General features: G+C 42.2%; 1 protein-coding gene across 2 annotated transcripts; it reads left to right on the plus strand.

The window, feature by feature from the left end:
- The first annotated feature begins 9,936 nt into the window (after positions 1-9,936).
- trim33 (tripartite motif containing 33) lies at positions 9,937-100,818 on the plus strand. 2 transcript variants are annotated; one of them, XM_060932366.1, is made up of 20 exons: positions 9,938-10,648; positions 45,230-45,348; positions 45,464-45,611; positions 53,845-53,977; positions 61,119-61,235; positions 63,071-63,185; positions 63,469-63,615; positions 75,442-75,559; positions 75,670-75,956; positions 77,934-78,110; positions 78,210-78,419; positions 78,541-78,679; positions 78,900-78,963; positions 79,268-79,418; positions 82,869-83,281; positions 84,911-85,034; positions 85,219-85,293; positions 88,005-88,157; positions 99,765-99,815; positions 99,982-100,818. In XM_060932366.1, exons 1-20 carry the CDS (start codon positions 9,976-9,978, stop codon positions 100,198-100,200), a joined length of 3,633 nt encoding a protein of 1,210 aa, XP_060788349.1. In that variant the 5' UTR covers positions 9,938-9,975; the 3' UTR covers positions 100,201-100,818. The 2 variants fall into 2 exon arrangements, with proteins under 2 accessions (XP_060788352.1, XP_060788349.1); XM_060932369.1 differs by lacking the exon at positions 99,765-99,815 and having other exon boundaries at positions 9,937-10,648.
- The last annotated feature ends 1,554 nt before the right edge of the window (positions 100,819-102,372 follow it).

The following is a 102,372-nucleotide window of genomic DNA, read 5'->3' on the forward strand; positions in this document are numbered from 1 at the left end:
GGTTGTCTGTGTCTATGTGTCAGCCCTGTGATGACCTGGTGACTTGTCCAGGGTGTACCCCGCCGTTCACCCGTAGTCAGCTGGGATAGGCTCCAGCTTGCCTGCGACCCTGTAGAACAGGATAAAGCGACTAGAGATAATGAGATGAGATGAGATAACATTTTTACCTGTTTCCACACATGCTGTTAAAATTTGAGGTCAACTGAACGAGAATTGGCAAAGTTATTAGATTGTGAAATTATATCTCATCTCATTATCTCTAGCCGCTTTATCCTGTCCTACAGGGTCGCAGGCAAGCTGGAGCCTATCCCAGCTGACTACGGGCGAAAGGCGGGGTACACCCTGGACAAGTCACCAGGTCATCACAGGGCTGACACATAGACACAGACAACCATTCACACTCACATTCACACCTACGGTCAATTTAGAGTCACCAGTTAACCTAACCTGCATGTCTTTGGACTGTGGGGGAAACCGGAGCACCCGGAGGAAACCCACGCGGACACGGGGAGAACATGCAAACTCTGCACAGAAAGGCCCTCGCCGGCCACAGGGCTCGAACCCGGACCTTCTTGCTGTGAGGCGACAGCGCTAACCACTACACCACTGTGCCGCCCTGTGAAATGATATATTTAAAAAAAATTTGAAACACCCTGTATAACAGAGATTATTCTCATTAGTTATATTAGGAAAAGTTGTCATAGGCAATTTAGCGAACCCTTAAAATAGTTCTGATGTAACCATTCACCGTTCACTGTAACTGGTTATTTGGTGTACACCTACTTGACATTTTAGATACATATATGAAGTTCTCTATTCTGATGAAACCAAAGTTGAACTCTTTGGATCAATGACTCTGGATGAATCATTTGTGATACTGAGCGACCATTCTCTTTCCTCCACTCTGTACTGTAAAGATTAAATAAAAATTGACTGCAAGAACAGATTTGTGACTTGTCATATTCATGCAACGTTTCCACCAGGAAATAAATACAATCAAATCTTCCTTTTATAGTTTAGAAAAATTTCGGTTTTCCTCACTTCCCCTAGCCACTTCCACATTTGCAATCTGTTTTATTCTTACTTTAACATGTTCCTTCCAGCTTGTTTGAAGAGGAAGAGTCCCAGCACATATCCGTTATAAAGACTTCCATATTGTGAGGATTTATGTCCTACTGCAGGGAAGAACTTGGAAGAACTATCAGAGTTAAAATCTGTCTAGCTGAGCTTTGGGCACAGATCCACAGGACTGCATCAGATTTATTTCAAACTTTCATGCTAATTTTTTTTTTTAGGAAAATGCTCGCTAGCGAGCTAAATCAAATAAAGCCTTTATTCCCTGCTGTGTTTGCAAAAGTACAATTTGAACAAAGAAGTAAAATGTAAATCATAAGAATAACTGATAAGTGAGCCAATCATCATATTGTAGCTCTGTGAGTTTTGATACTATTTGACTAATATACCAGATGATTGAATATACAGTATACAACAGAAGTGAGTACACCCCTGTGCAATATCACTTAAATGTCAAATGATTCAAAATTGTATCACCTCTCAATAATTGCATTATTTCTAAGTTGAAAAGTAGGGTATTTCCTTATAGGAGCAATCAAAAACAAATAAATTAGAAAGACTATATTGACAATACGGGGGTGTGGCATGGTGGTGCAGTGGTTTGCACTATTGGCTCACAGCAAGAAGGTTCCAGGTTCAAACCTCATGGCCGATAGGGGCCTTTCTGTATGGAGTTTGCATGTTCTCCCTGTGTCTACATGGGTTTCCTCCAAGTGCTCCAGTTTCCCCCACAGTTCAACGACATGCAGATTAGGTAAAATACCCAGCCACTGGGGTTGCACAAGCCAGAGCATAGTTAGTGCTAGTCCCAAGCCTAGATAGATTAAGGAGGGTTGCATCAGGGTAAAACCTATACCAAATTGTGTCGCTGTGGCACTGTGTCGCTCCGAACGGGAGCAGCCGAATGAAGAAGATCCATCAGGGTCACGGAGGAAGTTGGAGCCAATCCCTGCTGACTTTGGATGAGAGGAAGGATATAACCTGGGTAGGTCACCAATCGATCGCAGGGTTAACACAGAGATGACCAACCATTCACACTCACAGTGAGTAGAAGCCATGGCCGAATGGTTTCAGAAACAGCTTTGGGACCAAAAGGTCGCTGGTTCAATTCCCTGAACCAGCAGGACTGGCTCAAGTGCCCTTGAACAAGGCGTCTAACCCCCAACTGCTCTGACAAGAGTGGCGGTATACCTTGTGTCTGGTTAGCTAGAGAAAAACTGATGATGTGATTCCCAGTTTGGGCAAGAACGCAGCCATAACTAACTTGTGATTTTTGGAGCTGATTTCGGAAAGCATTAAGTTTATTTCTCACCCAAATGAGGATGGGTTCCCTTTTGAGTCTGGTTCCTCTTGAGGTTTCTTCCTCATGTCATCTGAGGAAGTTTTTCCTTGTCACTGTCGCCACAGGCTTGCTCATTGGGGATAGATTAGGGATAAAATTAGCTCATGTTTAAAGTCATTAAAATTCTGTAAAGCTGGTTTGCAACAATGTCTATTGTTAAAAGCACTATAAAATAAACTTGATTTGACTCACATTCAGACATATGGGCACTTATCCCATGTCTTTGGACTGTGAGAGGAAACTGGAGCACCTTCTTGCTATGAGGCGACAGTGCAAACCACTGCATCACCCTGCCACCTCCTGAGTACATCTGTGATTTCCAGTTCGGCTAATTGCATGATCATGGTTATAAAATGACCTGTGAACACCAGAACTTTCTCAATTTTGGACCTATGGGGTATGGCTATCTGTATGTCTGCATCATAGGTCCACATGGAAAGGAATTGCGAAAGGACCTGAAAAATCTGATTGTAAGACTTCATAAAGATGGAAAAGGATACAGGAAGATCAACGACTAACTAAAAATCAGCCGAAACACAGTTACAGCAGTAATTAGGACATATAGAACGAGCCATAGTACCATTAATCCAAGCCGCAATGGCCATCCTCCTAAAATGACCTCATGGACAATGCACTAGCTGCACAATCTAGCTCTCAAAAACAGGCAAGAATGTGCTTTGGATGTAGCACAAAGGTTATCGCTGTAAATCTGAATTTCTGTAACAGCTCAAACAGTGCGAAGGACATTGCATAACGCTGACCTCTATGGACAGTGTCCAAGAAAAAAACACTTTGGCACAGAACAATTTGGCACAAAACTGCAAGATTAAACTTAGCTAAAGAACACGAGACAAAATCTGATGAGCACATTCTGTGGTTAGATGAAACCAAGATAAGCTTGTTCAGCTCAGATTGGCTCCAGCGTGTTTGGTGTGAACTTGGTCAGGACTACCACAGTGAATGTATAATCCTGACAGTGAAGCACGGAAGTGGGAGTGTGATGACACAGGGCTGATGAGTGCAAAAGGTGTTGGGGAGATGACATTTATCCATGGCACCATGAACGCCTGTGGATATAACAAAATACTGGCTGACAAGATGTCTCCCAGTCTCCAGAGGCTTGGCAGAAGAGGAATATTCCAGCTTGATAATGATCCAAAGCAAACTGCCAAAATTGCGCAAGAGGTTTTAAAGAAGAAAAAAATGAAAACTATGACCTGACCAAGAATGTCGCCTGACTCAAGTTCAATTGAACACCTTTGGGGTATTTTAAAGAGAAAAGTAGAGCAACATAGCTGCTTTAGCAAAGAGCAGCTGAAAAAATATTATCTCTGAAGAATGACAGAATATCAATCCAGAAATTTGTGCAACACTGGTATTCTCCATGCCAGGGAGGATTGAGTCTGTCATCAAAAATAAAGGTGGACATACAGTACAAAGTATGAGGGCAGCTATGGCCTGAAGGTTTGAGAAGCAGCCTTTGACCCTAAGGGTTGCTGGTTTGATTCCCGGGATTGGTAGGAGTTGAGTAAATGAACAGCACTATCCCCCCTCTCTGTATCATGGTTTAAGAGCCCTTGAGCAAGGCACCTAACCTCCGGGTGCTGTAGCATAGCTGCCCACTGCTCTGGATATGTGTGTACTATGTGTTCACTGCTTCGGTTGGGTTAAATGCAGAGGAGGAATTTTGCTGTGCTTGAATGTACACATGAGAAATCAAGGCTTCTTCTTATTGAAAAAATAAAAGATTTGAATCTCAGTAATGAAAGGTGTACTGACTGTACCTGTATTTTTAATATAGTAAATCTAAACAGTTAGTTTTAAAGTAAATACCCTACTGTTTCACTTAGAAGTACAGTATTACTGTAAGGTGATACAGTTTTGAATCATTCCTTCAAGGCAAATCTACAGGATCTGAGGAGTGTGCGCCAATGGAGTGGTGTCAGTCCTGCGCGCTTTGGTGCGCACACCAGTGGGATTCTCAGGTGCGCTCTGGACTGCGCGCGCCAACAGACTCTCGCACGCGCACTGTTAACTACCGTATGCTCACCTGCACATGATTATGACGCAATCTACGCTCCTATATAAGGACTGTGTCTACACACAACCAGTGCGAAGTATTACGTTACATTAGTATGCATTACTGAGCCTTATATTTTCTGTTCCTTGTTCCTGTTCCTTGTTTCCATTTTTCTCTGTGCCTGTGATATTCTGTTTGTGCCTCGTCCGACCCTTTGCTCGTCTCCAATTTATGATCTTGCCTGTCGATTTGGATCGTTTGCCTGTGTGTTTTCATTATTATTAATAAATATTACTTCTGCGCTTGCATCCATCTACTACCTTTCCCTGACAGAATATCTCACCAAACAATGGATGTAGCAGAAGGGTTCCAGTACGCCATGCCCTGAGCCTTGTTTTTCTGGCAGCATACTGGAGTATACACTCCCACACCCTATGATCACTCTTGTGGATCCAGTGGCGCCTTTTATGTGGACCTTGAAGAACCTGAGTCTCCAGAACCCATCTGGGTAAGATGCATAATTTCCTGGCTGACTGGACGAGCACGCTGATGGGCCGAGTCCCTCATGAGAGTAGAGCACCCGTGCTTTTGGAGCTCACATGATTTTCAGGTCATCCTCTGGTACATTTATGAGTCTTTAGAGAAGGAGGACCCCTATAAAAATTTTTGGGAGGGGGCTATCACTCCAGTGGCTGATGCAGTGGCAGCAGAGGAGGCCATCGTTCCAGGTCCAGTGCCAGCACCAGAGCCTGAGCCAGAGCCAGCGCCTGAACCAGAACTAGAGCCTGAGCTAGTGCAAGAGCCAGAGCCTGAGATAGTGCAAGAGCTGGAGCCTGCTTCAGAGCCAGCACCTAAACCAGAACCAGAGCATGAGCCAGAGTCACTACCAGCACCAGAGCCAGCACCAGAGCCTGAGCAAAGGCCAGCACCTGAACCAGTGCCTGAACTGGAACCAGAGCTAGAACCAGTGCAAGAGCTGGAGCCTGCATCAGAGCCAGCACCTGAACCAGAATCAGAACTAGAACCATCTCCAGTGCAAAAGCCAGTACCAGAACCTGCAATAGAGCCAATACCAGAATCAGAGCCAGTGACAGTTCCAGAACCAGTGCCAGAGGATGACGGGGTGGCCTCTGCCTTGCTCGGCTATGAAGTCGTCTCCCCACCGCCACCCAGCTATGAAAACGTTGTCACCCCGCCACCGCCCGGCTATGAAGACGTCATTGTCCCGCCACCGCCCGGCTATGAAGATGTCATCATCTCATCACTGGGTCCTGACCAGGACCAGAATGATGTACAGATGGAGCTTGAGCCTGTGTGTTTTCACTATTATTAATAAACATTACTTCTGCACTTGCATCCATCGACTACCTTTCCCTGACAAGTGGTAGTTTCAGCAATGAGCCCTAATGTACTTCTCATTAACATTCATCAATGGGTCAAAAAGAGGTGTGAACTCAAACCCTCCGATTTTTTTAACGCGTTTGCTGGATGGCCAACTTTGAATTATTTTACAAGTTTCAACAGCAATTTACCAACATTGTAAAATCGTAGCTACTATGCTAATACAGGGACTAATACTGCATTTGTGAAATATGTGAACAACTGTAAGTCAAGTCAAGTCAACTTTATTGTCAAATATGCTACACATGCTCGACATACAGGACAGATGAAATTTCAGTCCTCTCTGACCCACTCTAGATAAGAACTAGACATAGACTAAATAAACAAGACATAGACTAAATAAACAATAAGACAGGGACAGACAGTGCAAACAGGCAATGCAATAAATAAAAAATAGAATAATTGAAATAAACAATACAAACAGTATAAACACTCTAGATAAGAACTAGACATAGACTAAAAACACTCATACAGTACACACACACACACACGCACACACAAATTGGAGCAAAAAAACAGTCAAGGGCACTTGAGGTACAGCAGGTAAACATGAAATAAGCAGTATAAACAATAAACTTATAGCTGTTAAGGTGAGGTAGTGCGGAATAGTGCAAATGAGCGAGGTAAAGTGAAATGTGCAGTCCCTGAGCTCAGTGTGTTAATGAATGTTGAGAGTGTGTGTGTGTGTGTGTGTGTGTGTGTGTTGGGGGGGAAACTGTGAGGGTGACATGTCAGATGCTGAAGGGGGGCAGGGGGTGTGCGAGCAGAATCTGTGGCAGGGGGCAGAGGGGGGAGGAGGGGCAGAACAGGGAGGGAGTTGAGCCTCCTGACTGCCTGGTGAAAGAAACTGTCCTTGAGCCTGCTGGTTTTGGCCCGGAGACTCCGCAGTCTCCTCCCCGATGGCAGCAGACTGAAGAGGCTGTGAGATGGGTGGGTGGGGTCACCTGCAATCCTGATGGCTTTGTGGGTGAGGCGGGAGTTATAGATATCCGATAGAGAGGGAAGAGAGACACCAATGATCCTCTCAGCTGCTCTCACGATGCGCTGCAGAGTCTTGCAGCAGGACACGGTGCAGGCGCCGTACCACACGTACGTAACTGCCCCTCTTTTCTGACAGCCCTGATTTCTTTGCCCCAACCCAAAAGTAAAGTAACTGGTATGGCTTTTTGCCTGGACATGGGGAGAACATGCAAAAGTCCACACTGACAGTAACCCAAGCTCAGGACCAATGACTTAAAAAAAAAATGGATGGCATGGCTCCATGCCTTTGTGTGCAGCTGCTGTGCAAAGGACTGTCACTCACGAATCGGCTTGTGTAGCCACAGTCGACGATGCTCTACGTCCGACTGAGACCTCAATTGGGCGCATCCATGGTCTACTAAAGACTGACAGAGCCAATAAAATAATGCTGTCCATGGTTTTTACAGTCAGTACTCACAACCAAACCAGGCATTCTGGAGTTGTGAGGCAGCAATGCTTACAGTACCTACTGCACCACTATGCCACCATTTGAGATTAATAGCCGAGATGGCCATCATGTCTTTCACCTCATAAAGCAGATGGCTATGCGTTTAATGTTTTTCAGTGATTCAAGTGGTGGCCCATTGTTTAAGGCTCCAGGTTACTGATTCAAGCCCCAGCACTGCTAAGCTACTACTGTTATGCCCTTAACCCTGTTTGTTCTAGTGGTGCTGTAACATGGCTGAGACCCTGTCCTCTGACCCCAGCTACCCTCAACAAGCATGGATAAGGAAAGAAAATAATTTTATTCACTGTTTTCTTTCTCCTTCTAAAGTTTAAATTATACTTTTCCAACCCAAGTGTGAAAGTCGCACTTGGAAGATGCTCTGGACACTTACAGTAATGCTTTGAAGACTGAGGACTACAGTTGACTTGCTAACTTTAGGACTGCAGTTGTCATGAACAGTTTTGCACTCAAGTTTCCAACAGTGAAGAGTTTATAACATCAACGAAACTGACTTCATGTTAAATCTGTTAATGTTATTGTCATGTTGTCTGTTGTTGCCCAAATGAGGATGGGTTCCCTTTTGAGTCTAGTTCCTCTCAAGGTTTCTTCCTCATGTCGTCTGAGGGAGTTTTTCCTTGCCACAATCGCAACAGGCTTGCTCACTGGGGATAGATTAAGGATAAAATTAGCTCATGTTCAAATTCTGTAAAGCTGCTTTGCGACAATGTTTATTGTTAAAAGTGCTATAGAAATAAACTTGACATAAGGGTGGCACGGTGGTGTAGCGGTTAGCACTGTCGCCTCACAGCAAGAAGGTCCTGGGTTCGAGCCCAGTGGCTGGCAAGGGCCTTTCTGTGTGGAGTTTGCATGTTGTCTGCGTGATTGAGTTAATTGGTGGCTCTAAATTGACCGTAGGTGTGAATGGTTGTTTGTCTCGATGTGTCAGCCCTGCGATGAGCTGGTGATTTGTCCAGGGTGTACCCCGCCTCTCACCCATAGTCAGCTGGGATAGACTCCAGCTTGCCTGCGACCCTGTAGAACAGGATAAGTGGCTACAGATAATGGATGGATGGATTAAATAATCTCATCTCATTATCTCTAGCCGTTTTATCCTTCTACAGGGTCACAGGCAAGCTGGAGCCTATCCCAGCTGACTACGGGTGAAAGGCGGGGTACACCCTGGACAAGTCGCCAGGTCATCACAGGGCTGACACATAGACACAGGAGGTAGGGGTGGAGGTAGAGGTAACCCAGCGCAAGCAAGCAGCCGTCCGTTCCTGCAGCCATGACGATGCTGATCGCGCACCCGCTTGTCACACTGGGGGTAAAAGTGGTGACCATGGGAAGTGGGGGAAGGAATGCAAGAGCGTCTCACTGCAGTGATCTTCAGGGGGAGTTGTTGTTCCAGCAACGGCCTTGGCCGAGGCCAGTGCTGTCTGAGGGAGCCGAAAGCAGATAAGATTGGGACTGTTTGGTCTTGGGGTGAGTAGACACATTCTTTTACACGACTACTCTGTTTGTCCATTCTGGTCTCCGAATCGATCCATTTCCTTTGCAAAGCCGAAAGCTTCTCCATGATGTTATCTGTGTTGCGGTTCAAGTTCTGAATAGCCACAGTCTGAGTGCCGACAGCTCTGCCCACCGCTTCAATCATGTTGGGCAGCTTTATGGGGCTTTGGACAGCTGACACCGTTTTCTGATTCCCTCGATAAACCAGGGCAATGCCTAATCCAATCAGCAAAAGACCTGTAATCATGGTTCCGAATAGGTAGATGTCTTCATTGTCCTCCACAGAAAGAACCGCCAGATACACGACCCGCCACTTCTCCCACGCGTCCATCGTGTAGCCAGCTGCGAACGTTCCGGCAGGACAGGCTGGTTCCCCCGAACCCAGGCTTCTCGTCGAGAAAATTGTGTCAGTTGCGTTAAGAGACCAGTTTATCAATTCCATGATTTTTTAGTTTGGAGAGCAGTGCGGAGAGAGTCTCTCAAAAGTATAGACAGTAGACAGACGAGACAAGAGGAGCAAAGCAGGGAAGATAAGGGAGAGGAGAGGCAGAGAAATGCGACCGCCTTCCGTGAGAGCACGGAGAAAAGAGTTTGCATGTTGTCTGCGTGATTGAGTTAATTGGTGGCTCGAAATTGACCGTAGCTGTGAATGTGAATGGTTGTTTTGTCTCGATGTGTCAGCCCTGCGATGACTTGTCCAGGGTGTACCCCGCCTCTCACCCATAGTCAGCTGGGATAGGCTCCAGCTTGCCTGCAGAACAGGATAAGCGGCTACAGATAATGGACGGACAGACTTGGCATAAGACTTTTATTTTGTAACTTCAGATAGGCTACGACAAATGGTAACTCGGGCTAACTTTAGTGAAGGAAGGTGGTTTTGTGTTACCAAAGCTAATATTAAAAAAAAAGGTTAAATTAATTATATACAAAAATTTATTTTTCAGAACTGTGGAAAAAAAACCTTGCAAGATTCACAAGTATTATTATTATTATTATTATTATTATTATTAACGAAACGCTAAAGTTTTTATTTTGTTTTGTCTCGGATGAATCACTGGCTCATACGTTGGCGGACGTAAACTGCAGCGTGATGACGTCAGAGTCAGCGAATTTTCTCAGCACGCGCGGACGTCACGTCAGGCGGTTCAAAGAGGAGCAAAGATGGCGGATAACAAAGGCCGAGAGGATACAGAGAGCCCAGCTAGCATGGAGGTAGAGCCTCCGACAACACTTAACGGAGACGCTGCTGGTGAACATTCCGATGAGGCTAACGGTACAGACGCTGCCGTGAAGGACGAAGACGACGGACAGTCCCGGGAAAGCGCTCCGGAGACGCCGACACCCAATACCGAGAGTAGTGAGCCCGTTGCTGACACCGCTTCTGCCGCTGATGGAGGAGGAGGAGGAGGTGGTGGTGATGGTGGGGGAGGAGGAGAAGAAGAGGCAGAAGGAGGAGGGGAAGCGAGCACCAGCCGCAGTAGCGTTAACGTTAGCCCGGACGGTAACTCGAATACAGAAAGCACGGAGCCCTCGGTGCCTGCGGTAGACACCACGGCCACCGTCACTGCCACTGCCACTCCCGCTGCCGCAGTGGCGGGCACGTCTTCCCCAGCTCTCGGTACAGAAACGGCACCTGGTGCTGCTTCGGCTTCATCCGCGGTGCCGCTAAACCTCCTGGATACGTGCGCCGTGTGTAAACAGAGTCTCCAGAACCGTGACTGCGAACCTAAACTCCTGCCATGTCTGCACTCTTTCTGCCTAAAGTGTATCCCTCAACCCGAGAGACAGATCAGCGTGGGAGTCGCCGGTCCCCACGGACAGGACACGCATATCGGTGAGTGCAGGGGGAAAGACCCAGAGAGAGGAAAGAAAAACCAAACAAACAAACAACAAACCGGTGGTTTCCAGAAAACAGTAAACGCAGATCTTGACTTGACAGTAATCACAAATGACAGGCTTTTTAAAAACGCACAAGTGGAACTTCTGGGATGAATTATTGCTCATAAATAACGAGTCACAAAGCTAGCAGGCTAAGCTAAGCTAGCAATCCTGGCCTGCAAGTCAACAACCGGACAGTCCTAAAGCACTAAGGTGTTTTTTTTTTCCTCCTTTAATGAGAGAGATTTATTTTTTTCTCCTCGATCATATCTGGGCAGACAAACTCTTTTGATTTGACACTAGCCTGTGCTGTTGTCACCTGATTGGTCAGAAGATTCTGTTCTTAACATTCTGTTATCGTTTCCATAGTAACAGTGTAACTAATTCTCATCAAGATGGGAGCTCTGTCTAATAATCATGGTTTCTGTAAAGGCCGAGATGTTTCTGTTACAGAAAGCGGCTTTGTCGTTGTCAGGTGGCAAAAGAGCTGCGGAAGCCTTCGAGACGTGCTGTTATTGGAAATTAATCAACTTCAGGGTGGAATGAGAACTCTGCTTCGCATTGTGCCGCATCGATCAGATCGTCGTTGGTTGGTTGTCCTATAACTATGTTCTTCAGTGTGTGTGATTTCTTCCCTAATTGGTTGGACGTGTCTTGGAGCGGGCGGCACGGTGGTGTAGTGGTTTGCGCTGTCGCCTCAAGGCCTCTGCATGCTCTTGCGACAAGGCTTTCGCAGATAGCTTTTCGCAGACATTTGTAATTTATCGTTGAGCGGGGAGTAATAGGCGTGCGCGATGTTATTCACTGCCACAAGGCAAGGGGGCGCGAAATCTCTAGGAGTAGTTGGTGGGTGTGGTTAGTGGAGTGTTTATCCTCCGGTTACTTATAATGACTAGAACTGGAGTCGTATAGATGTACGTACTTCCTCGATCAACCGCTCTTCGCGCTGCTCCATCTTCGCTCGTGTTTCTAAAAATGGCGGTCGTGAAAACAAACCAAACCGGGAAAGCAGGGAAGCGGAAGTGCGTGTACAGCGGATGTAGAGTGGACCAATCGGAGCCCTCTTGTCTGCGACGCTGTCTGCGAGGCTTCTGCGGTGGTCACAATTTTTGGGAGGTGCGCGCAGAGCGTCTGCGAAGGTGGGGGGGCTACGCAGACACTGTCTGCGATGCTATCTGCGAGGACTGGGTTGTCAGCATAAATTGGCCTTCACAGCAAGAAGGTCCGGGTTCGAGCCCCGTGGCCGGCGAGGACCTTTCTGTACGGGGTTTGCATGTTCTTCCCGTGTCCGCGTGAGTTTCCGCCGGGTTCCCTCACAGTCCAAAGACATGCAGGTTAGGTTAACTGGTGACTCTAAATTGACCGTAGGTGTGAATGGTTGTTTGTCTATGTGTCAGCCCTGTGATGACCTGGCGACTTGTCCAGGGTGTACCCCGCCTTTCGCCCGTAGTCAGCTGGGATAGGCTCCAGCTTGCCTGCGACCCTGTAGAACAGGATAAAGCGGCTAGAGATGATATGAGATGAGATGTCTTGGAGCTGTGCTGGCTTCTTGGTCGGATACACGTCGGATTCTTTGATTAGAAAGTCAGTAATTGGATGGTTATATGATGGCGATGTTTTGTTATCCTGAAATAACCAGGATGTTTTAAAATGGTTTGTTTAGCATGTTGACGAGTGGTCCTTTCCCACGCCATGTGGTGCATAGGGTGGCGCCGATCTCCGTTTCCGTAACCCTTGGCCAATCGCCTGTTGCATAGCTAGGGTTACAGTGGGGGACTAGTCCTCTGGTAACCGCGAGAGTTTGAAAGCTAGCGGTCATGACCTGCAAGTCAACAACCGGACAGTCCTAAAGCAGTCAGGGTTTTTCTTCTTCTTTAATATAATTATTTTTCTCCTGTATTGATAATATCTCTATCATATCTGGACATCCAGGGCAGACAAACTATTTTGATTTCACGCTAGCCTGTGCTGTTCTCACCTGATTGGTCATAAAATGTGGATTAATTTTCTCTCACATTATCGTTTCCATAGTAACAGCTAATTCTCATCAAGGTGAGAGCTCTGTTTAATAATCATGGTTTTTGTAAAGGCCGAGTTGTTTTTGTTACAGAAAGCGGCTTTGTCATCGTTGGGTGGCATAAGAGCTGCGGAAGCCTTCGAGACATGCTGTTATTGGAAAATAATCAACTTCAGGGTGGAATGGGAGCTCTGCTTCACATTGTGCCGCATCGATCACGTTGTCGTTGGTTGGTTGGTTTTCCTATAACTGTGTTCCTCAGTGTGTGTGACTTCTGCCCTAATTGGTTGGAAATGTCTTGGAGCTGTGCTTGGAGCTGTGCTGGCTTCTTGGTCGGATACACGTCGGATTCTTTGATTAGAAAGTCAGTAATTGGATGGTTATATGATGGCGATGTTTTGTTATCCTGAAATAACCAGGATGTTTTAAAATGAGGTTTGTTTGGCATGTTGACGAGTGGTCCTTTCCCACGCCATGTGGTGCATGGGGTGGCGCCAATCTCCGTTTCCGTAACCCTCGGCTAATCGTCTATTACATAGCTAGGGTTACAGTGGGGGACTAGTCCTCTGGTAACCGCGAGAGTTTGAAAGCTAGCAATCATGACCTGCAAGTCAACAACTGGACAGTCCTAAAGCAGTCAGGTTTTTTTTTCCCTCCTCTAATATAATTATTTTTCTCCTGTATTGACCTACTCTAATATCTCGATCATATCTGGACATCCAGGGCAGACAAGCTATTTTGATTTGACTCTAGCCTGTGCTGTTCTCCGGTTCTCACCGGATTGGTCAGAAGATGTTGATTAATTTTCGCTAACAACATTGTTCTGTTATCGTTTCCATAGTAACAGCTAATTATCATCAGGGTGGGAGCTCGACATAATCCAGGTCTAATAATAATTATGATGGTTTCTGTAAAGAACGAGATGTTTGCTTAACATTTATAGAAAGCGGCTTTGTCATCGTCGGGTGGCATAAGAGCTGCGCAACCCTTCGAGACATGCTCTTATTGGAAAATAATCAACTTCAGGGTGGAATGGGAACTCTGCTTCACGTTGTGCCGCATCAGTCATGTTGTAGTTGGTTGGTTTTCCTATAACAGTGTTCCTCAGTGTGTGTGATTTCTGCCCTAATTGGTTGGACATGTCTTGGAGCTGTGCTTGGAGCTGTGCTGGCTTCTTGGTCGGGTACACGTCGGATTCTTTGATTAGAAAGTCAGTAATTGGATGGTTATATAATCTATCTGCTGGCGATGTTTTGTTATCCTGAAATAACCAGGATGTTTTAAAATGAGGTTTGTTTGGCGTGTTGACGAGCCTTACTGGATATTCAACATTTCGTTATTAACATTTACAAACATAGTCCTGGTCATGTCATTTCGTTGTAGCAAACGTATGTTTCAGTCCTGTTTGTAATAAATGCCGAGTACGATACGTTATCTCTTTGTATCCGCTGAACTGAGATGAGCATGAGCTCTGATGTTCAATGATGAGCAGCTGTTTTCTTCAGCTCTGTATTTTCTTTCAGGTTTTACCTGATGGCCGATGCCTAATTATTCCTGTTTTTGGTCCTTGTGTCATTGAAAGAGATGTTTTTTTTTTTTCTTCACACCGATTCTCCTGATATTGTAAATCTTGTCAGCTGCATGCTGCTATCCTCAGCAGCAAAGAGATGAGCGCAATGTGCCCGTTATTACAGATGGAGTCATGTGACTCATGAGCTGTTGATTAATGATTAACAGTTGATAGGCAGCACGGTGGTGCGGCGAGTTGTGTTGTCGCTTCACAGCGCCAGGCTCCCTGCCTCAGCTTGCTGTCTGTCTGGAGTATTGCATGTTGTTTGTTTGGATTTCATCTGCGTTTTCTGGTTTCCTCCGACTGTCCAAAAACATGCAGGTAGGTTGAGTGTGTGTGTAAGAGCTTCCCTGTGAGGAACTGGTGTCCCATCCAGGCTGAATTCTCCCGCATTGAGCCAAGCATTCCCAGGATTGTCTCCTGACCAGGATAAAGCACTTGAAAATGATTTGAATTAACAGTTGATGCCAGGATATGATCATCAAATCTAACAACTAGGGATGTTAACCGATGACCGTTTGACCGGTGGTTGACCGAATCAACGTCAGCCGGTTAATTTTTTTTGGTTGTCGGTGAAAAAAAATCAATCGTTTTGAAGCTGCCGATTTTGGAGCGGAGAACCTGGAATTCTGTGTTTTGTAAACGCTTGGGCCATGCCATGCGGTGTAAGGACGACAGCTGACAAATCAGAAACACCCATTCAGTCATGTCCCGCCCTCCCGCCCCAGTTAAAGACAGCTGACAAATCAGAAACACCCATTCAGTCATGTCCCGCCGCAGTTGAACACGGCTGACACTCGGCGAAAGAAAAAGTGTAGGCACAGGCTTTTTAGCTTACAAATTACTATTCTGTTTTTTTTTTTTTTTTTAATTATTAGAAGGCACATGGAGTTTAGTCCTGCCTTGGCCAGTGCATTCTGAAAGTGTGTTTCGGTCTGTAGCCAACAATGCATGTTATTGCAGATCAAATCTCTCCACACAAACTAAAGGCGCAGATGCCGACTTGTTCACGGCTTTTTCATGGACTGTAACGGCATTTGCTTATGTAGTAATTTTAATACAGAATTTACTCTGATGAAATTATTCAGACACTCCAACGCCCCCCTAAAAAAAAAAATTGGATCTGCACGAGCCGTGAAAAAGGCGCGCCGTTTGCATCCCTGTTTAAACTCATAGGTTAACCGACTTTAACCGGCTAATGAGGCTCGGTGGTCGGTCAAGATTTTTTTTTAGTTTTCACCATCCCTACTAACAACGCATTAATATTTCGGAAATCAAATCCAGCACCCCCCAAAAAAAAAAAAAACGCATGGAATGTTTGTTCACCATCGAGTAGTTCTGTAAAATGTCAATCAGGGATGAGAGTTTTCCGCTTTTCGGCGGATTTCCGCTTTTTCTGAGTAAAAAGCGGAAATCCGCTTTCCTCTACTCAGCGTTTTTTCTCAAGATGCCGAATACTATTGACAAGTGAGATGAAGCGAAGGTACGTAAAATTGATGCTGGTATAAAAAAAAAACAAGTTTAGCAAAGCAAAAGGACAGCAAGAGAGGAGTGTGAGAGAGAGCAGAAGAGAGCCAGGTTAGAGCATGTAAAAACCCAGGACGAGCTGGCTAATGAAAGAAAAAGGAAAAAAGAGAGGACTGATGAGCTTTTGGCTTTGGCCAAGAAGCTGAAGTCTAAATGATCAAATGAAAATTTGTTTCAAAAATAACTGTAACCTTTAACTGTAAAAAGTGTAAATAGACATTTTCCTTTTGAAGAAAACATAGAAGTGACGTGGACAATAAGATGAAGACAGTCCCCATAAAATATTCATTTGTTTGATTCAATACACTGAATATATAATTTGAATTATAGCTGACAGTGTTGATAACTATATAACTTTAAAGTTTAAATAGACATTGTGAAGAAATTATATACAAGTAATGTGGACATTAGGAAAAGGTCAGTTTCCATAAGATATGAATGTTTGTATTTAATTCAATATATTGAATATATGAAAATTTGAATTATTAATAGAACTGTAAATAACTATAAATTTTAATGGACATTTTTTAGAAAAACAAGTGATGTTGACAATGAGTAATAACCAGTCCCCATAAAATGTAGATATTACTTTGAATTAATGCAATACACATATTGATTTTGATACATATTTTTCTATATAATTAATAGTGTTTTTATTTCAGTAAGTATTAAAATAGGCGTCAGGTGTTTTAATTAACTACAGCTCAGATTGCAGGAAATAGGGTGTGTAAGGTCTCATTTTGAAAAAAAAATTCCCGGAGGGTGTCCCCCCGGACCCCCCCTTATTACAGATTTTCTGCTTTTTTCATCGGGACCCACTCTCGTCCCTGGTCAATTTATTGTACATTATGGATTGGTTGAGCAAAAGGCGAGGGATCTAGAAGATCTCCGGTTCTGTTGGATGGCATCAGTTAGGGCTGTGCGATATATCGAATATACTCGATATATCGCCGAAAATTCTGTGTGCGATACATAAAATTATTATATCGTAACTATCGAGTATTTTATGGTCCTCTTCCGACTTGCGTTAGTTTCGTGTTTGTTTAAAACATTTCCCGGTGGTTTTCTCTCTGTCCCTCAGGCAGTAACGTGAGAGGCTGCCTAAGGGTAAAGAAAACAATAACGTCACGCACTCGCCAACCAATCCTGGGCGACATCTCGGTGCTGAAAGGAACTTCCGGGAAGATTTTCTAGTTTCGGTTGTGTTGCCAGATTGGGCGGTTTTAAGTGCGTTTTGGCGGGTTCTGAACATATTTTGGGATGGAAAATGTCAGCAGTATCTGGCAACACTGCCGGCGGGAAGATTTCCTGGTTCCGGTTTCCAGCGCTGATTCAGTTCGTGCAATCGCTGGTGTTGCATAGGCAACCGTGTAAACTCTGTCAATTTCAGCGACAAATTAAAAATGGAAGCGGACGAATTGGTTCCTAAAAGAACTAGTAAGGGGTCAGTCATCTGGCATTTTTTTTTTTGGATATCGCGAGGAGGACATGGAACAGCAAATGCCAGTTTGTAAAGTGTGCAAAAAACCCTGTCATCACGAAAGGCAGCAGCCGGAATTATACACATCTGAGAGGCAGAGCCAGAAAACATTCAGTTCAAAAGTGTGCAAAGAGAAAAATTGTTTTGCAGATCTCTCGCTTCTCTCCCTCAATCTCTCTCTCTATTGTGAATGTTCCAGTGGTTCTCAGTAGTCAGGTTAATAGCTTGGAGATCTATTTTTTAAAATAGTTTAATGAATGAGCACTTTTCTTATTTAGGCTAATGGCCCTTTTCCACTACCCTTTTTCAGCTCACTTCAGCCCGACATGGCTTGCGTTTCGGCTACCTCAGAGCAGCACGACTCAGCTCGCTTCAGCCCTGTTTAGCACCCAAAACTCGCACGGTTTTGGAGTGGGGCTGAAGCGAGCCAAACCGAGCCGAGTGAGGCTGGGGGTGTGAGCAGACACTCCCCTGTGCACTGATTGGTGAGGAGGAGTGTCCTCACATGCCCACACGCCCCGCGAGCACGCTGGGATCTGTAAACCCGGAAGAAGAAGAATTACGAGAATTTCTGAAGCCTTATGCGCCTCGCCTCATCTATACGCTCTTGCCAGTATCTGTTGGCGTTGTCGGTGACAACAAGCCACAGCACCAAGACCAGCAACACTAACGACTCTATGTCCTCCATGTTTATTGTTTACTATCCGGGTCGTGAGACTACCGCTTAAAAGCTCACTGATGTCACTGTTTGCGCCGCTTAACGACATCACGTGACGTCCACCCACTTTCGCTAACTCCACCCAATGTGTCCACCCACTTCCAGCCAGCACGGTTCAGCGCGGTTGTAGTCGAAATGCAACTCCAACAGCCCCGCTCAGCTCGACTCCGCACGGCACGGCTCAGCCCGACTCAGCCGCGTTTGTAGTGGGAAAGCGGCATAAATGTCTTTCTCAGTGTTGAGCTTGCACTTATTGGTTTGAGCTCTGAGCAGCTCTGTATTGTATTGCCCCTTTGTTGCAATTTTCAAGATTGTTTTTGCAGTTTGTGCCACATCTGTGTTGAATAAAAATAGTCTTATTTCAATTCAATTGTGATTAATCACTAACATGAAAATTTAAAATGTGTTGTTGAAAACCACCTGTAAAGTTAACCAAGAATGTTGTTTAATCTGCAGGGATTGTAGTGAAAACAGTAAAGAGTAAAAGTTAGATTTCATGGGGTCCTTTAGAGGAGATTTAAATATATCGAGATGTATATCGTGAAACGGAGAAAATGTATCGGGATATTCTTTTTTTTTTCCCATATCGCACAGCCCTAGCATCAGTGATGTAGAAGCTGATTATCCATGTTAAGTAAGCGATTTAAAAAAAAAAAAACCCGAAGGTCTGTGGTGTTGTCGGGAAACGGTTAACAAGAATTATTATTTTTGTATTATTTAAAGAGAGAAATGTCGTACTATTTCTTTTTATAGTCTGAGAGACAAGTTAGTTCTCATTATCATTTATTTGCAATATAAAGGTAATATACAGGGTTAGTCAAAATTACGTTAATGCTTAAATGGTAGAAACCATTTATTCACAAAACGTTCATCGTGTGTGCGAGATGATTTACCGGACGGTCTCAACCTGTTCGCCATCGTGTTCAACACATCGTGTTCAACACACAAAACCCAGCGAGCAACAGAACCATTTAATCTGTCACTCATGGCGTGCGTCTGTCTGCAGGAGAAAAATAATCCATTAGAGAGAACATAATTTTGACTAACCCTGGATTTAAGTGAGTCCGTGCCTCGCCGAAATGCAGCTTGTCGTGTTGGAGAAATCACAAAGCCTTCTGTATGGAGTTTGTTGTGGTGGAAAACTTAGATTTTTTGGTACGTAATAAGTTCATACACGCATCTGTAGTCAAGTATAAAGGACTGGAATGATTTAGTAGTTCAGGAATCCACTCTAGATTTGCGATAAATGGCTAACTAGCTAGCGGTTGTGTTGTGGTGGTTCTCTCTCTCAATAGAGAGGCAAAAAATTGGACGCAAGCGAGCATGCGAATCATTCAGAAATGGCTAAAGAACAACTGGCAGGGTTTTTTGGGAGGGGAGAGTGAGTACGCTTCTTCTAAGGTTTGTGTCAGGAATTTACAGGATTGTCAAGGAGACCTGAAGGCAATTTTTTTTTTTTTTCTTATCAAAATTTGATTTCTCATTTTATTAAATATACGAATGCATTTTTGATCACGATTTTGTCGCTGCTATAGCAAGTTACGTGTGTTTTGAAATATGCGATGCAATATCTCAGTCCATATGTCAAAGCAATGGCCGTAAACGAGATTCGTTGAGACCTGCGCGAGACATCGTAGGACGGAAGTAAAATGTACAGCGGAAATCTAAGCGGCCAACGTCGTCAAAAGACGCGCGCGCCCTCTTTCGAATGCTGACGTAAAAAAGCTGGAAATTTTGTTTGTTTTGATAGCGATCAGGGAAGTTTGAAAAAAAAGTAGGCAGTAATCGTCATGTAAACTCGTTTTTGTGCAATATTTCGTTTGGAAAACAGTTTTCAGAACGGCAGCAGTGACACCTGGATGACACTTGACGTTTCCAAGTCTCGTAAAGATCGCGCGGATAAGCGGCGCCTGCCGTGGACCGAACGAACTAAATTCAGCATGGCTAAAAACCGAACAGGCCGATAAGTATAATATTTAATTGCAGTTAGTTGCCAATACGAGTCACGATATAAGGTTACTAAAACCGAAAACGTAATTGAATAACAGGTTAATTAAGAAATAAAGCAAGTTTAAAAATGACTTCAGTTCTCCTTTAAGTTGACCTAATTACTAATTTGTTCACAAAAATTTGACAATACAAGGCTAAGTTTTGTGCAGAAGGTCTAGTTCTTTCAAATAAAACAATCAGAACTGAAATCCACTGAGAACTGAGGGAGGGAGGAGACGCGATTTAACTGAAGGCACACAAGTTGTAAACAAATTGTTTACGACGACTAAGTTTTGTTCCCTGAGGGAAGATCGATCAGAACTGAAGTCCTGTGAGAGGAGATATAATTCTAATGCGCTCATGTATTTATTATTTTGAAAACCCACCAGCCGCCTGATCTGGAACGTTTTAATTGTGCGACAGTAATGATGTAAATACCAGCGCGACGAACTCGTCCTTATCCTGTTGTCTTTCCGACTCTTCTCTACTCCACGTTGGTTTGAAGTCATATGGAATAATCTCCATCACTGATGAAGCTGGCAAATCTCGAAATTAATCTAAATTGGAATGATCTGGCGATCTGGCCGCTGCGTAAACAGTTTTCAAAATGGCGGCGCTGACACGTCACGTTTGAAGTCTCGCACAAGTCTCGTGAAGATCGCGTGGATAAGCGACGCCTGCCGTGGACCAAACGAACTACATTCAACATGGCTAAAAACCGAAAAGGCCGATAAGTGTAATATAATATGCTAATACGAGTCACGATATAAGGTTAACAAAACCGAAACAGGCTTTCGTCTAAACCGGGGAACAGGGGTGCTGCACCCTCTTACTCTCGGCGTGCGCCCCCTTACCGAAATGCCGATTGAACCCCAAGCCACACTTAGGCCATGCACTTGTATGCTACTGCACAACATGCAGTCTTTCTCAAAACGATCTTTTCTCCGTGAAAACATCCCAGCAACACCACGTGACAATGTGTCTGATCATCAAATACGTTATAATTGCTCCAAAAATATTCCAATCATAGTAGATACACCGCCAGATGGTGCAAAAACAATCTGAATTGGCGTTTTCCAGACTGAGGCGCCATGTTGTTTAGTTGTTTACTTGTCGCGGCTGCTCTCGCGAGATTTGACATGGGTTACATACAAGGTCAGCTGACTTGTAGAGCGAGGTTTCTCGAGACTGAATGACCTTTCACCCACCGGCGCGGGAGCTTTTGACAGAAGTAGTTCGCGAGTTGTTTTTGTTGACACTTGGGCATTTAAAGATGTCATCCCGCGGCACGAAACGGAAGAAAGCCAAAGACTGTCCGGGGCAGATGATGATTACTTCTTTCTTTTTCAATGTTGACAGACAATTTGTTACAATTTCCCTCTCAGATAGCCTCAGAATGTCCCATTGGACTCTCAATTTTTCAAAGGCTTCGCACGGCGGAGGGGGGGGACGGACAGCCGGCACCCCCCCCCCCTCGCTCCCTCGCCATGGTGAGCGCCCTCATACTAAATCTTTCTAGAAAAAACCCTGCGAAATGTAATTGAATAACACGTTAATTAAGAAATAAAGCAAGTTTAAAAATGACTTCAGTTCCCCTTTAATTTATTTTGTGATTCATGTGCACTGGCTTTTCTCCAAAATGAATTTTGTGATAAATGTTCTGTCCGATTGTTGCTAAACAGCGTCTTACTAAAGAAAAAACACAAAACGAACTCCATTCAAAATGCAGTGAAACGCAAAAGTGCACATTGATGACCCCAGTTCATTTCATCAAGCTACCACTCGATTAGTTACCTTCAACTGTGTTGGAGGAGGTTACGTTTTTTGCGTCAGTTTGTTTTTGTTTGACTGTTCTTAACGTAACTCAAAATAGTGAATAAATTTTGATGAAATTTTCAGGAAAGGTGAACCATGAGCCGATGAACAATTTTTTTTTTTTTAAAGATTTTTTCACCTTTATTGGATAGGACAGTGTAGAGACAGGACAGGAAATGAGTGGGAGAGAGAGACGGGGAGGGATTGGGAAATGACCTCGGGTCGGAATCGAACCCGGGTCCCTGGATTTATGGTATGGCGCCTTAGCCACCTGAGCCACAACGCCCCCAGCCGATGAACAATTTGATTAGATTTTGATATAAATCCAGATATGCGTGCAGATCCAGGAGTTTTTTAAAAAGCTTTTATTTATTTATTTATTTATTTATTTTTGGGCTGTTCCCAATGTAACCCAAGAAGTCGTGAATGGATTTGGATAAAATTTGGTGTACAGCTTTAATATTATCCTCGGTTCAAGTGATTTTGATGTTATGTGGCTTGGTGGAGGTATGGACCCTTTTCACGTGATGTCACAACAAACGTGGCCGCCATTTTGGACATGTACTCCCAGTAGTTTGCCACAGCCAACATTGAGGAACGGCAGCAAAGAAAGTGTTTACTTTCAGCAAGACTTCCATCATGCCACTATATTGTTGTGCACCTGGATGTACAGTGGTGCTTGAAAGTTTGTGAACCCTTTAGAATTTTCTATATTTCTGCATAAATATGACCTAAAACATCATCAGATTTTCACACAAGTCCTAAAAGTAGATAAAGAGAACCCAGTTAAACAAATGAGACAAAAATATTATACTTGGTCATTTATTTATTGAAGAAAATGATCCAATATTACATATCTGTAAGTGGCAAAAGTATGTGAACCTTTGCTTTCAGTATCTGGTGTGACCCCCTTGTGCAGCAATAACTGCAACTAAACGTTTGCGGTAACTGTTGATCAGTCCTGCACACCGGCTTGGAGGAATTTTAGCCCATTCATCCGTACAGAACAGCTTCAACTCTGGGATGTTGGTGGGTTTCCTCACATGAACTGCTCGCTTCAGGTCCTTCCACAACATTTCCATTGGATTAAGGTCAGGACTTTGACTTGGCCATTCCAAAACATTAACTTTATTCTTCTTTAACCATTCTTTGGTAGAACAACTTGCGTGCTTAGGGTCGTTGTCTTGCTGCATGACCTACCTTCTCTTGAGATTCAGTTCATGGACAGATGTCCTGACATTTTCTTTTAGAATTTGCTGGTATAATTCAGAATTCATGGTTCCATCAATGATGGCAAGCTGTCCTGGCCCAGATGCAGCAAAACAGGCCCAAACCATGATACTACCACCACCATGTTTCACAGATGAGATAAGGTTCTTATGCTGGAATGCAGTGTTTTCCTTTCTCCAAATATAATGCTTCTCATTTAAATCAAAAAGTTCTATTTTGGTCTCATCCGTCCACAAAATATTTTTCCGATAGCCTTCTGGCTTTTCCATGTGATCTTTAGCAAACTGCAGACAAACAGCAATGTTCTTTTTGGAGAGCAGTGGATTTCTCCTTGCAACCCTGCCATGTACACCATTGTTGTTCAGTGTTCTCCTGATGGTGGACTCATGAACATTCACATTAGCCAATGTGAGAGAGGCCTTCAGTTGCTTAAAATTTACCCTGGGGTCCTTTGTGACCTCACCGACTATTACACGCCTTGCTCTTGAAGTCATCTTTGTTGGTCGACCACTCCTGGGGAGGGTAACAATGGTCTCGAAGTTCCTCCATTTGTATACAGTCTGCCTGACTGTGGATTGGTGGAGTCCAAACTCTTTAGATATGGTTTTGTAACCTTTTCCAGCCTGATGAGCATCAACAACACTTTTTCTGAGGTCCTCAGAAATCTCCTTTGTTCGTGCCATGATACACTTCCACAAACATGTGCTGTGAAGATCAGACTTTGATAAATCCCTGTTCTTTCAATAAAACAGGGTGCCTACTCACACCTGATTGTCATCCCATTGATTAAAAACACCTAAGTCTAATTTCACCTTCTAATTTTAACTGCTAATCCTAGAGGTTCACATACTTTTGCCACTCACAAATATGTAATATTGGATCATTTTCCTCAATAAATAAATGACCAATTATAATGTTTTTGTCTCATTTGTTTAACTGGGTTCTCTTTATCTACTTTTAGGACTTGTGTGAAAATCTGATGATGTTTTAGGTCATATTTATGCAGAAATATAGAAAATTCTAAAGGGTTCACAAACTTTCAAGCACCACTGTAGTAACCATCAACAAACAAGGCAAGGGTTATCATTTTATCGGATCCCGGTAGATGCTGACCGACGGAGAAGATGGATAGCGGCATACCAACGCTTGTGTAGTGACCACTTTGTTGGAGGTAAGACGAATAAAATTAGCCAGAAAAGGTATTACATTGCTGTTAACATTCCATTCTAGTTTACTGTAATTATGATCTGGCAGCTATTTACACCGGATCCAGTGTAAATAGCTGCTGGAGCCAACGTCCGAGGTTCCGGAGCGCGCGCGCTAGCTCGCGGCCGGCGGCTCCGGCAGCTATTTACACTGGATCCGGTGTAAATAGCTGCCAGATCATAATTACAGTAAACTAGTAAATACAGTTTTCTGCATCTCGCTCCTTTTTCTTTTATGTTTGTTGCCTTCCTCGCATTCAAACCGATTCGAGCCGAAGTCCACTACATGTCCAAAATGGCGGTCGCGTTTACGAAGGTCACGTGACTGAAAAGGGTCTATACACACTACTGAGTGCCCTTCTAGTTTACTTTGTTACAGAAAATGTTTAAATTCTACACAATTCCATGTTTTAATGTACCTCCGCTGTATGTTAAAACGATCTCGAGCTTCAGTTACTGTCATGTCGTCCTTCTCGTGGTGGTTGTATGGGTTTCCTTTGGGTTCTCCTGTTTCCTGCCAAAACCATGCTGGCTACTCTAAATTTAGCTTCAGTGTGTGTGTGTGTGTGTGTGTGTGTGTGTGTGTGTGAGAGAGAGAGGTGTATTCCAGCCTCAAACCCAGTGCTTTTTTTTTGGGGGGGGGCGAGGGATAGGCTTTGGATCCATGATCAGGATGAAGCATATACCGAAGAGGAATAAGTAAATGAGTGAAAGTTATTTTAATGCGTTTACCAAAAAGCTCATTAGCTTGATGACTTGTAATCTTCTTTCGTAGGAAATGAATGTGTGATTTTAAAGACCTTTCCTGAGCATCAAACTGTACACATTGAAATGATCAATATCTGTTTGTGGTCGAGAATACACCGTGTGCGTTTCGGCTGCCGATTCTCACCGGAGTTTTTCATTTTTCTTTTTTGTTTCTCTTCTTTGCGTTTGCATAGTTTGGTGTTTGAGTGTTTTGCCCGCTGATTGTGGTGTAGCTCCGGAACCAGTTTTGGCATCGGTTCCCTTCAGGACTTGGTGTGCTCTAGGTGATGTCTGTGCTCCTTGCTGTGGACTGCAGTGACCTCGTTGCTCTTGTTAACATCAGGGTTGTCCAGTGCTCTGTGCACCGGTGCTTTTCTGCTTGGTGCGATGTTGCCTGGTGGCTGTGCAGGTGGTTTGTGCACTGTATACCAGTGCTCTGTGTGGCGGTGCTTCTATGCTTGCTTTGTGGATCCATGGTGCAATGTTGCCCGGTATCACGGCGGCTTTGCAGGCAGTGTGGGATTTATCTTCGTGCGCCTGGTAGGACTGTGGTAGCGACGCCATTGGAATTACATTTTGATTTGATTTTTGGTGGACTTTTTAATTTTTTCCCCCTAATTATAAAGCAACTTTTGGATGTGAGAAAGGTGCTATATACATTGAACTTTTATTATCTGCAAATTATATATTCACTACAAAATATACTTGAGTGAGTTGTATGGTTGGATGTGTTGAATACTTTTTTCTCGTCACGCCATAAAGTGGAAAAACATGGCTGTTAGAAATAGGGATGTTAACCGATGACCGTTTGACCAGTGGTTGACCGAATCAACATCAACCGGTTAATTTTTTTTTGTTTGTCGGTGAAAAAAAAAAAAAAAATCAATCGTTTTGAAGCTGCCGATTTTGGAGTGGAGAACCTGGAATTCTGTGTTGTAAACGCTTGGGCCATGCCATGCGGTGTAAGGACGACAGCTGACAAATCAGAAACGCCCATTCAGTCATGTCCCGCCCTCCCGCCCCAGTTAAAGACAGCTGACAAATCAGAAACACCCATTCAGTCATGTCCCGCCGCAGTTGAATACGGCTGACACTCGGCGAAAGAAAAAGTGTAGGCACAGGCTTTTTAGCTTACAGATTACTTTTCTGTTTTTTTTTTTTTTTTTTTTTAATTATTATTAGAAGGCACATGGAGTTTAGTCCTGCCTTGGCCAGTGCATTCTGAAAGTGTGTTTCGGTCTGTAGCCAACAATGCATGTTATTGCAGATCATATCTCTCCACACAAACTAAAGGCGCAGATGCCGACTTTTTCACGGCTTTTTCATGGACTGTAACGGCATTTGCTTATGTAGTAATTTTAATACAGAATTTACTCTGATGAAATTATTCAGACACTCCAACGCCCCCCTAAAAAAAATCGGATCTGCACGAGCCGTGAAAAAGGCGCGCCGTTTGCATCCCTGTTTAAACTCGTAGGTTAACCGACTTTAACCGGCTAATGAGGCTCGGTGGTCGGTCAAGATTTTTTTTAGTTTTCGCCATCCCTAGTTAGAAAGTGTGACCTCCCACTGTTGTGGGAATATTTCAGAGTTACAAGCTGGTGTATTTCATACGTAATCACACACTCAATCATGTTGATTTAATTATTCACGTTAAGCAAAATGATGTTGATCTTATTAAAGGTAAATGAAGCTGATTCTGATAAAAGAAGTAATAAATTATTTGCTCATAATTACCGTCAACAAGTAAACAGTAAAGAAATTGAGATTGATCTTACTGAAAGGTTGTTATTGCCAAATACAGTATGTATTTTCTGCTAAGTCATTGTGAATCGGTGTCTTTCTGAAGCGTGGATGGTTTCTTGTGTTGTGTAAAGCTCCACACCTGCAACCTTTTTTTTTTTTTTTTTTTAAATTGCATGTTGCTGTGGTCTAGACCAGCGTTTCCCAACCTTTTTTCAGTCACGGCACCCTTCAGAAGTAGCCTGTGCAAGTTCTCAAGGCACCCCCGTATGAAATATATGCAGTCACACTGACCATACGCTGATCCCGGCAGTGACGTTGTGACATGGGAAAGGGGGCCGTGAGACAAATTTTGATGATGCATGAGGCGGCGACGATCTGCATTAGTGTAACTATCGTTTTTTGGAATTTTAATTCCTTTTATTTATTTCAATGTTCGAATATATAATTTCTTGACGGCACCCCTAACGAACACCCCGGTTGAGAGAGGCTGGTCTAGACAAAGCCGTTCTGGATCCTGGATTGTACACTCTGAATCGTGTGGTGTTCAATCTGTATCACTTCTCATACGTTTTGAACGTCTTCCTGAATTGTATGGAATCAATTTTGTGCCAAAATGTTCATATAATACTTTTGAAATATCAAACAAAAACGACAAATCAAAATACAAAAAAAAGGAAAAAAGTCAATTTTTTTTTTAGACTGGCAAACAAATTATTCGTGTAATCGTGCAAAATATCAGTCTATTACTCTTCAGAAACCTTTTATTTTTGTTCCGCGTCTTTCTCAGTTTTGTTTGAGGTCATTTATTTTGGTTGCGATTCCAGCTTTCTCGTTTGCGCTCCCTGACTTTTTGTTTGCTGTTTTGGCACAAACTTGACGTGCGGGTGGGCTGTCCAGGAATGCATTCCCATTGGCTAACTTGTTTGACTGACCGCTCCGCTCAGCCATTCCCTAGTCGGATTCTGGCGGACTGTTTGACGAGTGACCGATCCATTGACGGTAAACAAGGATCGAGTGGACTTCAGTGGCGACTATGATATTGAATTAATTCAACAAAGTGTAAATTCAATATCATAGTCGCCACTGAAGTCCACTCGATCCTTGTTTACCGTCAATGGATCGGTCACTCGGCAAACAGTCCGCCAGAATCCGAGTAGGGAATGGCTGAGCGGAGCGGTCAGTCAAACACAAGTTAGCCAATGGGAATGCATTCCTGGACAGCCCACCCACACGTCAAGTTTGTGCCAAAACTGCAAGCAAAAAGTCAGGGAGCGCAAACGAGAAAGCTGGAATCGCAATCAAAATAAATTACGTCAAACAAAACTGAGAAAGACGCGGAACAAAAATAAAAGGTTTCTGAAGAGTAATAGACTGATATTTTGCACGATTACATGAATAATTTGTTTGCCAGTCTAAAAAAAAAAAAAAGACTTTTCGTATTTTAATTTGTCGTTTTTGTTTGATATTTCAAAAGTATTGTATGAACATTTTGGCACAAAATTGATTCCATAGAATTGTGTATTCGTGTCCTGGAATGTTTGGGCCGGTCTGTATAAAATATGAGAAGCGTGTGATGTACTGGCTCATAGAAAATGTTGAGGTCTGATGAGATTATTGGGTGTAAACTGTGTTATTTCGGAATGGTATAAAACAAGGAACTTTATGATTTGAGGGGACATTACTCTGACTCAGCTTGTTTGATTCAATAAAAGTCTGTTTTTCTGCAACTCGTTAGCCTTTGAGTTTTTTATTTATTTAAAATGAGTGCATTTCTTTGATAAGTTTCATACTCTGTTGTACTTAGCCTTTTTCACCAACAGGGAACAGGTTCTTAAACCAGTTCTGTTCAGGATTCTTTGAATCCTGGTGCCAGGTAATGAGCCAGCTCAGGTTTTCCCCAGTTTTGAGTGGAACCATTAGAATCAAGGCTGCGACATGAAAGGAAGCTGTTGCACAATTCACAACCAGTGTCAACGGTTTTCGCAAGGTGGTGGTGCATATTTATTGATTTGCGTATAAGCTTTTGTTATTGCTGGTGTTTTTCATTCCTTCCCCCCTGAAGATGTGTACTTATCCGTTGTGTTCTCCATTGCTGCGCTCTGCTTCCTCTCCAAACTAATGACGCCCACTGATGTCATCACGGTTCACACTGGAAAAACCTTTGGAAGAACCAAAAAGCTGTTTTGGTTCCAGGTGGGAACCAGCTTTTCAGGTTCTGAACCGATTTATTTTTGATTTAAAATTCTCTGAATGGTTCAAAACTTGGCGCCGATACTGATAATGGACTTGCAGGGATTGAAACGGGCGGTCGCCCACTCGCCAATGCGAGTTGGAAAGGGTACGGGCGACTAGTGACAACATGTACTCGACCGAGTGGGCGACTGGCTCGCCACGCTATATATATATATATATATATATATATATATATATATATATACATCTCAAACTACTCACTGCCTCGATGGTTTCTATCAACGATTCTCGCCCATTTTAAGCAGAACTTGGTCTATTTTACCGTTTTTTAAGATAATTTCAATAGATTTTGTGAGACATTTGTCAAGTTGGCATAGACTCGGGCGCCGCCATATTGTTTACGTGCGCAGTATACACCGCTACATGCAGCATGGCTGCGCGAAGTTTCGTTTCTTCCCGTTCATTTTCGTTGCTGCCCGTGAAGACAAACGTAACTTGAACCGCTATTGGTCAGATAGATTAGACCCCCGCGAAGTTTAAAAGTCCTTGGCTTGACATTTCTGACAGCTATCAAAACAAACGGATATCGCTCAACAAGTATGATGAGCCAGAGCAGCCTGCAGGTGATGAGAGGGAGTATGTGGCAGGAGATGTAGCGCCCCAGGAGAGATGGAATGAGGAGGTTGAAGATGAAGATGACGAGGAGGTGCAGCATGATGTGGTGTATGACCCGATAGATGATGATGATCTGGATGAGGGTTTCGAAGATTGTGATGATAATGAGATGACTGAGGAAGTTTTATAGACAGTTGAAATTGATCACTCGTGTATAATATGGTTGTATTATATGAATAAATATATAAAATCGGCTTGAAATTTGTAATTATAAATACAGACCAGTGCTACTCCATTTGGACCAGTACCTCTGAGAGGCACTGGTCCAAATGGACCAGTGCTCCCAAATTCCCGTTTCGATCCCTGACTTGTAATTGTATAGCGCCATTTCCGTGAGTTCAAGAGCACTGGAATCATCAGCTTGAATAGCTGAATTATGAAGGGCGCAGCTCAACATGACCGAGTCGAAGGCAAACGAAGGCACCGCTGGCAGCCGCCATACTACTCGTGCTCTGATATTTACACCTATGGGCAATTTTGAGTAGCCAGTTAAAGGGGAATAGAATCAAAGTTCTATTTATCTCATTTTATAAAATGTAGGAATGCATTTCTGATAGCTATTTTGTCGCTGCTATAGCAAGTTATGAGTGTTTGAAATGTGCTCTGTAATATATCAATCCATATGTCAAAGCAATGGGCGTAAACGAGATTCGTTGAGACCTGTGCGAGACATCGTAGGACGGAAGTAAAACGTACAGCAGAAATCAAAGCGACCAACATCTGCCAACGTTGTCAAAAGACGCGCGCGCCCTCTTTCGAATGCTGACGGAATCAAGCCAGAAGTTTTCCCTGTGTCCGAAATTGCTCCCTACTCACTATATAGTGGGGACACCATTTTGTAGTGCTGTCCGAAACCTTAGTGAGGATTATGTGGGAAATGCGCTCAGTATATGTATTTATCACAAAAATATGTATGCGTGTATTTATTTTGAAAACCCACCAGCTGCCTGATCTGGTACGTTTTAATTGTGCGACAGTAACGATGTAACAGCGCGACAGGCTGGGCTAGTCTATATCCTGTCGTCTTTCCAATGCTTCTCTATTCCACGTTGGTTCGAAGTCATGTGGAATAATCTCCATCACTGATGAAGCTGGCAAATCTCGAAATTAATCTAAATAGGAATGATATGGCGATCTGGGCCCTGTGATGACCTGGCGACTTGTCCAGGGTGTACCCCGCCTTTCGCCCGTAGTCAGCTGGGATAGGCTCCAGCTTGCCTGCGACCCTGTCGAACAGGATAAAGCAGCTAGAGATGATATGAGATGGCGATCTGGCTGCTGTGTAAACAGTTTTCAAAATGGCGGCGCTGACATTTCACGTTTGAAGTCCCACACAAGTCTCGTGAAGATAGTGCGGATAAGTGATGCCTGCCATGGACCAAACGAACTACATTCAGCATAGCTAAAAACCGAAAAGGCCAATAAGTGTAATATAATATGCCAATATGAGTCACGATATAAGGTTAATAAAACCGTAATTGAATAACACGTTAATTAAGAAATAAAGCAAGTTTAAAAATGACTTCAGTTCCCCTTTAAAGTGCATATCACGGGTAAATTCAGGAGCAAGATCAATGTAATTCTCCTGTTTTATATTAAACTTTGGTCAAATATCGGTCACATTTTGCATTTTGTGCAATTTTTTTTTACTTTGCGCAATGCCAGAAAAATTCAGTTGAAATCAAGCCATTTGAGGCGAATTGGTCCGCCTCTGAAAAAACTTGGCGTTTAGATTTCCTGGCAAACGTTGATTTTTGTGACGTCACGTGTGGGACGCCTCTTTCTGAATCCTACGTCAGCGCTGGTTTGTTTATGAGAAATCGACCTGGTGGCTTTCTGCAAATTTCTTCAACGTTATCACGTAATTATTAAAATGGTTAACAGATGTATCGTAGGAGGGTATAGCAACACCAATCTTGATGGGATTAGTACTCATCGTTTTCCAAAAGACCGGACAATGAGAGAGAAATGGGAGCGCTTCGTGCGAGACACCCGGAAAAAGCCGAGGACCAAAGCAGAGCCAAGAAAAAGATCAAGAAAATCGGCGATTCACAAGTTGACTGTTGCCGGGGTAAGAAATAAGAGAGACTATACTCTAAATTAGGTGTTCCTGTGTTTGTGTGGTACACGGATAATGTTATTTATTGACACACACAAAAGTAAACAACACGAAAGCGCTGGGCGATAATACGCTTAGTTCACATGTATCAAGGGATATGCGTGTCAGGGCTTGAGATCTTGGGACCTGTCAAACACGTTAAATATACAGTATATACAACCCTGCTTAGCCGATTCCATGTGTGTAGCTTATGAAATCTTTCTCCTACAGGAGCCAGTACTCTTCTAAATGAATAAATATATAAATACATAATAGTAATTAGAAAAAATATGATTTATGTAACAACAGATAGATGAGCATTGATGCATGATTAGATTAGATAAAACTTTATTGATCCCTTTGGGTGGGTTCCCTCAGGGAAATTAAGATTCCAGCAGCATCATTACAGATAGAGAAAAGAAATAAAGGAAAACTTCTAGATAAATTAAAATAAATTAAGTATTTACATATACAAATATAAAAGAATAAGATATGGAGGAAAGGGGGGAAGAAGTGGGGTTAGGGTGAGTGTGTGTGTGTGTGAACATGAATCCATGGGTTTAGAAGCTCAGGCGACAATTCCATATTTCAATGCAATATCGCTAGCTGCTAAACTTGGTCTACACAGGCTGTGCACTGAACCCATGCAAGCTCTCTCAGCCTGCTGGCGGGTCCTTACGTGACGTCACGAATCTGGCTCCAGACTCCCTTGGGATCTTTCCAGACACGTTTTATTTTTTTCTGCTGTAGACAGATGGCCTTGTGCAAAATTACCCTTCTGGATGAGTGTGTAAAGGGACATACTTTCATACAACTCCAATTCCAAAAAAGTTGGGACACTGTGTAAAACATCAGTAAAAACAGAATGTGAAGATTTGCAAATCATGGAAACCCTAGCTATATTTCATTGAAAATAGTACAAATGCAACATATCAGATGTTGAAACTGAGAAATGTTATTGTTCTTTGAAAAACACATGCTCATTTTGAATTTTATGTCAGCAATATGTTTCAGAAAAGTTGGGACGGGCAACCATAGACTGAAAAAGTTGTATAATGCTAAAAAAAAACTAATTGGCAACAGGTCAGTCAGATGATTGGGTATAAAAAGAGCATCCCAGAGAGGCGGAGTCTCTCAGAAGTAAAGATGGGGAGGGGCTCCCCGCTCTGTGAAAGACTGCGTGGGCAAACATTCCTCAATCTAAAATTGTAAAGAATTTGGGGATCATCTGTGGTATGTAATGTATTAAAAGATTCAGAGAATCTGGAGAAATCTCTGTATGCAAGAGACAAGGCTGAAAACTGACATTGGATGCCTGTGATCTTCAGGCACCACTGCATTAAAAGCAGACACGTGTCTGTAGTGGGAATCACTATGGGCTCAGGAACACTTCAGAAAGCCATCGTCTGTGAAAACAGTTCATTACTGCATCCACAAATGCAAGTTAAAACCAGATATAAACAATATCCAGAAACATCGCCACCTTCTGGGCCCGAGCTATTTTATAATGGACTGAAGCGAAGTGGAAAACTGTCCCGAGGTCTGATGAATCAAAAGTAGAAATTCTTTTTAGAAATCATGGACACCATGTCCTCCAGGCTAAAGAGGAGAGGGACCATCCAGCTTATCAGTGCACAGTTCAAAAGCCAGCGTCTGTGATGGTATGAGGGGGCATTAGTGCACATGACATGGGTAGCTTGTACATCTGGGAAGGCATCATTAATACCGAATTTTATATATATATATATATATATATGTATATGTGTTTCAGAGCAATATGCTGCCATATAGACAAAATATTTTTCAGCGAAGGCTTTCTTTCCTTCAGCAAGACAATGCCAAACTGTTTTCTGCACATATTAAAACTGCATGGCTCTGTAGTAAGAGTCTGGGTGCTAAACTGGCCTGCCTGCAGTCCAGGCCTGTCTCCCATTTAAAACATTTGGTGCATTATGAAGCGCAAAATACGACAAAGGAGACCCTGAGCTGTTGAGCAACTGAAATTGTATATCAAGCAAGAATAGGACAACATTTCTCTTTCAAAACTACAGCAATTGGTCTCCTCAGTTCCTCAGTTTGCATTTTGAAATGTGTTGCTGACATCAAATTCAAAATGAGCATATATTTTTAAAAAAAAACAATAACATTTCTCAGTTTCAACATTTGATCTGTTGTCTTTGTACTATTTTTCAATGAAATATAGGGTTTCCATGACTTACAAATTATCACATTCTGTTTTTATTTATAGTTGACACAGCATCCCAACTTTTTTGGAATTGGGGTTGTATTTAAAAAAAAAAAAACACGAAATTGGTCCAGGATATGCACTTTAACCTAACTGCATGGCTTTGGACTGTGGAGGAAACCCACGCAGATATGGGGAGAACATGAATACTCCGCACTGGACTCGAACCCAGAACCTTCTTGCTCTGAGGTGACCGCACTAACCACTATCCTGCCGTGCTGTCCAAATCCGTGCGTGAATCAGAACAGAATCCGTTCCCTGTTGGTTGAAAAGGGGTAACTATGGAAGCCTGATGTCATGTTTGGACCAAATCTCATTTTCGAAGCTTGTATGCCGAAAAAAATCTGAGGGGGAAAAGGTCAACTTTACGATTAGCATCATGTGTGAGAGACGCATTTTTATTCATAACACCTCTGTAGTGTGTTCCAACCACTTCCTTTAATGTTATTCATTCAGAAGAAGCCATAAGGTCATTTTAATGTTATTCATCTATTGTTTCAGCTCGGTATTATGTAATTAATCCAAACATATCAGCATGGATGAGTAAGAAAAGGGAAGGAACTGCATTACTACTTCAATATTACTGCACCTCATATTGGGTTTTAGTCTTTCGTGGTTTTGTGTGCAGACACATCACATGCTCGGGCGTTAATTTTATTAATTGAAAGAATCTTGGATCTTCTAGAGCAGATCTACAGTGGGGCAAAAAAGTATTTAGTCAGCCACCAATTGTGCAAGTTCTCCCACTTAAAAAGATGAGGCCTGTAATTTTCATCATAGGTACACTTCAACTATGAGAGACAGAATGGGGGGAAAGAATCCAGGAAATCACATTGTAGGATTTTTAATGAATTAATTGGTAAATTCCTCGGTAAAATAAGTATTTGGTCACCTACAAACAAGCAAGATTTCTGGCTCTCACAGACCTGTAACAACTTCTTTAAGAGGCTCCTCTGTCCTCCACTCGTTACCTGTATTAATGGCACCTGTTTGAACTCGTTATCAGTATAAAAGACACCTGTCCACAACCTCAAACAGTCACACTCCAAACTCCACTATGGCCAAGACCAAAGAGCTGTCAAAGGACACCAGAAACAAAATTGTAGACCTGCACCAGGCTGGGAAGACTGAATCTGCAATAGGGAAGCAGCTTGGTGTGAAGAAATCAACTGTGGGAGCAATTATTAGAAAATGGAAGACATACAAGACCACTGATAATCTCCCTCGATCTGGGGATCCACGCAAGATCTCACCCCGTGGGGTCAAAATGATCACAAGAACGGTGAGCAAAAATCCCAGAACCACACGGGGGGACCTAGTGAATGACCTGCAGAGAGCTGGGACCAAAGTAACAAAGGCTACCATCAGTAACACACTACGCCGCCAGGGACTCAAATCCTGCAGTGCCAGATGTGTCCCCCTGTTTAAGCCAGTACATGTCCAGGCCCGTCTGAAGTTTGCTAGAGAGCATTTGGATGATCCAGAAGAGGATTGGGAGAATGTCATATGGTCAGATGAAACCAAAATAGAACTTTTTGGTAAAAACTCAACTTGTGTTTGGAGGAGAAAGAATGCTGAGTTGCATCCAAAGAACACCATACCTACTGTGAAGCATGTGGGTGGAAACATCATGCTTTGGGGCTGTTTTTCTGCAAAGGGACCAGGACGACTGATTTGTGTAAAGGAAAGAATGAATGGGGCCATGTATCGTGAGATTTTGAGTGAAAACCTCCTTCCATCAGCAAGGGCATTGAAGATGAAACGTGGCTGGGTCTTTCAGCATGACAATGATCCCAAACACACCGCCCGGGCAACGAAGGAGTGGCTTCGTAAGAAGCATTTCAAGGTCCTGGAGTGGCCTAGCCAGTCTCCAGATCTCAACCCCATAGAAAATCTTTGGAGGGAGTTGAAAGTCCGTGTTGGCCAGCGACAGCCCCAAAACATCACTGCTCTAGAGGAGATCTGCATGGAGGAATGGGCCAAAATACCAGCAACAGTGTGTGAAAACCTTGTGAAGACTTACAGAAAACGTTTGACCTCTGTCATTGCCAACAAAGGGTATATGACAAAGTATCGAGATGAACTTTTGTTATTGACCAAATACTTATTTTCCACCATAATTTGCAAATAAATTCTTTAAAAATCAGACAATGTGATTTTCTGGAATTTTTTTTTCTTATTCTGTCTCTCATAGTTGAGGTATACCGAAGATGAAAATTACAGGCCTCTCTCATCTTTTTAAGTGGGAGAACTTGCACAATGGTGACTGACTAAATACTTTTTTGCCCCACTGTCCTTCAAGCTACATTTCAGAGACATGTTAAAACCATTGACCCTGTTGGTTGAATTCTTTTTTTTTTTTTTTTTTTTTTAAATACCACAACGCTGTTAAATTCTCAAATCTGATTGGTCAGAAGGTGTTGATTCATTTTCTACAACAACAGATCTGACAGTAGTTCTAGCTGCAAGGCAAATTAAAGGATTACATTAATGCACTCATTGTAATGCTTTTTGTTCCTATAGTACCTTGTTTGGTGGATTTCACATAATCAAAGACTGAAATAGATTTTAAAAGTGCCTTTTTTTTAATGACAATATGGTGAAGGTTTCTGTAGGAAAACTTGTATTTCACGTCAAGTTTTCTGTCATGGGAAAGGCTTCAGAACAGGAGTTTTACGGTTTCTGTGATGTGGCGGGTTTTGTTTTGAAGGTTTTTTTTTTTTTTTCTTCCTTTTTGCCTTCAAGAGAAACAAGGAAGATGGGCTCGTGTGGGCACAGCTGTTTATAGCTGCTGTAACAGAACACACTGGAGCGAAATTGTTTTGAGAACATTTTATGATGTGAAATGTGACCGTAAACATTTAAAATGTATGACGTTCCTCTTTAAGTAAAACATTGTAATTGGTGGAAAATTGCTGTTGTACAAGAGGAATAAAACAGTTCAGGATGCGTTGTTCTCAGAAAATCACCGGGTTTTGGATAAAGTGCTGTTCAGACCGTTGGTCAGAATCTGTGTGTGTATCTGATTGGAATCTGATCTTATGCAGCAAATCTGTACAGTGAAAAATCACAAGATCAGATTTTTACAAATCTGTTTCAAACCGCATTTGTAGGCGATTTGACATGCGAGCCACCTAAATGGGTGGAGATCCCCAACCCCCAAATGGTCAACCTGGAGTTATGTGCTTGCATCCACACATTGGTGCATTTAATGTATTGTTTGTTTGTTTGTTTGTTTGTATATCTATTTGTATTTTTAAATCCTGATCACCTTGGTTCATAACGTTTCGCTTTTTATTTCCCGCCGGCTGAAAAGCCCAAAGAGGGATTATGTCATGGCGATGTCCTCCTGTCCTGAGAAGGGTGCTCACCTTCTGAAATCAACTCCTCTCACAATTTTTTTTCGGAGGAATTTCACGAAACTTGGCAGGATTCTTTGTTATATGTTGGTAATACACCATTGTAATTTTGTTCAGTTGGGTGACATTTTACCAGAGTTACAGCCCTTGATTAGCAAAATTATACTTTGACAATTTCATGAGGGTGTGTTTTTCCTTCTGAAATCAACTCTTGCAATTTTTGAATGTCACCAAACTTGGCAAAAGGCCTTGTTATATGTCGGTAATACATATGTCATTTACCAGCTGGGAGGTCTGTATCATGAAATACCGTGACCGAGGTCTTGAAAGTACTGAGCGAGGCCCTCTGGGCCGAGGTCAGTATTCAAGGCCGAGGTCACGGTATTTCACCATACGGACCGACCTTAAGCTGGTAAATAATATATATTTTTTTTTTCTTTACCAAATTCTAACAGAAAATGAGAGCGCCCGAAAGGGAAAACCGAGCCGAGCCGCCATTTTGAATCCTCATTCACGGCTGTAATGCATATTGCTTCCTCCTCGGTATACAAGCGCACTTCCATGGCAAGAAAAAAACTACATTTTGCCACCTATGTAGTCCCCTATTTATACAAAATTGAGTCATGCAGGATTCAGCCATGTTTTTGCTCGGTGTTGGCAACAGTTACAGGTTTTAGCTTTCTCCTGAAATGTTTTCTTCTTCCTCAGGGTAGTAAAACTCGCTTTCGCTATAAAGACTGTCGTTATCGCTATCCATGCTGTAAAATGAATTCTATTCTCCTGAGAAATGCTGGCAAAAAGTTATAAGATTTTTGATAATCTTACTTAAAAAAAAAAAAAGATAAATGTTGACAAAAAATGCTACTATGTTGTTGTGAACGAGTGAGTCGCCAGAGGTCCGTAACTGGGGTCCGTATCGTAGGATACGGACCCGCTCGCCAGCCAATCGGAGCGGAGGATTTGATGGAAACCGGACTGCGAAAAAAAAAAAGTTATTTACCATCTGGGAGGTCCATATCGTGAAATACCGTGACCGAGGTCTTGAAAGTACTGATCGAGGCCCTCTGGACCGAGGTCAGTATTCAAGGCCGAGGTCACGGTATTTCACCATACGGACTGACCTTAAGCTGGTAAATAATATTTTTATTTTTTTCTTTACCAAATTCTAACAGAAAACGAGAGCGCCCGAAAGGGAAAACAGAGCCGAGGCGAGCCACCATTTTGAATCCTCATTCATGGCTGTAATGCAAATGGCTTTCTCCTCGGTATACAAGTGCACTTCCATGGCAGGAAAAAAAACCCTACATTTTGCTGCCTATGTAGTCCCCTATTTATGCAAATAGGAGTCATTCAGGATTCAGCCATGTTTTTGTTCGGTGTTAGGAAATGTTTCCTTTTATTTCTTCTTCCTCAGGGTAGTAAAACTCGCTTTCAATGTGAAGACTATCGTTATTGCTATCTATGCTGTAAAATTAATGCTATTTTCCTGAGAAATGCTGGCAAAAATTTTATTTTTGATAATCTTATAAATAAATCTTATAAAAAAAAAAAAGATAAATGTTGACAAAAAATGCTACTATGTTTGTTGTTGTGAACGAGCAAGTCGCCAGAGGTCCGTAACTGGGGTCTGTATCGTAGGATACGGACCCGCTCGCCAGCCAATCAGAGCGCAGGATTTGGACCACGAAGAAAATAAACGTTATTTCATTAAATTCGATCACATTTTACCAGAGTTATGGCCCTTGATTAAATAACTTGTACTTTGACAATTTCAGGAGGGTGTACGTTCTTCTGAAATCAACTCCGCTCACAATTTGTGGAGGAATTTCACCAAACTTGGCAAAAGGCTTTGTTATATGACAGTTATACACATATTGAAATTTTGTTTAATTTAGGCTAATTTTACCTGAGTTATGGCCTTGATTATTAACAAACTTGTACTTTGGCAATTTCATCAAGGTGTGCTTGCTTTCTGAAATCAACTTCCCTCACAATTTTTATCCCCCGCTGGCCGAAAGGCCCGAAGGGGGGGGTGATTATGTCGTGGCGATGTCAGTCTGTCCTGGGAAGGGTGCTCACCTTCAGAAATCAACTCCTCTCACAATTTTTATCCCCCGCTGGCCGAAAGGCCCGAAGGGGGGGTGATTATGTCGTGGCGATGTCAGTCTGTCCTGGGAAGGGTGCTCACCTTCAGAAATCAACTCCTCTCACAATTTTTGGAGGAATTTCATGAAACTTGTCAGGGTTTTTTTTTTTATTGTATGTTGGTAATACACACATTGTAATTGTTCAGTTTGGTCACATTTTACCAGAGTTACAGCCCTTGATTAACAAACTTATACTTTGACAATTTCATGAGAGTGTGTTTTCCTTCTGAAATCGACTCCTCTCACAGTTTTTGGAGGAATTTCACAAAACTTGGCAAAAGGCCTTGTTATATGTCGGTAGTACGCATATTGCTATTTTGTTCAATTCGGTCGCATTTTACCAGAGTTGTGGCCCTTGATTAACAACCTTGTACTTTGACAATTTCATGAAGGTGTGCTCGCCTTCTGACATCAACTCCTCTCACGATTTTTGGATGAATTTCTCGAAGCTTGGTAAAAGGCCTTGTTATATGACGGTAATACGCATATTGTTATTTTAATTTCGTTTGTGAAAATTTGACCAGAGTTATGGCCCTTGATTAAATAACTTTGACAACTTCATGAGGGTGTACATTCTTCTGAAACCAACTCCTCTCACAATTTGTGGAGGAATTTCACCAAACTTGGCAAAAGGCTTTGTTATATGACAGTTATACACACATTGAAATTTTTTTTAATTTGGGCAAATTTTACCAGAGTTATGGCCTTAATTATTAGCAGACTTGTACTTTGGCAATTTCATCAAGGTGTGCTTGCTTTCTGAAATCAACTTCCTTCACAATTTTTATCCCCCGCTGGCTGAAAAGCCCAAAGGGGGATTATGTCGTGGTGATGTCAGTCTGTCCTGGGAAGGGTACTCACCTTCTGAAATCAACTCCTCTCACAATTTTTGGAGGAATTTCACAAAACTTGGCAGGATTCTTTGTGATGTCCATGAATACGCACAATGCAATTTCATTTAATTCAGTCACATTTTACCAGAGTTATGGTTCTAGTTGCCAGCGGGGGATATTATGCTCTGAGTACTCTTGTTGACTCATGTGAGACTGCGCTATAGAGAAGTGACAGCATTGTGACAGTAGGTCATATGGAATGGTTCACATGTAATCACATCACATACAAAATCATGTTTTTTTTCCTGGCATACTCATCTGCTGTTTCTTTCAAAGGAGTGGAGAGAGAGAGAGAGAGAGAGAGAGAGAAGATACTGAAAGGTTGTTTTCTGCTCACAACTCTTCCAACTCGTAAATTGTTGTCATATGTCGTAATGAGCCAGAAGACCGTTTTGAATCCAGGAACGTGCACTCTGAATCAAGCAGTTGTCTGTTATGTATGATTTTATATTACTTTTAATTATGTGTTGTGTGGGACCAGCACAACATGTGAACGTATTACGTTTTATCAAGAGTTGCAAGTAATCCTAAATTACACACACGTTCCGAATCATGTGTCTCGTAAAGGAGTGTTTGGACGACACAGTTGATGAGGAGTATGAGAAATGAGCCCGGGTTGTGAGGAGATGGTGTTGAGTTTATGATCCAGCATGCTGATTATTATTATTATTATTATTATTATTTTTATTTTTATTTTTTTAAGAATAAATGAAGTTGATTGTATTAAAGTAATACATTAGAATGATTGATTTATCAGTTAACAAGTCGACTAGAGTTTTTTTTTTTTTTTTTTTTTAAACCAGCTTGGGTGCAATGGATTCATTATGATTGATGAGCGATGGACTGACCAATGGAAAATATTGGTGGAAATCTGTCAGAGTCTGCTGTGAGATTATTGGTGATGCCAGAATAGGTGTGAACTATAGGGGTGTTCACACGGCACATATATTTGCTTCGATGCTGCACCGATGTATTTTGTTGCGATATATCTTACACCCGTGTAAATTTTGTGGAGCGTTCACACGTCACAAACCTGCTTACTAGAGAGAAGCGTGTTAACACCGGTGCAGCCCCACTTGCATTCACACGGCAGTTTTTGCGACCGTGCTATACGATAGTAATAATGCGGAAATGAAATATGCGCATGCGTGAAAAATGTACTTCCTTTTCCCGGTTGTCATGGCATCACCAAGCGCCGGGAAAACAACGTGGATGAAGACACCAGTGTTGCCAGATACTGCTGACGTTTCCCAACCCAAAATATGTTCAAATCCGCCAAAATGCACTTAAGGCCAATTTATGCTGACAACCCAGTCCTCGCAGATAGCGTCTGCGTAGCCCCCCCAGCTTCGCAGACGCTCTGCGTGCACCTCCCAAAAATTGTGACCACCGCAGAAGCCTCGCAGACAAGAGGGCTCTGATTGGTCCACTCTACATCCGCTGTACACGCACTTCCGCTTCCCTACTTTCCCGGCTTGGTTTGTTTTCACTACCGCCATTTTTAAAAACACGAGCGAAGATGGAGCAGCACGAAGAGCGGTTGATTGAGGAGGTGAGGAAGTACATACATCTATACGACTCCAGTTCTAGTCATTATAAGTAACCGGAGGATAAATACTCCACTAACCACACCCACCAACTACTCCTAGCGACTTCGCGCCCCCTTGCGTTGTGGCAGTGAATAACATCGCGCACGCCTATTACTCCCCGCTCAACGATAAATTACAAATTTCTGCGGAAAGCTATCTGCGAAAGCCTTGTCGCAAGAGCATGCAGAGGCCTTTAAAACCGCCCAATCTGGCAACACTGGAAGACCCGCAGTTCTGTTGTTGTTGATGTTCGCCATTTTGGAAGCGCAAAATACCAGGATGCAAATTATGCTATGCCCGTATGTAATCAACTCTCCTCACGCGTAGCGAGTCTACCCCTGTAGCGTTCAGACGTCCCATTTTATATCGGTGCTGCCCCGCAAACTAGCATTTACTCCGGAGTAAATTTCTTAAACCACCTCCCGAGCAGGGTTAGATTTGCACCGGTTTAAGCAGCTTTCAGGGGCTACACCGGTATAACTTTGTACCGTGTGAACGCTCTACCGGGGCAGCCCCGGTGCTACACCGGAGTAAAAGTTGCCGTGTGAACACCCCTATTGTTTTCAAACTGTATAAAATGAGAAATTCTGGCGTTGTTAGAGATCACTCTGCAGACGGACTCGGATTTTGGTGTTTGATTCAGTAAAAGTCTGTGTTCTGCAACTCCGTGCGACACCTTTTTTTTGGGGCCTGTGAGTTTCTACAACAGTCACAGATCAACGTCTGCAAAAATGAAACGAAGCTTGAAATGTTTTGTTTGTTTGGGATTTTTTTTTTTTTTTGCAGGGGGCTTTACAAAGGAAATTTGAGACCAGTTCCAGATAAGAATCTGAGTTGAAGGGCTCTTGGAAAGAAAGGGATGATTTTATTACTATTATTATTTTTTTTTAATGTCTTGTCTGTTAAAACGATGTGCCAGCTGTGTTGTCACATGTTTGTTCTGAATTTAAAATGATTTCTATCATACAGAGGTCTCTCTCTTTTCTGCTTTTATATGACCATGTGCTCAGTTTCATTTTTGAAACGCGAGACGCAGGGCCTCTTGGATGTCACTTGATTGACTAAGTGTTAACAAATGTTTCTCTTAACGTTCTACAACCGGGCGGAAACGTATAGCATTTTGTGGCTGGGTCCCCCGTCCCCCTCATTCCCTTTTAAAATCTAATTTCCAGATCAAGGCTTTCATTTTGTAGATATTCATCTCCATTTGTGTGTCTCGATTCGGAGGAATTTTTCAGTAACATGATTTTGTCTGTATTTGTGTGCTTAATAAATCCATCATTCCGAGAGTAAAGGATGCTTTGGATGTCATTTTAAATCAGTCTCTGTCATACAGAGATCTGTTAATCCCTCTCAGATTGTCATATTTTTGTATTCTGGAAAAAAAAAAAAATGCAGTTCCCTTTAAACCTTAGTAAGAACAAACAGTGTTTTGTATTTTATGATATTAAGACATTTTACTGTTTGTGTCTCATGATAAGGTTGTCAGAATTTAGTTCGTGTCACGTTGTGGTTAGTAAGAACCATGTTTTTAAAGCTGTACCTAATAATAATAATAATAATAATAATGAGGCCGTTTGGTTAAAACCCTCACTCTGCGTGTCTCAGCTCTGAGATAGGAGCTTGTTCGTGTTTTGTCAGGACTGTACCATTTTTCCTTTCGCTTTTGTAAGACACGGAACTTTTCAACAAATCTCTCTGGCTTTTTATATTTCGCGTTTAATTTTCGACCTCCGTGTCTAAACTCTGACACCAGGACTCGTGTTGAGTGTATTTGGAGTTTGAAACTTGCATTGTTCAAAGAAACGGCTATTCGGACATTAGTGAATTTTTAAAATGAATCTCAGTTCTGTGTGCCATACGAGTGTCGTCGATATTTCTTTCTTTCACGTCGAGAAGCAGCAGCACTTTGAACGTTCATGTTTTAAATCAAACTCTCATCAGAGGCCTTTGTCTTTGCAATCCCACAGGAGTCGTGAATGTTTTGGCTCTTCTGGAACAGGATATTATTTGTCTAAATCTCTAGCAGTCGCTCTGGATGTGGTGGGTATCTGTCGTCTGTGTGAGGTGTTTCATGGAGCAGATCCGAGTGGTGTTAATGAAGGCTCCGAATGAATCCTGTGCAGTGGACTCAGTCCATCGCTTCTCTCCACTGGCTGCTGTGTTCTCTTCAGCTGCACTCGGCAGCCAATCATCGTGTGGCTTTTCCCCAGCCGGGGATTAGAGGGAACTGGCTGGTTGCAGTAAGCGCCGGCTCAAACAGGCTCAAACCAGTTCGTACCGGTTCTGGCTGCAGCCGGCTAGATAGGGGGAAGTGAATTGATGGCATGTCAAAAAGGCTATTAAGAGGGGGAGTGATGAATGGGAATGAGGGGGAAGGGGGAAAAGGCCATATCACACTTGTTATCTGATTTTAAAAACTGGATTAGAGTAAAATTCAATTAGTTTTATTTTATGGATAGATTAAAGTAATGCCTGTGCACTCGTTTGGAGCACGGTCAGAATGAAAAATTTAGTCTTGGCCCTTTGTTCAAGGCAAATTGTCGCAACGGAGTCTTAAGCCTTGTGATAATTTTAATCACAACACAGCAACAACGAAAAAAAACAAAACAGTACAGTAATGTAAAAGTAATATGTATCTTTGTGCTTAAGGCATGGTTCATTTCCATATCTAAATTTATTTAAAGCATTAATATGAATTTTTTCTTTCTTTTTTTTGGGGGGGGCTTGATATTATTCTCCTAGATTTGACTCCCGGTTTTGCATACGTCGGTGTGTGCAATGTGGTTTCATAATAAAGGATTTCTCAGTTAGGTTAAGCTAATATTCCAGCGTGAGAGGTTTTTGTTTTTTGTTTTTTCTTCTTCTCCCCCCCCTCCCCAAAGGCTTGTCCTTGACGTTCCGTTTTGGCTTATGTTTGGAGAGAGATTTTGGAAATCCTTGGTTAATATTAATATGTTTAGGTAGATATTCCTCCAGGGTTGAGATATAATTACGGCTGGGACGTTCTCACTTCCGGTATATTACCCACGCGCATGAGGATTTGAGAAACTTGCACAAACATTTGAACAAGCCTTTAAACACTTCTTATAAAAAAACATTCCATCTGGTTGAAATATGGCAAGCGTAGACCTCAGACTGAGTGACTGAAGTCACTGTTATGCGCTTATGTTCACGGAAAAAAGAACCAGTAAGTGGGTTTGTGAAGTCAAACCTGAGTTGTTGTTGTACATGTGATCCTGTGCTGCTTTGGGTCTCACCGTTTTCTTGTTTTGTTTTCTATCCCGATGCTAGTGAACGTCATGCGGTGTACGGTGTGCTACCAGGACTACAAGCAGATCGACATGGTGGAAAATTACTTTGTGAAGGACACGACAGAGGCCTCGAGCACTTCGACAGAAAAATCAACACAGGTGAGAGAATCTGCCACTCGGAAACGCGTAACTGGGTGTAGCGTATCTTGGGGATGTACACGATCCTTCAAAGTGTGATTATTGTTTGTTTGTATGGATGTAATACGCGCTGCAGGTGTGCACCAGCTGTGAAGACAACGCCAGCGCCATCGGGTTCTGTGTGGAGTGTGGCGAATGGCTATGCAAGACGTGCATCGAAGCACACCAGAGAGTGAAATTCACCAAGGATCATACGATACGTAAAAAAGAAGAGGTCTCTCAAGGTACGATTCTTATCTACTGGTGATTTGGTTCCGAAGTTACATTTCTCCTCCATACTGGGTCATGCTGACACTTTTTTTTTTTTTTTTCCCTTCAGTATTCACGATAATGGTATTAAATAAAAAATTCACACTGTATGAGGTATCTTTTGACCCTAAAAAAAGCATAGAAAATTTGGCTGTGATTTAAAGCTAGACTACCTTTCAGATATGTCAAGTTCAGGTCATGAAAAGAATTTTCCCCGGCACCCAATTATTTTTGTTTAGTGGACCGAAAGCGACTGAATTCGAATCACGACTTTCAATTGTATTTTTTTTTAAATAGAACAATTTAATGAATTTAGGGCCATGTGGCCTGAAATTCTCTGCTATTTTTTTTATTGCTTCACCATGACCCAATTCAAGATACTACGTCATGCATCACGTGATGGGCTTTCCCTGTTCGCGCAAGGCATTGTGGGATACAAATTTGAAACAGGAAAGGAAAATGGAGGACGCGAGTGCACGAATGAAACTTGAAAGACCGACTACAGTAACGGAAAGCGAGAAGAAAAGACGTAATGTTATATACGAAGGAAAGGAAACGCAGGACCAAACTAATAAATATCGGCGGTCAGCGAGCAGCTCGGTGCGATCAGCTGTTTGTTTAGCAACAGAATGATGTAACTGTCAGTGCACGGTCAAAGATAAACCTGCGCGCGCGCACACACGGACTTCCTCTGTCTACTTGACTGCATGAAGCGAGCAATTTCATGCACATTATTTGCTCAGGAATCCCCTCAAATTAAATAACTTCCCAAACGCAGAATGGCCTGTGAGTTGTGGTGCTTTTTTTTTTGAGGTACTGCAGAAATAAACATGTATCGCAATGACCAAATTTCAGAGGGAACTAAATTTCACAGATTTTATGAAATCGAAAGGCCGTCTAGCTTTAACGCTGAACGCAAACTCTGAAAGAAAAGTCAGCTCTGGAATTGGGTCAGGAAAAACTGAACTTTCATTTCTTAAAATTCAAGCCAAGATTTCTCTGAAGCGACATTTGCTGTAATTGGGCTGATTTATTTTTTTTTAATCTGGTTTTCAGTATATTTTGCCTTGTATTCCATGCTTCAGCAATATCACGCAGCTCAAAAGTTAAAGCAATCTTAACAAGTGTTGCCAGGCAAAACAAACCTCACCCGGTCGCACTTACGATGAATATGAAGAAAGATATCAGCAAAAAAAATAAAAAATAGGTACCCTATAGGTACATGTTGCTACTGCTTATAAATAAAATTTTCTAATCCCATATCCATACAGTAAATATAGCATATATTTACTCTGAGGTAGTAGCCACAAAAATGAACAATTTAAAAATCATAGAAGTAAAATATACCAAGTGTCCGTACGTATGTGTTATTTAGCAGCTGGGAGGTCCGTATCGTGAAATACCGTGGCCGAGGTCCTGAAAGTACTGAGCGAGGCCCTCTGGGCCGAGGTCAGTATTCAAGGCCGAGGTCACGGTATTTCACCATACGGACCGACCTTAAGCTGGTAAATAATATATTTATTTTTTTCTTTACCAAATTCTAACAGAAAACGAGAGCGCCCGAAAGGGAAAACCGAGCCGAAGCAAGCCGCCATTTTGAATCCTCATTCACGGCTGTAATGCAAATGGCTTCCTCCTCGGTATACAAGTGCACTTCCATGGCAGGAAAAAAACTACATTTTGCCACCTATGTAGTCCCCTATTTATACAAAATTGAGTCATTCAGGATTCAGCCATGTTTTTGCTCGGCGTTAGCAAGTTAGAGGTTTTTAGCTTTCTCCTGAAATGTTTTCTTTTATTTCTTCTTCCTCAGGGTAGTAAAACTCGCTTTCGCTGTGAAGACTGTCGTTATCGCTATCCGTGCTGTAAAATTAATGCTATTCTCCTGAGAAATGCTGGCAAAAATTTATAAGATTTTTGATAATCTTATAAATAAATCTTATTTAAAAAAAAGATAAATATTGACAAAAATGCTACTATGTTTGTTGTGAACGAGCGAGTTGCCAGAGGTCCGTAACTGGGGTCTGTATCATAGGATACGGATCCGCTCGCCAGCCAATCAGAGCGCAGGATTTGATGGAAACCGCACCGTGAAAAAAACAATTTATAGTATTTGACTCTTACCTCTTAGTTTTCTAAACTGAAACCTCCGAGCCGAGGCTGACATACACGCGCTGTTGCCATGACGCAAACTCTTATTTCCCGGAAATGGCCCGGCGCTAGAGCTCAGTGGAACGCACTTTCCCTCTGTAATAAGCATAAACGTGTCTGAAAGCGATTTCGTTAGTCTAGTCCATTTATTTCGAACGGTGAAACGGGTTGTATAGACTCACCGGCCATTTTAATCAGAACACGTGCATGTGCATGCACAGTGCGCGATCGTTACGCTCTTAGATTCTTACAGCACGATGATGTAGTGGCTAGCACCTCTATATGAGGCAGGAACCACAACAAAAACGATTTTGACATTTTTGGTGACCTTGACCGGATGACCCTCAAAATGTTGGAGGTTCTATTTAAGACCAATGCCCATCTAAAGTTTCATGAAGATTGATCCAGCCATTTTCCGGTAATATCTTTTAACAAAAAACAAAACAAAGAAACCCGACTGAAAACAATACCTCGCCCCGCTTATTCCGTAGCGGGTGTGGCGATAATTTCATAATTTTGGCGCCTCTGCTGAAAATTTGCCCTTAACTAGGCTAAAACAGCAAGAAAATAATGTGCTTTTAATGCAGTCTGTGGGGAAACAAGCAAGTCGTGGGACAGGGTGACTTCATCTAACGGAAATCTTTATCCGATCCTGATACAAGCTGTGGTGATGAAACTTCACTGTTTGTAGCCTTTCTGAGAAGTCTTTGGCTGACGGTTTAGCTATGCGCGCTGGTTTTCTCTTGCCGCACATAAAGATTATTACTGGAGTCTGACTAAAGCTGCTGTTTTTGCTTGATGAAGTGTATAAATGTGAGATTATTGCGTGCGGAGCGCTCTTTAGTTATATGACTTTTTTTTTTTTTTAATTTTAAAAATGTTGCTTTGCACTGTGGTGGTCTCGGTTTCTCTCTCTGTTCCTGCTTCTGGGAATTCTAGTTAAATTTACCTATAGTTCCTGCTAATATCCAGGATGCATCCTTGTGTAGTGCAGCCGGTGCTGGAATTCGAGGGTGAACAAAATTGCGCACGCACACATGACCGACAAATGCATGAACCAGATGGAGCGTGTTATGTTTTCATCTCATCTCATTATCTCTAGCCGCTTTATCCTTCTACAGGGTCGCAGGCAAGCTGGAGCCTATCCCAGCTGACTACGGGCGAAAGGCGGGGTACACCCTGGACAAGTCGCCAGGTCATCACAGGGCTGACACATAGACACAGACAACCATTCACACTCACATTCACACCTACGCTCAATTTAGAGTCACCAGTTAACCTAACCTGCATGTCTTTGGACTGTGGGGGAAACCGGAGCACCCGGAGGAAACCCACGCGGACACGGGGAGAACATGCAAACTCCACACAGAAAGGCCCTCGCTGGCCACGGGGCTCGAACCCGGACCTTCTTGCTGTGAGGCGACAGCGCTAACCACTACACCACCGTGCCGCCCGTGTTATGTTTTATTATTAAAAAAAAAATTAAAATCAGAAATCTTCTCTGGAAAAGTCAATAGGAGGAGGACACTCAGGCCAAGTTTACATTAGACCGTATCTGTCTCGTTTTCTTCGCGGATGCACTGACCGTTTACATTAAAACGCCTGGAAACGGGAATCCGCCAGGATCCACGTATTCAATCCAGTTCGTGTCTGGTCCGGTGCTGTGTAAACATTGAGAATACGCGGATACGCTGTGCTGAGCTCTAGCTGGCGTCGTCATTGGACAACGTCACTGTGACATCCACCTTCCTGATTCGCTGGCGTTGGTCGTGTGACGCGACTGCTGAAAAACGGTGCGGACTTCTGCCTTGTATCACCTTTCATTAAAGAGTATAAAAGTATGAAAATACTGCAAATACTGATGCAAATACTGCCCATTGTGTAGTTATGATTGTCTTTAGGCTTGCCATCCTTCCACTTGCAAGTGGTAAGTGATATGCACTGGGATCTCACACACAGCGGCTCAGTCCCAAATCACTGCTCGTGCGCTTCACTCGCGCGCTCTGTGAGCTGCGCAGGGCCGGAGTGCGCACCCTCCAGAGGGCACGCGCTGTTCAGGGCGGAGTGATTTGGAGCGCAGGATGCCTGCGGAGCCGAGCGTATCCGTGTATTGGTGTTGCTGTGTGCACGCGAATCCTGTATTGGTGTTGCTGTGTGCACACTAATCGTTTTAAAAACGTTAATCTGATGATCTGCTGATACGGTCTAATGTAAACCCCACCTCAGTTTGTTGAATGAGTGAAATGAAACTGAACGTTGTTATCAGCAACCGACTAAACTTGCTTGTCTGCAAGGTAACTGAATCCAGCACTGATAGCCCAGATAGGTCATCATTGTCAGTGTTTGTGTCCAAGTAAAAGAATGAATGCATTGTGTGCGTGTTAGATTTTATCAACATTGAAAGTGTTCAAGCTGGTTAAATGAGCTGTGGGTTGGGTGTGTGTTTTGTTTTTATTTATTTATTCATTTCCCTCGACTGGACAGTAAATATATGAACTAATAAGTAGTCGAGAAGCTGATAGATCTTAATCATTTGCTAGTTTTGGCCGTGTTCTACCAGGACGGGGATCGTAATGCAGTTGCTATGGCAACAGGCAGAGTTTCGAGTGAGTCGGCCGCACTGTTTTCATTACTGCAAACGCAACTCGAACAGATCTGGAGAGGAGCTGTTAAACCATATGGCCACTCAGGAGTGACTGAGAGGGGTAAACGGAGCGAGGGAAGGATTTTAGACGTGATGCGTGTGAACAAAGACCGCGTCACAGTCGAGATTAGACTGAGATTTGGGCACTGTTTGGATTTAGGTCATTAATGCTGCACGGCATTACATTCTTCCCAGCTCAGTACGACCGAGAGCACTAATTACCTAGCACAGTGCATAACTTATTAATACTAATAGTGGAAAAATATCCAATTTGCAGGATTTTTTGCACTTCATCTCTTCACGCACAGAAGCAACACGCGTATGATTTAGCATTGTTAATGAGGTGCACAGTTATGAAAACATCTTGCTTAATGAAAAGAGTTTTCTCACTTTTTAATCCCTGGGAAAGATCAGAAAACGTATGGCTACGGTGAGAAACGCAACTGTCACGCACCCTTTTCTTATCAGGAGGCACACAGACATGTTGATCTGTCCGATTTCATATCTTGCTTTCAATTAAATAAGCCCCGAAAGGTAATTAAATCCAAAATAAGCTGTTTACAGAAGGAAATGCTTCAGATGACTTCATCTAATGCTAATTACTGGGTCGGCCTGTTTTTCTGGTGTTCTTAGCAAACGGAAAGTAGCCTGCAGAGTCGATACGAGGCACAATGTACTCAGAATAATCCACTGTCGAGTCTGGAGGGCGCGCTGCAGTGGCTGTACTGTTTCAAAGAAATTAAAAGATTTGATAACTGGCTCAAATGCAAGCATCACACACACACCAAATAAAAAAAACAACAGCAGCTGATTTACTCCAATTGTGTCCGATATTTTCCACAACACTAGTGCCAAAAGTATGTGAACACCTGGCCACCACACCCATGCAAGCAAACAACTGTCTCAGATGTCTTTGTATGCTCTAGCAGTAAGAATTCCCCTTTACTGGCTCTAACAGACCCAAACCTGTCCAGCATGACAATGCCCCCGTGCATAAATCAAGCTCCATGAAGACCTGGTTTGCCAAGGTTTCGAGTGGGAGATCTTGACTGTCCTGCACAGGTCCCTGACCTCAACCCCACTGAATTGAGGTATTTCACCAAGTCACGTATTTCACCAAGTCACGTGACGCAGCCATTTTGGACGGCACGCTCAAGTCCTTCAGTGCAAGGCGGTATGAGATGGTGGAGACCTTTGCACATTTTAACAAGAAAGTAAGCTATGATTCGTGTTAAATTGGATCTGTCTTTTATCACAAACACTGTACCCAGCCTTGGTATGGAGCCCTGTTTATTTATTTCTGTGTCCCGTTTCTTTCTAGCCTCTGTTATTGCGTTTTATGTCTGATGTCTGCTACATGCAACCCTAGACAAATTAACACTGCCTTGTTTCACTGCTCAGATGGGTTAACAAACACTGACCCATTTACTTTTTGCTATATATTTTATCAAAATTGCGTTAACTGATATAAACTAACCTGAAATGAAATGATCACTGCGAAGTCTGGAGTACTTTATTGGCTCCCAATCCTGTCTCTTCACAGCTGCAATCCATTTGGCCCTCTTGTCTGGGTCAGTAGGAAACCGGTAGTGATGTGTCGGTCGCGAACGATCCAGTTCAAAGAGCCGGCTCTTTGAAGTGAACGACGGGAGCCGGCTCTTCGGTGGGAGCCGAGTTGGGGAGCCGAATTAGTTTTTTGTCCTTAGGTGCCTCAGAGAGAGAGGCTTTCACAAAAAAAGTTGCTGTCCGATTGCGTCTTTGTGTTGTCTATTACCATTCAAAGGAAAAAAAGTAGCATGGTGTACGCCTACTTTTTTTGGTTGGGGGGGTTGATGTCATTCACAGCTGCGAAAATACGAAAATTGGTGTAATGCTTAAAGCTGTGGAGCGCAGGGGAGAGGAGTCTGTGAGGCACCTGAGGAGGGGAGAATCAGCTGTGTATTTTATATTGGTAATATAACACAGTTTTGCATTATGTTTGTGAGAAAATAATTTATTAATTGGTAAGTAAGGTTTATTTCTATAGCTAGAACATTGTTACACTGCTATACTTTACAAAGCTTTACAATGGCTACAAAAACTAAAAAATAAAATGGAAAACATCCTATTGATAAAATATAAATAATAATGTAATTAATTAACTAGTTAATTGCAGCAATTAAATCAAAAATAAAATCTCAGGAGCCGTTTGGGAGCCGAAAGAGCCGGCTCCTTATAGTAAGAAGAGCCAAAAGAGCCGAAATTCCCATCACTAGAAACCGGTAAAAAGACGGTCCTGCACGCTGTCCCTGTCTGTTGTGGCAGCCCACAGCACAACAAGCAAACACCATGGTTATTTATAGAGTGCTTACTGACATATTAATCTATTCTAGGTGTCTGTAACACGTTTTTTTTTTTTCAAGCTGGTTCTCCCTCTCTGTCTGCAGCGTTAGTATGTAGCTTGACGTTCAAAATGGCGGACACCGGGGCGTCACGTGACCCTGTGACGTCAGGTGAAATACCTCAATAGCTTTGGGATGAATTGGAACGATGACTGCACCCCAGGACTCCTTATCTGACCTCAGCGTATGACCTCATTAACGGTCTTCGATGAATGGGCACAAATAACCACATCTCCGCTCCAAAATTAAGTGCAAAACCTTCCCAGAAGTGGAAAGCCAGACTAAATCTCTAATAGAATATTCAACAAGCAGATATAAGCGTGACTGGTCAGATGTCCGCATACTTTTGGCAATATAGTATGTTCCTATCTGTAATTATGGTCAAAATAAATAAAATAAAAGGATATCGTTCATACCATTTTTAGCATGATATTTTTTTTTTCATAGTGTTGAAATAAGGCACAACATAGAGGCTTTGCACCGTCGCGTGACTGTGCAAAAATCTCTCAAAAAAACGAGAGAGATTTCTAAATGTAAAAGGGAAACTAGCTCGCAAACATGCAAAGTGCAGCGAGGTGCTCATTCTTGGACAGACACGTGAACATGATTTTGAGAGACAAAGTGCAACGAGGTGCTCAAGCTCAGGTTCACTTCTCTGGCTAAGAATGAGCACCTCGTTGCACTTTGTATGTTTTGCGAGCTATTTTCCCTTTTGCGTTTAGAAATCTCTCTAGTTTTTTTCCCCCGATGATGAATTACTTTTGGTATATTAAAAAACTGATGTCTTTGTTTCATTCAAAACGATTTGCACATCCAAAAATGCAGCAAAACCTTCCCGTCTGAACGAAGCACTACGAGCTGCCTCTTGTCATGGCGACGTAGTTACTGTTGCTATGGGAGTCACGTGATGGTGCAAAGCCTCTATTGATGGGAATTCATCAACATTTTTGGAAAATGTGTGTCCCCCCATGATGGACTGTATTTAAATCTTATGACTGGACCTTGACTGAGTTTTGTGTTTTGGTGTTGCAGAGTCAGTAAGTACGTCAGGACAGAGGACAGTTTTCTGTCCGATCCACAAACAAGAGGCGCTCAAGCTCTTCTGTGAGACCTGCGACAAGCTGACCTGCAGAGACTGCCAGCTGCTGGAGCACAAAGAGCACAGGTCAGACATCCATGCACATCACCACTGTTAATATGACCTGCCCCTTTCCGCACATTCCCAGTCCCATTTTTAAACTTGCTTTATTTCTTAACGTGTTATTCAATTACTTTTTCGGTTTTAGTAACCTTATATCGTGACTCGTACTGGCAACTAATTGTAATTAAGTATCGTACTTATCGGCCTATTCGGTTTTTAGCCGTGTTGAATTTAGTTCGTTCGGTCCACAGCAGGCGTCGCTTATCCGCACGATCTTCACGAGACTTGTGCGAGACTTCGAAACGTCAAGCGTCAGCCAGGTGTCAGTGCCGCCATTTTGAAAACTGTTTTCCAAACGAAATATTGCACAAAAACGAGTTTAAATGGCGATTACTGCCGACTTTTTTCAAACTTTCCTGATTGCTATCAAAACAAACAAAACTTCCGGCTTGATCACATCAGCGTTCGAAAGACGGCACACGCGTCTTTTGACAACGTTGGCAGATGTCGGTCACTTTGATTTCCGCTGTACGTTTTACTTCCGTCCTACGATGTCTCGCACAGGTCTCAACGAATCTCGTTTACGGCCATTGCTTTGACATGTGGACTGATATATTCAGGGGTGATAGCGTTCCGGCGCCGCGCCGGATTTCCGGCGTACCGTGGCTGGGGGGGGGGAATCTAGTTCCCCCATTGTCCTGTGTCATTCTGAGATGCGCAGATAGACAGTAAAGGGAATTCCGAATTCCCTTTACTGTCTATCTGCGCATCTCAGAATGACACAGGACAATGGGCGAACTAGATATTTTTTTTTTTTTCCTCAGCCACGGTACGCCGGAAATACGGTACGCCGGAAATCCGGTGCGGCGCCGGAACGCTATCACCCCTGTATATTACGTAGCATATTTCAAACACTCGTAACTTGCTATAGCAGCGACAAAATAGCGATCAAAAATGCATTCCGATATTTAATAAAATGAGAGAAAAAGAATTTTGACGATTGAAAAAAAAAAAAAATTTGCCTTCAGGTCTCCTTTAAGGCTTTCCTGAGTTCAGGCATTTTTAAACCAGGCAGAGTACAAACCCAAGATTGAAAATCGCTTGTCGTGATGTTACTTTTAGCCGCCTTTGAGCTCGACGAGCTCCCTCCAAATGCAGACGTGCTCTCAGTCCTGTTCTATTCACTCACATGGTAATGTAATAACTAATCTTGGTAATGGAGAAATCCCTTTCTGGTTACCGTTGTACCTGTAGTTTCTGGCTATCTGTGGTCATTTAGATAAAGGGCACAGATTCTTAATTACTTAAACCAGATAGAGGTCAAGTCTTGTAGCAAATTACCATTCTACTACTTCTGCCGTTCATTCACATGAAAGATGGTAATGTGCTTTTTACTGATGTCTTATAATTAGGGGTTGTTTTACAATCAAGCTAAAAATCACATTTAACACTTATTACCTTCAATATCAAAAGGCTTGACTAAGGGTGTATTCAGACCAGGATAGTTCGATAGTTCACTTGCTTTGGTCCGAACCAAATGTTTTTTTTTTAATTTTTTTATTTTGGTGCGGTTCGCTTTCACACTGTACATTTTAGTAAGCGGACCAAAATCTGTCAACAAAGCCACGCGCCCTGAGGTCGTTCAGCTATTGGTCAGAGACGACACGCGCACAAAGCGCTGTTCTGGAGAGCGCGTGAACCCCTTCTCCTTCATTTTCTCATTGAATACAGCAAACACGTCGGCATTTTTGTGTGTTCTCTCCAAAAGCTCAGATATGTGGACATCTGCCCATATATCCACAAGGGTACGCGTTTCTTCCTCGGCCCACGTTTGCCCCCTACTCCATTTTTTGTACTCTGTAGTCTAGCCTACCACTGGTTTGAATGACTGAACGACTGTTGTAAGGTTCCCTTGACAACCGAAACAGTGTTTGCACTTTGCAGTGGAGTGTCAAGACTGTTTCCCATAATGCCTGACAAACGACGGAAGCTCCCGAGGTACAAAAAAGCAAAACTGTCGGATTAGGTCCGGTCTGCTTTCACACCTCCAAAAGGTCCGCACCAGGGTTCCTTTGGTCCGGACCGAGTCCGACCTTGCAGCTCGGTCTCGGTCCGCTTGTTTGGTCCGGACCAGAGTTCGGTGGTTTGTATTCAGACCAACCCAAAAGGTCCGGACCAAGGGAAATTTGGTTCGTTTGGTCGTTTGGTCCGGACCAAGCAATGTAGGTGTGAATACGCCCTAAATAAACTTGGTTGTTTGTGATAGCTCTATTTACCATGCAAAAAAAAATTTGGTGATAACGTTATTTTTGGTGAATGTATGGCAATATATGTCATATTTTAGCAAAATTACTCGTGTCATTTAGAAAAAGTGCTTTTTTGACCACAGGTAGCTCCAAAAGGGATGCACTTAAATCATTCTTTATACCATAAAACAAATATTTGGTTCCATATCATTGGAAACATAGTTAAGTTTTAATGTTGAATGCCAGTAAGCTTTCAGACTATTTTGATCAAATTAGTATGTAATTGTGTCAAAAAAAATGTCCTTTCCGAGACAGCTAATTTTTCAATATAAAATAACATCTAAAATGATTATTTTCATCCTAAAATGTGGTCAAGATATTGGGACATAAATATTAGAGACAACTAACACAAAGCTTACAGACTTGTATTTAAAAGCACTATGGAAGTAGTGGATTCTGAATTGTCCAAAAAAAAAAAGTCCTCTCCGAGAATCACTTCATTTGTTTCTCCCAGCCCTGCTTAAAGCTACACTTGTTATAATACAAACTATTAATTTCCAAAAGTGCAGATTTGATAGTTTTGTTTTTTGTTTTTTTTTAAACCAGTTTGAATCAATTTGAATTTTGGACCCCTGTGACACAAACTTTGTACCCTGATTGTAAAACAACCCCTAACATAAATGCTTGTACACTTCAGAAGTATCAGAAAGCTGTTAGGTCAAGGTTCTTTATTGTCATTTGCATGTTTTGCATGTAAATGAAATTTGTGCTTCAGGGCCAGCAGCATATATAGAAGAATTAAAAATTAGAATAGGGGAAAAAAATAAAAAGAAATAGTGCAAAGGTCATCTCATCTCATCATCTCTAGCCGCTTTATCCTGTTCTACAGGGTCGCAGGCAAGCTGGAGCCTATCCCAGCTGACTACGGGCGAAAGGCGGGGTACACCCTGGACAAGTCGCCAGGTCATCACAGGGCTGACACATAGACACAGACAACCATTCACACTCACATTCACACCTACGGTCAATTTAGAGTCACCAGTTAACCTAACCTGCATGTCTTTGGACTGTGGGGGAAACCGGAGCACCCGGAGGAAACCCACGCGGACACGGGGAGAACATGCAAACTCCACACAGAAAGGCCCTCGCCGGCCACGGGGCTCGAACCCGGACCTTCTTGCTGTGAGGCGACAGCGCTAACCACTACACCACCGTGCCGCCTAGTGCAAAGGTGATTTAAAAAAAAAAAAAAAGTGTTTAGGTGAACAGTAAAAACTTCAATATGTGCAAAAATGCAAAATGAGGGGAGTGTGTGTGTGGGGGGGCAAGCATCAGAGCTTACGCTTAGTGTTCATTCGTCTGCGCTGGAGCCTTGATGTTTTGGCCCTGATGCTGCAGAGTCTTTTTCCTGAGGGGAGGAGCCTGAATAGTCTGTGTGCTGGGTGGGTGGAGCCACCCATGATGCGGGCCGCTCTGCTCCTGCACCGGCTGTTGGAGATGTCTTCTATGGACGGCAGGCTGCAACAGGTGGTGATCTGTGCTGTGCGCACCACCCTGTGCAGAGCCTTCCTGTCCATAGCCAAGCAGTTTCTATACCAGGAGGTGATGGAGGAGGTCTGTGTGCTCTCCACCACACACCTGTAGAAGATTCCCAGGACCGCAGGGCTCAGTCTGGCCTGCCTTAGCCTCCTCAAAAAGTAGAGGCGTTGGCGGGCCTTCTTGACCATGCTGGCTGTGTTCATGGGCCACTTCAAGCCGCTAGAGATGTAGACCCCCAGGTACAGGTAGTTGTCGGCTTGCGACTTACGACCGATCGACTTTACGACCGTCTGGTTATGACTGGCAACTGTTTCCCAGCTGAGCGTACGACAGTTTCCGCCCCAGCTCCCGGCAGCGCCTCTCGCCGCGTGCAACAGTTTCCGCCCCAACTCCAGGCACATGCACAGTCTCTCTCGCGCTCCCTCGCACACTCCGTCATACAGTTTCCGCCCCAGCTCCTGGTTTATGAAACGAGCAAATCCTCCCGCCAGCCCGAGCGCTGCAACAGCTGATGACGACATAGACGACCCACAGCCAAGCACCAGTGATGCCAGCGGTCACTAAATTTTGTATTTTGCTATGTTTTACATTTGTATTTTGGTATGTTTCAAACTAAAATGTTTTCTATTTTTCACACCTGTATTTCGTATTTTTTGTTTTGTACATATTAAACGAATTGTACTGTACGCAGTGTAGCATGCAGTGTTTGACTTAAACCAAATAATGAGCCATGGTAATGAAATAAGAAAATGTTGATAAAATAAGACTTTAAGATGATTACAATATCATTACACATCACAATATACTTACGTTCATTTAACATAGGCCGACTTACGACCAGTTCGGTTTACGACCAGTCAGTCGTAACCAAACGCAGTCGTAAGTCGACGACTACCTGTACTTGATACTGTGGACCATCTCTACAGCTTCTCCTCCGATGTAGAGGGGGGAGGGGGCGTGTTCACCTCTCCTGAAGTCCACAACCATCTCCTTTGCTTTCCCCACATTGATGCAGAGATTGTTGTCCCTGCACCAGTCCACCAGGTCCTCCACCTCCTGTCTGTACGCTGACTCGTCGCCGTAGGATATCTGTCCCACCACCACCGTGCTATTGCTAATTAAAATATCTAATTGGCAATAGCATTTTTTTTCTTTCTTTGATATTTTGTTTGTTAAAATTGCCAGTCAACGGAGATATATTGTTAGAGATTTGTATTAAACACCCAAGATCCAGCAGTGGGTCTCGGCTCGCGTTCCTAACTATACTCCTTTTGCAGTACCTTCTCTATAGACCCTTTTCAGTCACGTGACCTTCGTAAACGCGACCGCCATTTTGGACATGTAGTGGACTTCGGCTCGAATCGGTTTGAATGCGAGGAAGGCGACAAACGAAAAACATAAAAGAAAAAGGAGCGAGATGCAGAAAACACCTTCACTATCCAGCGACGTAGGGCATTTACAGGGCGAGCAGAGGGAGAGGTATTTGCAAAAATTGAGGTTAGCAGGCTTAGAGGACGACGTTTACCTGCTTCCACCAGGATTGTTCACTGACGTACGGAAGTACACGAAGCCCTCGTCTTTACCTGACTTTGGCCCACATGATCTGTATACCTATGTCGTTAAAAACCCATCGCCATACACATACACGCCAACGTCCGAGGTTCCGGAGCGCGCTCCGGCTTGCTCCAGGAGTGCTCCGGCCGAGGTTCCGGAGCGCGCTCCGGCTTTCTCCCCCTCAAATTAAGCAGCGCGTTCCGGCTTGCCAATTTTATTCGTCTTACCTCCAACAAAGTGGTCACTACACAAGCGTTGGTATGCCGAGGGCTGCCAATCTGTTAATGGCCGCTATCCATCTTCTCCGTCGGGATCCGATAAAATGATAAACCTTGCCTTGTTTGTTGATGGTTACTACATCCAGGTGCACAACAATATAGTGGCATGATGGAAGTCTTGCTGAAAGTAAAAACTTTCTTTGCTGCCGTTCCTCAATGTTGGCTGTGGTAAACTACTGGTAGTACATGTCCAAAATGGCGGCCGCGTTTGTCGTGACGTCACGTGAAAAGGGTCCATAGTTACTGAATAATGAAGTTCCAAAGTGACTAAGCGAAGAGGTTAATTCGGAGACGGTAACCTGCTCAGGGTTCTCCAGAAAATCTGAAGTAGCTGGCTTTAAAAAAAAAAAAAAAAGAGAAAAAGTAGTAGGTGGTTCTGGAATTTGCGGTGGTGAAGCTAAGCCAAAGGCGCACTAATGCTAAGGGGGTCTGGGGGCATGCATGTGTCGCTGCCGCCATTTCCCTGTAAAATACTTGCAAAATATGTCTGAAATTTCCTTCCAGACATGTGAGAGATTTGGCTTTCTCAGTTACCCTCTGTAGTATGCTGTCTGGCTCTGTCACGTAACTACATATGCTATGGCATGGTCACATGGTCCGACTCAGCCAATCAGAGCGCAAGAATCAAGCAACAGCAACAAACAAGGCATCGCTTTCGGTCATGCTAGACCCGAATCAAAGACCATTTCGTGGTGAAATAATTGGATTTGCAGCAAATTATGGGCAGCAGAGACAATATAAATTGCTTGAACATTGAAAGGCAAGGGTTTTTTTTGTTTGTGTGTTTTTTTTTTTTTTTGTTTGTTTGTTTTTTTCTGGGATTGAGTAGCTGGCGCAGACCATCGGTGTAGGGGGAGAAAACCGCTGGTCGCCGGAGCTTGTGGACATCTCTGCCTGCTATTTATATCCTTGATTTTCTACATTGAATAACCACCCCAACCAGTTCTGCAGCCTGTTTGTCATGCTGCTTGTGTTATCATTACTGAGGTCTTCAGAATAATCAGGCATTATGGGTTGATTTCAGAAGCACTTGTATTAGATAAGGAATAAAGCATGATGGTTTATGCGGTGTGATGCTGTTGGTTAAGGAATGGCTTCTTGCGCTTTTTATCCGTTTACAGTTGCATTTAACGTCATGAAATTTTTAGACAATCCAGAAAGTCTCCTGTCCTGAAATCTTACTGATGGTTAATATTCTGCAACACTGGAGACTCCTTTTTTTTTTTTCCCCCCCATGAATGTTAAATATTTACCGTATCAGCAGCTGTGCTGTGCTTTAAGCAGCAATGTTGGTTTATTATTAGTCTTAGATTGCAAGCTGTGGCCACCATTTTAAACAAAACCAATCTTTCTGAATTTGCTGTTACTATTGAAATGTATTCGAACAAGTGCACGAACATAAACCTGTGATTTGAGTTACAGCTGACACTACTGTCAGAGCTGCTATTAAGGAAACTTAACACCTTCTGAATAATCAGAATCGACTTTTAACAGCGCTGTGGTGTAAAACACTTTAAAGTCGTCTGATTATTTTCTTCTCTGTGGCAGGTACCAGTTCCTGGAAGAGGCCTTTGAGAATCAGAAAGGGATTATCGAGACGTTCATGGCCAAACTGCATGAGAAGAGGAATTTTGTACAGTTTTCTGCAGCTCAGGTGCAAAATAGGTAAGGCTCAAGTGCCCTTGACTGGTTATTTGAACCAATTTGTGTGTGTGTGTATACACATGAGTGTTTAGTCTACGTCTAGTTCATATCTAGTGTGTTTATACTGTTGTCTGAGTGTTTAGTCTGTGTGTAGTTCTTATCTAGTGTTTACACTGTTTATATTGTCTGAGTGTTTAGTCTATGTCTTGTTCTTATCTAGTGTTTATACCGTTTATTTATACTGTTTATATTGTTTGAGTGTTTAGTCTATGTCTGGTTCCTATCTAGAGTGTTTATACAGCGGTCTCAAAAGTAGCCGGTCACCGGCGGCAAATCGCCGGCTATGGCTTGTTATGCCGCCGGCTATTGTCAGTCGAGTCACAAAATTTAATATTAAATATTTCTGACGGCAAAAAAAAGTTGTGTAGTAAATTACATCCACTATGTCATGTATGTCCGTTGCCGCGTCAGCTTTGTTTATAACCTCGACATGAGTGCAGCCATTACTGCCCTGTGTTGCCAGATTGGGCAGTTTTAAGTGCATTTTGGCAGGTTTTGAACATATTTTGGGCTGTAAAACGTCAGCAGTATCTGGCAACATTTTTTTTTTTTACTTAATACAAGAAATTAATGGATGCCAACATTTTTGCCAAAATGGTATTTTATTTTCCATTGTTTAGGCAGCTTCAGCATCATACTGTGAGATTCTGTTCAAATTGTTTTTTTTTCTTCTATGAAGCCTGAGCCATTTATTTTATTAGTTTATAATTATTGTTTAATTTAGTCTTCAGGAGAGACTGCCTGCACACTACTAGTATTAATAGTTGTTTTTTTTTTTTCTTACATGAAAGCTGAGGCATTTATATTATATTTTAAGGTAACTTCATGTTGTGCTGTGAGGTTCTCTGCACTTTAACTTTTGAACCAACAGGTGCATTTGGATAAGTAAAGCCTATTTTTCTGCATTTTTGTAGTCCTGGTAATCTTTTATATTGGTAAAGTTGTTTATAGGACCATTTCTCAGTGTCTTTGTTTTTTTTAATCAATAGTTTTTCAGTAATAACTTAGTATTTAACATATCACTCAATTTTAAACAACCCCCGCGCCTCCCCCATGGCTTGCCCCCATAGTCTCCAAAATTTCTGTGGGAAACACTGGCGTGCGTAACAACACTAATCAAGCTTAAGCTAGACGACCCGCCTCAAATACCTGTCCTGGGTAAATGTTATCCCAATTTTAGATGACCTGTTCCAAACCATCCCACCCCATGAAAAATTCATACTTGCATCTCTCTCTCTCTCATTCATATATATATATATATATATATATATATATATATATATATATATATATATATATATATATATCTCCCTGCACGCTTTGTGTGCATTATGTCAGCCGCTGGCAGACATTTTACCATTTTGCACCCTGCTGTAAATTATTTGTACCCTGCTATTCTCCCAAACTTTGAAGCCCCTGTTTATACTGTCTTTTTTTTTTTTTTTTCAATTATTCTATTTTTATTTATTGCATTGCCTGTTTGCACCGTGGGTCAGAGAGGACTGATATTTCATCTGTGCTGTATGTCGAGCATGTATAGCATATTTGACAAAGTTGACTTGACTTAAAAGTACTGTTGCAGTGTTGACTAAATGTGTGTAAATCAGATGTGTGTTACTATAATTAATCCCAATTTAGTCTAATTTTTTATAAAATATGGTTCACAAGATGATGATGATTACTACAATTGGACACTCCCTATTATATAAGATTTATATAATACTTTCTCTTATATAAGACTTGGACACTTGTTCTTTTATTTAAAAATATTTAATGGGCGTTTTCTCGTGTTGCAGGTTAAAAGAGGCAGCCGAGACGCACAAGAAGGTTGAGCATGAGATTAAGATTGCAGTCTTCACGCTTATCAATGAAATCAACAAGAAAGGCAAATCTCTACTTCAGCAGCTGGAGGTATAGTGCAGGAGTACAAAAATATGAAAACGGCAGGTTTTTGTGATCCTTAAATGTTGTTGAATAATATAACAAGTCCTGTTCTTATGAGGCTTATGTAGAGTTTCTGCCTTACAAAGCCTTGAAATGATAATTACAGCCAGACTGTTTTATTAAGGAAAAAAAAACCTTCAGACCCATCAGAATTGAGAATTTAACACTTGCAGTATCGATGTGATATTCTCACACACTTTGAGTAAAGGGTAAATAAATTCTGAGCTCTGTGTTTGTTGCCCTGTTGCAGAGCGTGACGAAGGAGCGCACCGTGAAGTTGCTAAACCAGCAGCGAGACATTAGCTCCCTGGCACAGCAAATCCTGCACGTTCTGCGCTTCACACACTGGGCCATCAGCAACGGCAGCAGCACAGCGTTGCTCTACAGCAAGAGACTGGTGAGTCCCTCTCGCCCTTTTTACACAGATGTTCTGCAATATCGCCGTCAAGAAGATCCCCGAAAATATTCCAGATTTGGTTGTTTACACTGAAACGAATAAAGCAGACGTAAACCCGCACCAGTGGGTGGGGTTTGTTTGTTTTTTTGTTTAAACACAGTGTGCTTGCCTTCTGCAACCAGAAGTGTGATGTGTGATGCAACAGAGGTTGACACACGTAGAGGATATTACACAGTTGTGTGAAGATATGAAGTTTATCTTTAAGTGGTGAACATATTCGCGAGTGAGCGAAGCAAACGGGTGATGTGTATTATTATTATTTTTTTCAACACAAGAAGATAAACTTCATATCTTCACCCAGTCATGTAATGTTCTTTATATTATATGGACACATCCACAAAAACGCAAGTTAATCAAAATTTTAAATTTGAACCAGTTCACCATTTTGACAACGCACGTCAAGTCAGCGGGAAAACACTGGGAGTGATGTCATCGGAGTGACGTATTGGGAATTATCATATCCACATTCACTGGATATGAGCAATTGCGCACTCTGATTAGCTGCTCTACTACTAGGCTATCAGTTCATAGACTGTGAGGAGAGAAAAACAAAAATGGTGGAGCGTGTTTCTGAACCAACAGAGGATGAAATAAACACTACTCGAAAACAAAATGCCAAAAAAAAGCGCAACAAAATATGGAATAAAAGTATTTGATGGTAAGAACATACTTTTTTTTAAAAATAATTTTTCAGTAATTATTAGTATAGCATTTTTCACAAATTGCTCCTGTCATTTCGCCGGTTTGTTTACATTTTAAGCAGAAATTATTATGTCGGACGTTTTGTATGAAGTTTTATTTATCAGATTTACAAAAATTTGAAATTCCGTTTCTCAAAATCCAGTGATTGTGGATATAAAGTTTTTCCATTCAATCTTATCGTACATGGCTTTTCGCCATCAGGTCACGTATGACTCAATGTCGTGTAATAACTGTTAATTATTTTTTTCGCGGTGCGGTTTCCATCAAATCCTGCGCTCTGATTGGCTGGCAAGCGGGTCCGTATCCTACGGTGCAGACCACAGTTACAGCCCCTGGTTACGGACCTCTGGCGACTCGCTTGTTCACAACAACAAACAACGTAGTAGAATTTTTTTTTGTCAACATTTATCTTTTTTTTTTTTTTTAATAAGATTTATTTATAAGATTATCAAAAATGGGGGCGGTACGGTGGTGTAGTGGTTAGCGCTGTCGCCTCACAGCAAGAAGGTCCTGGGTTCGAGCCCCGTGGCCGGCGAGGGCCTTTCTGTGTGGAGTTTGCATGTTCTCTCCGTGTCCGCGTGGGTTTCCTCCGGGTGCTCCGGTTTCCCCCACAGTCCAAAGACATGCAGGTTAGGTTAACTGGTGACTCTAAATTGACCGTAGGTGTGAATGTGAGTGTGAATGGTTGTCTGTGTCTATGTGTCAGCCCTGTGATGACCTGGTGACTTGTCCAGGGTGTACCCCGCCTTTCGCCCGTAGTCAGCTGGGATAGGCTCCAGCTTGCCTGCGACCCTGTAGAACAGGATAAAGCGGCTAGAGATAATGAGATGAGATGAGATTATCAAAAATCGTATAAATTTTTGCCAGCATTTCTCAGGAGAATAGCATTAAGTTTACAGCATGGATAGCGATAATGACAGTCTTCACAGCGAAAGCGAGTTTTACTACCCTGAGGAAGAAGAAATAAAATAAAACATTTCAGGAGAAAGCTAAGAACCTCTAACTTGCTAACGCCGAGCAAAAACATGGCTGAATCCCGGGGGCGTTGTGGCTCAGGTGGATAAGGCGCCATACCATAAATCCGGGGACCCGGGTTCGATTCCGACCCGAGGTCATTTCCCGATCCCTCCCCATCTCTCTCTCCCACTCATTTCCTGTCCTGTCTCTACACTGTCCTATCCAATAAAAGTGAAAAAAGCCCAAAATAAATCTTAAAAAAAAAAAAAAACAATGCTGAATCCTGAATGACTCAATTTTGTATAAATAGGGGACTACATAGGTGGCAAAATGTAGTTTTTTTCCTGCCATGGAAGTGCACTTGTATACCGAGGAGGAAGCCATTTGCATTACAGCCGTGAATGAGGATTCAAAATGGCGGCTTGGCTCGGTTTTCCCTTTCAGGCGCTCTCGTTTTCTGTTAGAATTTGGTAAAGAAAAAAATAAATATATTATTTACCAGCTTAAGGTCGGTCTGTATGGTGAAATACCGTGACCTCGGCCTTGAATACTGACCTCGGTCCAGAGGGCCTCGCTCAGTACTTTCAAGACCTCGGTCACGGTATTTCACCATACTGACCTCCCAGCTGGTAAATAACATATACATACACACACACACACACACACACACACACACACGTCCCTCAGATTCGCGATTATATTTTGTCTGAAAAATGCAGGTTTTTCAACACGAGAAGATGAACTTCTTATCTTCAAGCCAACATGTGATGTTCTTTTTATTATATCGACACATTCACAAAGAAAGTACCCAAATTTATCAAAACAATACATCGATTTCCTCAGGAGTGACAGAGATTTACGTCAAGGTTTTGTTTCTCCATGTCCCGGATGGCGCTCATATATGAAAAATACGAGTGGTATATTTCCCAGTAAAGCGCTCATGTCCATATAATAGAACATACTATATGTCAGAAATACCAATACATTGCTTTCAAACCAATAACGGCAGGTGAACTGGTTATTGAGGTGCTTTTGTACATATTTATACCGCTCTTCACATGCAAAGTTGCTGTGTGATCAGAGATATGTTAGAGGAGGAAGTGATTTGGGGCAGAAAGGCACGGGGACCTTCGAAGCTGCGGACGGAGAAGTTTGAATTTGCGCCGTTACGGAAAGCTATTTTTGTCAGTTTCAGAAATATCACACCCCTGTCCCGCAGTGCTGGCTGACAGTTACCACTTGTCTTGTTGATGAAGGTAGCAAAGTAAATGCATTGACTGTAATGCAAATAGAATCACAGTTGTGGTTTACTTAAATTAACGGTGAATGTTTGGTGGCCCTTTTGTCTGAAATAGTCCCCAAGTGTAAATGTGATGCCAGAAGTGAGATTTTATCTGCAGTGAACCATTTGGTGTTCTCCGGCTTCAAGAGAAAAAAATTGGTGTAAGGCACTGTTCACGCCTGGCATTACCGTACCTCCTGGGGGATTGGATCACAAGTGTCCGGTGAAATGTGTCTCGAAGAATCGGACACATTTGTGAGCTGATGATTTGTACCGTGCCCAAGTACACCTGACCCCCAAAGTTCGTTTGACTAGTGTGATTGCTGCGTGCCGTGCTCAGGCACAGGTCAGTTGGATTTGGGCACGGGAGACATCGGTGTGATTTGCTAACCGTGTGTAAGAATTTAACTCGAAAGCTATGACGTGCACTTTTCAATTCATTCAAAAATATTTGGGTCAATGACTGGTCCGGTTCTCACATTTATTAAGGAGCAGAGAATTGTAGTTGGCGAGGAAATTTGTAAATTCCTCCCTCTGCGTCAGCTGCCGCCATAAAATCTTCTTATGCGTGCAGCATGATTTACTGAAAACTACTTTGCATGGTTGATTAAATCTATACGGCATGTGAAAGGGCTGTGTGTCACCGCGCACCCAAAACGGCTCCAGATAAGCCACAATGTAAAAACAGTCTCTATTGTGCCTTTTCTTCAGCACAAAAAGTTTCATTGTGATGACGTTGGCGTACACGGGACCGAAACAGTGTGAGTGCAGGCCAGCGGGGGAGGGGATCATACTCGGGCAGGGTATAAGGCAACTGTGCTTAGTATGAGTATGCCCTCAACACATTTTGGAGGTGGTCTGGGACACACGTGCCCACATCACATTTGTGTATCCCAGATAGCAACCAAGGTCCACCTGATTGACCGGCTGTGTCCTTGAGCTGGAAAATGTCGTCATGAGAAATTGCGCTGAAAGCGAGACGGCCTTTCGATTTCATAAAATCGGTGAAATTTGGTTCCCTTTGGGAAGTTAATTTGAGAGGATTCCCGAGCAAATAATGTGCATGAAATCACTCGCTTCGCGCAGTCAAGCAGACAGAGGAAGTCCGTGTGTGTGCACGCACGCATGTGCAGGTTTACCTTTGACCATGCACTGACACATCATTGTCGCTGATCGCACCGAGGTGCTCGCTGAGCGCCGATATTTATTAGTTTGGTCCTGCATTTCCTTTTCTTCGTATATAACATAACGTCTTTTCTTCTCGCTTTCCGTTACTGTAGTCAGTCTTTCACGTTTCATTCACGCACTCGCGTCCTCCATTTGTCTCTCCTGTTTCAAATTTGTATCCCACAATGCCTTGCGCGAACGGGGAAAGCCCACCATGTGATACATGACGTAGTATAGATAGTTTTCACTGACGTCACGGCATTCCAGGGAACGCCCCGCAGCTGCCATCTTGGAGGGCAAACAAAACGGACCATCGCCACTACTGGCTACGTTATCTCGGACGAATTTATGAAGTTGTATAGTCAGTTCTCTAAAATAAAGATCAATGTCGGCAAAATCAAGCAAACAGAAGTATATAGATACATTAGACGACATCTCACGACAACGGTATGCAGCCAAACTGGCCTTGATTGGGGGAATTGACCCCTACGAAGTGGACAAAGATGCATTTTCAAGTGACTATCCAGGGCTGCCAAAGCCTGAAACTGCCAAAGCCTGCTCCAAAGCCTGAAACTGACTTCATCAAACTTTAAAGGCTGTCTGATATATACAACTTTATATATTCACAGCGCGCCTTTTGGCGGATGCCGCCTGAATCGCGCAGATCCGGGGTTTTTTTTTAGGGGGGGCGTTGGAGTGTCTGATTATAATTTCAAAGTAAATTCTGTATTAAAATTACTAAATAAGCAAATCCATTACAGTCCATGAAACAGGAAGTATAAGGATGAGAAAAACAGTTTAAATTGGGAAGCTGCGCACATTTGCGCAGTCCTGCACACCGCTCGGGCTGCGCAAATGTGCGCAGCTTCCCGATTTAAACTGTTTTTTTCTTATCCTTATACTTCCTGTTTCATGGACTGTAACGGATTTGCTTATTTAGTCATTTTAATACAGAATTTACTTTGAAATTATAATCAGACACTCCAACGCCCCCCCTAAAAAAAAAACGGATCTGCGCGATTCAGGCGGCATCCGCCAAAAGGCGCGCTGTTTGCATCCCAAACACAAATTAAATCATACAGAATAGACCTAAAATGTTTTTCAAAAATGACCCTTGCGTGAGTGAAGTGACAAGTTTCAAATAGAAATGTGACAAACGAGCGATATTCAGTGTACATTACAATGTAAACGTACACTCGGCGGTTCCAGTTAGGCATTCTCCAGAGATTGTTCACACGATGTTTTGGTTTCCAAAAACAAACTTAAACACAATTGATTGTTTATTTAAACAACTTACCACTTATAAAATGATCGGAGCAGACTTTGCTGTGTTTGGAAGGCTGATAATCCTTGCGGTTGATTCTCGCAAGCCATAGATTTCTCCTTTGTATGCGGGGTTTCTTTGTTTGCTCGCCTTCGTGTTCCCGTACAGTGGGAATTCCATAAAAGCTCCGCTTGACTTCATCATCTGACCTATTACGACAGCCGTGAATACAACAGGTGTGCACCATTGCTAGCTTTAAATAGTAGTAATGTAACTATAAATGTAAATAATATATAAATGAATGTAACTCGCGCGCTACAATGTGTGCTCAGTGACCCGTACGGTAAGCTTGCCCTCCAAGATGGCCGCCACCAGGGAATCCCCGACTCTGTGACGTCATGTGAAAACTATCTATTGGGTCATGGTGAAACAGGAACAAATAGCGGAGAATTTAGGGCCACATGACTCTAAATTCATTAATTGTTCTGTTTAATAAAATTGGGAGTCTGTGATTCGAATTCGGTAGCTTTTGGTCCACTAAACAAAAATAATTGGGCGTCGGGGAAAATTCTTTTCATGACCTACACTTGAAAAATCCGAAAGGCAGTCTAGCTTTAATGGTAGAGCTCTTTGCTGCTAAGCTAATGGTTAAAGACGATTCCATAACAGCAGAGATGAACACCAGCTGCTTTTCATGGTTTCATTCATCATCTCATCTCTCATTAATTTATAAGTTTCATTCGGAAACCATGAGATTTTAAAATTTTGGAACAGTTCACAGGACATTTCTGCCTGAAAATGGATGAAGCAGAAGACAGACTTAATAAATGTGCATGACGGGCTTCGTCCTTAGCAGGAATCATTGTATAGAGAGGATATTACACTGTGGCGTGAAGATATGAAGTTTATCTTCGAGTGGTGAATACATTCCATGAGTGTATATGAAATCTGATCTCACATGGTCACCGAAGACGCATTCATAATGCCAGGTGTGATGCGTGTCTGCTGTCCCCTTGTGATCCGATCAGGCATGACGGACGTTAATGCAGGATGTGAGCAGGGCCACAGAAGCACTATAATTGCTTTCAATTTTCTAATGGTGTGTGGATTTGATGCACTTCCTCAGTAGACTATGAAGGAGCAATTTGATCTGAGCAGCACCGAAAATGTCATCGTTTGTAACGATCGGGTCCGTGCAGTACTCTGTCCTGGTTGGGGGCAGCAGCTGTGCGTCGATAACCCAGCAGCACATAATGTTTTTTATGAATGTGGTGAAAAATCGATGCTCTTCAGTTTATGTAATGGACTGCTGTGTTTAAACCCGACTGGTTCAGTTTATGAAGAGGTTTGTACCAGCTCTCTTCCCTGGAAGTGAAGTACCGTTGCGTAAATGTGGCGTGTCCTTCAGAGAAATATTAATATACTCCTAATGGCTTGTGTTGCACTACATGTGCACATGGTGTCCATGCAAGCAGCATTGTTCACATGCTCATCGGTCATCATCTACATTAACAGCATTGAGCAGGCGCTGTTATCCAGAGCCACTTAGCAACTTGGAGAAGTGCTTTGTAGTCTCTTCAAGGAGACCTGAAGGCAAATTTTTTTTTTTTTTTATCATCAAAATTCTATTTATCTCATTTTATTAAATCTAGGAATGCATTTTGATCGCTATTTTGTCGCTGCTATAGAGATCTTGCAGTCACGTGACTGGAAAGTACACAACCCCCATCTTGTCGGTCAAAAACACCGCTGAATACTGCTGCACTCGTGTACAGAATGGATCAATTTCAACCGACGGACTACACGGCTCATTTTTCTAATGAACAGATAACTAGATATATGTCTAAAATAAACGATCTACAGATTTGTGACCCTTATGGCTTTCCGGACGGAGTTTTCACGACCGGATTTTGAACTGCCAGCGGAATACCCGGACGTGTATGATTACCTCATTAACTTTCCCTCGCTGTTCAGTGGTGAAGCACTGCGTGCCTATAAATCCCTGGACAGTTATCTTTACAGAAATTCAGGATTTGTCAGCGACTCAGATGTGGCATCTTGTAAACAAGAAAATAATCCTCATTGGATGGGTAAGTCACTTAAGTATTGAGTATAGCACTGACCAGCCGATTATAGAATAGAATAAGGTAATTCCAAATTGTCCGTCTTGTTTACATGGATCTGGCGTTGGAGAGGTAGAGGCTTGGCAGTGGAGGTTTGAGTAGCTGTTTTCTGAGCTTAGTCAACAGGCTGGCTCTGCCTGTAGCCTCGCTTTTGCTTCTGCTCCCGGCGCCACCTCCTTCACTTTGCTTCCAATAACAATCCACGGAGACCCCGCTGGTCTCGCTGTCTCGTCCGGAATGTTATTTTTTTTCTCGTCCGGGATGTTGTGCATGCGATGGAAATCGCTACAAACCGTCATTTTCTGCTGGAAACCAATGTCCAGTAAGTCCATACGGTTGTAGTGGATATTGAAGTCCGGTACAGATGAACAACACGCAAAAATACACACAAAAAACATAAAAACCGTGCACAGGTAGGGAGAGCTTGTAGCCGCAGCCGTTGTAGTAGAATTGTATATAGTAGGGTTTTCCAGAAGAAAAGGTAGAAGTAGAACCAGAAGTAGAAGGCGGAATATGGCGTTTGACCGACATGATGGCGTCTGTCACAATCTGGATCGGCTGTGACGTCACATGCAAGTGCTCCATAGTAAGTTACGAGTGTTTGAAATATGCTCTGTAATATGAGTCCATATGTCAAAGCAACGGCCGTAAACGAGATTCGTTGAGACCTGTGCGAGACATCGTAGGGCGGAAGTAAAACATACAGCGGAAATCAAAGTGACCGACATCCGCCAGCGTCGTCAAAAGACGCGCGCGCCCTCTTTCGAACGCTGATGTGATCAAGCCGGAAGTTTTGTTTGTTTTTGATAGCGATCAGGAAAGTTTGAAAAAAGTAGGCAGTAATCGCCATTTAAACTCGTTTTTGTGCAATATTTCGTTTGGAAAACAGTTTTCAAAATGGCGGCACTGACACCTGGCTGACACTTGACATTTCGAAGTCTCGCACAAGTCTCGTGAAGATCGCACGGATAAGCGACGCCTGCCGTGGACCGAACGAACTAAATTCAACACGGCTAAAAACCGAATAGGCCGATAAGTACAATGCTTAATTACAATTAGTTGCCAGTACGAGTCACGATATAAGGTTACTAAAACCGAAAACGTAATTGAATAACACGTTAAGAAATAAAGCAAGTTTGTAAATGACTTCAGTTCACTTTTAAAATTGATGTCCACTAGGTGGCAGGTGAGAGCTGAAACGTTACTGGTCAGTAAGTTACCCTGTCGACCATTTTGTTTTAATTGAGGTTTTTCACCCACGTGACCAAGTCATGTGAGGCTGCCATTTTGGACGTCACGGCTCGAATCAGTTTGAATGCGAGGAAGGTGACAAATGAAAAACATAAAAGAAAAAGGAGCGAGATGCAGAAAACACCTTCACTATCCAGCGACGTAAGGCATTTACAGGGCGAGCAGAGGGAGAGGTATTTGCAAAAATTGAGGTTAGCAGGCTTGGAGAACGACGTTTACCTGCTTCCACCAGGATTGTTCACTGACGTACGGAAGTACACGAAGCCCTCGTCTTTACCTGACTTCGGCCCACATGATCTGTATACCTACAGTGGTGCTTGAAAGCTTGTGAACCCTTTAGAATTTTCTATATTTCTGCATAAATATGACCTAAAACATCATCAGATTTTCACACAAGTCCTAAAAGTAGATAAAGAGAACCCAGTTAAACAAATGAGACAAAAATATTATACTTAGTCATTTCTTTATTGAGGAAAATGATCCAATGTTACATATCTGTGAGTGGCAAAAGTATGTGAACCTCTAGGATTAGCAGTTAATTTGAAGGTGAAATTAGAGTCAGGTGTTTTCAATCAATGGGATGACAATCAGGTGTGAGTGGGCACCCTGTTTTATTTAAAGAACAGGGATCTATCAAAGTCTGATCTTCACAACACATGTTTGTGGAAGTGCATCATGGCACGAACAAAGGAGATTTCTGAGGACCTCAGAAAAAGCGTTGTTGATGCTCATCAGGCTGGAAAAGGTTACAAAACCATCTCTAAAGAGTTTGGACTCCACCAATCCACAGTCAGACAGATTGTGTACAAATTGAGGAGATTCAAGACCATTGTTACCCTCCCTAGGAGTGGTTGACCAACAAAGATCACTCCAAGAGCAAGGCGTGTAATAGTCGGCGAGGTCACAAAGGACCCCAGGGTAACTTCTAAGCAACTGAAGGCCTCTCTCACATTGGCTAATGTTAATGTTCATGAGTCCACCATCAGGAGAACACTGAACAACAATGGTGTGCATGGCAGGGTTGCAAGGAGAAAGCCACTGCTCTCCAAAAAGAACATTGCTGCTCGTCTGCAGTTTGCTAAAGATCATGTGGACAAGCCAGAAGGCTATTGGAAAAATTTTGTGGACGGATGAGACCAAAATAGAACTTTTTGGTTTAAATGAGAAGCATTATGTTTGGAGAAAGGAAAACACTGCATTCCAGCATAAGAACCTTATCCCATCTGTGAAACATGGTGGTGGTAGTATCATGGTTTGGGCCTGTTTTGCTGCATCTGGGCCAGGACGGCTTGCCATCATTGATGGAACAATGAATTCTGAATTATACCAGCAAATTCTAAAGGAAAATGTCAGGACATCTGTCCATGAACTGAACTGAATCTCAAGAGAAGGTGGGTCATGCAGCAAGACAACGACCCTAAGCACACAAGTCGCTCTCCTAAAGAATGGTTAAAGAAGAATAAAGTTAATGTTTTGGAATGGCCAAGTCAAAGTCCTGACCTTAATCCGATGGAAATGTTGTGGAAGGACCTGAAGCGAGCAGTTCATGTGAGGAAACCCACCAACATCCCAGAGTTGAAGCTGTTCTGTACGGAGGAACGGGCTAAACTTCCTCCAAGCCAGTGTGCAGGACTGATCAACAGTTACCGGAAATGTTTAGTTGCAGTTATTGCTGCACAAGGGGGTCAGACCAGCTACTGAAAGCAAAGGTTCACATACTTTTGCCACTCACAGATATGTAATATTGGATCATTTTCCTCAATAAATAAATGACCAAGTATAATATTTTTGTCTCATTTGTTTAACTGGGTTCTCTTTATCTACTTTTAGGACTTGTGTGAAAATCTGATGATGATTTAGGTCATATTTATGCAGAAATATAGAAAATTCTAAAGGGTTCACAAACTTTCAAGCACCACTGTATGTCGTTAAAAACCCATCGCCATACACAGGTATTGATCTGAAAGCGTATGAGTTTGGATGCCTACAAATATATTTTGTGTCAGGCTGGGTAACATGCACATCAGCGGGTCGTCCCTGGAGCCGGTGGTCGCCATCTTATTACAGCTAAGGTTTGTTCACATTTTCATTTACTTTCGGTCCTCAGGATAAACAAAATGTTATTAAATGTCATTGAAATAACTTCTTAGTCTGTTGAGACATGGCCCGTTATAAATTTGCTGTTACCAGGCAATGACCAAGAACTGTATTATTAGGGTCGGTGTCTGTGTTGTAGCAGTGTACTAGCAGCTAGCTGTTAGCACTAGCTAATGTCAACAACATAGCTAGTATGTTACTGTAGCAATGTTTACGTTCAGTCATTTGGATGACTGTTAAAACCTTTCAGTCTCAAGTTTTTCCTTTACTGTATTTACTAGTTTACTGTAATTATGATCCGGCAGCTATTTACACCGGATCCAGTGTAAATAGCTGCCGGAGCGCGCTCCGGAACCTCGGCCGGAGCACTCCGGGAGCAAGCCGGAGCGCGCTGCTTAATTTGAGGGGGAGCAAGCCGGAGCGAGCTCGGGAACCTCAGCCGGAGCACTCCGGGAGCAAGCCGGAGCGTGCTGCTTAATTTGAGGGGGAGCAAGCCGGAGCGCGCTCCGGCAGCTATTTACACTGGATCCAGTGTCTGTAACACGTTTTTTTTTTTTCAAGCTGGTTCTCCCTCTCTGTCTGCAGCGTTAGTATGTAGCTTGACCTTCAAAATGGCGGACACCGGGGCGTCACGTGACCCTGTGACGTCAGGTGAAAAACCTCAATAGGACGACTTTGTCTATAAAAAATGTCTAAATGTCGGCCTGTGTCTAAAAAACTTAGCAAGTTGTTAATATGACTCGAGTCACTTTTAAAAGACTTTACGCACAAGTTACACTGCTGAATTGTTTATTTCTGTGTATTACAGTTTGGGTTACATTCTATGCTGTTGTAACCATGTATTTTATTTTCTGCACTTTCTGTAGAATTGTTGAAAGCATTTTCTGATCATTTTCTCTTTGCGGTTTTTTTTTTTTTTAAAGATCACATACCAGTTGCGCTTCATGCTGAAAGCTCGCGTTGACCCGGTACCTCATGCCAATGGAGCAGTCCGTTTCTTCTGTGACCCCACCTTCTGGGCCAAGAACGTTGTAAACCTCGGTAAACAAAAACGATCACCAAAACAGTACATTGCAACATACTGAGGCACTCTGTAAACATTCAAGCTAAATCTCATTTTCTTTTTTTTTTTTCCCTCTCCTTTTGCTCAGGAAACCTGGTGATTGAGAAGGTGCCCCCACCTGCTCCCCACCCTGCCAACATGATGGTGGGGCAGCAGATTTCACCAGGCCACAACACGGCAGGAAAACACCCTGGGCAGATCAACCTGGCGCAGCTGCAACTACAGCACATGCAGCAGGTTGCTTTTGCACAGAAACAGCAGCAACAGCAACATCAGCAGCAACATCAGCATCAGATGCAGCAGCAAATGCGCATTGCCTCGCAAATGTCCCAGCATCCACGGCAGGGAGGACCGCCTCAGATGATACGGCAGCAGGTGAGCTGTGTGTGTGTGTGTGTGTGTGTGTGTGTGTGTGTGTGTGTGTGTGTTGGAGAGGGCTAGAGTGTATGACTGGAGACTCATTATAAAATAGTCTCAATACGTTTGCTTTATTACGTTTTTAGTCTTTACTTTCATTTCAACTTCCACCTTTGTTAAAGGATATGGTATCACTGAGGCAATGCACCACTACTGCTTTGTGTGTCACTGTAGTGCATATATTTGCATTGAATTATGGGAAATTTCAGTTAAATATCAGTAAACCCTAAATTTTTAGGAATGTGGGTTGATTCGAGTCCCTTTTTTTTTTTTTTTTTTCTTTCTTGTATGCACAAACTAATAGCTCAAGGGTTAATGTTTCTAAAGAATAGTAAGCTGGTAATAAAAACTGGTTTTCATACACCCCCCCCCCCCCCCCACACACACACACACTTTTGTTCAGAATTTTTATACCCTTAACAAAATCGCACCTTTCATATTTGTATAAATTCAATTTAAAACGTCAGAGTAAAGTATCAAAGCAATAAATTGGACTGCTTATTGTACGACATGCTCGACATTAGAGAGAGACCAACTCTCAGCGTGCAATAAGACTCCTTACAGCCCAAATTTTTTTTTTTGTTTAGCATTATGCTAATCAGGCCTTCGTCTAAACCGGGGAACAGGGGTGCTGCGCCCTCTTACTCTCGGCGTGCGCCCCCTTACCGAAATGCTGATTGAACCCCAAGTCACACTTAGGCTATGCACTTGTATGCTACTGCACAACATGCAATCTTTCTCAAAACGATCTTTTCTCCGTGAAAACATCCCAGCAGCACTACGTGACAATGTGTCTGATCATCAAATACGTTATAATTACTCCAAAAATATTCCAATCATAGTAGATACACCACCAGACGGTGCAAAAGCAATCCGAATTGGCGTTTTCCAGACTGAGGCGCCATGTTTAGTTGTTTACTTGTCGCAGCTGCTCTTGCGAGATTTGACATGGGTTACATACAAGGTCAGCTGACTTGTAGAGCGAGATTTCTCGAGACCGAATGACCTTTCACCCACCGGCGCGGGAGCTTTTGACAGAAGTAGTTCGCGAGTTGTTTTTGTTGACACTTGGGCATTTAAAGATGTCATCCCGCGGCACGAAACGGAAGAAAGCCAAAGACTGTCCGGGGCAGAAGATGATTACTTCTTTCTTTTTCAATGTTGACAGACAATTTGTTACAATTTCCCTCTCAGATAGCCTCAGAATGTTCCATTGGAGCCTCAATTTTTCAAAGGCTTCGCACGGCGGAGGGGGGGACGGACAACCGGCACCATCCCCCCCCCCCCCCCATGGTGAGCGCCCTCATACTACATTTTTCTAGAAAAAAATCCTGCTAATCATTTTTATCCCTTGCTGGCCGAAAGGCCCGAGGAGGGATTATGTCGTGGCGATGTCCATCCGTTCATCCCGGGAAGAGTACTCGCCTTCTGAAATCAACTCCTCTCACAAACTTGACAGGATTCTTTGTTATATGTCACTGATACGCATATTGCAATTGCGTTCAATTCAGTCACCAGCGGAGGATATTGTGCTCTCGGAGCACTCTTTTGTCTCACGAGCACTCGCTTGATAATTGTGTCCGAGCGATACCGAAACGTTGCTCTTTTTTTTTTTTTTTTCTCCCCCTTAATTTTTAGTACACTTTAAAAAAAAAAAAAAAATCTTCACTTATAAAACCAACTTAAAGCGCTTGCCAAATGGTTCATATGCTTTCCTTCTCTTTACATGCTTTGTAAAATGTATTAAATGTATAAACTTAGTATTATCTGTAGTCGTATTAGAGTAAAAAATATATATACATCTCAGTGAAAAGCAGGGTTGACAAATATGTCATTTTAATTAGTACTATAATTAGTGTCTTTTTTTTGTGTGTGTGTGTTTTTTCAACCCATGTCCTGTATTACCTGCTAATGAGCATCGTCTCTCTGTTGTAGCCTCCAAGACTCATCAGTGTTCAGTCGCTGCAGAGAGAGGGTGTTAACGGCGGGCCCCACATGTATCCCCCTCCCCCTCACCTGCGCATGTCCAACTCACAGAACCGCATGCCTGTGGCTCAGCCCCGCATCAACGGGCAGCCGTATCCCATGATGCAGCCGCAGCTCCAGAGACAGGTCAGTGTGACACGCTTTATATTGTGGAATCAGGAGCTGTGTTTCACGTCATTCCGAAGCCTCCTTTTAAAAACCGACCCGTTTTCTCATCCCCTGCAGCATTCCAACCCCGGCCACGCCGGCCCCTTCCCTGTGGCATCCCTGCATAATATCAGTGCTGCCAACCCCACCAGCCCCACCAGCGCCAGTATGGCTAGTGCCCATGGCCACCGCGGGCCCACCAGCCCTGTGGTGGGCCCCATCGAGCTCATTCCTACAGTGACTAACCCTGAGAATCTGCCCTGCCTCCCTGACATCCCCCCCATTCAGGTACACACACACACACACACCGCTCTTGAACCGATCCCATTTTTACTGATTTGTGCAACACGCTCGACTCGGAGCCAAACACTGAAATGTTTTTCTTTATTTTCTTCTGTTTGTTTGTCAGCTGGAAGATGCAGGTTCCACCATGTTGGATAATCTCTTAAGTCGCTACATCTCTGCTAGCACACAACCCCCAACTCTAGCATCCAACAACAACCTCAACTCCTCACCGGGCCCCTCCACACACTCTCCAGGGTCATCAGGTACATCAGTCTAATGTACATCAGTCATGTATTTAAAAATAAAATGATGATTAAAGAAATGATAGCAGGTGCCCTAAAGATGATGCTAGAAAACTATTACTGGTACTGAATTTGTGTGTGTATAAAATCAATATTTTAATGCTAACTTGTCCAGTAAGATAGGATTAGTTGTGCTGACTAGAAAAATAAATACAATGACGCATGGATGGACGTTTTTCAGGGTTATCAAGCTCACTCACTCCGGCACGGCCGTCCAGCTCTTCCAGCACAGGAAGCCGTGGCAGGTAAGTGGTGCAATGCAGCAATCTAAACAAGCTGGTGCACTTTCCCCTTCATGGTGTTTGTTAGGTCATTTCCCAAAAGAGGACCGTGATGTTTAACAGCAGCATGTGTGAGTGAACTCGTGCACATTGTACACAATGGTCTTTCACAGTGATGTGACTGGGGGGGGGGGGGGGGGGGGAATAATATAATATTAGCACATTACAGTTTTTAACATCGTAGAAATGGGTTCTTTAATTGTTAGTGGTTTTATTGTTGTAGAAACGTGTGTGTGTGTGTGTGTGTGTGTGTGTGTGTGTTTTGTAGCCGAGGGTCAGCAGGCAGTTCAGGGACCGGGAACACGGCTACAGAACAGGTGAAGGTCAAACAGGAGCCTGGAGCAGAGGAGGAGTGTGGATTCTCCGGGGCCAACGTCAAGTCCGAACGGAGCAAAGATGGCCGACGGAGCGCTTGCATGGTATTCTGACTACTACTTCTCTCCGTTTCAGCTCTGCCTTTTGACGCATGTATGAAAACGTGACATGACCCTGATAAGAACTAGAGCAGCACGTTTTGGAAATCGTTCAAATGGATGTTATTGTCTTTTCTACAATAGCGCTTGTCAATAGTGCAGCTATGAATCACAAATAAGTCCCAGAAACTGCTGTTCTTGTTCACGTTCGTGTCAGGCACTGTACTAGTCTTCAGGCCTTTTCAACACCAAACAAAGATGTGTTCATTCGTTTTAAGGCAAATTTTGTCTCTCATGGTATCCTAATCCAAATTCCAGGACTGAAGAACTAATTGTTTTAATATCAAGTCATAAATTAAGCAGTTTTTGAGCACAGGAAAAAGTGCAGTAAATTCCATAGACTCCTTTGAAAACCGATCATCTACCGGTAGATGAGACGCTTGATATTTGCCAGAGATGTTCAGCAGTTCCTTGCTATATTGGATGCATATAGATTTTTTTTTTTTTTTTTTTTACGCTCCTTGCGTAAAGATACATTAAAAAAAAAAAACCTGACATGGTGTGTTGGCAAAATAATCAATAACCTGTGATGCAGCCTGACGCAAAGTGGAATTGGTTAGCTCTTGCCACAGGCCGATAACCTGTTGCATCATGCATCGTTGGTCATCCGTCCACAATTCAAAGATTGCTTTTCCTTCCTGAGTTTTTAGAGGATTTTGATTCTGATTGTTTTGTTTGAAAGATCTAATCAGTGTGTCTGCAATGACACATGTAGAGTTTCGCAAGTACTGAAATTTTTGTTTGCAGATAACACCAATATTTTTTGTTCCGGTGAGAATTTGCAGCAGACTTTGGAGACAATCACAACTGAAATAAATAAACTAAAACTATGGTTTGACAAAAATAAAATCATTAAATCTAAACAAAACAAAGATCATGTTGTTTGGGAGACACAAAATAGATTGTAATGTAGAATTGATAATAGACAATACGAAGAGAGAAATGGTACAGGAAATTAAATTTCTTGGTGTGATTTTGGATCATAAAGTCTGCTGGAAACCTCATGTAGGATACATACGAGCAAAACTGGCAAACTGCTCGGCAATTCTGTGGAAAACAAAACATATTCTTGATTGCAAATCTTTGCGTACTCTATATTACTCGTTATTTTTGCCATATCTGACTTGCTGTGTCGAAGTTTGGGGAAACACCTACAAAACCACCCTGCAGCCGATATGTACAATACAGAAAAGAGCAATAAGGACAATAAACAAAACAGGATACAGAGATCACACAAACTCACTATTCATAAAATCACACATGTTGAAATTTATGGATCTGGTCAAATTCAGAACAGCACAAATAATGTACAAAGCGAGAAATAATCTAGTGCCAAAAAATATACAAGGAATGTTTAGTGAGCGAGAGGGGGGATATAATCTAAGGGGAGACGTAAATTTTAAAAAACCAAAGGTTCGAACAATATGAAAAGCATGTGCGTATCGAGCTGTGGGGTGACTTTATGGAACAGACTGGAGACAGAAATAAAGTGCAAATATAAATCTGTTTAAAAAAAGGTGCAAAAAAATATTTTTAAACAAGTATATGGAAGAGGAAGTATGTTAACGGAGGATGATGAGGGATAAATCTGTAAATAGAATAGGGTCGATTTGTTATATTAGAGCTAAATTATTATATGGTATATATTTATTTATGGGGATAGTTTATATATTTATATTTACAGGGATAGGTATGTAGTATATATTTATTTTTGTTATTATATATTTATGTAGATATTTATGAAAGTGTATATATGGTATGTAGTATATATTTATTTTTGTAATTATATATTTATATAGATATTTATGAAGTGTATATATGGTATATATTTTTATAGGTGTATTAATGTAGTTTGGATTTCGGGGTAGTTAAAAAGGGGTGGGAAATTAAAAAAGTATTGTACTTCTTCCCACTCCTTTTTCGAACAATGTGCCGTGTTTTGTAATGTCTTAGCTCTTTATTTTATTTATTTATTTATTTTTTAATCTTTCGATTGCATTCATTATGTCTTTATATTAAATATGGTTAGTTTTTTCTTTTTTTTATCAGACATCTAGTTTTTAGGTTTGTTTACCTGACATGTTTCGACGAACGTAACTGTCGTCTTCCTCAGAGTGTCACCGGATGTTGTTGGTGACACATCTTATCAGCTGATGTTTCCGAAGGCGTGACCTTCCTGTCTGGTTTGACAGGTCGGTCACACCTTCTGTTGTCTGTTCGTCCCCTGCAAGATGGCACTCCAGCTGATAAGATGCGTCACCAACAACATCCGGTGACACTCTGAGGAAGACGACAGTTACGTTCGTCGAAACGTCAGGTAAACAAACCTAAAAACTAGATGTCTGATAAAAAAGAAAAAACTAACCATATTTATTTTTTTAATTTCTTGTTTTCTTCCTTTTATATGTACAAATAGTTACTTTTTTTTTTATACATGTTAGAAATAAATTCATTCATTCATTCAGTGTGCACAAAAGCTCCTCCTTGGTTTTGTGATTTCTCATTAGCAAGTTGCTAATTAGGTCAATTAACGAACTCTGAGGAAAATCGCTACTCCTTGCCGAGGTTTTTAATGGATTTTGATTGTTTTGTTTGGAAGCTCTAATCAGTCTGCACAAAAGTTACTCTTTGGTTTTGTGATTTCTCATTACCAAGTTGCTAATCAGGCCGATTAACGAACTTTCAGGAAAGTCACTACTCCTTCCTGAGTTTTAAATGCATTTCATCTGTTGATTTTCTCATTAATAAATTTCTAATTAACCTGTGTGATTAACTTTTTTTAATTTTTAAAAAGCTCACCAGCCATAGCTGTCCGCCGTCTGTCCACAATTCACAAAACTTGCTCCTCCTCCCTGAGTTTTCAATGGATTGATTGCTTTGTTTGGAAGATCTAATCCGTGTACACTATAGTTACTCCCTGGTTTTGTGATTTGGTACGGCCGTGTGAGCTACTGCATCACTGACGCACTGTTTAAAGAACGTCATCCTTTTTTCTAATCCATTTATAGTTCAAGATAACAATTTCCTCTTATCGCTTGTGTTATCGCAGATATAAATAGCCATTTCCTGACCAATCTCTCATTTTACCGAGAAATCAGATTTGAGAATTCAGCAGCCATTTTTACCTGAATGTTGTGCGATTTATAGCCAGGTGTTTTTTTTTTTTTTTTTAATTGTTCAGCCAGTTTTAAGCACTTTTAGGTGATGAAACATTCTTAAACCTGGTATGCGTGTTAACATAAAGTATTGTGTTTTTAGAATTTTAATCCCCCCCCTCAAAAAAAAAACAAACACTCTGATGTATGACACTTCCTCTGACATTGTGTTACTATCTGAACTAATGTGCTTGTATCACAGTTTATCACTCACTCCCATTCTTCTTCTCCCTGTGTCCAGATGAGCAGTCCAGAGGCCAGTTTAACACCTCCTCTCCCTGTCCTGGGTTCCGTGTCCACCGGTTCCGTGCAGGACATTTTAAGGACATTGGGAGAGAACATTAAAATGGAGCCACAGAGCGGGAACCAGCCGCCGTCCTGCAGCAGCAGCACACAAAAACTGAGCTCCAATAGCAGTACTCATTTCACCAACGGGACTCAGACCACTCTGCTTTCCCATCGCTCTCAGAGGAGCGGCATCAGCAGCTCTCAGACGAACGCGACCAGCCAGTCGAACACAGAAGGAAAAGAGGACGACCCAAACGAAGACTGGTGTGCAGTGTGTCAGAATGGGGGGGAGCTCCTGTGCTGCGACCGCTGCCCTAAAGTCTTCCACATCACCTGTCATATCCCAACACTCCGCTCCTTGCCCAGGTCAGCACCATCTTAACTTACTGGTGCATGTTCAGCGCGTGGATTTGAACTTAATCAGTTCTACTCATGTGCGGCTATTTATTTATTTATTTATTTTAAATGGTGAAAAAATGTTCAATTTATATAACGTATAAAGTAAGGTTTTTACTGTCTTTATATATAATATATAGACCCCTTCGCATGTTTGTAAACAAACCGACCGTTGCCAGGATGCGCGCGCAGCCTGGACTCAGAAACAATGGCGCTGCCCATAGACCGGCATTATGAGCTGTCAGATTATGCCAAACAATTGTCGTTACAAGATCGAGAATGCTACGTAAATAAGTTAACTCTAACAAGTGGACATCGCCTACCGGATCCGTATTTAATTAAAGAGTGGACGGACGATGTTAGTAAGTTCCCTGGTATACAATGGCCAGATATATACTCGTACCTTATTGACAAGACTTCAGTGTACACCCACGAAAAACTTCGTGCCTACAAGTCTTTAGAAACATATGATTGTTATGTGCGGGCATGTACAACTTGATTAACAATGGGACATTCATATTCATTTTGTTTTAATCAAATTATGCCAGTGATGTGATGGCAATGTGGCTTTAGCTACAACAGCAAATCCCAACACTAAACAGCAATTTGCAGGAGGTAATGGCATGAAAGGAATGATAGTGTAAAGAGTGCAGCTAAGAGAAATCAGAGCTGCGTAAAAAGCGAGAGGCAGAGAGCAGAAATGAAACTGAACGGGGCGGGAGCTAGGTTAGAGCAGTCAACGTAAGTTGGCATTTAGAGTGAGGGCACACAATTTTACCTTTCCATCCTTGCTTTAAAATTGTGATTTTCGGCATACACAAATAATGATGGCACAAAATCTGGACTGCTTGAGTCAAGCGAGACCTCTCCTACGAACAAAATTGCATGCAAAGCTAAGTTAACATGCTAACAATATTCATTACATTGTGTAACTATGACCAGCTAATCAGACAAACGTTACCAAAGTATTTTGCTACAGCAATAAACGAAGACTAGAAAGAATAAAAAAGAAAGATTTAATAAATAGCCTGATCTTACCTGTGATGAAGTGGGCGCTGCAAACCCACGCATTTTTGATCGTGCTTTCATCCCAGTCTACACGTTTGATGGCTTGTAGTCATAGACGTCGGCGATTTTTTTGGAATGGGTGAGATCCTGCTGGAATTCTGAACATTTTAACCCCATCACTGCTACGATTCTGACACCCGACAACACAACAACTAGGCATTTCTGAGTCTTTTTTTGGGTCCAGGCTGCGCGCGCAATTTCCGCTTCCGTATGAATGACGTTTACTGCGAAGGGGTCTATAGTTATGACTCTCTCTAGTAGTATTTTTTTTTATTAGTGTTTACTGATGAATTGGGTATGAAAAATCTCTCAGTACAGTTACAGCACTCAAGTTAAATGGATTATGATGATTTGAGACATTTTAAATTCATTGAAGGTACATTTGGATCCTAAACACTCCTCATGTCCATCTCATCCATCACAACGTATAAAAGTAGCTCAAATCTGATTTTTTTAAAAAATTAGATGATTCAGATATTGAACTCTCTTTCTTCCTCCTTTCTCCTTTTTTTTTTTTTTCTTTTCATACAGTGGAGACTGGATGTGCACATTTTGTCGAAGTCTGACCAACCCTGAAATGGAGTATAATTGCGATGATGATCCTCCGAGTAAGAAAGACAAGAGTGAGCAGGGTCTGAGTCCCGAGGACCAGAGGGTGAGAACCTGAACCGCTTTAAAGAAAAAAAAAATCCTTTTAGCAGTCTGTTTTTTTTTCTTCCCAGTTTGAAAAAGACTGTTACTGTTAAGGCGAGTGTATGATTGTGAGTTTGTAATGGTGTATACATCAGCATTAACATGTTTTCTTAGACTTCTCAGTTGTTTCTTTTCCTGTTTTTCAGAAATGCGAGCGTCTGCTGCTTTATTTATTCTGCCATGAGTTGAGTGTAGAGTTTCAGGAACCTGTTCCTCCTACGGTAAGTTCGCGACAACATTGTGCTTCTTGAGAAGTGTTGCTTCCAAAGCTGTTGTGTAAACGTTTATCACGGAGTCTGACTGATATTTATGCTGGAAACCATAAGTGTTCACATAGTGGACGTGTTTAAGGGCTATTATTCTATCCACATTCACTGGATATGAGCAGTTGCATGCTCTGATTAGCTACTCTACTCGTAGGATAGACATGCAGTTAGGTTAATGTGGGGCAGCCTTGGGCTGAAGTGCCCTTGAGCAAGGCAAGGTACCTGACCCCTGACTGCTCCCCGGGCGCTCTAGTGTGGCTGCCCACTGCTCTGGGTGTGTGGGTGTGTGTGTGTGTGTGTGTGTGTGTGTGTGTTTTCACTGCTTCAGATGGGTTAAATGCAGAGGATGAATTTCACTGTGCTTGAAGTGTACATGTGACAAATAAAGGTTTCTTTTTCTTCATATACCGTGAGTAGAGCAAAATAAAATGGCGGAGCATGTTGCTGAGTCAACTGAGGACGAAATAAAAACTCTACTCGAAAACAAACAAAACCCCAAATATTATCAAGTATTTAAAAGAAACAAATGGCGAAAAGAATATACGCCTGTCCCCCCCCCCCAGATAAATAAAATAAAATCGCCTGTTCCACACGCCAGCCCAGTCGGCGGTGGTAATGCCCCTTGAAGTTGGTTCGCCAACTGGGAAAAAAAAAAAACATGAAGAAGAAACAAAACACAACACAAAATATGGAAAGAAAGTATTTCATGGAAAGGTTATCTTTTTTTTTTTTTTATTATAATAGCATTTTTCAGAGATTGCGCCTGCCATTTTGCCAGGTTTTTTTTTTTTTGCCTTCTAAGCGGAAATTATTTTGTCAGACGTTTTGCGTAAAGTTTTTATTCATCAAATTTGCAAAAAAAATAAAAATGCTCTGTTTCTCAAAATCCAGTGAATGTGAATAGAATAAAAGTTATTCCACTCAATCTTGTCGTACATGGCTTATAGCCAACTCGGTGCGATGCGCCTCATCGGCTATCAGCTCATGTACGGCTCGATTTCATGGAATAATTGTTCACTGTACCACGGAACTACAGATTTTTCAAATCTGATTGGAAGGAAGTGATTATTTTTCTGTAACAGCAGCTCTGGTAATAGTTCCTACTGTAATTCAAATCTCAGGTTTATATTAATGCCTTCAAGTTTATGTTCATGTACTCTGGTTTGGATTAATGTAAGTAATAACAGGAATTGTCTTGTTTTGTGAACATTAATCAACATTAAATGTAACTTTATTTTTTAATGTTTTAAAAGTATTGCTGCCTGTTTCCTAATTAACAATTTGAATCGTTGGCTTCAAGTTCCTGTGGTACAAGAGCCATGAAGCACACTGGAGTGTGCTGTTGTAGGAAAATAGGGCCATTTATTAAAAAAAATGTTCTGTTTCCAGTCCACCGGCCGGGTGAGTGCCGTTTGTGCGGTCAATTTTTTTTTTTTTAACGCCGTTTTTTTTTACATTTTTTTTCGGGTTCGTAAATCTAAAATCGAACTTGACATTTCCGCATTCCCAGGGCTTTCCACTAAGGCTCATACTAGCCAGCCATGACAAATAAGTAGCCAGCCGGGGGGGAGTAAACACAAAATAAACTCCTGTGCACGCAGTTCCCAGGATTAAATGTATTTTCCACAGACCATTTATTTATTCACTTTACTCAAATACAAAGTAAAATGGCAGTAAATCTTCTTTCTTTTCTTGCGTATTGCATCATGAGGCGTTCCTGGCTTGTAAATCTCTTCTTTTCGGTGCATGACACATTCACGCAGCTGAGCATGCTATGAATTAACAACGACAACGGTCTGCAGTGGGGCTACACAATTACACACTCAGCGAACATTTCTCCATTTGTGTATGAAAATACACTCCAACGACTCGGTTTGGTTTCATTTTGTTGCCAGCACGTAATTGAACGAGAGAAGACTGGTTTACCGGAGACAAAATAAGCGTCATCTCTGCTTCTGTTCCCTCCGACACACTACTGCCTCCGCTGAGTGCACGCGTGCACACCGCATATCGGGGCCGTGGATGAGTTACTCTCCCCTGATCAACGAGTCGGCAGGGAATTTGTGGTTATTATCGGTACAAACAGCGCGAATCACAACTTAAATGAGTGCTTAATTTGGGGGCGTCGTGGCTCAGGTGGATAAGGCACCATACCATAAATTCGGGGACCCGGGTTCGATTCCGACCCGAGGTCATTTCCCGATCCCTCCCCGTCTCTCTCTCCCGCTCATTTCCTGTCTCTACACTGTCCTATCCAATAAAGGTGAAAAAGCCCAAAAAAATCTTTAAAAAAAAAAAAAAGTGCTTAATTAAATGTCTGCTTTTGTAATAAAAAAGTACTGAAAGAAAAAGCAAACACAGCATTGCGATTTCTTATCCATCCATATAGTAAAAAAAAAAAAAAAATCCCTCCCTCCCGACTGAATTTTTTTGCTCACCCGGTGGACAGGAAACGGATTTTTTTTTAAGGATGGCCTAATTAACTTAAAAGCAAAACGGCACACCCTGTCATATTTGAAAGCCAATTTAGCTTTTTCAGTTTCTTTCATGCAGTCTTCTGTTCTCATAACAAAGGCTTACCAGGTGCCAGACAGACATGTTGGGTTGTTATACATTTCCAGTCCAGTTCTGTACAGCCCAGATTTATGCTTTGGCTTCTTTACCAGGTGCCCAATTACTATAAGATCATAAAGCACCCCATGGACTTAAACCTGGTGAAGAGAAAACTGCAGCTGAAGCACCCGCAGCACTACCAGAACCCCAAAGAGTTCGTCTATGATGTCCGTTTGGTGTTCAGCAACTGTGCCAAGTACAACGAGGTGAGTGGGAGCATGTCCACGCCAGCTAAGGGCCTGAGACTTGTTGCATGCAGGAACAAGGATGGTGATGGGTTTTTTTTTTTTTTTGTGCGTGTCTGTGTTTTTGGATTTTATTCTTCTACACTTGCAAGTCATTTTAGATAAATGTATAACCAGCAAATAAATGTAAATGTTTTTGGTGTCAGAATCGGCGCAGAAAGCACTGGGGGTGTTTTTTTTTGGTTTGTTTTTTCCCTCTTTCTTTTTGCATGAGTTCCGTGCACCGTGTACACTCGATCTTTCGTAAACATCCCCACCCCCATACTAACAAGTGAATGGACCCGATATGGCTATGAACATTTTGGCGTGTTTATGAATGCTGCAATGGCTGTTCAGTAATTCAAACACTTTCCCACCAGTATTACATTTGTGTAACACACACTGCACGTTTTGTTTTAGTAAAATCCAGATGTTGCCTGATGTTGAGTTCCGTTTCATGGTGCTTTCTCGCAGTAATTTTACGTAAGCCTTGTCTAGATGAGTACCTGTTTTATTCAAATGCCATCAATTTTACATAAATATGTAAAATGGTTCCACTTAACAGATTATACAAACCAAAGCAGCAGGTTGTACACTATGAAAATCATGGATTTGAAATGCAAAGCTTATTCCATCTTAGTCAGATCTGTCATTATTTATCAAGCCCAAAACCCACCAACGTTGTTAAGGTGTAATCCTTCACTTTTAAGCCAATTATGTAAGGAGGAACACAAGACGGGTGTAACGTTGTAGGAAAACGATCAACAACGCGGTGATGTGATGCAGCTTGAAGCGAATGGGGTTGCTCTCAATACCGCTTCACGTCACGCTGCCTTACACCACCCCGTTGTTGATTATTTTCCGATAACAGCATGTCCCATGGTGTTCTGTTGCTTTTATACCACAGCGATGGGACATTTTTGAGTTGAGTGTTAGTGTTCTCTACTACTGTACCAGCTCAGTTCCAGCAACGTGTAGAATCTGTGCCAAGAACATCAAAGTTGTTCTGAAGGCTTGTCGTCATGCCTAAAGCATGTTTTTGTTTTTCTTTTTAATTGTTCACTCATCTGCAGTTCCTCTGTAATACTGGCTTTGCAAATCAAACTCCTAATATCAAAATCAGATAATTATTTCTTATACAAAATCTTTTGATGTGCTAGATGTCTTTGTTTGCCTTCACCTCAATTCACATTGCTGACATCTTGATGTTTGTCATTATTCATTCATACCTGGTATTAACATTTAATGGTGGCTTTGGAGCGGGTCGGGCGTACGACCACCTAAAATTTATAGCGTCAAAGCTAATGTGCCCCTGTTGTATTTCCAGTAACCAGGGTAGTGTTGCTAAAAACATTTAAACTTTAGTCAAAAGTAAATCCAAATAATGATTTGACTAAGAGTAGAAAACGAAGTATTTGTCAATCACTTTTTAAGTGGCTTTAGACAAGACAAACATATTAATATCTCATCTGAAATCCTACTTTTTTTTTTTTTAAACCAACAACAATCTGCCATCTTCAGCTTGACCTCAAAAAGAGTTCCTTAAACACTTTTAGACCAAATCCCAAATGTATGCGGGTGAGTCAAATGAGGGGACCCCCCCCCCCCCTTTTTTATTATTATTATTTTGTATTGTTTATTGGCAAAAGGTGTCTCAAGTGTATAATTTCTCTACATAATGTCTTTTGTCAAACTCAAATGTTCCAGCATTCAGTGAGTGAGTGTTTCAACTCCTGAAAATAATTCATATTTTTCATTTCAATTGACTCATCCTCTTCTACAGAGTATGATATACAGTGGTGCTTGAAAGTTTGGGAACCCTTTAGAATTTTCCATATTTCTGTATAAATATGACCTAAAAGATCATCAGACTTTCACACAAGTCCTAAAAGTAGCTAAAGAGAACCCAGTTAAACAAATGAGACAAAAATATTATACTTGGTCATTTATTTATTGAGGAAAATGAGCCAATATTACATATGTGAGTGGCAAAAGTATGTGAACCTTTGCTTTCAGTATCTGGCGTGACCCCCTTGTGCAGCAATAACTGCAACTAAACATTTCCGGTAACTGTTGATCAGTCCTGCACAGTGGCTTGGAGGAATTTTAGCCCATTCTTCCGTACAGAACAGCCTCAACTCTGGGATGTTGGTGGGTTTCCTCACATGAACTGCTCGCTTCAGGTCCTTCCACAACATTTTCATTGGACTAAGGTCAGGACTTTGACTTGGCCATTCCAGAACATTCACTTTATTCTTCTTTAACCATTCTTTGGTAGAACAACTTGTGTGCTTAGGGTCGTTGTCTTGCTGCATGAACCACCTTCTCTTGAGATTCAGTTCATGGACAGATGTCCTGACATTTTCCTTTAGAATTCGCTGGTATAATTCAGAATTCATTGTTCCATCAATGATGGCAAGCCGTCCTGGCCCAGATGCAGCAAAACAGGCCCAAACCATAGTACTACCATCACCGTGTTTCACAGATGGGATAAGGTTCTTATGCTGGAATGCAGTGTTTTCCTTTCTCCAAACATAACACTTCTCATTTAAATCAATTTCTATTTTGGTCTCATCTGTCCACAAAACATTTTTCCAATAGCCTTCTGGCTTGTCGACGTGATCTTTAGCAAACTGCAGACGAGCAGCAATGTTTTTTTGGAGAGCAGTGGCTTTCTCCTTGCAACCCTTCCATGCACACCATTTGTTGTTCAGTGTTCTCCTGATGGTGGACTCATGAACATTAACATTAGCCAATGTGAGCGAGGCCTTCAGTTGCTTAGAAGTTACCCTGGGGTCCTTCATGACCTCGCAGACTATTGCACGCCTTGCTCTTGGAGTGATCTTTGTTGGTCGACCACTCCTAGGGAGGGTAACAATGGTCTTGAATTTTCTCCGTTTGTACACAATCTGTCTGACTGTGGATTGGTGGAGTCCAAACTCTTTAGAGATGGTTTTGTAACCTTTTCCAGCCTGATGAGCATCAACAACGCTTTTTCTGAGGTCCTCAGAAATCTCCTTTGTTCGTGCCATGATACACTTCCACAAACATGTGTTGTGAAGATCAGACTTTGATAGATCCCTGTTCTTTAAATAAAACAGGGTGCCCACTCGCACCTGATTTGTCATCCCATTAATTGAAAACACCTGACTCTAATTTCACCTTCAAATTAACTGCTAATCCTAGAGGTTCACATACTTTTGCCACTCACAGATCTATAATATTGGATCATTTTCCTCAATTAATAAATGACCAAGTATAATATTTTCATCTCATTTGTTTAACTGGGTTCTCTTTATCTACTTGTAGGACTTGTGTGAAAATCTGATGATGTTTTAGGTCATATTTATGCAGAAATATAGAAAATTCTAAAGGGTTCACAAACTTTCAAGCACCACTGTAGTGACACTCCGAAACTTGCATTCACTTGAGGTTCGGTCACAGGAAAATAAAGTAGCTTCTGACAGGAGTAATATACAATGAAATGAAGTAAAAGTACATTTTTTCCTTTTACATATTTGACATTTGCATATATTAGGGGTGTAATGATGTGACATCACGACAATGTGCAATTCACATCGTAAAAATCAGCATTCTATTGATTATGCATCTAATGCAGTTGCACTGTTTGAACACCAGAGGTCCCAAACTGCACAACCCACAGAGTAAATGTGTAGAGCGCATGCTGGTCACATGATCGCCTTCTTTCGTGGAGAAGCGTACACCGTTACAGGAATCAGCTACACTTATGAAGTGACCGATAGGTCCAGATCACAACAATAACACCCATTATACAACCCCAATTCCAAAAAAGTTGGGATGCTGTGTAAACTGTAAATAAAAACAGAATACGATAATTTGTAAATCATGGAAACCTGATATTTTAATTGAAAAATTGTACAAAGACAACATATCAAATGTTGAAACTGAGAAATTTTATTTTTTGAAAAATTTATGCTCATTTGGAATTTGAAGTCAGCAACACGTTTAAAAAAAAAAAAAGTTGGGACAGAGGCATGTTTACCACTGTGTTGCATCATCTCTACTTTTAACAACACTATGTAAACATTTGGGAACTGAGGAGACCAACTGCTGTAGTTTTGAAAGAGAAATGTTGTCCCATTCTCGCCTGATATACAATTTCAGTTGCTCAACTGTTCGGGTCTCCTTTGTCGTATTTTGCGCTTCATAATGTGCCAAATGTTTTAAATAGGAGACAGGTCTGGACTGCAGGCAGGCCAGTTTAGCACCCGGACTCTCTTACTACAGAGTCATGCAGTTTTATTATGTGCAGAAAGTGGTTTGGCATTGTCTTGGTGAAAGAAGGAAGGCCTTCCCTGAAAAAGATTTTGTCTGGATGGCAGCATATTGCTCTGAAATGTGTATATATCATTCAGCATTAATGATGCCTTCCCAGATGTACAAGCTATCCATGTCATGTGCACTAATGCCCCCTCATACCATCATAGACGCTGGCTTTTGAACTGTGCGCTGATGATAAACCGGATGGTTCCTCTCCTCTTTAGCCTGGAGGTCGTGGTGTCCATGATTTCTAAAAAGAATTTCTAGTTCTGATTCATCAGACCTCGGGACAATTTTCCACTTCGCCTCAGTCCATCATAAAAGAGCTCAGGCCCAGAGAAGGTGGCAGTGTTTCTGGATATTGCTTATATCTGGTTTTAACTTGCATTTGTGGATGCAATAATGAACCGTTTTCACAGACGATGGCTTTCTGAAGTGCTCCTGAGCTCATACAGTGATTTCCACTACAGACACGTGTCTGCTTTTAATGCAGTGTCTCCTGAGGGCCTGAAGATCACAGGCACCCAATGTCAGTTTTCAGCCTTGTCTCTTGCATACAGAGATTTCTCCAGATTCTCTGAATCTTTTAATATTATGTACCATAGATGATGTGATCCCGAAATTCTTTGCAATTTTACATTGAGGAACGTTATTCTTAAATTGTTGCACTGTTTGCCCACACCAGTATTTCACAGAGCAGTGAACCCCTTCCCATCTTTGCTTCTGAGAGACTCCGCCTCTCTGGGATGCTCTTTTTATACCCAATCATGTGACCCTGACCTGTTGCCAATTAACCAAATTAGTTTTGTTTTTTTTTTAACATTACACAAATTTTCCAGTCTTTTGATGCCCTGTCCCAACTTTTTTGAAACGTGTTGCTGACATCAAATTCAAAACGGGCATAAATTTTTCAAAAAAAACAATAACATTTCTCAGTTTCAACATTTGTAATGTTGTCTTTGTACTATTTTCAATGAACTATAGGGTTTTCATGATTTTGCAAATTATCGCATTCTGTGTTTATTTACAGTTTAGACAGCATCCCAACTTTTTTGGAACTGGGGTTGTAGGTTATTTGGTTACACAACTACGTTTCAAAAGTTAAAAGGAGTTCTTCAGCAGATTTCAAATGACACCAGCCCCGTGCCTCTGCGATCTACGGTGCCCAAGAACAGGGCTGCGGAAGATGGTCAGTTTAGCCGACTTTGGAGCTCTTTGTGTGGATGAAATGACTCCTCAGGCACTGCTACAGACCTCATTATGTTTCGGTGATCATTTTCCCCAGATCATAGATGTTTATATATTCAGTCTGATTTTTGGAGAGATTATAAGTTTAGGGCGGCACGGTGGTGTAGTGGTTAGCGCTGTCGCCTCACAGCAAGAAGGTCCTGGGTTCGAGCCCCGGGGCCGGCGAGGGCCTTTCTGTGTGGAGTTTGCATGTTCTCCCCGTGTCCGTGTGGGTTTCCTCCGGGTGCTCCGGTTTCCCCCACAGCCCAAAGACATGCAGGTTAGGTTAACTGGTGACTCTAAATTGAGCGTAGGTGTGAATGTGAGTGTGAATGGTTGTCTGTGTCTATGTGTCAGCCCTGTGATGACCTGGCGACTTGTCCAGGGTGTACCCCGCCTTTCGCCCGTAGTCAGCTGGGATAGGCTCCAGCTTGCCTGCGACCCTGTAGAAGGATAAAGCGGCTAGAGATAATGAGATGAGAATGAGATTATAAGTTTATTTTATGATTTTAAGATACGGTGAACCTGTAGGACATTTTCTTTCCAACTTTAACTTTTTGATTTGTTTTCAGAAGGAGAAGATTCTTTTCAAGTCATAATTTTTCTTCATTAAAATTTTGTTCAAAATGTTCTGAGAATCAAATCAAATTGTAGAGCCAGCATCATGAATCAAATTAACGACCAGTGTGCATCATTACACCCCTAACATAGTCATTTGGAAGACACTTTTATCCAAAGTGTCTTCGAGCCCGGTCCCACAACACTGATAACTATAACTGACTATACCTATGGCTGAATTTAGTTCCAGTCTGGAGCAGAAACACCACAACTATAATCCCGACTATATCGGTTGGTCCTGCCACTCGGGGGAAATAAATACATGAAGCTTAGGAATAGTCATAGAAGTTTTTTTTCAAGTAGTAGCACATTATTGTGGGTCATACTGTACAGCTTGGACTTCAGAACAACCCATGCACACACTCCGGTGGTTGACAAAATACGGATAGGTCACGGACTACGGAAATATAATAAAAAAGGACACAAAATATATACGTTATTTACCAACTGGGAGGTCCGTATCGTGAAATACCGTGACCGAGGTCTTCAAAGTACTGAGTGAGGCCCTCTGGGCCGAGGTCAGTATTCAAGGCCGAGGTCATGGTATTTCACCATACGGACCGACCTTAAGTTGGTAAATATATTTTTATTTTTTTCTTTACCAAATTCTAACAGAAAACGAGAGCGCCCGAAAGAGAAAACCAAGCCGAGGTGAGCCGCCATTTTGAATCCTCATTCATGGCTGTAATGCAAATTGCTTCCTCCTCGGTATACAAGTGCACTTCCATGGCAGGAAAAAAACTACATTTTGCCACCTATGTAGTCCCCTATTTATACAAAATTGAGTCATTCAGGATTCAGCCATGTTTTTGCTCGGCATTAGCAAGTTAGAGGTTTTTAGCTTTCCCCTGAAATGCTTTATTTTATTTCTTCTTCCTCAGGGTAGTAAAACTCGCTTTCGCTGTGAAGACTGTCGTTATCACTATCCATGATGTAAAATGAATGCTATTCTCCTGAGAAATGCTGGCAAAAATATATAAGATTAACAAAAATCTTATAAATAAATCTTAAAAAATAAATAAATAAATGTTGACGACAAATTCTACTATGTTTGTTGTTGTTGTGAATGAGCGAGTCACCAGAGGTCCGTAACTGGGGTCCGTATCGTAGGATACAGACCCGCTCGCCAGCCAATTAGAGGGCAGGATTTGATGGAAACCGCACCGCGAAAAAAATAAGGAGCGATTACGGATTTTAATATGGACGCTAATCATTTATGGATTGGTCACGGACATTTCAGGATATTACAGATTGGTCACTGATTTCATACAGATGATGCATCACGGATAAAAAATTAAGATGTCTAAAACAATTACAACCCCGATTCCAAAAAAGTTGGGACAAAGTACAAATTTTAAATAAAAACGGAATGCAATGATGTGGAAGTTTCAAAATTCCATATTTTATTCAGAATAGAACATAGATGACATATCAAATGTTTAAACTGAGAAAATGTATCATTTAAAGAGAAAAATTAGGTGATTTTAAATTTCATGACAACAACACATCTCAAAAAAGTTGGGACAAGGCCATGTTTACCACTGTGAGACATCCCCTTTTCTCTTTACAACAGTCTGTAAACGTCTTGGGACTGAGGAGACAAGTTGCTCAAGTTTAGGGATAGGAATGTTAACCCATTCTTGTCTCATGTAGGATTCTAGTTGCTCAACTGTCTTAGGTCTTTTTTGTCGTATCTTCCGTTTTATGATGCGCCAAATGTTTTCTATGGGTGAAAGATCTGGACTGCAGGCTGGCCAGTTCAGTACCCGGACCCTTCTTCTACGCAGCCATGATGCTGTAATTGATGCAGTATGTGGTTTGGCATTGTCATGTTGGAAAATGCAAGGTCTTCCCTGAAAGAGACGTTGTCTGGATGGGAGCATATGTTGCTCTAGAACCTGGATATACCTTTCAGCATTGATGGTGTCTTTCCAGATGTATAAGCTGCCCATGCCACACGCACTAATGCAACCCCATACCATCAGAGATGCAGGCTTCTGAACTGAGCGCTGATGACAACTCGGGTCATCCTTCTCCTCTTTAGTCCGAATGACACGGCGTCCCTGATTTCCATAAAGAACTTCAAATTTTGATTCGTCTGACCACAGAACAGTTTTCCACTTTGCCACAGTCCATTTTAAATGAGCCTTGGCCCAGAGATGTCTGCGCTTCTGGATCATGTTTAGATACGGCTTCTTCTTTGAACTATAGAGTTTTAGCTGGCAACGGCGGATGGCACGGTGAATTGTGTTCACAGATAATGTTCTCTGGAAATATTCCTGAGCCCGTTTTGTGATTTCCAATACAGAAGCATGCCTGTATGTGATGCAGTGCCGTCTAAGGGCCCGAAGATCACGGGCACCCAGTATGGTTTTCCGGCCTTGACCCTTACGCACAGAGATTCTTCCAGATTCTCTGAATCTTTTGATGATATGCACTGTAGATGATATGTTCAAACTCTTTGCAATTTTACACTGTCGAACTCCTTTCTGATATTGCTCCACTATTTGTCGGCACAGAATTAGGGGGATTGGTGATCCTCTTCCCATCTTTACTTCTGAGAGCCGCTGCCACTCCAAGATGCTCTTTTTATACCCAGTCATGTTAATGACCTATTGCCAATTGACCTAATGAGTTGCAATTTGGTCCTCCAGCTGTTCCTTTTTTGTACCTTTAACTTTTCCAGCCTCTTATTGCCCCTGTCCCAACTTTTTTGAGATGTGTAGCTGTCATGAAATTTCAAATGAGCCAATATTTGGCATGAAATTTCAAAATGTCTCACTTTCGACATTTGATATGCTGTCTATGTTCTATTGTGAATACAATATCAGTTTTTGAGATTTGTAAATTATTGCATTCCGTTTTTATTTACAATTTGTACTTTGTCCCAACTTTTTTGGAATCGGGGTTGTAAATGTTTGGACTGATGTTCATAATTAAAATATCTTACCTGCATTTATATGTTTATTAATTTATGATTGATATTTCATGGAAAATCATATATAATGCAACAAGGATGTACAAAGATGCCCTGGGGAAAAATAACACGCACTCAGACCATGTCACATGTAAACAATTACCTGATTGGTCAGATGTTTTATCGGATCAGGTCCAGGCCTGGAAACATCTCTCCAGAAGCAAATCTCACCGATACGGACAAACCCAGGCCTGGGCTATAGGTATCGTTATCGGTCTGGTGTGACCATCAACCACATAAACTGCAGGGAACTGATGTATTTATAATTGTAGTTCTAGTTCCCAGTATTGTGGGACCAGGCCCTTTACAGTTGAGCTGTGCAGGTGAGGGTTAAGAGCTCAATAGGAACAGCTTGGCAGCAACAGGGTTCAAATTAAAACAGCTGTAACAAACAGTTTATTCAAAAGATGCTTGACTAAATGCTGCCAGAATAAAGGATAATCCACAAGTGATTCATGAAATCCATAAATGTATGCTTTATATATCACCCAAGGAAGATGTTAATACCAGGTTTGCAGCTCAATTATTTACAGTCAGATCTTTGAAGAGTGATTGATTTGAGTGCAGTTGTAATTTATCTGCGTTTATTGAGCACCTTAAAGGTCAGTTCATGAAATGCCATCATGGCATAAAAAGCTCTTAATGTAATCAGTGGTTAATTAAAGCGATTAGTGAAGAGATTATTAAACACAAGACTTCCAAAGGCTTCAGTCCCAGTGGAGTGACTCGCGTCTCATTTCCTCCGTCTCTCTATTCACTGTGAACCAGCTCTTCATCTTTTGTCAGCATTCATGACATTCACAAGCTATTGTTTATTCAGTGAACATTTTTTTTTTATTTTTTATTTTTAAATTCATTTCCCCTGCAAAATCTTGGCGCTTTTTCCATCAGGAATTGTGTGTATGTGACAGGAAAGTTTCCGTGACCTTGAAAGTATTCTTTCTTGCAGTGACTCTGCTGGAATCAATGTCGAAGAAGCACTATATACTTGTTTTTCAATTACAGACTTTTATTTTTATTCTCTGTATAGACCCCTTCGCATGTTTGTAAACAAACCGACCGTTGCCAGGATGCGCGCGCAGCCTGGACCCAGAAACAATGGCGCTGCCCATAGACCGGCATTATGAGCTGTCAGATTATGCCAAACAATTGTCGTTACAAGATCGAGAATGCTACATAAATAAGTTAACTCTAACAAGTGGACATCGCCTACCGGATCCGCATTTAATTAAAGAGTGGACGGACGATGTTAGTAAGTTCCCTGGTATACAATGGCCAGATATATACTCGTACCTTATTGACAAGACTTCAGTGTACACCCACGAAAAACTTCGTGCCTACAAGTCTTTACACGCATATGATTGTTATGTGCGGGCATGTACAACTTGATTAACAATAGGACATTCATATTCATTTTGTTTTAATCAAATTATGCCAGTGATGTGATGGCAATGTGGCTTTAGCTACAACAGCAAATCCCAACACTAAACAGCAATTTGCAGGAGGTAATGGCATGAAAGGAATGATAGTGTAAAGAGTGCAGCTAAGAGAAATCAGAGCTGCGTAAAAAGCGAGAGGCAGAGAGCAGAAATGAAACTGAACGGGGCGGGAGCTAGGTTAGAGCAGTCAACGCAAGTTGGCATTTAGAGTGAGGGCACACAATTTTACCTTTCCATCCTTGCTTTAAAATTGTGATTTTCGGCATACGCAAATAATGACGGCACAAAATCTGGACTGCTTGAGTCAAGCGAGACCTCTCCTACGAACAAAATTGCATGCAAAGCTAAGTTAACATGCTAACAATATTCATTACATTGTGTAACTATGACCCAGCTAATCAGACAAATGTTACCAAAGTATTTTGCTACAGCAATAAACGAAGACTAGAAAGAATAAAAAAGATTTAATAAATAGCCTGATCTTACCTGTGATGAAGTGGGCGCTGCATTTTTGATCGTGCTTTCATCGCAGTCTACACGTTTGATGGCTTGTAGTCATAGACGTCGGCGATTTTTTTGGAATGGGTGAGATCCTGCTGGAATTCTGAACATTTTAACCCCATCACTGCTACGATTCTGACACCCGACAACACAACAACTAGGCATCGCTGAGTCTTTTTTGGGTCCAGGCTGCGCGCGCAATTTCCGCTTTCGTATGAATGACGTTTACTGCGAAGGGGTCTATACAAAAACCTTTAATAAAATCTCGAGACATCGGACATTGACATTTTTCTTTTCCAAAAAAAAGGGGTAATTTTTTTTCCTTTTCTTTTCTTTTGGCCGAACTTTTTTTTTGGGCAGACTGAATATTGTGCTCCTTGGACATTTTTGTGCTCCTCAAATACAGTTGAGGTTGTCCCCTCTCTGTATGTATGGTATAAAATATTTCTTCCCCCTTTGTGTTTTTTGTTTTTTCTTTTTTTTTCCCCCCTCTATTTTATTGCACTGTTATCACCCCCTTTTTAGATGTCTCGAATAATCCAGGTATATGATGAGGAGAAACAGAGTAATGTGCAGGTAAGCCGTTCCGTAACACACACCGATGGAGGGTTGGGGCAGGTGCGTTGGCGTCCGAGCCACTTAACCCTCTGCTCTAATTCTCCCCTCTTTTGCTGTCCTTCGTCTCTCACTCTTCTCCATCTCTCTCTGTCTCTTTTCTCCATCTCTCTCTCCCCTTTCACAGGCTGACTCGGAGGTCGCCGAGGCAGGGAGGGCCGTGAGTCTGTACTTCGAGGAAAAGCTGGCTGTGATCTTTCCTGACCAGAGTTTCCCAGTGGAACCAGAGAAAAGATCCCGGGACGAGGGCACTGCCGAGGAAGCAGCGGAGGACTCGGACGACGATTGCGTGCAGCCGAAGCGGAAGAGATTAAAACCTGAAGAAAAGCCTGTGCACATAAAGTGAAGGGGATCCTACAGGACTTGGGAGCTGCAAAACCAGTGTTTTTTGGTCTTCCTCACATTCTCTCTCTCTCTCTCTCTCTCTCTCTCTCTCTCTCTCTCTCTCTCATTCTGCTATGACTGACTGACTCATGCTGGACTCAATGGTATCCAGAGCACACATTACTGTCTTGCTTACTACGAAGGTTTATTGTAAAGAAGTATGAACGATGAAACATGAGTCTTAAAGGTTTTTTGTTTTTTTGTTTTTTTCTGGGAGAGGTCATCAGATAAGTTGGTTTGTTCCTAGTCTTTGTCTCATCAGAAGATGCTTACAAGGACCAAAAAAACCCTTGTATTTAAAACTGGGTTTGGACTTAAATAAAAACAATTTCTTTTTTTTTTTTTTTTAAGAATATCATATGACCACATTTGTAAATCTGTTGTGATTTATGCTTTATAAAAGGACTGAAATGCCCATCTACTTGTCTTGCTGTATGATAAACATTTACAGTTATCTGCTCCTTGTATACATGCATTTGTTCCGTTGAAGTTTTGTGCTCCTGTAAATAATTCATCTCTGTTTGAGAGGTTGATAAATGGTCATTTTTTTCCCTTCCCCAATAAAACAGTCACTACTGTATTTTCTCAAATCTCAGACTCCCCTTTCAGATGTATATTAAATTGCCGGCATGTCGTTCTGAGGAATTAAGCTGAACGCGTTGGAGTCCACCAAAGTTCGTCTTTATGAAAGAACACCAAGATGTAATCTCAGTAGCAGATGGAGTTGAATGTGAAGATTTTATTTTAATATGTGGTAATTTATTGCATTAAAGGTACAGTTTTTAATCTGGGAAAGAAAGTCATAAGATGAAACTTTTCAGTAACTTGGAGTTTTTGATGGCATTTTTCTGGTGCGGAAATGAAGAAGAAACAACCTTTATTTTTCGCATGCACACTTCAAGCACAGTGAAATTCATCCTGTGCGTTTAACCCATCGAAGCAGTGAACACGCGCGTGCACACACCCAGAGCAGTGGGCAGCCACACCAGAGCGCCCGGGGAGCAGTCAGGAGTTAAGTACCTCGCTCAAGGGCACTTCAGCCCAAGGCCGCCCCACGTTAACCTAACTGCATGTCTTTAGACTGTGGGGGAAACCGGAGCACCCGGAGGAAACCCACGCAGACACGGGGAGAACATGCAAACTCCACACAGAAAGGCCCTCGCCAGCCGCTGGGTTTGAACCCGGAACCTTCTTGCTGTGAGGCGACCGTGCTAACCACTACACCACCATCTCAATGGCTGGGAACTCCACGCCCAGCCATTGAGATCTACATAAAGGCCTTTTCATTTTTTAGTCTCTCTTGAATGAATCATGCTATTTTCTTCTTTTTAATCATTCTGAGCATAGACACTTGTACACCTACATTTGTCCACTCTTCAGATTCCTGTTCTGGGCTTACAGGAGTGGAAATCTTCTGCTGATATAGCCCATCCGCCTCAAGGGTTGATGTACTCTGCATGTTGATATGCTTTTCTGCTCACCTCGCTTGCCAAGAGTGGTTAAGTTACTAGAGACTTCATGTCAGTTTGGTGAACCAGTCTGACCATGTTATCTGCGCTGTCTCAACAACAAAAACTACAAAAATGATCACATTTTAAATCATTTTCTTGAATAAAAAGCACTTTCGTTCCAAAAACAAGCTCATAGGCCATGTATAGTGTCAAGAGGCTTGCGAATGTTTTCATTGTCATTGCAGTTTGCTTCCCAGGCAGCAGAGGGCTCTAAATCTTACAAACTGCTCTTTTAATGGTCCATGTTAAACCAGATGTTCTGCTTTTATGTATATTTTAGCTACTCACTTTGCACAGTTAGTACAAATAGAAAGTAGGAAAGAATTTCATGTAACAGTTTAGTCATTGTTTTTCTTGGCATGACTATGACAGAGTGGGCGGCACGGTGGTGTAGTGGTTAGCGCTGTCGCCTCACAGCAAGAAGGTCCTGGGTTCGAACCCCGGGTCCGGCGAGGGCCTTTCTGTGTGGAGTTTGCATGTTCTCCCCGTGTCCGCGTGGGTTTCCTCCGGGTGCTCCGGTTTCCCCCACAGTCCAAAGACATGCAGGTTAGGTTAACTGGTGACTCTAAATTGACCGTAGGTGTGAATGTGAGTGTGAATGGTTGTCTGTGTCTATGTGTCAG

The sequence above is a fragment of the Neoarius graeffei genome, chromosome 10 (genome assembly GCF_027579695.1).
Source record: "Neoarius graeffei isolate fNeoGra1 chromosome 10, fNeoGra1.pri, whole genome shotgun sequence".
Lineage (NCBI taxonomy): Eukaryota > Metazoa > Chordata > Actinopteri > Siluriformes > Ariidae > Neoarius > Neoarius graeffei.

What these genes read in the sequence shown, in the direction of transcription:
- trim33 (XM_060932366.1), top strand. Translation starts at nt 9,976, where the DNA reads ATGGCGGATAACAAAGGCCGAGAGGATACAGAGAGCCCAGCTAGCATG. An exon ending in AAAAGAAGAGGTCTCTCAAG is followed by an intron (nt 45,612 to 53,844) that starts GTACGATTCTTA and finishes TTGGTGTTGCAG; the next exon opens with AGTCAGTAAGTACGTCAGGA. An exon ending in TGCTCTACAGCAAGAGACTG is followed by an intron (nt 63,616 to 75,441) that starts GTGAGTCCCTCT and finishes TTTTTTTTAAAG; the next exon opens with ATCACATACCAGTTGCGCTT.